The sequence below is a fragment of the Kogia breviceps genome, chromosome X (assembly GCF_026419965.1).
Source record: "Kogia breviceps isolate mKogBre1 chromosome X, mKogBre1 haplotype 1, whole genome shotgun sequence".
Taxonomy (NCBI): domain Eukaryota; kingdom Metazoa; phylum Chordata; class Mammalia; order Artiodactyla; family Physeteridae; genus Kogia; species Kogia breviceps.
Window position 1 is genome coordinate 134,490,328 of NC_081330.1, and position 138,541 is coordinate 134,628,868.

The following is a 138,541-nucleotide window of genomic DNA, read 5'->3' on the forward strand; positions in this document are numbered from 1 at the left end:
AGAGACCAGAGCTCTCTCTCCATCATGTGAGGACACGGCAAGAAGGTGGTTGTCTGCAAACCAGGAAGAGAGCCTCACCAGGAACTACATCTGCCCACACCATGATCTCGGACTCCCAGTCTCTAGGACTGCGAGAAATAAGTGTCTGTTGTTTAAGCCCCCAGCCTGGGGTATTTCGTTACAGCAGTCCCAGCAGACTAAGACAATGGCTTTTAAACAAATCTGGGGAAAAATAAGTGATCAAAAGAAGAACTTTTCTCAGCATCTCTCTTTCCTTTGAAGTTGTTAGGGAGCAGTAAGACAGCCCCAAAATCTGTCCGAGACAAGAGAATCAAATGTCAGGCGTAAATAAAAGAGCCAGGGCTGACTCATTCCTGGTCACCAGGATGACGCACAATGTGGATTTGCCAGGAGCAGGACGAGTTCCCTGGAGTGCTCCCAGCAAGGGGCTGTCACTGGCCATTTCTGGGTTTGCCTGGTCCTTTCATGGTGTCCCCACAGATGCTTCACCCAGCGTCCCTGCCCCGTGAGGCTCTGTATGAGTGTCCTGAGGCTGGTGTAACAAAGGGCTGCCAGCCGAGGGGCTTAAAGAGCCGGAGTCTATCCTCTCTCGGTTCTGGAGACCAGAAGTATGAGGTCAGGGCTGGTTCCTCCTAGGGGCTCTGAGTGAGAAGCTGCTTAGGCCCCAGGGTCTTTTTATACAGACCCCAGGCGTAGCGGATCCTGTCCTGTCTGAACAACCTCCTCTTAACTTGACTATCTCTATAAAGACCCCCGTCTCCAAACACAGTCAGACTTTGAGGTCCTGGGGGTCACAGATGAGTCTGGGGGACACCGTTCAGCCCATCACAGGTGTCAACCACACCGGTCTTCCACTTCCTGCTTTCTTCCCTTTGCGCGGCCATCTCTTCTGTCTGGGAGGCCCTCAGCCGGCTTCCCAGTCCCCCAGCCTCCCCACCCACCTTCTCCAGCCTCCCTCCTTGAAGGCGCTTCTCACCAGCTTCCACAACCTCAGGACTCAGCACATAGCACCCGAGCCACGGGAGTGTCCAAAAGCCCTGAGACCACGGCCAGCTACGGGGTCATCTTATTCCTTTATGACAAGGAAAAAGGTTCACGCACGCTTCCCTTAAACAAGCCAGCCTCTGAGGACCCAGGAGGCTAGCTCCTAGGGGTGTCAGGGGGATTGATTCAATACACAAGGAAGAAGGGTAGGGAGTAGTGGGATCCTTGAGGCTTCATATTTAACAGTCATACACTTGGGACTTCCCCGGAGGTCCAGTGGTTAAGACTCCGTGCTTCCAGTGCGGGGGGGCGCGGGTTCGATCCCCGGTCGGGGAACTAAGACTCTGCGTGCTGCGTGGCACGGCCAAAAAAAAAAATAATATAAGACAATTTTTTTAATTAAAAAAATAAAAATCATACACTGCTGCAGGAAAAGAAAAAGATGTACAGCCATCCCTCCACTGCACTGCTTGTTCCGGGGAAGCTGTTAGCTGCTTTTGCTTGAATTGGCTTTCCTGGGGGTTCAGCCAGAATGTAAGTGCACCTCTGAAATCCCGCTGGGGCCACCACAGAGCTGCAGGGAGACCAGGGTGAGAATCTAGACCCAAAGAGGGAAGCTCATGTGGCGAACTGTTGGCCATCAGAAGCAGCAGCTCTGTGCTATCAACCTGGAGAGAACCTGGACCGGGAGTCCCTGCAGAGCCGAAGGCTTGCGGACGGGAGCAGGGGAATTAACTATGAACATAGGGTCAGGCTCCACGAGATGCACTGAATGAGAAAATGGGTGCCCCCCAAGAGCGAGCTGGCACGGCAGGAAAAGCGTGAGAACCCAATGCCGCAAGGCACAGCCTTTGCAACCAAGAGAGAAAACCTCTAATCTCTGCCACAAGAAAGAGCATCCCATCGCAGACACCCTGTTGAGGCTGTCGTTCCCTCCCGGCACCCAAGCCCTTCATTCGGACGTTTCAACCCCTCTTTCATAAGCTGAGTGGAGGAAACCCCGAGAATAAAAATGTTAGCCAGGCTAGGAATCCCTCGGTCGTCCCCCACTCAACACAGCAAAAGCACACGGTTTCATCCTTCCTACAGCTGCCCTCCAAAAATAGAGCTGCCCAGGACGCCCGGTATCAGGTGTCGGGGGCAGAGGTATGCGGACAGATGGCCCCTGCATGCTCGCAGGGATGTTTTTAGAGTATCGGAATCTAGTCCACTTGTGCTGTGGCCAGAAATAAACTCTCCCACTCTGGTGGGCCAGGCGTCCGGGAGACGCTGGCCTGGTGACATCTGGTCTACTTGCCTGCTCTACAGAGATGGCCCAGGCGGAGCCCAGAGAGGCCATGCTGGCCCCGCGGGCTCCCGTCCATGCCTTGGCGGTCGCTGCCCCCGCCCCCACCCGCCCCGAGGATTCAAGCTAGTGCTGTCCTTTCTTAGAATACACACTGTTCCCTCTCCGGGTCCTCACTCCGGTTGTGTACCTGTGTCTCCACCACACTCTTATTCACGAGCTAAAGTATCAGCCCAGGCATCCTCCTGGCTCTTGGCGTCTGTCTGGGGGTCCCTCCCCCGAGCTGTAACAACACAGTCAGCTTGGATCGTGCCCTCAGTGGCGCCATAACCGTGCGTTATTGACCTACAGCCCCTGCCAGGCGAGCAGCTCTGAGCTGCAGGGGGCATTTGGTTGACACCTCCATTGGGGCGTTTATCACATCCAAGGGCACATGCTATGCCCCCCCCCAGGGGATGGGAGGGTGGGACACACAGTCTTCCCTGTGCATGCAGACCCTACAGGTCAGGGTCCACCGGGGGCTTGTGGGTGCAGCCTTCTAAAAGCGTGAGTCGATGATGGCCCCTGCCTACGAGGGATGGAGTCCAGCTTTTAATGAGAAAACCTAACCACTGATAAAAGAGGTGGACACACAAACCTATGAACAGAGGAGCCTGGCTCCCAGCCTTGCACAGCCCCCGGGTGTGGGGTGGAAGATCCCAGGCACCCTCCCCAGGTGCATGGGGTGAGAGGTCGTGGGGACCTTCCCCAGGTGCATGGGGTGGCAGTTCCCAGGGACCCTCCCTGAGGTCATGGGGTGACAGGTCGTGGGGACCCTTCCTGGGCACAGGGGGTGACAGGTTGTGACCTGAGCCCGTGGCCTCTGCGGTGGGTAGCCCCCCCACAGCTGAGGCCTGTGATCCCTCCCATCAGCTGCTGTAAGGTCAGGTCCCCTCTCCCACACCTAGCGATGGGGCACAGGCAGCACTTTAAGTCTACAGGCTCAAGGCGGAAAGAGAAAGACAGGAAAGCTGCCCACAGGTGGGTTCTGTGGGCCTCGGCGCTCGTGACGCACCAGTGTGCGTGAGCTGCTCTGGCATCCAGGTCGGGGGGGCTGGGCCGCGCCTGACAGCAGGTGAGAAGAGCAGCTGGGGACCCGCAGCCTCTGGGGCCCAGGCCACCCAGGCAGGGGCTGTCCTGAATCCCTGTCTGGCCAGACACAGATCTGACCCCAGTGGGAAGGCAGCACCTGTCCACAGACCCCACCGCACGGCCGCCCTGGAGAGTTTCCAGGCAGGAAGACTCCAGAGAATTCACTCCGTGGGGTGGGCACAAGGTCGGAATCCATGTGTAAAACTTCAAAGCCATCTTAATAATTTGTTAGATTGTAAAAATGATGCAAACAAAGAGGTCAAATTATATATAATATAGCATACTACTGTATTGTATACTAGTATATGCATGTGCCATGTGCATATGAAACTTATAGTGTATAGTATTATTAGATTGTACTATGTTAATTATATAACATATATACTATGTAATAATATAGTATCATAATATAAAGCATCTACTATATTGTTACATGATATGTACACATGTTAAAGTTATGTTACATAAGATGTATACATATGTATTATAAGTGTGTAATACATAACTACGTATTGTACAATTTTATATGATACACATTGTATGCATATTATAGAATACTATAGACTATAATATACAATTATATAATTTTAATGCACATTATATATATATATTCACATATCTCATAAACTGTTTATTTCCAAGTGGCATATGTGTATGTATCTTGAAGGAAACACATATCACCTATCTATCTATCATCTATATATCATCACCTATCCATCACCTGTCTATCTATCTATCTCGCATTTATCTATCAATCTAACCTAATCGAATCTAGCTATCATTTATCTACTTACCTATTTATCATCTGTCTGCCTATCTAATCTATATATCCATCTAATTTAAACTAATCTATCTACTGTCTATTTCCCTTTCATCCCATGTCTGGAAGGAAACTCAAGCTCAATACATGAGTTACTTTTCAAAGCGTCAAGTGTCCACCCTCTCAGTGCATTTGCACAGAAAGAATGTAATTGGTTTGGGCAACACGATGAGGTTTGGGTTTAAAGTGGGTCAAAAACAAATGCCCAGCGAATAACCCACTTCCTCCCTGAAACCCAGTTCTGGCTCTGCCACGATCCCTGTGGCCAGAGCACGGCAATTCAGCAGAGAAGTTCAGACACTGCAGAAGCAAGAGCTGTCTGACCCTTCGCATTCCTGACGATGGCGGAGGACTTTCTTCATCTCCCACTGACGGCGTTTGCTCTGTTTGAACATCCGAACTGCCACCAGCCTGGGGCTTCCCTGGTGGTCCAGTGGTAAAGACTCCACCTTCCAATGCAAGGGACGTGGGTTCGATCCCTGGTCGGGGAACTAAGATCCCACATGCCATGGGACAACTAAGCCCTCACGCCACAACTACTGAGCTTGCGTGCCTCAACTAGAGAGCCCGCGTGCCGCAACAAAGGATCCCACGCACCTCAACGGAGAGTCCGCGCGCCACAACTAAGAGCCGACGCAGCTGGAAAAAATAAGGAAAATAAATATTAAAAAAAAATTTTTAAACCAAAGAACTGCCACCAGCCCTGTGAGAACGTGCCTGTGACATCACCAGAAAAGCCCATCAGAAGGTGGACGAAGGCGCTTCTTGCTGCTACGGAACCACCCTGTCCCGTCCCCGCGCCCAGCCCCGCGCACGAGGCACCAACTACCACTCCCGCCGAACCCGCACAGGCTCTGCATCCCCTCCATCCGGCGAAAGCCCGCGGATCGGTGCCTCTCTGTCCTTGAAGAGCCCGGCCGAGGTCAATGCTGAGGATTAGGAGCTAATGACATTCTTCAGATTCCGGAGCCAGACAGTAATGCAGCTTTAATGCCGTGCGTGGCTGTGATTTCCTGAAATTTGCTGGTACGTAACCCCTGGGGCACGAACGAGAGCCCTTAAAATAACCCGAGTTATGTGCTGCCAACACAAGCCTGTGCTCAGCTGTCCCCACGAGGAAATGCCTTTCCCGAGGCTCCTGGGGGGACACGGCACACGGCCAGAGCAGCTGAGCGTGTGGCCTCTTCAACCTTGGGGGCAGTGACCAGAGACAGACTCGTTTGAACGGTGTGTCATGAGACGCCACCCTGTGCTGTTTAAGACGGTCATGAGGACTTCTGCCCACACCTAGGCACCAGGCTGACAGGCTGTGTTCAGTTTCCGATGTCTCCCACCCTGTGGGTTCCTCAAGGTGGCAGATGACTGCAAAGTGGGGGGTTTAAAACCACAGACCTCCATCCTCCCCAAGTCCTGGAGACCAGACGTCTGAGGTCAAGGTGTCCCAGGGCCGCGCTCCCTCCGGAGGCTCCAGGGGAGGGTCCTTCCCGCCTCTTCCAGCTTCTGGGGGCTCCAGGCGTCCCTGGGCTTGTGGCCGCCTCCCTCCCATCTCTGCCTCTGTCTTCTCGGGGCTTCTCCTCTGTGTCTCTCCTCTTCTGTCTCTTAGAAGGACCCTGTCATTGGAATGTAGGGCTACCCTCATCCAGGAGGACCTCATCTCAGATCCTCCACTTCATCACATCTGCAGAGACCCTGTTTCTAAATAAGGCCTCATTCCCATATTTTGGAGGTCAGGGCATGCACATATCTTTTTGGGGCCACCGTTCAGCCCATAACCACGGTCTGTGCCCGGTGGGGGCAGGGCAGGGTCTGTGTGGGTGTTTGAAAGTGAGCAGGGCTCACGTGACCCCAGCGAGGGGCCCGCACTGCATCCCCAGCCCTCGTTGAGAGGTTCCAGAATGGTTCTGAGTGCCTTTCCCATGTCAGCTCATCTAAGGTGTGTCAGAATCTGCCAGGTGAGGGCTGTGATGAAGGCAACATTGCCAAGGAGGCAACTGAGGATCAGAGTGGTTGAGTCAAAGCTCTGGCCCCCGAGGAAACCTCAGTGACGCAGCGAATGACAAGCATTTTCCCTTGAAACAGGCAGGCTTTCGTAGCATTACGATTGGTAGCAGGCACAAAGCAGAAACCACCCAAGTGTCCGTGGATGGATGGATGGATGGATGGGTGGATGGGTGGACGGACGGATGGATGGATGGATGGATGGATGGGTGGATGGATGGATGGATGGATGGGTGGATGGGTGGATGGATGGATGGGTGGATGGATGGATGGATGGATGGATGGATGGGTGGATGGGTGGACGGATGGATGGATGGATGGGTGGATGGATGGGTGGGTGGATGGATGGATGGATGGATGGATGGATGGGTGGATGGATGGGTGGATGGGTGGGTGGATGGATGGATGGATGGACGGATGGATGGGTGGGTGGATGGATGGATGGACGGATGGATGGATGGATGGGTGGATGGGTGGATGGATGGAGAGATGGATGGATGGATGGACGGATGGATACACAGCATGGGGTCTACCCACACAGTGGAATATGACTCAGCCGTGAAAAGGAGTGAAGCCCTGACACAGGCTATAATGCAGTTGGACCTTGAACACAGGATGCTCAGTGAGAAGGACACAGTGTGTGATTCCATTGATAGGAAACGTCCAGAACAGGCCAATCCACAGACAGAAAGTGGGCTCATGGTTACCAGGGGCTGGGGGAGGGGGATGGGCAGTGACAGCTCATGGGGACGGGGACTCCTTCGGGGGCCGAGACGAAGACAGAGGTGGTGGTTGTACAACCCTGTGACTGTGCTAAAAGCCACCGACTTGCCCACTTTCAAATGGTGAATTTTATGTTATTTCACCTGAAGAAATTAAAAACGAAGTTTTATAAAACGGAACAGTTGTGTGCAGGCATGTGACATTCTGGGTCATAGACAAAAGGAAGGGGTTCCGGTTCTGCCAGGTGACCATCTGGAGACCACCTGGTTCCCCCAGCAGCGGGGCTGGGGGGGGAGGCCAGGGGCTAGACAGAGCCTCCTACAGCAGGGCGCCTGCTCAGCCCCTCTCCCTGCTCTACAACCCCTGAGTCACGTCCAGGAGATCAGTGTGACGGGTGGGGCGGGGCCACCTGGATTCCCACCTGTGCCCAGGTGAGGAGGGGCTGGCAAAGCGGTGACCTGAGAGAAAAAAAGTGGGTGTAGCTGGGGTCACTGGGGCCATCCAAGGATGGGGCCCACATCCAGGTCATGCCTGAGAGCAGACCAGGGGATGGCTCAGTCACAGAGATCACCTAGGGGGATGGCGAGGTCACAGAGGTCTCAGAGGTCACCCAGAGGATGGTGAGGTCACAGAGGTCATAGAGGTCACCTAGGTGATGGTGAGGTCACAGAGGTCACCTAGGATGACATCTATGTCCAGGGCACTGTGAGGTCACGTCTGTGACAAATCAGGGATGGTGGGGTCTCAGAGGTCGCCCTGGGGATGGTTTTGGGGTCATGGAGGTCACTCAGACATCTCAGTCCCCTATGCCCTGCTGGTCCAGCCCCATGTCTGGGCATCTAATGATCGGCTTCACCGTCCAGTCCACACAAGGGCGGTGCTGAGCCCCTTTTTGTATCTGGGACCCTGTGGAAATCGCACGTGTCTCAAGGGGACTTTGACGGGAAGGCAGAGTCTTCCTCCCCTAAATACTTTCCGGAAAGACATGTCCCCACCCTAAGGCCCCCAAGTCTCCCTCTACAACGTCCGTGCCTTGGTGACCAAGGAAGAAACAAACTAAACACCCAGCGTTCGCAGCATAAATAGGAGATGGAAAACACAATTCCCCATGCGCTCCTTGTGGGCACGTTTCACTGGACCACGGTGACTGTCTCCACTCCCCACCAAAGCAGGCTGAGTGACAGGGCCACCTGAGGCAGCGAGGAACATTCCGGTGTGTGCTTTCCCGGAGCAGTTAAAGCGCAGGGCCCAGCAGCCTACGACGTGGGCTGCTCCCCCCAGGCTCCAAATCTCTTCATTTTCAGCCTGATTTCTGCACCCCGACGCACCTCTAGGCCCGAGAACCCCAGTCCTGCCTCTGGTGTTGGGGTGGGCCAGGGCTCGACCTTCCAGGCTGTCCATCCTGTGAACTCCCGTGCCCGTCTCTAACGAGGCGTTTCCAATTCTCTGCAGCCCCCGCAGACTCATCTTCTCCTTTGAATCCTTCGGAAACGCGTCAAGGTCTGGCGAGACCCACAGCTTCTGTTCATTTCCCGAGAGGACATGTGTCCTACTCCGCGAACGCGGTGGCAGGCGGCTGCCGCCTCGCCCAGCCCAGCGGATGCATTTCCATGTGCTCTCGTACATTAAGACCTGATTTGTGGCCTACCATTTTCTCCCCTGCGACAGAGCTGTTATTGGTACAGTAATAGGAGGACGCGGGGTCTCGCGGTGTAATGTGCGTTTTTGCACTTTGCGGGGATATTCAATCGACTTCATTATTTCCAGCGCTCCCACCGTGCATTCTCCCATTTGATTACCTGCCCCAGAAGCATTTCCACATGCCATCCATCACCCTGACCCGTGCATAGTGCTGCATATTCAGATTAAATTGGAGCTTTTTCCCCATGAATAAGGAATTTGATTCTATTCTATCATACACATCGTCTCCAGGGACAGGAAATTGAGTTGAAGGTGGCGGAAGGCAAGTCAGAAAATTTTATTACCCAAGTACGAGATTCTTTTCCTTATCATCAAAACCTTGAAATGGCGCCGTGGGGAACTGGGGCGTCAGGGAGAGAATTCAGTTAGACGTGAAAGTGGAAAAGGAGCATTTTTCAACGGACCTTTTATGTTGCCAAACAAGTGGCAGTGAGAGGGCCCAGGACAAAGAGGTGCTGGTCCGGGTCTCCTTCCGACGGGTCAGGATGCAGGCCCCAGAAGTTATAGGGGAGGGAGAAGCAACCTCTGTGCTCTCTTGTGAGACGGGGTGCCAGCCATTCCTGGCTTCTGCTTCTTTTTCCTCTCCTCCGACCTGAGACACGCAAAATTGACACAGTGTACTTATTAGAGTTTCACAGAGCGTCTCGGACAATGGGGATGGATTAAAGCTCAGATTCCTGGACTTTCCCTCCAGGACCACCTCATTTTCACAAGGACCCAGAGTGTGAATGTCCCGGAGCTGCTGTAACACATCACCCAAAAATGGGGGCCTGAAAACCAAGGGGATTCGTCTTCCCCCAGTCCTGGACAGGGCCGCGCTCCCTCCGGAGGCTCCAGGGGAGGCTCCTTCCCGCCTCTTCCAGCTTCTGGGGGCTCCAGGCGTCCCTGGGCGCATGGCCGCCTCCCTTTCGTCTCTGCCTCTGTCTTCATGTGGCTTCTCCTCTGTGTCTGGGTCTCTCCTCCTCTGTCTCTTAGAAGGACCCTGTCATTGGATGTAGCGCCACCCTCCTCCAGGAGGACCTCGTCTCAGACCCTTCACTTCATCACACCTGCAGAGACCCCGTTTCCTAATGAGGTCCCGTTCACAGGTTCTGGGGTCAAGATGAGGACATAACTTTTGGGGGCCCCCGTTGAATCCCTTACACCGGGGTGATGAGGGAATTGTCCTCTCTGTCAGAACAGTGTTTCCCTTTTCAGAGGCCACACGAGGCTTGGGATGACTTTGCCGGGTTTTCGTTCTCCAGACTTCTCCGGCCACTTGTCAACTGGCTTCACACGCCTCCGTCAATTACACACGGCTGGCTAATCAGACGTACGTCACCAGGCGGTTTTAAGGCAGAACGAGAAGCCGCGCTCACCTTGGTGCTGAGCCTGCTTGGAAGCCTCAAATATTCAGGGGACGGTAGAGGAAGCACTCCACCACATCGAGTCTTCCGGCTCCTGACCTGGGGTCCGTCTCTTGGCTGTTTCTCGTTTTTTCTCTACCTGCATGCTTTCTTTTCTTTTTTCTTTTTTTAAAATTAAGGTGAAATTCACATGATATAAAAATAAGCATTTAAACTGGACAACTCAGTGACATTAAGTCCATTCACAATATTGTGCAACCACCACTTCTGTCTGGTTCCAGAACATTCTATCACGCCAAAAGGAGACTCCGTCCCCATGAGCTGCCACTCTCCGTCCCCCTCCACCAGCCCCTGGCAACCACTGATCTGCCTTTTGTCTCCATGGATTTGCCCGTTCTGGACATCTCACATAAAAGGAATCACACAGTATGTGCCCAGACATTGCACTCACTCAACAGACTTTATTTTGTTGTTGTTTTGTTTGTTTGCTTGTTGTTGGCCATGGCGCATGGCTTGCTGGATCTTAGTTCCCCAACCAGGGATCGAACCCGAAACCCCTGCAGTGGAAGCACGGAGTCCTAACCACTGGACCGCCAGGGAAGTCCCCAACAGACTTTAAATGGATGCTTAAAATAAGCTCAAAGAGCTAAATGAGACCAAGAGAATTTCAATAAAGAGACAGAAATTATAACGAGGAAGCAAGAAGAAGCAGTCTTTTCTCTGCTTCTGAGTTCTTTGCTGCTTTTTGGACAGGTGAGGTTTCCAGGCAATAGTCATGGCTACCGCTCATGATGTCTCATGTTCCCAAGACACCTCCCCAGCCCACCCTTTCACCTGTTACGGGCTGAACCGTGTCGTTGAAATTCCTATGTTGAAGTCTTGACCCCCACGACCTCAGAATGGGGCTGCATTTGGAGATGTGGTCTTTAAAGACGTGATTAAGGTAAAATGAAGTCTCTAGGGTGGGTCCTGATCCCATAGGACTTCTGTCCTTATAAGAAGAGGAGATCAGGACACAGACACGCACAGAGGGACGAACCCGTGAGGACACAGGGAGGAGACGGCCATCTACACGCCCAGGAGAAAGGCCTCAGGAGGGATCAGCTGGCAGAAGCCCCTCACGGCAGACCCTCAAACAATGGTTCTAGCTTCAATTCTTGTGTGTTCTTTCCACGCAGCCTGCTCTCCACTATTAATCATCCTTAACAACTCTGCTTAAATAGCGCTCCCCTGACCGCCTGCAAGCCTATCCTGCCTCCCCACGTTCACTTTTCTATCATCCTTCTGCATCATACCGTATAATTGAACGTTGAATTATCTAATTAAATAATTTCCCTCTTCCACCCCATTCCGCTACCGGATTTCGGAGATCGTGAGTTGTTTTATTTATCTATGTCCTCAGGCGTGTCGCACACACTCAGACGACCCAATACTAACCCGTTTAATTATGCTGCGTCCCAGCATAACAAATAAATTGTTAGTAAGTTAAAAGACAAGGGACTGATAGAGGCGGGCGAGCTGATGTCATGAAGTTACAGCGGATCACAACCATTACAGCTGATAGCTGGACAAATACAACAAAAAATGGGGCAGAGTCGAAGGTCATTTAGAGGATGGGGTCCTGGGCCAGCATTTAGAACTGGGATGTTGAATCAAGACCATCAGTGGATGTCCGGAAAGTTTCATTATAAATAGTACAAAACCATGCACATACACAGCTTCTGTAAAACTATTTCTTGTGGATAAAAGGGCAGATTATATGCACACTCTGCATTTTTTCTTAGTTTTTATTGGAGTATAGTTGATTTACAATGTTGTGTTAGTTGCAGGTGTACAGAAAAGTGAATCAGTTTTATATATATATATATATATATATATATATACTTTTTTTTTCATATTCTTTTCCCATATAGGCCATGACAGAGTATTGAGTAGAGTTCCCTGTGCTATAGAGTAGGTTCTTATTAGTTATCTATTTGATGTAGTGTGTGTATGTCAGTCCCAGTCTCCCAATTTATCCCTCCCCCCTCCAATCTTTAAAATTTTTTTTTTTTATTTTTAGCATTTGAGATTTTTCAGTTCTCTTTAGTTTGGTTAGAACTGCTATGAATTTGTTTCATTTTTCCTCTTCTGTTCAATATTCTTATTCTTTGAAAGCTTATCAAAAATAGGTGCTAACAAAAAATTTTTTTTAAATTATCAGGTCCATATCGCATTTTACCTAAAATGCTACTATTTATATAGGAAACATTCAATGGATTTTCCCCTCCCTTTTGTCCTGGCTGCAGGAAAACCTTAGCACATAAGGAATGCTGAAAAAATGTTCAAAGGCCATTTGATCCCTGGTTCTGTGTTGGAAACCTTTCCCCGAAACCACTTTGCTTTCAATGGAGGGAAACTCGGGGGCACTGGGTCCGGGATTTGTCTGAGTCCCATAAGTTAGAGGGTGCAGGGGTGAGTGAGGTTCACAGGAAGGAAATGGTTCCTCGACAATCAGGGAATGTGCAGTATTCCCGTAACGGGATGCGTCTGCCGGGGCTGACCCCCAGAAGTGCTGGGATGCACCAGCCACTTCCTCTACTTTCACATTGTCTAAAAGGAAGTCTTAACCAACAAGAAACCAAGGCTGAAAACGAAAGCAGTCGGGAATAAAGCAAAGCAAATAAAGACAAGGAATGGAAAAGACAGAGATGGAAAAGACACGCCAGTCAGAAAGGAGCCTCCACACTGTACTTGATGGAACTCCCCATTAAGTACTTTGAGAGGAAGTCACTTGAAATCAAACACATGCACCCTCGTGGCTGTTCAGGAGTCCGTTTTCAGCAGGAAGACAAAGACCAAAAAAAAAAAAAGAAAGAAAGAAAGAGAGGGAGGGAGGGAGGAAGAGGGAAGGAGAGAAAGAAAGGAAGGAGGGAAGAAAGAAGAAACTCAGGTGTAACAGCCGTGGCAAATTTCAACTTGATCACTCCGACCCCTAGCTGCACAGGACACGTATATTTGGAGCTCAGGGTCAGCCCAGGACCAGTGAGACTGACCACATAGGACACTCTGTCCAGGGCGTCTTCACGCCTCACGCCTGAGTGTGCAATCAACCACCTGACCCGGGCTCTGGTGACAGGCAGGTGTGACTCAAGAGCCACAGGATGTTCTGAGCGCCTGCCTTTCCGAGCAGCTCCACCTGGGGCTGAAGCTGGGGCGTCCCACCGGCTTTGAGTTGATGGCCACAGAAGGGACCTGGGCTCCCGTGGACTGCCCTCCCTCCCACTCCCCTGGATAAGCTCCGCCCTCCCACATGGGGAGCATGCTCAGTGAGTGCATGCCCTCCCACAGGGGGCCCTCTGGGCTCTTCCTCTCCACGTGCACGCTCTCTGCCCACCCCACCCCCCACACCGTCCTGAGACCTCCGCCACCTCTGGAAGGCGGATGCAGCCAGCAGCGCTTCCATTCATGCCATCAGCAGAGTCCTGCCTCTGTTCAGGGGTGGGTGGTGCACATCCCAGGCCCCTCCGGCCTCTGCCCCGCCGACCTCGGGCCACACAGCACCTCTCTGTCCCCTGCGGCAGGATCCACCGCACAGACTGAAGGAGGTTCTGTTTCCTTCCAGGAGTTTGTTGCTGTCCCGTTGGCAGACGCACAGACCTTTCCTTAGGCCCCGCCGAGCCCCGGGGTATAAAGCCGTCTTGTGCAGGGTCTCAAAAAGACCATTTCCCCCTCAAAACCACGTGGATGAATGGCAGCTCGTTTACAGACCCCGAGTGAAAAGCACATTTGTTCTCGGACAAGATGTCTGTATGTGATAAACTGAGAGACGTGTATTAATATTTACTTCTCGCCAGAAGTGACAGCCTGCGCACACAAGCGTTAGCTTCCCAATGAGCAGAAATAACCGCACAGAATTCCTGCGTTATGGCCCTGTCCTGACCCAGGATACTGGGATTTTTATCTTCAAGCCATATCAGTAAACAAAGGATATTGCATCCATCAAGCCCTCAGCCACTGCAGGCACCCTGGACTGTGTACCCTGGGGGGACTCAGAATGGCGAAAAGCAGGATACTGGTCCCAGACAGCTACGGTACATATCAAGAGTGACTTCCTATCTTTAGCATCTTCCCATCCAAAGCAAAGTGCTAAATTCATTAACTTGAGATGTCTGTTTTTCTTTCATTAACAATAAACTTATCTTATTTTTTGTTGCAAAAAAGGCCTCTGTACCCTGGCTCCTCCCTGACCTCTTGGAAGAAGTCCCTCAGAGCCATCTGAGAGGCTACCTCCCTGGCTTAAGTCCCCGGAATAAAACATAATTATCAACTCTTAGGCTGTGCATTTTTCTTCAGTCAACAAACACAAACGAAGCTTGAAATCATTGTAGGCACAAAATAAAACCATAGTTTAAGAGTTATTGGGCTTCCCTGGTGGCGCAGTGGTTGAGAGTCCGCCTGCCGATGCAGGGGACACGGGTTCGTGCCCCGGTCCGGGAAGATCCCACATGCCGCGGAGCGGCTGGGCTCGTGAGCCATGGCCGCTGAGCCTGCGCGTCCGGAGCCGCAACGGGAGAGGCCACAACAGTGAGAGGCCCGCGTACTACACACACACAAAAAAGAGTTATTTAGTGAGTCTAACTATATATATACTCCTGGGAAATAGGAGAGCCCAGCTCATAAGACCTCAAAATTACCTCCTAAAAGAGAGCAAACCCAAGTGAAAACTCATAAAATAATGTTAAGAGAAAAAAAAAAAAACTTAGAAAGGAAAAAAAAATCAAGGCATTAAAAAAAAGAGGTGCATGTGTGCTGTGTGGATGATTTATCGACACTATTAAAAGGATAAACTGAAATAAGCTAGTCATGGGGCCAAAGTCATTTAAGTAATTACTTCCACTTCCATCAAAATACATTTATTATTTTTGCAATTACAAAAGCGGTTCATTCTGAGCCTGAAAGGTCAGCTTTAAAGCAGCTGCGCGCCTCCAATCCGTCACTATCATTTAACAAATTTAACGTAACCGCGGCCATTGCGGTCTGAAGGTGCCCGTTTTATCTAAAAACTACATTTCCCCGCAATCGCCGCGACGTCCACCTCCTGCTCGCTCCCGCAGCGCGCGTGCTCGCTCCCGCGGTCGGCGGGCACGCAATGCGCATGCTCCTCCCCTGTACCACGCCGCACGCACTGCTCATGCTCGACCGACAGGCCTCCCGAGCGCCGCCACTACAGGCATGCATTGCGCATGCCCAACCGACCGGCCAACTAACCCCGCCCATCCCAGCGAGATCCCACCGCGCATGCTTACACTTCCACGGACATAACGGCATGTCGCTGGTGCGGGCCGCACCCCAAGAAAGCCTAAAAACTGAAAGATATGAGGTGGGGTGCCCGCCATCCCCCGCCCCCGTCCCCACTCCAGCTCCTGAGCGCCCTCCAGCTCACCGAAGCGCTCCGGCTCAGCCGCAGTTGGAGTCGTGGGCGCCGACGGGCGGCGCCGTGATGACGCCACGCGTCACGGTGACGCACGACATAGGCGACCTTCTTTGGGAGCGCAGCCGGCGCGCTCGTTTTGAAGCTTCCCTGAGCTGGGCGGGACCCGCCGCGGTCTGGCCTTCCGCCTCCGCCGGGCCCCCGAGTCCGCGCAGACCCTGGGCGGGGCGCCGCCATACTCTTGACCCATGACCCCTGGCCCGCGACGCCCGCCGGGCCGTACTCCACACCAGGCACCGAGCGCGCCACGCCCGCCGGGCCGTTTCCTCCTCACCGGACCCCGGGCCCTCCACTCCCTCCGCGCCGCTGCCTTCTCACCGGGCCCCGGGCCCGTGACGCCCGCCGGGCCGGCCGCCTTCACTCGGGACCACGGGTCCGGGACCCCCGTGGGGCTCGTCCTCTGTGGCGGCCGTCGCCTACTACGCAGAGGTCCATTCAGGCCGGACTTCGGTCCCGACTCCAGGCACCTGTGCAGGAGGAAGGGGTCCCCTTGGAAGGAGCGTCCGAGCCCCGGAGATGCCGCCCGGCAAAGTCCTGCAGCCCGTCCTGAAGATGAAGGTGGACGAGCTCTTCCTGTGCTGGCTCAGCGAGTCCAGCACGCAGGCAATGCTTCAAGACTGCTTGCAGAGGATCAAGATGCCCGGGAGCCCCGAGGGGGTCGGGGGAGACACAGGACAGCCCGGGCCCCCGTTCGCAGCCCCGGCCCTCGCCTGCAGGCCGCTCGGGTTGGATAGCCCAGGGGTGCCCAGCCCGTCCACCGCGCTCCCTCTGGGAGCCGCCTCTAGTGCCCGGAGTGGACCACCTGTTCGAGGGCCTCGTCGATCCACAGGGACGAGAGTAGTAAGTTACTCTTCTCTCTCCTAACGCCTGCGGAGGTAACTCGGGTCGCCTACCGACGTGTAGCTGAGGGTGGTCGAAGATGCTGGAGGAATGTCAGGCGTGAAAGCGCTTGCACGTATAGTCTCTTCCCCCTGCCAAGAAAGTCTCGCACACAGAAAAATGTTGTCTTTGACAGATTCCCAAGTTGGTCGTCTTTCTGGAGTTTGTTTCCGGTTGGTTTTAGTTATCCATGGCTCAGCTTCTATTCTGCCTAGTTTCTGAACCTAGAGGTTTTATGCCTCATTTATCTACAATAAGGACAGCTGGACAGCAGTATATTTAATTTTTTTTAAAAAGGTGCTTTTTGATATTTAATACTGTGTCGGTTAAAAGTAATAAAGCGTCTCCAGGTGTTATGGGAAAACGTATGGTTGGTGCATATCATACCCCTAGCATACGCTTAAGCCTGAAGGAGTGTGACCGTTCCATTGGGACTTGCTGTTAACATTTAAGTTTTTTCGGTTGAGCCCGCACCCATCCCATCAACAGCACTGAGCATATCAGGAGGAGGGACTTCCCCCATCACTTAGTCTACTGGTTTCCCAGCCACGAAGGGGAGAGTGAGAGGTGGATGTCAGTCCAGAAAGAACTCGTCTGGTTCCAAGTGATTGGAGGGTGGCTGACGTGTTCTCACGGATCAAGGATATTTTCCAGAAAGTGAGCCTCCAAGGAGGATGGGAGGTAGACCCAGAGGCAGCTTGGGAGACCCTGTAGAAATGCCCCGAAGGAGGCTTATCTGGATCTGCAGGAACGTGTGTCCTGGGACCCATTCCTGAGTCTGACCGTCTGCAGTGCCCCCACTGACCTGCAGGACCACAGTGCTCCAGAAGGCCTGCCTGAGCCCCCACTGAACTGAGGAGGTGGGTACGTGAGGAGGGCCAGGGCTCAGCAAGACCCCTCTAGCAGTGACAGCCCCCCGCCCGTTCCCCCCAGGCACTCTTCCTCCCTGGGATCCCTCAGGCCTTCTGTGGGGAGCTCCCCACTTTGTCACTAAGTGTGCTCCGGTGACACAGCCTGGCGGACACCGCTGGAAGATGAATTCTTGTGTTTCGTGACCCCATGACTTGGTGTGAGTCCCTTTAGGTCTGGAAATGTCTACGAAAGGTCAGCTCGTGCAAGGAGGGTGACTTGGATGCATGTGAAGAGAATGTGTTTCTGCGCAGCAGTTAGGAAGTCACAGACCAGTGGAGGTTAAATTCCGTGGGTATTCACAGCGGGGAGAGGCCATTCCTCTCCGTCTGAAGGGATCGGGCGTGGAGGAAGTGAGCTGTGGGACTAGGGGGTGCCCTGAATTCGGGGAGGGCGCCTGGGGCAGGGGGAAGGGGACGTGGGGGGGGGCTATGTTCCAAGTGTGAGGACCAGATGTTTATGCTCAGAGCCGCCGCATGATGGGCCGCTGCGTGTGGGCCGCACCAGCCGGATTGGGATTGAGCCGGAAGCAGAGCTCAGGGCTGGGTAAGCTCTCAGCCTCTGTGGCCGGCTGCTGGGCTTCCCGAGGGCAGCGACATGGCGGGAGTGGTGTTTCCCCAAGACCACGTTATTGCATTGCCCTGCGCTGCATGGGGCCGCAGAGAGATGAGCTTCTGCCTGGAGGGGTGGGGCGTGGCCTGGGGGGCGTGGCCAGGATGGAAAGGGGGTGAATGAAAGGAAGTGCTGACGGAGGTGGGGTGAGACTGAAGACCCCTCTTCTGGTCTGTGGTTTCCATGACCAGGTAGAGCAAGTCAGCACGAGAAACCGGTTTTGAGGGAAAACAGAATGACTTTCTCTTAGTCGTCCCAAGAGTTTTCAAAAAGTGATGACGGACCTTGCCTGGTACTTGGAGGTGACTTTAAACACATCTCAGTGTATTTGGAATTTATGGCGTGCTTCACTTGGATTTCGAGAAGCGAGTAACCCAAAAGGATGTCTGTCATTCGGACAAAACGATAAGAGCTCTTTTGTCCCGAGAAATGGATAATTAATTTCAGAAAAACGTTCCTACGTAACGTGCTGTGAGAAAAGTTCTGAACCTTTTTTTCTTTAAGAACTAATAGGAAGAGAGTAAGACTCACGTGAGGCCCTAACCCATGGGAGCGGTGGGGAGGAGGCTGGGTCCTGACCATCCACGCAGAGCCCAGGGCACCTCAGAGTCTTGGGAGTGGCAGGCAACAATCCACCCTCCCCCATCCTGGATACCAGACGTCCGAGGTCAAGGTGTCCCAGGGCCGCGCTCCCTCCGGAGGCTCCTTCCCGCCTCTGCCAGCTTCCGGGGGCTCCAGGCGTCCCTGGGCTCGTGGCCGCCTCCCTCCCGTCTCTGCCTCTGTCTTCCCGGGGCTTCTCCTCCGTGTCTGGGTCTCTCCTCTTCTTTGTCTTAGAACGGCCCTGTCATTGGATGTAGGGCCGCCCTCCTCCAGGAGGACCTCATCTCAGATCTTTGACTTTATCACATCTGCAGAGACCCTGTTTCCTAATACGGTCCTGTTCCGAGGCCCCAGTGAACGTGAACGTTTGGGGGCACTGTTCTGTCCCCACACTGGGCACTGGTCCGTCCCCCTTCGCTGCTGTGCCTCCTCTGCCCACTTCCCGTCTCCATCGGAAGCCGAGGGCTCTGTTTTATCTCTCTGCCGCCTGCGGCGTCCCGGGTGCCTGGACACACTCAGACCTCCACGGTGGGTTTGCTGAGGGGTGCGCGTGCGGACTGACCCCCCAGCCCGGCAGCGGCTGAGCCCCTCCCTGAGTGTGGAAGCAGAGGTTTCAGGGAAAGGGGGGGGCTTGTTCTTAACCCTTGATTTTTGAAAAGTCCAGTTTGTGGGGGGTTAGTTTACATACAGCAAATGGTGCCTCTGGGTGTGCGGGACGGTCGTCACGCTCACGTGTGAACATGCCGAGGAGCAGAGCGCTTCCCGCCCCCAGGGCCCCGTGCCCCTCGCCCCCGGCAGCCACTCCCGCTCCCAGGATCTGTGTGAGGTGCTGCGCCCCGCTTGCATGGCGGGCCCTGCTTCCCTCCCCCTGCCGAGTGGGATCCCGTTGCGTGGGTGGACCACAGCCTGATTGTCACTTCAGCACTGGGGGCCACTCGAGCTGTTTCTGCGTGTGCTTCTCATGAGTGAGGCTGCCGAGAACCGCGTGTGGACAGGTGTTTGCATCTCTCTTGGATGAATGACCCAGGAGTGGACTCGCTGTACTGTGCGCTGTGTGTGTGTCTAACTTAAAAAACAAAAAAAATGAAAAGCCTCCAAAGACCCTACACTGTTCTGAGGCAGGTGTCACGCCCGGTTTCCCCAGCCGTGCATGCGGGTCCTCGCCCACGCCTCCCTGGCACTGGCTGTCCTTAGACTTCTACTTCAGCCGTCCCGGCGGGCGTGTTGTGTGTCGTGGTTTTATCTGCATTTCCCTGTTTTCTGGTGACGGTGAGCATCTTTTCATGACTTATCAGCCATTGTGCACCGTCTGCCCGAATCTTCTGCCCATTTTGAAAACTGGGTATTTCTCTGTCATTGAGTTGTAAGGGCTCTTAATGTAGAATCCGGATGCAGCTCCTTTATGAGACACATGTTTTCACATATTTCTCTTCAGTCTGTGGCCCGTTTTGTCATTTGTTTAACATGTGTTTTGAAAGCAAAAGCTGTTAGTTTCTTGACTCTTTCAATTTTATTCTTTTATGGTTCTTATTTATTACATCCCATCTATGAACTATGTGCCTATCCCAAGCTCTCAGGGTTATCTGCTCTTTTCCTTCCAAAAGCTTCCTGATTTTCACTTTTGCATTTAAACTTCTGATCCATTTCATGTAAGTTTCTGCATGTAGTGTAAGATATCCAGGTACACAGCAGTTTTGAAATCTCTCCTTCTCCCATTGAGTTGGGTTGTCTGAAATCAATCGGCCATATGCTTCTGGGTCTATTTTCTCATCCCTAACCCACTAATCTGTGTTTGTGTTCTCACTCTGGGGCACTTTGTAGACTAACATGTGGAAAGAGGGTGGTGTATGGCCGACTCTGTTCTTTTAGAACAGCTCTGGCTGTGCTGACATTCGCATTTCCTCCTAACATTGAGAATCAGCTCACGGACTTGTACAAAAAAGGCCTATTGGCATTTTGATGGGGATTGCATTGAATCTGTAGATCAATTGGGTGTAACTGATACCCCAAAACAGTTGAGTTTTCCAGCCCGTGAGCTCTGGATGTTTTTCCATTTACTTACATGTCCCAGAATTTCTCTCAGCAATGTTGTGTGCATACAGGTGTTGCATCTCCTTGGTTAAATTTATTATCCGTCTATTTAGATCTTTTTCTGCAGCTGTCTTGTCGTTTTGGGGGTATCCAGTTAACCGTTGATTCCCTCAGGACATGCGACCACGTTCTAGGTTAGAAGTGCGTTCCTTGGAGGCACGCTCGTGTGTACGTGCAGATGCGTGTACACACAGCAGGCACGTGTGTTTACTTTAACACATCCTTAGATTTTCCTGCAGATGTGTTGGAGATAGAACGGACCTGGAAGTCCTCGGAGCAGAAGGTCAGGATCCTGAGAGCGTTTCTGACGGGAGCCTTGAGTTTGCCCGGTGACCGTGACTTCCCAGAGGGGCTGAGCTTGGCCACCTTCTACCCTGTGGATCTCTTAGTGAAGAACGATTTCCGGTTTTCATGGTTGGCATCAACGAGAATCTTTGTGCAGGAAGGAGGAGAAATATTGCGAACTTTTTATTGAAGTTGCACGAACCTAGACGCCCTCTGGAACCAGGAGGTTTCTCGGGATCACGTGGTGGGGGGTGTGAGTGCTCTTGTCCTGTCCTCTCAGGCCTCCCAAACAGGGCCCTGCACCCACAGCCTGCGTGTGCCCGCCAAGGGCGCCTCACTCCGGTACCCGGCATCCACCTGGGTGCTGCCTGGGCCACCACTCCTGTTCGTGACTGGCCACAGAGAGGGCTGCGGGAGGAGTCTGAGGGGCCTGAGATGCAGGCTGGCCACAGCCCACTCCCCGGCGATGGGGGGTGTCGCCTCGCCCCCAAGTCCTCAGTTCCCCCAGAGCTGCCTGTGGGCCCCCCGTGGACCAGCTTCCCCAGGCCTTGTTCAGGCTGCTGGGTCGAAAGGGGCCGACTTGGGGCTCGGCCGCTGGATGGCCACTGAGGCCAGGGGGGGACACTACATGGCAGAACCCAGTCCAGGGGAGCACTGGTTCAGAGAATGTGGTTCAGGAGCCCTGGTTCAGGAGCCGTGTTTGATTCCTTGCTCTGGGGTCCTGGTTCAATCCCGGTTCAGTCCTGCTTCAGGGCCCTGCTTCAGTGGTCCTGGCTCAGTCCTGTTTTAGTCCTGGTTCGGGACGGTGCTAGAGCTAAAGCCCGGGAGCATCTCCATGGGTTCCCCATATGGCAGTACCTTCAGCCTGGGTCTTTATTATCCCCAGGGCCCCACAAAGGCAGAACACATCCGTCACGTTGCCCCATGTTGGTTGGGACCTTTGAATGGGGCTTGTAGGGGGGCAGAATCAGGGCCCTCCCCGCCCCAGAGGACTCCCCTGCAGAGTTGCCGGTGGTGTATGCCTGCAGGGGGAGTCCTCGTGGCAGCGCCTCAGAGCCCCCGGCCTCAGGAGCTGGGTTAGTGACTGTCTAGAGCAGAGCTGTGTACCACCCCTCACCCCTGTTTGTGACAGAATTGCCTAGGGTTTACACGTGTTTCTTTGGAGCATTCATTTTCTCAGCACTCTAGGCAGTACTGTGCATGTCTCAGGTCAGGGCCAGACTCAGGGGGTCTTTCAGAGCCTTGCAGGGCAGTTTGGGAACAGATCCACAGCAGAGAGCGCTGTAGGAGCCTCTGTGAGTGTTGTGACCTGGTGACCTGCTTGGCGGAGCTGATGACATCCTTCAGGAGGGCCTTGGGGACGGAGGGATGAAGGGACAGATGAGACGGTCTTCGGGACAGGTGGGCCGTGGATGCGAGAGTCCTGAGGCTGGATGGATGTGCGGGTGTCCTGGGGACAGGTGGACAGGTGGAAGGGAGGCCCGTGGAAACAGTTGCTGAGCCCCTTTCCAGAATTCCAGTTTCGGGGGCTGCGGTGGTGGTGGAATTTGCGTCTCTACCCCGTTCCAGGGTTTGCTGCTGGGAACCCCCGAGAGGACCCGTGCTCGGAGCAGTGGAGACAGTCAGTGCAGGGGACGGGGGGGCGGGGGGCGGGAGGAGGCTCTGAGGAGGCACTTCGGGCCCCGCAGCAGGACCGGGGCCCTGCCGTCTACATAGTCTTCACCTTGGCCCGGAAGCGGCCTCGCCGCGGGGAGCGCGGCTGGGGGGCCAGCGCGCGTGACTGCGGCGGGAGCTGGGCCCACGTGCGCGCGCGCGCCGCCTGCGGTCTGCGCGGTTAGGACGGGACCGGGGGTGCCAGAGCGCGTCGCGTCGGCTCCCTGCGGGGAAGCTGCGGAGCAGGGGCTCTGGGCGCTGGGAGCCGCTGTGCCCACACCACGGGCGGGCCTTGCAGGGGGGCCACGGCGGAGGCGTCCGTGCTTTCGGAAGTAGGGCCGTGGTGTTCCCGTGGGTCGTGTCTGTCCGAGTGACCCCGTGCCGTTTCTGGAGTGTGTGCTTTTCGGGATTAGGTGGAAGTTGAGCTGCCGGCGCCCCGAGACCAGCTCCCAGCACAGAGCCCGGGGGTGTCCTGACGAGCGCAGAGCCAGCAGACCGTGTGGTGGGCCAGAGGTCAGACCCCGGTGCCACGGCTCCCTGTTTGCCTGCTCCTAACAGCTTGGTTAGGCTCGGGTGTCCGGGAAGGCGCGGCGCCACAGGAAGCCTGTCCACGCAAACGTGTGCCAAGGGTACGTTTGCTTGCTGAAGAGCACTTCGTATCCCCACACGGGCTGTTGGTACGAACGCGTGTGTAATTAGAGCGGATGAAAGGACGAGGTTTCGGGAGCGCCGTGGATCAGAGTCTTCTGGGCAGAGTTCGCGTTTCAGGGGCCGCGTGCGACTGTTCTGGGTCCCCAGCAGGGGAAGGCGGCAGGGTCCCCCTGGATGCTCCCCTGCACCCGCCGGGGCCAGAGTGGTGGTTGTCTCGCACGTGGTGGGTCGGGGGCAGCATCTGCGCCTGGGAACGGCTCCGGGCTGTGCCGCGTGTCCTGCCAGCCTGACCACCCACCGTGCACCCTTCATCCCCTGGAGCCGCCTGCTTCCCGTCTGCGCGCTGCAGCCCCGTGGAGGTGAGGCGGGGCCTGCCCTGCTCCTTGCCTCTTGCAGGTGCCCCGTCAGTGGTCCTGGAAGAAGGAAGCACCTTTGCAAGGCCGTGCTGGAAGGGAGAGTGAGGACGCGTGGTGCACGGGTCCCTGAGGATCCCCGGGGCCCCAGGAGGAGGGACGCAGGGGGCTCTGGAGGACGCTTGCTGGGGAGGATGGCGGAGCTCTGGGGGTGGCACCAGCACCCAGCTGGGCACCCGGGCGGGGGTCAGAGGCAGCGGAACGGGGCTCCTCAGGATACAGAGGACAGGGGCTGCACGAGGAGGTGGGTGCAGGGTCTCCAGGAGGACGTGGGTGCGGGTGGTCTCCATGAGGAGGTGGGGGGCAGCTGCTGGTCCTTGGACTTGCGGGGCTGCCTGTGGCTGACAGGGGTCCTCTCAGGCCTGCAGCTGCAGGGCTCTGTTGCCGCCCTGGGTGGAGGTCCTGGCTCACTGTGACCTGGGCTTCTCCAACTGCCACAGAGTGGCTGGCAAGTGCCATTCCCCGTGTGTCAGCCACGTCTGCGCTTTGAAGTGGGGTGGTCTGGTGTCGGTAGCGTCGTGTGCTGGAGGGCGCTGCCGGTCGCCGGGCTGTGCAGAGGTGCGGCAGACCGTCCAGGGCGGTGCTGTAGTGTCCCTCTGGCTGGCCAAGAGTGGATGACTTAGTTTTGGAGATGCGATGCCTTCCCATTTAGGGTTCTAAGGACGTTAAAAGTTGTGCACAAACCCTCTCCTGCCTTAGCCACCCCCCGAGGCAGCCAGGGCTCGCAGCAACGTCCATAGCAGTCCGAGGTCTCCTCTGCAACTGCAGGCGGACTTTTACCAGCTGCGTTCACGTGTCCTTCATCCCATAAAGTTCACCAGGTTCAAGCGCGTTGCTTTTGTGCGGCGTCTCCTTGCTGAGCACCTCTCCCTGAGCCGGGGGCCTCGTGTTGTGTCTGCTGGACGCTGGGCCTGTCACGGGCTTTGAGCCCACGGGTGCTCGTGGTGAGCACTTTCTCCTGTGAGTCCTCGCGAGGACCGTGTCTCCACTCACCTTAGGGCCGGGCCTAAGGAGGAATCGCTGGGTTTTATGGCACACGTGCGTTTGTGCTGTTTAAGAGGCTGTCAGACTGCCTTCCAAAGGGGCTGCGCGGTGGGCGTTCCTGCCCCATCCCGACCAACCCTGCGTATCGCCAGGCCTCTGACCTGCCCCGTTCCGGAATGTGGGCCTCTGGGGGCACCTCTGCGGCTTCACCTGCATTTCCCTGGTGACGGCGATGTTGGGCTTTTTTGCTGAAGTGTCCGTTCAGATCCTCTACCATTTCCCCCACTGGGTCGTTGGTTTTTCTCATTCAGTTGGTAAGTCCTGTGTGTGTGCTGGATACAACTCCTTTATCACGTACAGGATTTGAAAATTGTCTTCCTAGTGAATGACTTCTCTTATGTTCCATTTTTTCTACCTCTTTTATCAAGATATAATTGACACGCAGCACTTCATAAGTTTAAGGTGTACCGCGTAATGATTAGACTCACGTAATCGTGAAATGCTGACCACAATAAGTATAGTTCGTTATCTCATATAGCTACAACATTAAAGATATGTAAAAAAAAGATACTTTTACTTTTGTTGTGATGAGAATTCTTAGGATTTACTCTTAACAAGTTCCATATATAGCAGTGCTAATTATTTTTACCATGTTGTGCTTTACATCCCTGGTACACGTGTATCCCCTAACTGGAAGTTTGTATCTTTTGACCTCCTCATCCAATTCCCTCCTCACACCCTCACTTCCTCTAGTAAGGAATCTGGTCTCTTTTTCTATGGGTGTTTGTTTTGAAGTATAATTGACCTATAAAACTATGTTCTTGTTCTACAAGATAGTGATTTGGTATTTCTATACATTTCAATGAATCTAGTAATGATACGTCGCCATACAAAGATGTTACATAATTACTGTTTCCCACACTGTACATTTATACCCTTGACTCATTTATTTTGCAACTGGAAGTCCGTATCTCAGTCTCCTTCACCTTCTCTTATATTCTTATTAGTGTTTTCCGAAGTAGAAAAGTTTTTAATTTTGATGAGGTCCAATTTATTACTTATTTGATGTTCCCAAAGGTATAGTCCATAATCTAAACAATCTTTGTCATACCCTAGGGCAGACAGGTTTTCTCCCGTGTCTCCTCTAGAACTTTTCCAAATTTCACTTTTATGCTTAGACTTATGGTCTTGTTCAGGTTAATTTGTATGTGTGGTCTGAGGTAAGTTTCGAAGCGTGCTTTTTTGTACGCGATTACTCAGTTGCTGCAGCGTCGCTTTCTGAAATGATTTCCCATTGAATTGTGCCGGCGCCTTTGCCGGAAGTGCCACGTCCACAGGTGTCTGGGTTGGTTCCTGGACCTTCTGCCCCGCGCCTGTGCGCGCACTGAAGGTCGCCCCGCGTTGTGGTGAGCTGAAAGCAGCACCCTGCCCGCCCTGGCGCACAACTGGTGGGGTGGCTTTTCTGGGTGCTTTTTGCTTCCGTAGACTTTTAGAATCGTGGTGCCAAGTTCTACACTAAAGGGTGGCTGAAGTTGAGATCAAGGCCGCGTGGTCTGCAGACCCTGTGGGGCGGTTATCAGATAAGTCCAGAAACTTAAGAACAGACTTCCAGAAAACTCCTTCGCCAGAGGGGAAGTGCTGCGAGCTTTCTGAGATCGCTCAGACCACACGAGGAGGCTGGCAGTTCCTCGTCTCCAGCCGCCTCCGTCTGGGGACCTCGTGTGCACGTGGCCTGGCCGCCTCTGGGCCTTTTAGGAGCCGGGGCAGGAGGTGGGCCAGGGCCGAGGTGACTCTGTAGCCGGGTTGGAGAGCTGATCGTCGGGAATCGTGATTTTATCTGAATCGACGCTAAGTTGTGGACAGTACATCACGTCTTAGTGTTTCTGGCCAGCATTTGGCTCCGAGCTCAGAGAATCATGGGGTGAGCAATATGGGGAGGGGTGCTGGCGGCAGGGGTTGGCTGTTCTCTGCTGTCCCGGGGCCTTGAGGCCTCCGCGGAGACCCAGGGCCTCGGGTGCCATGGCCCGCCGCCAGCCCCAGGGTCTGCGCCGCGGGAGTTGGGCGCCGTCCATACCGGACATGGCTAAGAGGGGTTTTCACGGGTGTTTTGCCGGCGCGGGGCCCCCCTGGCCCCCGTGGCCCTTTCTGTGCCTCGTGACAGTGTCTCCATCCTGGCTGGTGGCTCAGGTTTCGGAGCACCGGGGCCTGGGCTGGATGAGGGGAAAGAGAGCGGTGATGCTGAGTCTGCACGTGCCGAGTGCCCGCGTGGTTCTAGACACTGCCTCGGTGGGTGTGCTGCTCTCAGCAGTGGCCGCGGGGGGCAGACGTTCCTCATCTGTGGAGCGGCCCGGAGCCGTCAGTCCTGCGCAGGGTCAGCCGCCTACCTGAGCCAGGCCCACTCCACCCCGTGGCCTGCGACCTGTTTCCTCACCTGCTCCCTCTGTCCGGGGCTGTCCTGCGGGTGAGCCCTTGCTCTGGGGCAGAAACGTTACTGGAGGTTGCCGGGGGCCTCCGTCTCCCTCTCTCCTGAGCTACCTTTGAGCGTTGGAGGAGCTACGGATTTTTCCCCAGTTTACCTAGAAGTGGAGAAATGAGTAGAAGATTCCTTTTTTCTACTTGGATTAAATTTCTGGTTTGTAGCCAAATTGTAACCTACAAGCAAGGGGTCTTGGGGACTCTCTCGGTGTCCGTTTCATGCACACTCAGCACTGCAGTTGACACACGCATACCAGCATCGCTACAGAAACTTACGCAGAAAAGTTGAGAGCTGACTCGGAGAGGCAGAGCCTGTGTGGCCGGGGCGCCCTGAGGGCAGGGTCAGCCCAGGTGTGTAATTGCTGTGCTGCCCCACCTGCCCCTGTGCTCGTCTCTCACGCTCAGTTCAGCAGCGCTGAGCTTTGCTGTGAAAACTCACTCCTGGGCTTAGCAGCCCCTGTGTTCTCAGCAGGACCTTCCCCAGTCTGTGCCGGCACGGGACCTGCGGCCACCCCGTGGGCTGCTTGGCCAGGCACAGGGACAAGCCCAGGTCTGGGGCAGGACACATGCTCTGCCTTCTCCTGGGAGGAGCTGCGTAGCAGGGGCCAGCAGTGGAGGCCCTGGACAGTTTTTCAAGCTACAGGAGGGGCACCCCTTCCCTGGGGCTTGCAGGGGAACGAGAGTGAACCTGCAGGTGTGGCCGTTCGTGGCAGAGGCGTAGCGCAGAGTGACAGGGCTGTGCCTGGCTCCCGAAGTCTCCCTGAGCCACTGATGACCTGCTGCCGACACCCTGAAATCAGAAGTTTGTCCTGACCTGGTCCCTGCCCAGGGCGTGGTATTGGGGGCCTTCCTGCGTGTTGGGTCCGGGTCTGGACAGGGCAGACCTTAGGCCCTGTGGCCTCACACCAGCTAGGCTGATTCTGTGGCCACGTTGTGGTGCATACACTGCCCCTGTCTGTGTGTCTGGAGAACCAGAGGGGTCGCCAGCCAACCTCTGAATCTTTGAGGATGTTCCAGGAATGGGGAGAAGGATGGAATAGGGTAAAGAGATGGGAAAGAGGCAGAGGGGAAGGACAGGAGAGAGGGCAGCCCCCCGAACAGGAGTTTGAAGAGGAATTCGGGGCGGGGTGATGGTGCAGATGGAAGAGGAAGCGGGTCGGAGAGGCTGCAGCCCTGGGACCCCGGCCAGGGGACACGCCGGGAAGGGCAGATCCCAGCTAGGGGTAGGACAGAATGTAGACACAGTAAGACGTCAGTGTTGGGGAGGGACATGAACAGGCCGGGCCCAGGGGGCTCCAGGGCAGCGCCCCCGCGCTGTGTGATGCTGTAATGCTGGACACACGTCACTGTGCGTTGGTCCAGACCCACAGAATGTGCACCACCACGATGCGCCCTGGGGGAACCGTGGACTTCTGTTCACAGCTGCACATCCGTACGGGCTCATCCTGTGTGCTCGTCGCTGGGACAGATGCAGCACCAGTGCGGGGTGTCTGTGACAGGGAACCTCGGCTCCACGGGGGAAGCACACGGGAGCTCTGTACTTTCCGCCCAGAGTCTCTGTAAAACAAAGACGACCCTCCCGCCCCCCAGAAAAAGTCCATTAGAGAGACAAGGAGGAGGGTGGATGGGGGAAGTGCCTTTCGACCCCCGAGGTCATTTCCCCAACATCTTTGTCTGGGAGCAGAGGGAGGGGGCAGGGAAGGTCAGCTTTGGCCGGAGCAGGCGTTCCTGGGGTCCTGGGGTTTCAGGGGTGGGACATGCAGGCCTGATCTAGACGGTATGTGGGGGAAAAGACCGCCCGGGGGGGGGGCTGCCTCTGCTGCTGGTTCATCCTCCGTCAGGGGCTGAGTCGCGTGCTCTCATCGCTCCCGTGACACGACAGTATGCGTTGTCTGTGTCCTATTCCACACCACGCACACCACCTGTGTCATCTGCGTTCCACTACACTCTACACAGCCCTGTACGACAGGGCGAGAGCTATAAGACCCCGAATTCCACCCCAACCCCGAGTTTTAAACAAAGGCCGTCAGAGCGTCCTCTGCCGTTTGAGTGTATCTTCTCAATTCCCGAAGGGCTGGTGGGTGCCCGCTTCGTTTGGGGCCGTTTTCCCGACGTACCAGCTCTTGGGCCGCACGTGGGCTGCCGGGCGGGCGCGGCCTGGGCGCCAGCCGCGGGCTCTGTAACAGGTTCCGCGTAGTCCTGGACAGGCTGCCCTTGTCCGGAGAGAAGGCCCACCCTCCCGGGAGCCGGCAGGGGGCGTCTCCAGGCCCGCTGCCCTTGCCGGCCGGCCTACAGGCTGAGCAGGGGAGGCTGTCGGCGGGAGGCCCGCCTCCGCGCGCAGCGGGCCAGCTCGGGGCGGGCGTCTGGCGCTCCGTCCTGCACCGCGGAGCACAGCCCGCGCGTCCGCCACGCCTCCCCTGCTCCGCCGCCGCCGCCGCCGCCGCCGCTGCCGCGTGCGCCCGCCCGGCCCCGCCTGAGGAATGCGCGCGCCCGAGGCCCGGCCCCCAGAGCGCCGGCCGGCGACGCATGGAGCGCGCTGAGCCCGGCCGCCCGGACAGCCCGGACCCCGGCCAGCCGCAGCTCCAGCCCCGCGAGCGCGCCCGGCCCGGGCCCCGGCGGCCCATGCGAGCCGACATGCGGCTCCGGGACCTGTCCCTGCGCCAGGACCCCGACCTGCGGCAGGAGCTGGCCTCCCTGGCCCGCGGCTGCGACTTCGTGCTGCCCTCCCGCTTCAAGAAGAGGCTCAAGGCCTTCCAGCAGGTGCGGCGGGCGGGCGGGTCCGCTGCGTCCGCGGGCCCCTCGCCGCTCTGGCGAGATCGGGGTGGGGGGCTGCCTGGGCTCGGGGGGCTCCACCTGCGCCCGTGCGCGGCTCCTCTGGAACAGCGCCCGAGCGCGCAGAGAGCAGGTGTGCCCGTGCAGTTTGTCAGGGAAAGCGCTGTGAAGGGAGCCGCCGGCATCTCCTTTCCTGGAGTTCTAGCAGCGTATACCCCTGGCGCGGCGCGGGGCAACGTCGTGGTGTGTCTTGCGCGAGGCGGGGAGGTGTCGACCTCGGGCCGTAGGAGGCTTCAGGACTTGACCCTCCGCAGGTGCGCAGCGAGCCTCCCCGTGTCGTTGGAGCGTGCGGCGCCCTGGGTAATAACAGCGCAGCGCTGTTGGAAAGGAGAGCGCGGTTTGCCGCGAGCGCCTGTGTTGTTTTAAGGGCTTTATCACAGGCACGTAGCAGCCGGAGCGCCCTTCTCCGTGGCTTCAGAGACGACTCGGCTTGTAAACACGGCGCTTCTCCTCAGCGCGCACAGAAGCAAACCCCGTGTCTGTGCCTCGTGTGTGCTTTGTAAATTCGTGTAAGGGGACCATGGACTTTAAAAGTCATGGCCACCTGGGATCTTTTGGCAACTGGAGGTTCTGCTGCCTTACGGAAATTTGGCACGTTAATCACTTGTATTTTCGCCCAGGCGAGGAGTTAAAGGTCATCTCGTGGCCAAAAAAAAAATCACATCGAATCAAACTAGGCTGTTTGGGGTGGGAAAAAAGACCTGCTTTCTGCTGGTAGTGTAATTGGATTTTTTTCCTGGGATCATGTCTCAACTTTTACAGGGCTTCTGGTACTTTTCTGTCTGACCTCTGTCCTTCAACTTGTGAAATTCTGTCTGCAAGTGGCTGATGCTTGTATGTTTGTTGCTGGTGGAGAAGGAAAGTCTATTGAGAATCTGAACGTGGAGACCTTAAAATGGAATCAGCTAAGGGTGATCTACAGAGAGGAGGTCTGATGTTTGCTGGTTACCGTTTGTGTGTGTGGCGCACACATGGTGCACACAGGCTGCGCCGGGGTGTTCCCTGGATTGGGGAGCCCTCCCCCCTCCCCCCACGGCGGCTGTGACTTGATCTTCGTGGGGCGGGGGGGTGGTCCTGGCTCCACGCAGAACTGTTCATGAAAGCCTGGTTGTTCCAGGACGGCTGTTGGTCTTACAGAATCACTTTTTGGGATACGCGGTTTGCGGTTGCCTTTAAGAGGAAAAAGTTTCACGTTACGACAGATATGTTCCTATGACGTTTCCCACGAACGTCCGCACGTGCTGCGTGGAGTGGGTGCTTTTCAGGGGGATGCATCGGGGGAGTGTCGGGGAGGAGAGTTTTCCTGGTTTCCTTCGCCCCTTGGTGTTTGAGTGTGGACTTGGTGCGGAGCCGTGGGTGGTCGGCAGGCCTCAGGGCGTGGGGAGATGGGGGGGCATGGAAGGAGGTGGTGGGGGGCGTGGGGAGATGAGGGGGGCGGAGAGTAGCTGGGGAAGGGTGGGGAGGAGGGCATGTGGAGATGGGGGCGTGGCCGGAGAGGATGGCCTGAGGGAGGTGGGGTTGGCCTTGTAGGCAGACGGGGACCCTGGAGGGATGCAGGGGGGGTGCTTCATATGTGCCGGCCCTGCTGCCAGCTTGGGGCGTCCGCGCTGGGCTCGGGGCCAAGGGAAGGTGTGCGGCGAGGCTGTGCTGTGCGTGGGAGGCTGTCCTGCCGCCGCGGCCCGTGTCCGCCCGCCTGCCCTGCCTGTGGCGCCCGTGCCTCGCGCACTCTGAGCAGCCCCGAGGCCCCCAGGGCGTCCACCGCGACGTCCCTCAGACCGTGTCCCAAGCCCACTAGGGCCCGCTGTGGCCGTGCTGCCCGCCCTGTCCAAGCCGGGTCCTGACCCTCCGTCCCCCGGCGAGGGACTCGGGCTCTGCACACACTCTCCTCCGCTGTCTCCGTGCCCTGGTCCCCCTCATGCCTGCCCAGCTTCCCCGTGGGGTCCTTCAGGTGGGTGCACGGGCCCTGCAGGGCACCGAAAACCCAGCGCAGCCGCCCCCGGGGGACGGTGCTGGGTGTTGACCTGACGTCTCATCCACACGGTGACAGCCTGGCCTGGGGACTCTGGCCGTCTCGGACACCGCGCGGGGTTACGGTGCTGCGCACAGTGGGCCCTGAGTACCCCCTTGATCCACGCTCCCAGGGCCCAGGGGTCGGACGTGGGCCCCCGGGTCCCTGAGCCCATGGATGTGACCCCTCACGCTGCCCCAGTCCTGTCCATGCCCCCAGCCTCGCCTTCGGGCCCCGTGGGGCCCCAGCGTCCTCTGGCTGGGGGTGCAGACCCAGCCGACTTCTCAGGCCTCTGCCTCGGGGACGTGGAGCCCCGGCCTATCCCCTCACGGCAGCCACCCTGCTCTGCCCAGCTCCTCGTGGGTCTGAGAGTTTGGTCTCCAGCCACCTTTTCTCCCCTGGAAATCTCCATGGCTCGTGTGGCCCCTTGACGCCGGCCCCTCTCCTGTGGTGGCTAGAGGACTTTTGAACACAGCCATGTGCAGGGCCAGCCCTTCTCATCTTTGTTTTGGCGTCTCTGCTTTAAACTTTCACAGTTGGACTTTTGCTGCCCATCTAGCGGGCTGTTGGCAGGTCTAGCTGGGGAGCCTGCCACCAGCCCGTGGGGAGGGGCCCTGGGTTCGGAGGAGAAGCAGCTCCGGCCTGCAGGGGCCCCCAGCCCGGCGGTGGCCTCTGGTGGGCGCCGTGCCCGCCCGTGTCCCCGCACCGCCCGCCGGGCTCGGCCGCTGCCCCCGGCTCTCGGCTCAGGTGGGGCCGGCCCGCTGGCTGCTGCGCCCGGGCTGTGCCGCGCTTTCCCTGCGTCCGGCCCTGGCAGAGTCGGAGCCGTGGTCGCGTCTGCCCGAGGGGGCGCTGGCCGTGCGAGGCTGCGTGTAGAGAAGGCTGGCCTGGGCACTTGCTTGTGCGGGCCCACCTCCCGGGGCCCCTGCCACTGCGCGGTGATGGCCGTGCTTTCTCAGGAGGCCGAGTGTTCAGCCCGTCTGTGTTCTGGGGGCCCCGGGCGTCTCCGTGACATCTGGGATCATGATGAGTCAGGCAGCGCTGGTGTCCGTGCCGGCGACAGAAATAGCTCTTTGCGAGCAGGTGTCGTCTTGACTGGTGCCCAGGTGACAGCTGGGAGGCTGGCGTCAGGCGTGTCGCTGGGAGGGAAGCTGCCCTGCTCCGGGAGCCGAGTGCCCCACCTGCTGCTGTGTCGGCTTCTGAGAGGCCGCAGCCCTGCTTGGGAATCCTGTCTGTCTGTCTGTCTGTCTCACTCACTCACTCTCTCTCTCTCTCTCACACACACACACACACACACACACACACACACGTATGGTGCCACGTCCGCTTTCCTTGTGGGTGTCCAGCCTGGCCGCAGGTAGCTCAGGAAACAGCCCCCATGGTCCCCTCAGGCTCTGCTGAGGCCTGTTTGGGGCCTGGAGGTGGCTGGCTCCCAGCAGCGCCCTGTGTGCTGGAAAAGAACGCGTGTCCTGCAGCTGTGCCGGCCGCGCTCTATTTATGGCCCTGAGATTACACTGTAAATCTCCCGTGTCCACGCCCAGCTGTTTGTTTTTCCATCACCCGGTGGTCCGTCGGGGTGGCGGGGGAGCGGGCCTGGCCTGCCTCTGTGCCGCGTCCCCGCGTTGCCCCAGCACCTGGGCTTGGTCAGCGCCCAGGCTGCGCTGGGGCACTGGTCAGCTCTGGGTCGGCAGAGCTTCCCGTGATGGGCGCCCGGTGTGGTGTCCTGACCATCTCTCTCTGTCACATCCAGACCTTCAACCCTGTCTGGGCGTGAATATGGAGACGCCAGCCTTCGTTTCGTCACTGTTGGCTGCTGTATCTTTTTCCACTTGTTTAAAGTTTTCAACCTTTGTGTCCCTATACCTTACACGTGTTTCTTGTGAGTAAGTCTTTCTCTTTTTGGTTGATCTTTGTTTTTTAATTGGAACATTTTGTCCATTTACATTTGTAAAGACTGTTAGTCTGTTCTGATTTATTTTCACGATCTTATTTATGTTTCTTTTTATGCTTTCTTTCCCCTCTTTTTCACGTTTTCCTCGCCCGGAGTACTTAATACTAGCTTACTGCCCATCTTACAAGGTCAGTGACTTCGTTTTTCTAGGTACAGAGTCAGTATCTTTACCCTCCAACTCAAAACCTTCAAACCCTTCACTGCCGCACCCTCTCGTTTCATGTTGTTGTCCTGAAGGCGTCTTTGAAGAGAGGTAAAACAAAGTTATTACCGATGTACGTGGAGGGCGTGTGCGTGGTTTTACCCACGTGGGCACCACGTTCCTTGCCCGTCGTTGCATCCTGCAATTCAGACCTTCCATTTGGGAGCACGTTCCTTCCTGCCCGAGCCCAGTTCTCCCGGGAGGGGCCTACGAGCTGACCGTGGGGCAGGTGCCGTGGAGCTGGTGACGTGGGGAGAGCTCATTGCTCTCAGGAGGCGAGGCTCCACTCCGCCGTGTCCCTGGCGGCTTCATTTCCCTTCGCTTCCCAGGTGGCTGGTGAGGGCGGCGTCCTCGTCCTGACAGCAGAGAAAATAGCGCATGTTGTTGAGCGACACCTCGTCTGTGTGTGTCTCCGGCCGTGGCTTGGCAGGTGGGGATACCCGCCCTGGGACCAGCCGGCCCAGCTGCTTCGGGGATGGGCGATGGTGGCACCCCGCGCCAAGTGCCACTGTGCCGGGGAGGAGGCCAGAGGTGTCAGTGCAAACCAGCAGCCCTTTCCGCAGACGTGAGCCTTGAGCTGCTACAGGTGACAGCCCAGGACGTGGGGCTTGCGCTCCATCCTGCCCTCCAGAGGCGAGGAAAACTGGGGCAAACTGAACCCGCCCAGAGGAGTGAAACCGGGAGAAACGTTCCCCAGGTGAACCCCAGGCGTCCCCAGGAGATGCATGAACCCTCGCATCTCTCCGCGCTCAGGGTCGGTGCTGGGTCTTGCTTCCCCTGCGGCTGTTCTGTGCCGCCGTAGGTGGGCATCACAGCCCAGCAGCTCTGCCCCGAAACCAAATCCCAGAGCCAGGACACCCTAGGGCTGTGAGGAGGGGCCAGCCTCTGTCCCCGGGTGCCGACGGGGCCGAGTCCGAATGGCGCGTGGGCCGAGGCGTCCCGCGGCCCCTCCCGGCTCGGCCTCCTCCAGGGCCTGTCCTCCCCCCCCCCCCCACCAGGCCCGTGCTGTCGCTGCCCCAGCCCGTGGCCGCCCCTCCCCTTCTCCTCTGTGCGCCTGCCAGCTCCCCTCTCGCCTCTCAGGACTGAGCCAGGTCTGCTCGCAGCCCCTCAGGGTGGTGCTGGCCCCGTGGTGGTCCCAGAGCTCCTCACCCAGTGTCCCCAGGCTGCCACACGGACCTGGTACAGCTGACCCATGACGGCTTCACCTCCTCTCCATGCGGTCGCTGCCCCGGGCAAGGTCACCGAGCACTGAGCAACTGCCTCCTCAGCTGGGACCTCAGGAAACACAGGAGACGTGGGGCATCCCCGATGTGACAGAAGGGGATGCGGGACATCCCCTACGTGGCTGACGGGACATGGGAGGTCCCTGATGTGACCGAGGGGTCGTGGGAGGTCCCTGATGTGACAGAGGGGTCGCGGGAAGTCCCAAGGTGTGACCGAGGGGTAGCGGGAGGTCCCTGATGTGACCGAGGGGGTGCCTGCCGTCGCCTGCTGCGTTGCGGTGGAGAAGCGGTCTGGGTTGCAGGCTGTAGGAGTGATGTCCACTCACACCGTTAGAATCAGTGCACGGCGTGACTCCTGAGGGCCGTGTGCTGTCTGTAGGCTGCAGGTTGGTGGGGGGCCCCTGGCACTGGTGGGCGTGGAGCTGTGCTGCATGTGCCTGGTCGGGGCAGCTGGGACGGGGGCACCCCGCCGTGAGCAGACCGCCACCGCGCCCCGTCCTTGGCTGTGCGGGCCTGGCTGCCCACCGCAACCCCCTGGCTGTAACCACCCCTGGCGGGGCAGTGCCACCCGTGAGCCCTCTCTCCTGCGTTTGCCTTCCATGTGCTTTTCCACGTGTGTCTCCGGATGCCCAGGGGCCGTGGGCTCCGTGTCTCCGTACTGCCCCGTGTGCGCCGAGTTTCCAGACCTCGTTGGCGGGCGTATCTCGCCGTCCCCTCTCCGGAACACCCGGTCACTCCCCGTCCCCCGCCGGCCCCATGGCCTGAGGCCTGGCCTTGGGTGCTCATCTCTCGCTCCGGCGCTTCCCACCAGGACCCTGGGCTCTTCCTGCTGCGGCACGGTGTGTCCTCCCGTCCCCAAGCACAGGGAATCTGGGGCGTGTCCAGGAGGTGGGCCAGGGGCTGGACCGGGCTTCCCTGTCCCTGCCCGTCAGAGGTGCCCGGATGCGTGAGTCTCCATGGGCATTGTGGGCCGTGACTCGGGGCGGCTGTTTCTGGCACCCAGGTGGCCTTCCTGGGTCGGCATAGAGGGGCACTGCGCATCCTGCAGCGGGACAGTGGCCCTCAGCCCAGGGGCAGCAAGCCTCACCGCGTGCGCCCGCCCTCCCGCCTCCCCAGACCTGCCCAGTCCCGGCGCGTCCGCTCCCGGCAGCTGCTTCCCAAGAGGTTCCGCTGACTGGCCCCATCTGCTCGGGCGCGGTGGCGAGCGCAACGCTCCTCTGCGTGCGAGGTGCCCGCTTCTGACCTGTGACTGCGTCGAGCTCACAGCTCGCCCCGCCGGCCTCCGGGCAGACTCCTGGCACTGCCGTTCGGGACGCGCGGTGTGGGCTCCAGGGTGGCTGTGCCAGGATGCCGAGCCCTCGCGGCTGTGCTGCTTTCTGAGGGCCGTGCCCGGCCACGGCGCTGGCCTCACATCCCGTCCACAGGGAAGGATGGCGTGGGGACAGGCGGTTCCAGGCGCGAGATGCAAACGACGGGACAGCCCGCCTGTGCCGACCTTGACCTCCCCGGAGGGCAGGAGGGCAGGTTCTCTCAGCAGCCGTCCTCGTCCTGAGGGGTCACAGCCGAGGCGGGATCGGTGGAAGCAGGGCCGTGTGTGTGGCGCTCCGCCACGGGCCGCGTCACCTCCCGTGTCCGCAGTCAGCCCGGCGACGGTCCGGGCGTTCTGTCCACAGTCGGGTTCGCTGGGCTGGGGGCGGCCGCTCTGGTCCAGCCCGCCCCTGCTCGGCACGCACCGGCGGGAAGCAGGCGCTCGCCGTGCTGGGCCCTCACTGCCCTCTCTCTCTCAGGTCCAGACGAGGAAGGAGGAACCCCTGCCGCCCGCTGCCAGCCTGAGCATTCCCACGTTCTACTTCCCCCGAGGCCGCCCGCAGGACGCGGTGAACGTAGACGCCATCATCGCCAAGATCGAGAGGACGTTCGCCCAGTTCCCGCACGAGAGGGCCACCATGGGAGACATGGGCAGAGTGGCCAAGGTGGGTGTCTGCGCGCGGGGACGTGGCCCGCGCTCCCTCTGCGGTCGTGGCCACGTAGAGCTCGCCTCACCCGCGTCCCGCGTGCTTCAGTCCTAGTGACCTGAGGCACAGAGGGACCCGTGTCACGCTTTGTCCTCGGGCGTGTCTGTGTGCCGCCCCCCAGCTGTGGGCGGCTGGAGGGACCCTTCCCAGGGGCTCTGTGTCTCTGCCGTGCCGGGCGGTGGCGTTCTGGGTGGACGCATGTGCAGCCGCAGTCCGCGTGTGGGGTTTTCAACTCAACCCAGGTGTTCCCACGCCGTGCGCCTCCCGGAGCAATTCGGTGTTTTCTTCCAACGGTGTGTGTCAGGGTCCCGCGTGCGGACGCCCAGTCAGTTTGGTTGCTGCACCGTCTGCTGTGGGACCACAGCACGGTGCGCTCGTCCGTCCCGGATGGCAGGCTGTCTGCCTGTGGCGAGGGACCCGGCTTGCATGCGGTCCCTCCGTTGCCTCACACTGGGGGCGGGCTTGCTGGCCAGGGGACCGTCCTCACCGTCACCTGCGTGAGGTGCCCCAGATGGCCTAGCGGTGTCGCGCCCGCCCCCACGGAACGTTCCCACGCACCCAGCCCCCCAGCTCTCTGTGTCACTGGCGGCTGCGCGCGGGCACTTCCTGGGTGTTTGAGTTTGTACCTCCCGGTCCCCCGTGGCTCAGGCTGCTTGACAGAGTGCTTCTGAATTCAGTGTTAGGTCTCTCCAGTGGGCTGCTTGTGCCTCTCCTTTGCCCCTGCTGCTGCTGGGGTGAGTTCTCTCTCTTCATTCTCCCTCCCCGCCTGTACAATTTCTCTCTACATCCTGGCGGCTGATCCTCTGTCCGTTATGTGCATTCTGAAAAGTCCTGTTCTGTGTGCTGAATAGCTTCACGTACTCCCTTTTGCTTTCAGTTTTCAGCGGCCGCCTTCTTTTCTTTTTCTAACAGCTTTCTTGAGATGTCATTCATATGGCACACAATTCACCCGTTTAAAGTGTGCAACTCAGTAGTTTTTTGTGTATTCACAGAGTTGGGCAGCCGTCACTACAGTTAACTCTTATCACCGCAGAAAGAAACCTTATACCCTTTGCCTGTCATCCCCCAATCCCCTTCTCCCCCATCCCTAGGAAACCACTAATCTACTTTCTGTCTCTGTGGATGGGCCTGTTCTGGATGTTTCCTACAAGTGGAATCACACACTGTGTGTCCTTCTGGGTCTGGCTTCTCTCACTGAGCATCCTGTGTTCGAGGTCCGTCCACGTTGTAGCCCGTGCTTAACTCCTTTTTGATACACTTATTTATTTATTTTTGGCTGTGTTAGCTATTCGTTGCTGCGCGCGGGCTTTCTCTAGTTGCGGCGAGCGGGGACTGCTCTTCGTTGCGGCTTCTGTTGTTGCGGAGCACAGGCTCTAGGCGCGCAGGCTCAGTAGTGGTGGCTCGAGGGCTGTAGAGCGCAGGCTCAGTAGTTGTGGCGCGCGGGCTTCGTTGCTCCGCGGCGTGTGGGATCTTCCCGGACCAGGGCTCGAACCCGTGTCTCCTGCATTGGCAGGCGGACTCTTAACCACTGTGCCACCAGGGAAGTCCCTTCCCTCCTTTTAATATTCCTTTACGTATTTATCCGTTCATCCTTTTGTGGACACTTGGGTTGTTCCACCTTTTGGCTCTTGTGAGTGGTGCAGCTGTGAACATTTATGTGCTACAAGTTTTTGTGTAGACAGACATGTTTGCATTTCTCTTGGGTACTTAGGAGTGAATTGCTGGGTTAGATGGTAACACTGTTTAACTTTCTGAGGAACTAGGAGACTGTTTTCCAAAGCAGCCGCCCCGCTTTACATTCCCACCAGCACGGTGTGAGGCTTCCCATTTATTCACGTCCTCTCCAACACTTGTTACCTGTCTTTTTGATTATAGACCATCCTTTCCCAGTGTGTGTGAAGTGGTACCTCCTTGTGGTTTGGATTTGCATTTCCTTCATGATTAATGTGAAGCCTCTGTTCATGTGCTTATTGGCCATTTCTGTATCTTCTTTGGAAAAACGCCTCTTCAGATCCTTTGATTATTTTTTTCAGTTGGGGTATTTGTCATTTTATTGTTGAATTGTAAGAGTTCTTTATACAGTCTAGGTAGAATCCCTTATCGGATATATATAGTGTGCAAATATTTTCTCCCATTCTCTGGGTAATTCTTTTCCCTTTTTAAATATTAAAGTTGTTTTACATTGTTGTGTTAATTTCTGCTGTACAGCAAAGTGATTCAGTTATACAGGTACACACATTCTTTTGTGTATTCTTTCTCATTATGCTTTATTACAGGATATTGAATATAGTTCCCTGTGCTATACAGTAAGACCTTGTTATTTATCCATTCTATATATATTGGGTTGGCCAAAAAGTGCCTTCAGTTTTGGTTTTTGTACTTATTTATTTCTAGCTTTATTGAGGTTATTGACATACAACATTGTGTAAGTTTAAGGTGTACACAATAGCGATTCGATAGATGTATTTATTGCAAAATGATGACCACAGTAATGTTAGTTAGCACATCCATAACCTCACATACTCACAACTTATTTTTTTTTTCTTTAATTGGGGTATAGTTGTTTTACAGGGTTCGGTTAGTGTCTACCGTACGGTCGAATGGAGTTCTCTGTGCTACACAGCAGGTTCTTGTTAGTCGTCTGGCTAATACAGATTAGTGTATCTATGTTAATCCCGATCTCCCAGTTCATCCCATGCCCGCTTCCCCACCGTGGTGTCCATATGTTTGTTCTCTGCATCTGTGTCTCTTATTTCTGCCTTACAAACCAGTTTATCTGTACCACTTTTCTAGATTCCACAAATATGCCTTAATATACAATATTTGTTTTTCTTTTTCTGACCTCAGTCTGTATGACAGTCTCTAGGTCCGTCCCTGTCTCTACAAATGACCCAGTTTCTCTTCTCTCTGTGGCCGAGTAAGATTCCATCGTATGTATGTGTGCCTTCGGTTTTTAAGTAAAAAATAATGGACACGTTGTTCAGTTTCACCAAGCACTTCACTGAACAGCGGAGTCACCCTTTTGCTCCACTACCTTCGGCCAGTTTTCAGGCAACTTCATCGTTCCATCTTCCCAGAAGCTTGTATCTTTTTGAGCAAAGAACTGTTCCAGGTGCCTTTTACCGTCTTCCCGGGAATTGAAACTGTTTCCATTAAGAGAATTTTGTGAAGGCCTAAATAAATGCAAATCCAAAGGTGTGATGTCTGGTGAATACGGTGGATGAATCAGAACTTCCCAGCCAACCTCTTAACAGCTTCTGCCTGGTCATCAGAGAGACACGCGATCTTGTGTTATCCCGATGGAAGATTATGCATTTCTGTTGACTGGTGCTGAACGCTTTTCGTTGAGTGCCGCTTTCAGTTGGTCTGCTTGGGAGCAGTACTTGTTGGAGTTAATCATTTCGTTTTCCAGAAGGAGCTCATAATAGAGGGCTCCCTTCCAATCCCACCATGTACGCAGCATCACCTCCTTTGGATGAAGACCGGCCTTTGGTGTGGTTGGTGGCGGTTCGTTCCGCTTGCCCCGCGACCTCTTCCGTTCCACATTGTTGTACGGCATCCACTTGTCATCACCGTCACAATTTGTTTTAAAGGTGGAATGTTATCATTACGTTTCAGTAGAGAGTCTCTTGCAGCAGTGCGGTCAAGAAGGTTCTTTTCGCTTAAGGGGAACCCAAACATCAAAGCGATTCACATCACCAAGCTGGCAGGTGATTTTCAGCGCTTGATTTGGATGTTGTGAGTATGTTGGCTGTCTCCCGCGTGGTATACCGTTGACTGTTCTCAGTTAACGTCTGGATTTGATCGCTATCAACTTCAGCTGGCCTACCCGAGCGTGGAGCATTGTCCGGCGAGAAACCTCCAGCACGAAACTTCACAAACCACTTTTGACACGTTCGATCAGTCACAGCACCTTCTCCATACGCTGCACAGATCGTTTTTCTGCGTTTTGGTTGCGTTTTTACCTTTCTTGAAATAATAAAGCATAATATACCGAAAATGTTGCTTTTTTTTCTCCCATCTTCAATATTAAAATGGCTACACAAAAATTTAACCAATTTTGATAAGTCTTTTTTTTTGGGGGGTGGATAAGTCTTTTTTCTAAATGCATGCTGGTATGACAGCTGTCACATACAGTCTAACAAAATTGTTTTGAACGAAGTTAAAGACAACTAAGTGCTACTAGAGCCATCTTACAAAAAAAAAAAAAAAAATCAAACAAACCTTTTGGCCAACCTGATACTAGTTTGCATCTACTAACCCCAAGCTCTCAATCCATCCCTCCCCCACTCCTCAAAGCCCTTGGCAACCAAAGTCTGTTCTGTATGTCTGTGAGTCTGTTTCTGTTTTGTAAATAAGTTCATTTGTATCATTCTTGAGATTCCACATGTATTTATGTTATCATATGATATTTGTCTTTCTCTGTCTGACTTACTTCACTTAGTATGATCATCTCTTGGTCCATGCATGTTGCTGCAAATGGCATTATTTCACTCTTGTTATGGCTGAGTAATGTTCCATTGTATATATGTGCCACATCTGGAGTTTAAAATACCAATGGCATTGGTAATTTGATAGAGATTGCGTTGGATCTGTAGATTGCTTTGGGTAGTATAGTCATTTTCACAATATTGATTCTTGCAGTCCAAGAATATGGAATAGTTCCGTCTGTTTGTATCATCTTTGATTTCTTTCATCAGTGTTTTATAGTTTTCTGAGTACAGGTCTTTTGCCTCCTTAGGTGGGTTTATTACTAGGTATTTTCTTTTTGTTGCAATGGTAAATGGGATCAGGTCATTAATTTCTCTTTCTGATCTTTCATTGTGAGTGTATATGAATGCAAGCAATTTCTGTGCTTTAATTTTGTATCCTGCAACTTTACTGAATTCATTGATTAGCTCTAGTAGTTTTCTGGTGGCATCTTTAGGATTTTCTATGTATAGTATCATGTCACCTGCAAACAGTGATAGTTGTACTTCCTCTTTTCCAGTTTATATTCCTTTTATTTATTTTTCTTCTCTGTTTGCCGTGGCTAGGACTTCCAAAATTATGTTGAATGATAGTGGTGAGAGTGGACATTCTTGTCTTCTTCCTGATCTTAGAGGAAATACTTTCAGTTTTTCACCATTGAGAATGATGTTTGCTGTGGGTTTGTCATTATATGGCCTTTATTATGTTGAGGTAGTTTCCCTCTGTGCCTACTTTTTGGAGAATTTAAATCGGTGTTGAGTTTTGTCAGAAGCTTTTTCTGCGTGTATTGAGATGATCATATGGTTTTTATTATTTAATTTGTTAATATGTTGTATCAGATTGATTGATTTGTGTATATTGAAGAATCCTTTCATCCCTGGGATAAATCCCACTTGATCATGATGTACGATCCTTTTGATGTTTCGCTGGATTCTGTTTGCTAGAATGCTGTTGAGGATTTTTGCATCTATGTTCATCAGTGACATTGGTCTGTAATTTTCATTTTTAAAAAATTAATTAATTAATATGTTTTTGTTTTTGGCTGTGTTGGGTCTTCGTTGCTGCATGCGGGCTTTCTCTAGTTGCAGTGCGCGGGCTTCTCATTGTCGTGGCTTCTCTTGTTGTGGAGCATAGGCTCTAGGCATGCAGGCTTCAGTAGTTGTGGCACGGGGGCTCAGTAGTTGTGGCTTGCAGGCTTTTGAGCGCAGGCTCAGTAGTCACGGCACACAGGCTTAGTTGCTCCATGGCGTGTGGGATCTTCCTGGGCCAGGGCTCGAACCTGTGTCCCCTGCATTGGCAGGCAGATTCTTAACCACTGTGCCACCAGGGAAGCCCTGTAATTTTGTTTTTTTGTGATAACCTCGTCTGGTTTGGGCCTTGTAGAACGAGTTTGGGAGTGTTCCTCCCTCTGCAGTTTTTTGGAAGTTTGAGAAGGATAGGTGTTAGATCTTCTCTAAATGTTTGATAGAATTTGCCTGTTAAGCTTTCTGGTCCTGGACTTATACTTGCTGGAAGATTTTTAATTACAGTTTCAATGTCATTATTTGTGATTCGTCTGTTTATATTTTCTAATTCTTCCTGGTTCAGTCGCGGAAAGTTGTACCTTTCCAAGAATTTGTTCATTTCTTCCAGGTTGTGCATTTTATTGGCATAGAGTTGCTTGTAGTAGTCTTTTATGATCCTTTGTATTTCTGTGGTGTTAGCTGTAGTTTCTCCTTTTGCATTTCTAATTTTATTGTCTTGAATCCTCTCCCTTTTTTTCTTGATGAGTCTGGCTAAAGGTTTGTCAATTTTGTTTATCTTCTCAAAGAACCAACTTTTAGTTTTATTGATCTTTGCCACTGTTTTCAACTTTTTTGTTTTCTTCATTTCTGCTCTGATCTTTATGATTTCTTTCCTTCTGCTAACTTTAGTTTTCTTTTGTTCTTGTTTCTCTAGTTGCTAGGAGTAAGGTTAGATTGTTTATGTGTGATTTTTCTTGTTTCCTGAGATGTGATTGAATTGGTGTAAACTTCCCTCTTTGAACTGCTTTTGCTGCATCCCATAGGTTTTGGGTTGCTGTGTTTTCATTGTCATTTGTTTCTATGTATTTTTAAAATTTCCTCAGTGATCTCTTGGTCATTTAGTAGCTTCTTGTTTAGCCTCCATGTGTTTGTATTTTTTTTACAGTTTTTTTCCTGTAATTGATTTCTAATCTCACAGCATGGTGGTCGGAAAAGATGCTTGCTACGATTTTCAATTTTCTTAAATTTTCCAACGCTTTATTTGTGACCCAAGATGTGATCTATCCTGGAGAATGTTCCGTGTGCACCTGAGAAGAATGTGTGTTCTGCTGCTTTTGGGTGGAATGTCCTATAAATATCAATTAAATCTGTCTGGTTTGTTGTGTCATTTAAAGCTTGTGTTTTTCTGTTTATTTTCTGTCTGGATGATCTGTCCACTGGTGTAAGTGGCGTGTTAAAGTCCCCCACTATTACTGTGTTACTGTCAATTTCCACTTTTATGCCTCTTAGCAATTTGCCTTATGTGCTGAGGTGCTCCTATGTTGGGTGCATAAATGTTTATAATTGTTATATCTTCTTCTTGGATTGATCCCTTGATCATTATGTAGTGTCCTTCCTTACCTCTTATAATAGTCTTTATTTTAAAGTCTATTTTACCTGATATGAGAATTGCTACTCCAGCTTTCTTTTGATTTCCATTTGCATGGAATATCTTTTTCCATCCACCCCCCCACCAATGCCACTTCCAGTCTGTATATATCCCTAGGTCTGTATTGAGTCTCCTGTAGACAGCGTATATTCAGGTGTTGTTTTTGTATCCATTCAGCCAGTCTGCGTCTTTTGGTTGGAGCATTTAATCCATTTGCATTCAAGGTAATTATTGATATGTATGTTCCTATTACCATTTTCTCAATTGTTTTGGGTTTGTTTTTGTGGGTCTTTTTCTTTTCTTGTGTTTCCCTGATAGAGAATTTCCTTTAGCATTTGCTGTAAAGCTGGTTTGGTGGTGCTGAATTCTCTTTGCTTTTGCTTGTTTGTAAAACTTTTGATTTCTCTGTCGAATCTGAATGAGATCCTTGCTGGGTAATCTTAGTTATAGCTTTTTCCCTTTCATCATTTAAAATATATCCTGCCACTCCTTTCTGAGCTGCAGAGTTTCTGCTGAAAAATCAGCTGATAACCTTATGGAGATTCCCTTGTATGTTATCTGTTGCTTTTCTGTTGTTGCTTTTAATATTTTTTGTTTGAATTTAATTTTTATTAGTTTGATTAATAAGGGTCTTGTTGTGTTTCTTGTTGGGTTTACCTTGTGGGACTCTGTGCACTTCCTGGGCTTGGGTGTCTATTTCCTTTCTCATGTGAGGGAAGTTTTAAATTGTAATCTCTTCACATATTTTCTCAGACCCTTCCTCTTCCTCCTCTTCTTCTGGGACCCCCATAATTTGTACATTGGTGCGTTTAGCGTTGTCCCCGAGGCCTCTGAGACCGTCCTCAGTTCTCTTCATGCTTTTCCCTTTATGCTGCTCCTCGGCAGGCGTTTCCACCATTCTGTCCTCCAGCTCACTCATTCCTTCTGCTGCTTCAGTTCTTCTGCCGTTGATTCCATCTGGTGTATTTTTCATTTCAGTTACTGTGTTGTTCATCTCTGTTTGTTCTTTAGTTCTTCTAGGTCCCTGTTAAACACTTGTATTTTCTCAATCCGTGCCTCCATTCTGTTTCCAAGATTTTGGGTCATCATTACTGTTGTTTCTCTTAAATTATTTTTCAGCTAAGTTGTCTATTTCCTCTTCACTTATTTGGTCTTGTAGGTTTTTACCTTGCTCTCTCATCTATAACATATTTTTTGTCATCTCATTTTATTGATGCATGGGGCTGTGTTCCTGTGTCTTGCTGGTTGTTTGGCCTCAGGCGTCTAGCACTGCAGTTTCCAGGTAGTTGTGTAGAGGTGGGTCTTGGTGCCAAGATGAGGACATCCAGGAGACCTCACACTGCCTAATATTCCCTGGGACCTGAGGTTCTCTGTTAGTCCAGCGGTTTGGACTTGGTGCTCCCACCACAGGAGCTGAGGCCCGACCCCCGGCCTCGGAATCGAGATCCCACAAGCCACACGGCACTGCAAAAAAAAAAAAAAAAGCAAAGCAGGGCAATAACAAAGAATAAAAACTAAAATAAAATTAGAAAAATAAAAATTTTGTAAAATTAAAAATAAAACAACAAGGCAAAACGGAACCACAACAGCAAAAAAAAAAAAGAAAAAAGGGGGCTGGAAGAGGCCTGAGGGGTGGGGTTTAGGCCTGGCACAGCGGGAGGGGCCCTGGAGGGCTGAGGGTGAGGCCCAGGACCCCAGCAGGCTCGCCAGGGCGCGAGTGGTCGGTGGAGATACTGGCCACATTCCCCTATGATCCCCTGATCGCCTCTCCCTGTCCCCGCTGATCCCTCCCCCACGTGGGAACCCCTCCCCTCACCGCCCCAAGGGTGTCCCATCCCACCTCCATTTCTCTTCCCCTCCACGTCCTGCCTGGTCGCTTGGGGGTCGCCTCCTTCCCTTTAGATGTCTGAGGCCCCACTGGCACCTGGCTGGTGCCCCCGCTGTGAGGAGACGCGAGCTCCGCCTCTTCCTGTGCGCCATCTGGACTCCTCCTCCTCCTTCAGGGTGTTTATTGCCCCCTCTTTAACTCGTGTCTGTCAGAATGAAGCTGTCTGTTTTGTTGTTCGTCCCTTCAGGGGAATTCTTTCGGTCTGTTAACTGCGAGTGGTTTCTCTGCTTCTTGTACTTACATTTCTCTTACTCTGTGAGTTTAGGAGAGACGATTATGTATTGCAGTCTTGAGAGGCTATTTTATGTGGGACTGTCCCTGTGTAGCTTGTATGGGCTTAATATTTTTGGCAGCTTTTAGTTTGGATGCTTGTCACCTCTTTGCTCGGCGTGTGCTTGCCGTTACCCCCTTAATAGGGGTGCGCACTCCCGGGGCCCCTACCAGCAGGGGCAGTGATGGGCACGTGCTGACAGGTCTCTCAGCAGGGGCGGAGACCCGCGCACACCCCCAAGGCCCTCGCTGGGCAGGGACAGCGATCGGCACCTACTCGCGGGTCTCAGGTTCAGTGGCAGCTGGTCTGCTCCTGGGATGGCGGGGGCAGTGACTGTTGCCTGCTCCCTCGTCCCTCGCAGCAGCGGTGGCTCACGCCCACCCCGGGGCTCGTGTAGGCGGTGTGCTGTTGCCTGAGAGCATGCGCACTTGGGGAAAGAAGCTTCTTCGGTGGTCCTGCCATTCCCCTTGCACATCCCCCAACAATCGTGCCTTGCCTCTCTGAGGGGGCCCAGGCTTCTTCCACGTACACCCTCCATTGCCACACTCCAGCCCCTTCAGGATGTCTCCACGCAGCCAACCCCCGTCCTCTCCCCGGGTCTGACCTCTGAAGCCCCAGCTTCAGCACCCAGCCCCTGCCCGCCCAGTGGACGGGTGTCTCAGTCTGGGGAGCACAGGGCAGCAGTGACCACTGTATGTGCAGGTCACTGTCTGCGTTGCCTTTCGCAGACCTGTTGTGCTCTCTCTGACGCCCTGAAGCTCCCCCTTCCTTCACGCCGATCTCCCTCCCAGCGAGGTTGCTCTCCAGGGTGCAGGAACCTTTCATCTTCCACAGCTCCCTCCCTGGGGCCCAGGTCCTGTCCCCATTCCTTTTTCTCTCTCTCTTTTTCTCTTCTTCTTTGTTCTGCCCAGCCTGGTTCCATGGAGATTTTCTTGCCCTTTCTGAAGTCTGAGGTCTTCTGCCAGTGTTCAGTAGGTGTTCCGTGAGAGCTGTGCCACACGCAGGTGGATTTTTCATGTATTTGTGGGAGGACGTGAGTTCCACGTCCGTCTTCTCCTCCACATTTTCCTCTTTCAGTTTTAATTTCGTTTAACGTTACTGCTTTATTAAGGGTTTTAATTTCTGGGGTCAATTTTGGTCATTTATGTTCTTTTCTAAAACAATCGTTGGCATGATTATAAATGTATTACTCTAAAGCTTTTCCTTATCTTCTTGCATGATTCTTTAAAAAATTTTGTTTTCTTTTGGAGTATGGTTGTTATACAATGTTGTGTTAGTTTCAGGTGTACAGCAAAGTGATTCAGTTATATATATACCTATTTCTTTTACAGAATTTTTTTCCCACCTAGGTTATTCCACGATATTGAGTAGAGTTCCCTGTGCTATACAGTATGTCCTTGTGGATTATCTGTCTTGTATGTAGTAGGGTGTATATGTTAACTCCAAACCCCTAATTTATCCCTCCCCATTGCCTTCCTCCTTTGGTAGCCATAAGTTTGTTTTCTAAGTTTGTGAGTCTGTTTCTGTTTTGTTAATAAGTTCACTTGTATCATTTTTTTAGATTCCACATATAAGCGATATCATACGGTATTTGTTTTTCTCTGTCTGACTTACTTCACTGAGTATGATCATTTGTAGGTCCATCCATGTTGCTGCAAATGGCATGATTTCATTCTCTCTTATGGCTGAGCCATATTCCATTGCATATATGTACCACATCTTCTTTATCCGTTCATCTGTTGATGGACACTTAGGTTGTTTCCATGTCTTGGCTATTGTAAATAGTGCTGTAATGAACATTGGGGTGCGTTTATCTTTTCAAATTATGATTTTCTTTGGATATATGCCCTGGAGTGGGTTAGCTGGATCACATGGCAACTCTGGTTTTAGGTTTCTGAGGAACCTCCACACTGTTCTCCACAGTGGCTGCACCAACTTACATTCCCACCGCCAGTGTAGGAGGGTTCCCTTTTCTCCACACCCTCCCCAGCATTTATTGTTTGTACTTTTTTTTTTTTTTTTTTTTTTGTGGTACGCGGGCCTCTCACTGCTGTGGTCTCTCCCGTTGCGGAGCACAGGCTCCGGATGCGCAGGCTCAGCGGCCATGGCTCACGGGCCCAGCCACTCCGCGGCATGTGGGATCTTCCCGGACCGGGGCACGAACCCGTGTCCCCTGTATCGGCAGGCGGACTCTCAACCACTGCGCCACCAGGGAAGCCCTGTTTGTACATTTTTTAACAATTGCCATCCTGACCAACGTGAGGTGATACCTCATTGTAGTTTTGATTTACATTTCTCTGATACTTGGCAGTGTTGAGCATCTTTTCATGTGCTTTTTGGCCATTTGTATGTCTTCTACAGAGAAGTGTCTATTTAGATCTTCTGCCCAGTTTTCGATTGGGTTGTTTTCTTTCATACTGAGCTGCATAAGCTGTTTGTATATTTTGGAGATAAATCCTTTGTCAGTTGCTTCGTTTGCAAATGTTTTCTCCCACTCTTGTGTGTTGTCTTTTCGTTTTGTTTTGATGGTTTCCTTTGCTATGCAAAAGCTTGTAAGTTTAATTAGGTCCCATTTGTTTATTTTTGTTTTTATTTTCATTACTCTGGGAGCTAGGCCCAAAAAGATACTGCTGTGATTTATGTCAGTGTCTGTCTTTGTTTTCCTCTAAGAGTTTTATAATATCCGGTCTTACATTTAGGTCTTCAATCCATTTTGAGTTTTTTTTTATGTGCACGGTATTACACAGTGTCCGAATTTCTTTCTTTTACATGTAGCTGTCCAACTTTCCCAACACCACTTATTGAAGAGACTGTCTTCTCTCCATTGTATATTCTTGCCTCCTTTCTCATAGATTAATTGACTGTAGGTGCATGGGTTTAATCTCTGGGCTTTCTATCCTGTTCCATTGAATCGTGTGTCTTTTTTTAGAAACATGAAGCTTGAAGCTTCTATTTTTTTTTAATGGAAATGCATTTCTTTTATTTATTTTACTTTACTTTTGGTTGTGTTGGGTCTTCATTTCTGTGCGAGGGCTTTCTCTAGTTGTGGCAAGCGGGGGCCACTCTTCATCGCGGTGCATGGGCCTCTCACTATTGCAGCCTGTCTTGTGGAGCACGAGCTCCAGACATGCAGGCTCAATAGTTGTGGCTCAGGCCTAGCCGCTCCGTGGCATGTGGGATCCTCCCAGACCAGGGCTTGAACCCGTGTCCCCTGCATTAGCAGGCAGACTCTCAACCACTGTGCCACCAGGGAAGCCCCTTGTGTCTGTTTTTATGCCAGGACCATACTGTTATGATTACTGTAGCTTTGTAGTGTAGTCCAAAGCCAGGGAGCCTGATTCCTCCAGCTCTGTTTTTCTTTCTCAAGATTGCTTTGGTTATTTGGGGGTCTTTGTGTTTCCATATAAATTTTAAAATTTTTTGTTCTAGTTCTATGAAAAATGCCATTGGTAAATTGATAGGGTTTGCATTGACTCTGTAGATTGCCTTGGGTAGTATATTCATTTTGGCAGTATCGATTCTTTCAACCCAAGAACATCAAATCTTCACATTTGACCCTTTGTCTTCGTAGGGTTATTTATCTCTGATTCCTTTTGACTAGTCATGCTAGAGGTTAACTTATATTTTTTCAGATAAGAATCTTACAGCTTCATTGAGTAAATTTTTGTTCCTCTCCTTCACGAACCTCTGCTTTCATTTTTGATACTTTCTTTTGCTATTGTCACTTTTTTCCAGCTTCTTGAATTGACCAATTAATTATTTTTCAGTCAGCTTTATTGAGATATAATTGACACAGAGTAAGACTCCCCAGTTCTGAGTATACAGTTTGACAGAATTTTATAAATGTTCACCCCTGTGGATCCACATCACCGGCAAGGTAGGGAACATAAATCCCCCAGGGACGTCCCTTGGAGTCCTTGATCAGTGGGTTGGGCCAGAGGGAGTGGCTTGGGCATCTGCCCACCCCCTTGGTGGTGCCGTGTATAGGGATCATGGGTGCAGGACCCTGCTTTTGCTCCTGGCACCGCAGAAGTGACAGTTAGGTTCTGACTTTTTTGTGTCTTGTTCATAATTCGCCCCAGCTGCACGTGTGTGCAGTTAATTTTAGTCCCTTGTAGTTTCTTTGTATCTGTTGCTGGAGGAGACGTTTGTCCACGTGCAAGCCTTGCAGCAAAGGGTCCCAGGTCCTGGCCTACCTCACTCTCACTCCCTGGCCCTGTGGTGCTACGGTTTTGCCTTTTCTAGAATTTCACATGAATGGGATCACGTGATGGGTTGTGTTGGGTTTTTCTGGCCTCTTTCACCCAGCCTAATCGTCAGTGTTCGTCCTTAGCATTTACTGCTAAGTAGCATTCTGTGCACGCGCGTCCCTTGGTGTATCTGTTTACTGGTGGATGAAAGGTTGTTCCCAGTTTTGTCTCATAAATAAAGCTGTTGTGTACGCCTGTACACAGGATTTGTGCAACACCTTTGCAAGTTCTCTGAGGTGAGAAATGCTGCAGAGTTGAATTGCTTGGTCATCTAGTGACTATATGTTTAATTTTATAAGAAACTGTAAAACCGTCTTCCAGTGTGATTGTCCGTTATGTGTGTCCAGCCAGCAGTGTGTGAGATGCCAGTTGCTCTGTAAGCTGTCAGCACTTGGTGTTGACGCTTTATAACTTTAGCCGAGCTGGTGCCTGTGCAGAGGTCACTTACTGTGGCTTCGTGTCTCATTTCCCTAATGATTATGTTCAGTCCCTGGTTATGTGTTTGTTTCTCATCAGCATCTTTTCCTTTTTTTGGCAGCTCTCTTGAGGTATAACTGATGTGAGGTAAACAGTAGATGTTTACTGTGTACCATTTAGTGAGCTTTGATGTGTGTGAAACCCCGTGAGACTATGCAGACAGTCAAGATGAGAAGCATTTCCAGCATCCCCCAAACTTGGCTTCTTTCCAGTCCATCCTGGCCCAGCCCCAGGCCCCCACTGGTATACTTTCTGTCACTATGGATTAGTTAGAGTTTCCTAGAACTTCATGTAAGTAGAATCACAGAGTAGGTACTTATTTATTTAAATTGTGGTAAAATTCACATAAAAATCTATCAGCATGTTTGCCATTCTAAAATCTAAAATTTGGAGGCCCTTATTACATGCACAGTGTTGCACGACCCTTACCGCTGTCGAGTTCCAGAACGTCCTCCTCACCCCGAAAGCAGCTCTGGGCCCCTTGGCAGTCACTGTGTCCCCGCTTCCCCAGCCCCCGAGACCGCTCACCTGCTTCCTGCCCCTGTGGATTTGCCTCTTCTAAATATTTCATATTAATGGAACCAGACACCCTGACGGTCCTGTGCCCGACTTCTGTCCTTTACTTGGCCTCGTGGCCTCACGGCCCAGCCATGCGGTCGCCTGCGTCAGGGCTTCACCCCTTGTCTCAGGGCTGGGTCACGGTCCGCTGTGTGCACGGACCCCACGCTGCTTATTCAGTCACCCATGGATGGGCGTTTGGGTGGTTTCCGCCTTTTGGCCCTTGTGAGCAGTGCTCCTGTGAACGTTTGAGTCACGAGTGTTTGCGTGAGGCCCCGTTTTCAGTTCTTTGGGCTGGGGGCGGGGTGGGCGGGGGTGCATACCCAGGAGTGGAATTGCCGGGTCATGTGGCGATTCTGTGTTTGACTTACTGAGGGGGCACCCGGCTGGTTTCCACGGCAGCTGCGCCGTCTTGCACCCCCACCAGCATGTGTGCGCTCCCGTCGCTCCACATCCTCAGCACGCTCGCTTTCCTGTCTCTTTAATTGTAGCCATTTGTCTTGGTTCAGGCTGAGGTACCCGGCCCCGCAGACTGGTGGCTTAGAAACAACAGAAGCTTGCTTCTCATAGTTCTGGAGGCTGGACGTCCGAGACCGAGGTGTCAGCAGGGCTGGTTCTGCTGAGGGCTGTCCTCTGGGGTACAGAAGTTTCTTGCTGTGCCCTCACACGGAAGAAGGGGTGAGGGAGCTCTCTGGAGTCCCTTTCATAAGGACACGAATCCCGTTCATAGGGCACCGCCTTCGTGACCTCATCACCTCCCAAAGGCTCCACCTCCTAATATCATCCCCTCGGGGATTAAGTTTCAACGTGAGAACTTCGCGGGGAGGCGGGGACACAGGCATTCAGACCGTAGCTCTGTCCTATTGGGTATATGGCGATAACTTGTTTTAATTTGCACGTTTCCAACGACTAACAGTACCGAGTGAGCATCTTTTAAATGTGCCCAGTTATCATTGTACGTCTTCTTTGATGACATGCCTGTTCAGATCATTTGCCCTTTTAAAAATCTGGTGTTTTCTTACTATTGAGTTATATGTGCTTTGCATATATTGTAGATGCAAGTCCTTTGTCAGACGTACTGTGTAGCAGACGTTTTCTCCCAGTGTTCGCTTGTCTTTCTGCTCTCGTAACAGTCCTTGGAATTGCAACCGTTTTTCATTTTGATTGTGTCCAGTTTTCAGATCTTTTCCCTACTTGGTTTATGCATTTGTATCCTTGGTGGGAAGTGTTGGCAAATCCAAGGCCAGCAGGATTTTTCTCTTGTGTTTTCTTGTAAAGGCCGATTCGGGTAACTCTTCCCTTCGGCTCTGTGCTCCGCTCTGAGTTGGGTATTGGCATATGTGGGGTAGGAGGGAAGGTGCATCTCTGCACACGGTGTCCGGTGGCCCCAGACCCACTCGTTGGGCACCTTGTCCTCCCGCTGACTCGCCTTGGCGCCTTCTTCCGACGGGAACTGCCGTACGTGAGTCTGTCCCTGGACGCTCCTGGGTGTCGGTGACGGGTTGTCTGTCACGGCAGGACAGACTGGCCCCACTGCTGTAGCTTCACTGCTGTGTTCATTTCAGGCAGTGCTGATTCTCAAGTGCTGAGACTGTTCTGGTGTCTCTGCATTCCCACGTGAACTTGAGAGTCACCTTACCCACGTCTGCGAAAGAAGCCTGCTGGGATTCGGGTTGTGATCGTTTGAGTGTGTGGCTGAATTTGCGGACGATCCCACGCCTTTCCAACATGGAGTCTGCTGGGTTATGGCCCCGGCATTTCTCAGACTTTAAGTCGTCGTTAATTTCTCTCAGTGCCGTTTGGTCACGTTCATCTTTCATCAAACGTATGAATACTTGGGCATAACCCAGTGTTTCGTATCTTTGATGATTCTATCAGTAGCGTTATTTTACTTCAATTTATGGCTGTTCCTTGAAGTGTACAGAACTACTGTTGATTTTTGTGTGTTGACTTTGGATGAAACACACTCATCAGATCACTTTTTCAGGCTCCTAAGGAGTTTCTAATAGACGATCACGTCCTCTACAGATAAAGGGAGTGTCCCCGTTTCCTCTGTAATCTGCATGTCTTGTATCCTCTTCCCTGCCCTGTTCACTGTGCTGGCTGGGCCTCCGTGAGGACGTTGGCTCGGGGTGTGGGAGCAGCACAGCCCTCACCCCCAGCCTTGGGGCGCGTCACTCCCCGCAGACGCGGCGTGGGAGCTGCAGCTGCTCCTGTGTCCTTTATCAGGGTGAGGAAGCTACTTTGCTGAGAGCCCTTGTACCGTGTAAAATCCCGAAGGCGTGTTGAAATTTGCCCAGTGCTTTTCTGCACGTATCGAGTGCTCCTGTGGTTTTTCTTCTTCCCTCAAGCCGTCCTGCGTCTTTGGATGAATCCCATTTCATCCTAAATCCTGTCTCTTCCTCCTTACGTGCTTTTGGATCCTGATTGCTTGTGTCTCGTTAGGGTTTAAATCCAGGCTCCAGAGAGACGCCCATGTGGAGATGCTTTGTCTAGGGAGTTCTCTGGTTCGGTGGCAGGGTGGCCTGGCCTCACAGAGTCGGTTGGGTTATCGCCCTCTTTTCCGGAGCCGCGTGTTTAGACCTGGGGTGGTGTTTTACGTGAAACATCTGGCAGAATTCACAGAGAAGCACTTGGGGTTGGACATTCTGTCCCTGGGAAGGTTGGGGACATTGAGTTTGATGGGGCAGTTCCCGTCTGTCGGGCGTGTGCCCACCACCCGTGACTTGGTGAATGTGCTGACACACGTTGTGTATGTTCCACACGTGTAGGGTCTGTACCGACCGACGCCCCTCCGCCGCTTCCGATGTTGGCTTTTGTGTCTCTGTCCTTATCCTCAGTCAGTTTGGCCAGAAGTTTTTTATTCTCCTGATCTTTTCTGAGAACTGGCTTTTAGTTTTGCTGACTCTTTTGTAATGATTGCCTATCGCACTGATTTCCCGTCTTTATTATTTCCTCTTTTCTGCTCACGTTGGGGCTGACTGTTCTCCTTGCAGTTTCTTAACGAGGCAGCTTTGTCCACTCAGCCCTCCTGCTTTGCTCACGGACGCACTTAATGCCGTGAACTTCCGTCCGGGCGCTGCTTGGCCGGCACCCCAGACGTTGTTGATGTGTTGGTTTGGGGGTTTTCTCATGGTTTTTTCTTTCTTTTCCTTTCTCATCCAGTGCGCAGTACATTTGTGTTTGGCTTGTAACCTCTCCTTCGGCTGATGCGTTATTTAGCATTTGGTTGTTTTGACCTTCAACTCGTGCAGCTTGTTCACACGTGCTTGGTCACTGATTTCCCGTTTCGCTCTGTCGTGGGCAGGGCTGCTCTGTGTGGCCTCGGTGCTTCCAGCTGTGCCGAGACTCGCTTTCTGGGCTGAGGGCGCTTGTCTTGGTAAACGCGCACTTGCGGGTCGTCCGGCCCTTCAGTGTCGGTTTGCTCCCTGGGTTCCGAGCGTGTCCAGGTCCTGGCGTTTCAGCAGGTTCTGCCTGTTCCGGCTCCCGATGGTGAGTGACTGCGGGCTTTCCTCGGGGAGCTGTGGGCCGGGGCCAGGGCCTTTGTGCCTCTGTGGGCGGCTGTGTCGTGTGAGGAGCTCCCGTCCCCAGATCAGCTCCGTCCTCACACCCCTTGTCTCTCGTCATCGCGACACGGCCCTTGTTCTTGCCGGAGACATGCTTCTCGGGAGCCTGCGTGCCCGAGATCAGCGGACCCGCTTCTCTGAACGCAGAAAGGGGCAAACGGCTGATCCGTGAACAGGCCAGTCTGCGCTTCCTTTCCCTGCGCACAGAAGCCTCTGTCGGCACACGTGTGGGCTTCGGTCTGGGTGTCCCGCAGTTCGTCCCCTCCGGAGCCCTTCTGCCTGCCGTTAGCACGGGGGGCGGCGCGCTGAGCCTGCAGGGCCGCCCTCATTTCACACACCAGGCCTGAGTCCGAGGCTGTCACCTGTGTGTCCGTCTGACCGGCTCTGGATTCCGGGGTTCCCACCACCCCACCCCGAGTTCCGCAGTTTGCTCAGCAGCCCACAGGACTCAGGGAAACACCAGTTCCTTATAAAGGGTGTGATGAGGGGTCAGGGGAGCAGCCTGGTGAAGAGGCATCGGGGTGAGGCGTCGGGGGCTCCCCAGTGCAGCAGTGTGTCCCCGTGGAGTTGGGGTGCATCTCTGTCCTGGTACGGTGGGTTTGTTCCCTAACTTGGAAGGCCCCTGCACCTGCTCCTTTAGGGCACGTTTCAGAGGCTTCGTCCCGTGGGCGTGATCAAGGTTTCCCTGCACCTCTGCTCTCGCCCTCTGCAGAGAACGCCGGGGGCTGAAAGTTCTAGCCCAGGAAGCACGGCGTGGGCCCTCTAAGGACAGCCCCGTCCACGACGAAACAGGCTCCCGTCCCCCCAGCAGATTCCAAGGGACTTCGGGGCTCCGTGTCAGGAGCCGGGGGCAGAGACCAAATATCAGAGCAGAAGACGCTCCTGGCACGCGGTTGTTCATGGTGGGAGCACAGGTGCTCCGGGAAGCCCTCTCTGAGGGGACCCCGCGCGGTCACGAGCCCCGCGGGGGGACCGGGCCAAGGCCAGCGCGCACCTGCTCACAGTCTACACGCGGAGTCCTGCGCGGGCGGGTGTCAGATGCCCTGTGCCGCGTGAGCGGGGCCAGACCCCAGGCCCCAGACAGGTGCCGCCTCGTTCGGGGCAGGCTGTGTGGACGGACGGGGAGCTCTGTGTGCGCGGGCGTCGGGGGTGCCGTAAGGGGCATGAGGGCGGGGCTCGGGGTCGCCGCAGGGCTGCTCCTGACGGGGTGACGCGGGCCTCCCGTCACGTGCACTGGATAAACGTTACAAGCCTGTGAAACCCGACCGTGTCGTGTGTTTTTCCCTTCAGGATGGCATTTTACCTTATTTTTAAATGCGTTTCTTCGTATCTCTGGGTTTCAGAGTTGGTGTTTCCCGTTCCCTTAGGATGTTTGCAGACGGTCCTGAGAGATAGCGGACGGAGGTCACAGTGAGAGCGTTAGGATGGACTCTCCAGCTGTCTGTGGGGCGGGTGGGCTTGGAAGTGCGGGCACCGGTCGTTCTGGGGACGTGAATGCAGGCGTCACCCCACGGGCGAGGAAGGGCACAGCTCCTGCCGTGCGGTGGACGGACGCACGGCCGTGGGACGGGACGGTGCCGTCGCCCGAGTCTGTCCAGCGAGCTCTCACGTGCCCGCACGAGCACCCCAGGAGAGGTGCCCGAGGCCTCTGGCTCCCCGGTCCCTGCCGCCTGCGCCCTCCTGCCCCGGGGAGCGGCCAGTGTCCTCCGCATCCCGGCTCACACAGCCTCCTCTGGGCCTGGCGCCAGCATCCCTGGCAGGAGGCCTCTGCTGCCCGTCGCCCCAGGACGCACGCCCACCTGCGCGGAGCAGAGGCCTTTCAGCCCACGCTGCGCCCGAGCCTCGCCCCGTGGGTCCCCGCCCCAGCGTGTGCGCGAAGCCACGGAGCATCCAGACGCACGGCTCCCGCGCGGCTGGGCTGCTCCCTCCTGGGGCGCCGAGGATGAGGCGCCGGCACGTTCTGGGCCTGGCGTGGTGGGCAGGAGCGGACTCCAGTGGTCTCCCCCAGGGCGGCCCCTCGCCATGGACGTGCGTGGCCGCTGCTCGGGTCGCGGGGCGCGTCCCGCCAGGCCACCTGCCGGCAGCTCCCTGAGCCGCGGGCGATGCCCGTGACCTGGGTCCTGTGAGCGCCATCGCCCGTGTGGGCTTCTGTGGGGACCCGGCCTGCGCCTTTCCTCTGCCTCTTCCTCCGGAGTCCTGGTCGTGTTCACACCTTTCTCCCTGCAGGGCCGGGCAGGGCCGGGAAGGGCCTGTCGCTCTCTTGGGCCCTTTGCATTTTTTCCTGTACCTCTGCTTAGTTTAAAGTCTGTGTGTGACCCTTTTGTCAGGATAATGCCCTGCGAACGTTTTCCTGGTCTGCACCTTGTTTTTATGCTCTCAGCGACGTCTGCCCTGGAGTTCTGGTGGGGAAGCGGTTCAGTTCACGCGCCTTCTCTTTCAGAGTTTTGGTGTTCGAGTCAGTTTAGGGAACCTTTGCTTCTCCAGCATCGGGACGATCTCCTACATTTCCTTCTGGAGTTTCACCGTCCACGCTTGGGGCTGGGATCCCTCTCTCATGGTTTTGTAGAGTTGCCCCGCCGACCAGCTGGGCTCTCCCTAGAGACGATCGTTCCCTCTGAGCTGCCGCCAGCTTTGTCTGTGTGCTGAGTTGGTGGGTGGCACGTGGGGGGTGGGGGGTCTGTCCCTAAACTGGTCCCTTCCTCTTTGCCCTGATGTACAGCCTCACTGCTGCGACTGCACGGAAGGCTTGACAGTCGTGTGCGTTTGCATGTGGGCTTTGAATGAGCCGGTTGATTTCTGGAAAACACACCTTGCTGGGTGTGCATTGGCTTTGCGTTGAATCTGTGGGTCGTCTGGGGAACAGTTGACATTTTGACACATTATTGACCGGGGGATTTTTGCAGAAACTAACGTGTGTGCCTCTAATAACGTCTCCGGTCAAAAATGTGTCAACAGCATTAAGTGTCCAGTCAGGAATCTGTATGGTCTGTCCGTCCGTTTGGGGGGGTCTTTGACTTCTCCCAGCCACGCTTTCTCGTTCCCTTTGTAGAGATCTCGCACTTTCAGTTACGTTTACCTGTAGGTTGATGTTTTTTACGCTTTTCATAGATGGCACTGTTACATTTTTTAATTTTCTAATTGCTTGTTGCCAGTGTGTGGAAATATAATTGATTTTTGTGCATTGTCCTGGGATCCTGCAGCTTTGCTGGTTTTCTGTTACAAGTAAGTCCCCTACGTACACACCTTCAAGTTGCGAACTTTTAGAGATGCGAACGTGTTTACCGTCAGCGTCAGGCACTAGCGAGAGTGACGTTGCAGCTGGCCGTCGGTCTCCTACTGCTGACAATCCCTCAGCCCTACCATCTCCCACCTCCTCTGCCTCCTCCAGGCAGTAACTCTTCTCGCCTGTTCCCTCGATGCCAGCCCCTGTGGGCCAGCTGTTGTACTGGACTACTGTACTTTTCAAGGGACTGTAAAAACGTTACAATGTTTTCTTCATCTTTTGTGTTTGTTTTTTATGTATCGTTTGCATGGAAAGTATTAGAAACCTGTTACAGTACAGTACTATGCAGCCGATTGTGTTAGTTGGGTCCCTAGGCTGACTTTGTTGGACTTACGGACAAATTGGACTTCGGAACGTGCTCTCGGAATGGAACTCGTTCGTGTGTAGGGGACTTAGTGTAATTCTGGTATTTCATAACCCTTTTGGAATTCTCCCTACCGTTGCATATTTTTGAATGACCAGAGTTGCCCCTTTGTCTCTTCCCTGAGAGCCCCCTCCTCCATCTCTGCTGGTGGAGCCTGTCCCGCTCCAGCTCAGGGCAGTGCTGGCCTGCGCGCCTCCCCACGTGCAGGTGTGAGCCGTGGGCTCCTGTGTACGCCCCTGATTGCAGTGCTGTGTTCCCTCCTGTTCTTAAGTTTCCTGGCCTGTTGTTTGTTTCACTGTGATTTTTCTTCTTTTTTACTGCTGGATTCGATTTGCCGGCCTGGATTTGTGTGGGATGTTGGCGTCTCTGTTCCTGGGAGCTGAGGGCGCCTGATCTCCCCTCACAGGTGTCAGGCTCCAGGACGTGCAGCCTCGTAACAGGAGTTGGGAGACGTCCCTTGTTTCCATTCTCTGGAAGAGTGTGGGTACCACCCCCGTGACTTCTTCCCTAAAGCTGGGCCCAGGCTTTTCTTCGTGGGAAGGCTGTAAGCCACGGGTTCGGTCTCTGGAAAGGTAGAACCGACTGGATGTCCGTTGTCAGTTCTGGCTAGACGCGTTCGTGAGTCCGGGAGTCCGCTCGTTTGCCTGCAGTTGTCGCGTTTCCTGGCCTCCAGTTGTTCGCAGTGTCCACTGCCTGTCTGTCCAGCGCTGGTGGGCTCTGCGCCAACCCCTGATGTGGGGAGCGTGCGTTTCCTTTTGCTTCTCCAGGAGTGTTGCTGAGGGGGTGATTACTTGCTTAAAAGCTTTGCGAAGAGCTGACTCGGCCTTGTCGACTTTCTCTGTCGTGTATCTGCTCTCTTTTTCTCTTCTCTCAGCCTTTGTTGTTTCCGCCTTTCTTCTTCTGTGTTTTCGGGAGGGAAGCTCAGAGCGTGGGTTTTCCACCTGCTTCCCGGTCAGCAGCTGTGCTGACAGCTGTGGACGCCAGCCCTGCGGTCGCCTCGACCCGAGATGTGCCCAGGTCACAGCCTCATCCTTGGCGCACCCCGAGTGTCTCCTGACTTTCTCTGTCATTTACGCCATCCCGACGCATCATCGGAGGGGCCGCACGTCCAGGGCCGGGGACGTGCTCATCGCCTCCGTATAGCTACCGACGTGCCGCCTCCAGCTGGGGCAGGTGGTCTGTGCCCCGTGCTCGGGAGCGCCGTTTCCGCCAGCGTCTCCGGAGTGACGGCTGAGAGAGGCTGCCCCTCCCCACGGAGGCCCGCGGGGCTGGCACAGGCTCTGGGCTGTGTGGTCAGGCTGTCTGCACACGGTGCGCTCCCGGCCGCCTCGGGGGCTCGGGCAGCCGGGGGCCCAGGGCGCGCTAACCCTGTGTCATCGCCCCCTTCCCCCCGCAGGCCTGCGGCTGCCCGCTCTACTGGAAGGGGCCGCTCTTCTGCGGCGCCGGCGGAGAGCGCACGGGCTCCGTCTCGGTGCACAAGTTCGTCGCCATGTGGAGAAAGTGAGTCCCGGGGCGGGAGTGGTGGCCGGGCTGTGCCTCCGCCTCTACTGGCCGGCGCGCCTGCGACCGGGACAGTACGGGACGGAGACGGCTGTCCGGGGGTGCCCGGCCCGGCCGTCGCGTCCCCTTGCCAGGCCCCGTCCGTCTGTGCCCGTGCCCACGGAGCGGCCGACCCCCCGGAGTCCAGGGTGGGGCCTGGGGGTGCGCGTGGGGTGCAGCTGGTGCCTCTGTCGCCCAGGGTGCTCCAGAGCTGCCACGACGATGCGGCCAAGTTCGTCCGCCTGCTCACGAGCCCCGGCGGCAACTCCCTGGCACAAGAGGACTTCATCCCCTTCCTGCAGGTGCGTCCCCGCCTCCCCGCTGCACACGCCCTCGCCCCCTCCTTGCAGGCGCGCCCCGGTGTCTACACCCCGGGGGCGGGCGGGCTCCTCCGAAGCTGGCTCTGCGCAGCCCCTCCAGACCTGCGTGAGAGGCAGGACGGTGTGGACGGCTCCACGCCTGAGCCTGCGGAGCGTGGAGCCGGACAGGGGTCAGCACCTTCGGGCGCCGGGCTGCCCACGAGAAGCCGGTCGCGGTTTGCAGAACGCTGGTTTCCAGACGCCGTGCTGCTTCCTGTAAACACGGTTTTATTTAGCGCTCTGTGTTACATCTGGGAGAGGGGAATCGAAGGCGGTACCCGGTTACCCGCGTGTTCCCCGTGAAGACGGAATAACCAAAGTTACCAAAACCATTTGAATAGAAGTGACTTAAAAGGCTCCTGGGACTGCAGTGCTCTGTTAAGTGAGGATATCACAAATTTTCTTGCTTGGAATGTGGGATGGATTTACACGGTGGTCTTTTATACATTTACACATGTCAGATTATCACCCTCGGCCGCGAGAGGTGGCGCACTTCCTTAGCTCGTGGCCCCGATGATTCTGTGTGATCCTTTAACTGGATGTGATTTCACGTAACCGTGCGTTTGGGGTGATGCTGCGTGAGCGGCTCTGTGGCGGGATGTGTGAACCTGGATGGTGGTGGCGGACGCGTGCGTTCTTACCCCTGGGCCTGGCGGCACGTCCCAGGGCCGTGTCCCGTCCCCCGTGTGCAGGACGTGGTGAACACCCACCCGGGCTTGGCATTCCTGAAGGAGGCGTCAGAGTTCCACTCCCGCTACATCACCACGGTGAGTACAAGCGCATCCGTTGCCCCTGTGGCTTCCGTGGGCGCCGGAGGCCCGCGCTCCAGGCCCGCCGTGAGGGAACGGACACCCAGCCCCTGGACCCGTGGCCCTCCACGGCCTGCTTTCTCACCAGGAAGTGGGTGTGGGGCTCGGGCGCGGGGCGGGCTGTGTGTCCCACCTGGGTCCCCAGCTGGGCGTGCTCAGCGAGAGCCTGGGTGGTCCTGGCGGCGTGCTCTGGGGTCGGGCAGGCCGGGGCAGGCGAGGGGACATCCAGAGAACCCAGTGGTCTCCCTCTTTGGGCAGGAGGGGCCTCAGAGGACGCCCGGGCCCCCCCCTCCTGAGGGCCCGGTCTCCTTGGCTCCAGGCGAGCATGCCCAGCGAGTTGGAGTGCGGCGCTCTGAGCGCTGCAGGCAGGGTGCCGGCCTGGCCCGGGGACACGAGGACCCCTGCCCTGGTCAGAGGTCACCCGGGGAGGACGGCCCTCCGGCTCTGGGTGGAGGTGGGCGGCGCGGCGGCCAGGGGCCTGCTTGTCGCGCGGCGCGGAGCGGACGTTCATGCCGCGTGCCCGCGGTTCCCCGGGCCTCCCTCCGCCCCCTCACCGCCCCATGCCGCCCTGTGGGCTCGTCGCTGAGGAGCGGTGCGCGGTGCGCGGAGCCGTGCCTCATTCCCGCGGCGGCAGGGAGTGCTGCGTGTGAACGGGGCTGTGTGCCAGGGGCTCCGTTCCCAGGCCCCGAGCTCCCTGCACAGACAGGACAAGGCAGGGCGCGTCCGGGGGCAGGGGACAGCCTCCAGCAGGGACCCGGGGAGGGGGTGTCCCGGGAGGAGCGCAGGCAAGGGGACATCTCAGATGAGGACGGGCGAGGCATATCACAGGTGGCGACATCCCCACCTGGGAGCGGAGCTGAGCCCCGTGGCCAAGGTGGGCCTCACTGTGCAGGGGGCAGGGCCACTCTCTGGCCTTTAGTTAAGGTTTTTCATTCAGTGGCCAGTTGAGTGTCCGTGGAAGCAGCGGGGGCAGTTTCTCGAACCACCCGCAGTGTAAGAAGGGCTCCCAGCCCCGCAGCAACTGCGTGCCCACGCCGTTCCAGCTCAGGTGCAGCCGTCTCACCCGGACATCCCCCCGCATGTGGCAGCGGGTCCGCTTCTCCTGCCACCTGTGTCCTCCCTGCAGCTGGAGGCGGGACTGCTTCCCCCCCCACCCCACCCCCGTCTGATGACGTGCAGGGCGGTCACCCTCTGCTGGCGACACGGGGCCCTGCGGCCCAGGGTGCGGAGCTCCCGGTGAGGCCAGGCAGGAGCTTGTAGGCGAGGTCCCAGGCCGGGTGCCTGCAGGGCCACACGCGGGGTTGCTGCACAGTCACGTGCGGGGCCCCCAGCCCCCCGCGTCCCGGCGCTCAGCCGACGGGCCTCCTCCTACAGGTCATACAGAGGATCTTCTACACGGTCAACAGGTCCTGGTCCGGGAGGATCACGTGCGCGGAGCTCCGGAGGAGCACATTTCTGCAGGTGGGTGGCGGCCGGCCGAGGGGACACGGGGCCTTCTGTGCGCCACCCCCGCTCATCTCTCCTCCCCAGTTTCCACCGCGACCTGGCCCCCATCGATCGCCCGTCACCCACCGGCCTGTCAGCGGTCGCCCCGCTCGTCTACCCACCCGTCCCCGTTACCCCACCCACCTTCCATTCCTCCCTTCCCCACCCCCACGCCAGCAGTCCATTCTTTGCCCCCACACACGTCGTCCGTGGGCCCACCCACCCGTCTCTCCCTGCACCCACCAGCCTGTCACCCGGCCCTCCATCGACCGACGCATCACTTGTTCTGCACCCAGCTCAGCTGCCCGTCGCCCACCTTCTTGTGCATCCACCCAGCCGTTACCCACCCCTCCGCCGACCATCCCGTCCCTCCATCCGTCCCCCACCCACCGTCTGCTTCTTCGTCTACCCGCACACTCGTCGTTCACCCCCCCCCAGTAACCCACCTCTGCACCAACCCTCGGTCAGCCATCTGTCCGCCCCACCGTCCATCCCCACCCCCTCCCTCTTCCCTGCACCCAGCTCACCAGCGGCCACCCCGTCACCTGCCCCCTGTCCTCACCCCCCCGCTTCCACCCTCAGCCCCTAACTCGTCTGCCATCCACTCATTTTCCTTCGTCTCATTCATCCACCTGCCCCCCTCTTTCTTCTCCCGTTCATCTTGTACCCTTCCTTTCCCCTCGTCCGTCCCGGAGGCACGGCCTCTGGGCCGCGGGTGCACCCGGGTTCTGTGGACCTGTGCGTGTCCAAAAGGGCGGGCTGACCCGCTCGCGTCAGGAGCCCCCAGCCACGAGAGCGTACGTGCTTGGGCTGCTCCGTGCTGCACTCTCGCGGCCCTGACCGGGTGCACCCCGACCTGGGTGCCGGGCTCCCAGCCCTCAAGCACGTCTCCACCGGCTCTGACCCTCCGCCCTCACGACGTGGGGCTCCTGGCGGGGGGTCCCACGTGCGGAAGGCCCGTCTCCACGCTGCAGCCGGAGGCGCCCGGCAGCGGTTTTCTGGGTTTGTCCTGGCAGAACGTGGCACTCCTGGAAGACGAAGTGGACATCAACCAGCTGACGGAGTTCTTCTCCTACGAGCACTTCTATGTCATCTACTGCAAGTTCTGGGAGCTGGACACAGACCATGACCTGCTCATTGACGCGCAGGACTTGGCCCGGCACAACGACCACGGTGAGGACGCGGCCTGCGGGCGGCGGGGACACAGCACTGGGCTGGGCGCTGCCCTGCGGGCTCCTGTGTCTCCAGGGAGACCAGTGTGGCTGCCTCCCCGACCCTCGAGGCTGAACCTTGTACTGCCGGACACACAGGAGACAGGGACACAGCACAGGACCCTGGGGGCCGGGGCGGACACGGGACACGGCAGAGGACGTGCGGGGACCGGGGCGGACACGGGACACGGCCGAGGACGCGCGGGGACCGGGGCGGACACGCGACACGGCCGAGGACGCGCGGGGACCGGGGCGGACACGCGACACGGCCGAGGACGCGCGGGGCCCGGGGCGGACACGGGACGCGGCCGAGGACGCGCGGGGCCCGGGGCGGACACGGGACGCGGCCGAGGACGCGCGGGGCCCGGGGCGGACACGGGACGCGGCCGAGGACGCGCGGGGCCCGGGGCGGACACGGGACGCGGCCGAGGACGCGCGGGGCCCGGGGCGGACACGGGACACGGCCGAGGACGCGCGGGGACCGGGGCGGACACGGGACACGGCCGAGGACGCGCGGGGCCCGGGGCGGACACGGGACACGGCCGAGGACGCGCGGGGCCCGGGGCGGACACGGGACACGGCCGAGGACGCGCGGGGCCCGGGGCGGACACGGGACACGGCCGAGGACGCGCGGGGCCCGGGGCGGACACGGGACACGGCCGAGGACGCGCGGGGCCCGGGGCGGACACGGGACACGGCCGAGGACGCGCGGGGCCCGGGGCGGACACGGGACACGGCCGAGGACGCGCGGGGCCCGGGGCGGACACGGGACACGGCCGAGGACGCGCGGGGGCCCGGGGCGGACACGCGACACGGCCGAGGACGCGCAGGGCCCGGGGCGGACACAGGCCACGACACGGGACCTGCGATGACCGGGACGCACAGGGCCTGCCGTCGGTGGAGGCGCTCTCTGGGGGGCGTGGAGCCCCTGTCCTGAGCACAGATAGCGGCTGCCCCACACAGGCTGCATCCGTCCGTCCCCCGTTCTCCCCGCCCCACCTCCCCTCCATTTGTCCTCAGGTATTTGGGGGCCACCCCACCCGTCATTTCACACCAGTTCTCCTGATGAGCCCTGGCGTGGGCCAGTCTGGGTGCTGCCCTGAGGTCCCAGCGCCTGTTCCCGTAGCTGAGCAAACACCTGTTCTGCAGGCGGGGCAGCGTTCCCCTCCCTCCCTCCCTCCTCCTGCTGCTTCCTGCTCTGTGTCGGGGCCTCGAGTGGCCCGTCCGCGGAGTGGCCGGTTCCCTGTCTGCATGGGTGGCTCTGGGCACCGTCCCGAGGCCAAATTCCAGCCTGGGACCGCTCGGGGGCCGCAGCGGGTGGGACGGCGGCGGGTGGGACGGCGGCGGCGCGCTCCCGGGAGTCGTCCGGAGGGGAGGGAACGTCGGAGCAGCGACGCGGTTCCCTGAGAGGTTTCGCTTCTGGCTTCTGGGTTTGACTGTGAGTCAAACGGAAAGGCCTACGAAGGTGAACTCCGGCCTCCACACAGTTCAGGAGCAGCAGGGGCGATCCAGTGTAAATGCTTCTTTGATAAGAGCACATTATCACCTCCCACCTCCCGTGACGAGAAACCACATTTTCAGGGTACACAGAGTGGGCCAGAATTTAAGCGCACAGTGGGTTCTTAGTTTTAGAAACAGTTTTCTGAAGACTGCACGTTTTCACATAACGGATTTTTCACGTACCCACACGCACGACCGAATTCCTGGATCCTCCGAGCGTGTGTTTGTCTCTGGTCGACGGGACCCAGAAGGTCCCCTGACTTGAGCTCCCCGGGGCACCATCTGCTTGCTGTATCTCTTGGACTGGCCTCGCGAGGGTGCCGTGAGCGCTGGCGTGTGGACGTCCGAGCGGACGTGGGTCTCTCTCAACTCCGTCCCTAAATTCGACGCCTGGTCTCAGCTCCAGCTCCCTCTGTGATCTTGGGAATAGCTCCAGGCGCAGACCCGTGGTGGCCGGCACGTGGTTCCCCAGATCGGGGCTCACCTGTCCCCGCCCGTCCCCACGACCCTCTCCTGGTCTCCTCCTCATCCCTGTGTCTACCCCGTCGAGGTCTCACGTCGGGGCATCTCGTGGGGCCGGCGTGAGGGCTCTGTCACCAGGCAGGGCTGGTGGCGTTGTAGCCTCGAGACACGACTGACTGGGGAGCGTGGTCTTACGGCCAGCCCAGGACGCTGGGTGGCTTTGGGCAGAGCCCCCAGCTGCGGATGTGAGCGCCGTGATGCGCCCCTCCCCCTCCACCTGCCGCCTCCTAACCTACCAGCTTGAACACGAGAGGTGGCGGGGCTCTTCCTTATGTCACGGGAAGGAACGGGCAGAGGGGCGGGGCTGACCTGTCCCGTGTCCCATGGACGAGCGGGTTCTGTTCTCAGGTCGTGGCAGTGAGTCTGAGTCAGCTGTCCAGTTCCCTGGGGCTGTCGTCATGGCAGTGGGGGGCGGCGGGTGGGGGCGGACCTTCAAAGAACAGGAAATTGTCCTCCCAGTTCTGAGGCCAGAGATCCAAAATCAACGTATTTATGAAGGACTGTCATCCAGGAGGGGCTTCCTGAGGCGGCCGTACTGGATGACCGCAAATTGGGGGCTTAAAATCCACCCTCCCCCAGCCCTGGGGACGAGGCGTCTGAGGTCAGGGTGTCCCAGGTCCGCGCTGCCTCCGGAGGCTCCCGGGGAGGGTCCTTCCCGCCCCTTCCAGCTTCTGGGGGCTCCAGGCGTCCCTGGGCTCGTGGCCGCCTCCCTCCCGTCTCTGCCTCTGTCTTCCCGGGGCTTCTCCTCTGTGTCTGGGTCTCTCCTCTTCTGTGTCTTAGAAGGACTGTCATTGGATGTAGCGCCACCCTCCTCCAGGAGGACCTCATCTCAGACCCTTCACTGTGTCACATCTGCAGGGACCCTGTTTCCAAATAAGGTCCTGTTCACAGCTCAGGAGTGAGGACGTGGATATCTTTCTGAGAAACACTGTTCAGCCTCTGACACCATCCAGTCATTTCCCATTAGAGGCGACTTTCATTGAGGCAGGATGACTTGGGGGAAAAGACACTTTGTCTTTACGTCTCCATTTTTGTGGTTATAGATCTTGGGTATGGGCTGAAAAGTCCCCAAAATTTACACGATGAAGCCCTGACTCCCGGAACCTCAGGATGGGGCTGTATTTGGAGCTGGGGTCTTTAAAGAGGGGATGAAGGTACAATGAGGTCACTAGGGTGGGTCCTAATCCCATAGCACTGGTGTCCTTCTAAGAAGAGGAGATCAGGGCCCAGACGCACACAAAGGGGCAACCCTGTGGGGACACAGGGAGGAGAGGGCCGTCCACACGCCCAGGAGAGAGGCCTTGGGAGGGACCAGCCCTGCCCACACCTGCATCTCAGATTCCAGCCTCTGGGACTGGGGGAGAAATAACGTGTGCTCTGTAAGCCACCCCGCTGCGGTGCTTCATTATGGTGGCCCCAGGCAACTAATTTGGTGTCTTTCACTCTTTCATCCTCTTAGTTGCCGGGGGGTTGGATGCATTTGTGTGCTGATCACAACAAACTGAGTGTTTGGAGGCAGAGCCTCTGAAAGGGTGGGCGTGTGTGTCCTGCCCTTCACCGCCGCTCTGTCTTGGGGCCCCTGGGCCAGCCCTTCACTCTGGCTTTGCTCTGGGCTCAGGTCCTGGCCTGGAACGCGCCAGGCAGCGCCTGAGGAGGCCAGGAGCAGGAGATTTGGTCCCGAGGGTTCCGCCTGACTGGGCTTGGGTCTCAGCGTTCAGACCCGCGCCCGCCCAGCCACCTGCAAGGCTGCTGCATTGGGCCAGGAGCAGCGTGCGGGGCTCACGGCCTGCTTCCTCTTTTGCAGCCATATCCACCAAGATGATCGAGAGGATCTTCTCCGGAGCCGTGACGCGGTGAGTCCCAGCCACTCAGCTGGGCTCGTCAGGGCTTGGGGCTGACGTTCAGCACGCGCATCCGGGTCTGTCTCATTCGCTCCTGACGTGAGGCGGCCGTGCTCTGGGAGTGCATGCCGTCGTCACATGAGGTCGTGAGTTAGGGACACGCGTACACACCTTTGTCACGAGGTCACGAGTTGGGGACACATGCCACCCACATGAGGTCACATGTAAGGGACACGCCATTGTCACACGGGGTCGTAACTTGGGACACATACACGCCTTTGCCACAAGGCCGTGAGTCGGGGGACACAGGCCCCTGCACCTAAGGCTGTGAGGCGGCTGTGACCCTGGTGGCTGCTCCTGCCTGAGCTGGGCCCCAGGGACCCTCCTCCAGGTCACATGGTCTCTCTCAGGCCTTGTCCCGAGTAGGAACCAAGGGGACAGGACAGGGCCAGATGCAGGGTTCCCCGTGCCCCGGGGGAGGTGGGCGCGGACCCCGCCTCAGGATGCTTCTCCCTGACGCAGTCTTTGTCTCTCGATTCTGGCCCTGAATCCAGAGGGAAGAAAGTGCAGAAAGAAGGAAAAATAAGCTATGCTGACTTTGTCTGGTTCTTGATCTCTGAGGAAGACAAGAAAACCCCGACCAGGTGAGTATCTGGCAGCTGTCCTCTGCTCCACTTGCTAGAACACTTAGAAGCAGGGGCTAGTGGTCACCCGGAGAGAGGGTGCCCCTGCTCCGTGGTTCACCTGGGCAAGGTCAGACACAGGCGGGGCTCGCACTGGGGGAGGGGTCCCCGGGGGGTGGGGTCCGGCCTGGGCGGCCATGCTGACCGCGGCGCGGTGTCACAGCATTGAGTACTGGTTCCGCTGCATGGACCTGGATGGGGATGGGGTGCTGTCCATGTTCGAGCTGGAGTACTTCTATGAGGAACAGTGCCGCCGGCTGGACAGCATGGCTGTTGAGGCCCTGCCCTTTGAGGACTGCCTGTGCCAGATGCTGGACCTGGTGAAGCCCCAGAGCGAAGGTGACGCCGGGGGGTGGGGTCCTGCAGGGAGACGGCGACACCCCGGGGGAGTGGGTCCTCGGGGCTTGGGAAGGCGGGCCCCCGACCCCGTCCGTGGCCCTGTGTCTGTGTTCCTTCATGGCCCATGTGGGGAGACCAAGCCCAGGACCCCCGGTGCGGGCACTTCAGACGGCCCCCCGCCCTTGGCTCCCCCTCGTCCGGCTCTGTGCTGGGGCCCCAGGGGTGTGTTTGGTGGGTGTGGGAGCCGGGAGCCCACCAGGTGCATCCGTCCAGGGGCACCCAGTACACCTTCCAGGGTCAAAGGGAGGCTCTGCCCGAACCCCCTCCCCCCACGCCTCGGTCGGTGTTGTGCATCCATGTCCTGGACCCTGGTCTCAGGTGTTGTCACCGGGGGCCACAGTGGCCTGGGCCTTCCTGCCCTGGCTGGGGGCTCCTGCCCTGTGTCCCCGGGCCCAGAGCAGCTCGGGGCCCGCCCTCAGGTGACTCGCGCGGCCCTCACTGCGTTGGGCCCTGGCTCCTGACCCCTCCCACCCCCCGGGCTTCTGCCCACAGTCGTGGGCTGGTTCATGGCAGGGGTGCGTGTCCTAAGGCGTGTCGTTACGCACGCACGGAGGGGACGTGGCTCCTGAGCGCGCGTGGGAGCCGCGTGCGCTCACGTGCCGACCTTGCCCGCAGGGAGGATCACGCTTCACGACCTGAAGAGGTGCAGGCTGGCCAACGTCTTCTTCGACACCTTCTTCAACATCGAGAAGTACCTGGACCACGAGCAGAGAGAGCAGATCTCCCTGTTCAGGGTGAGTGGGCGGGGTGGGGGGGGCGCGTGAGGGCGTGGGGGCGCGGTGGGGCGCCTCTGGGCCCCCCCCCGTGTGACACGATGCGCACGCTTCCCGCAGGAGAGCGAGAGCGAGGGCCCCGAGCTGTCCGACTGGGAGAGGTACGCCGCTGAGGAGTACGACATCCTGGTGGCTGAGGAGGCCATGGGGGAGCCCTGGGAGGACGGGTAAGGTTGCGGCGGGGACAGCGCGTGGGACGCAGGGACGGCCAGCTGGGGGGCGGGATCACTCGTGCCGTGTCACAGCCCGAGGAGCCCACTGGCCCGAGGTGGCAGGCAAGAGACGCCTGCTCCACCCCACCTGCCCCCGGCCCAGGGCGGGGACCCACGGAGGCCGGGCCCTCAGCCCCACACCCCGCTCTCCACCGCGCGGCCTCACGCCGCCCTGACCGGGAGGGCTTCCTGCTGAGGCCGTCCCTTCCGGCTCCACACAGGCTCCTCCAGGGCCGTGTGCCGTCTCCCGAGCTCCCTGCGCCCTCCGGGGGTGGGACCCGCAGGTGGCTGGAGGGGCGCAGACCCCGCCCCTGCGGAGGGGCGGCCCTCGTGGAGTCTCCGTTGGGGGAGCGAGGCTGTAGCTCAGTGGGCACGTCTGCCGCCGACGCCCCTCCTCCCCCGTGGCTGATGGGTGTGGACAGCTGAGGGGGCGGGGCCGGGGGCGGGGCGTCTCCCCCAGGGCCTTGGTCCTCAGCCTTGAAAGCAGCCTTGCGGTAGAGGAGGGTTGGGGTCCAGTGTTCATGCCTGGGTCCCTGGCGGGCTCGGACCCCACCCAGTCCCGCCCAGAGCCTCCCGCCCGGCCCCTTCCCCTGGCGCGGCTGCTCGGCACCAGGGCCGGGGTTGGCACGGCTGCTCGTGTGGCACACGGGGTGGCAGTGGAGCCCGGGCCCCGAGGGTCACCCTCCGCGTCCGGGGGGCGCTTCAGTTTGCTGACAGCAGTGCTGCGCGCCTGGGGGTCCTCAGACTGCCACCCCGAGGGGGTTCCGAGTGGGCAGGACGGTGAGCACGCCGTCACCCCAGATCCCGCCCGCCCGCCCGCAGGCCCCGTCTTTGGTCCAGGTGTTCGGCCTTCTCCAGAACGTCACAGAGGTGGGACCCCACAGCCCCTTCGTGCCCGCCTCTGCTCTCAGCACGAGGCCTCCGAGAGCCCCGCGGGTCCCTGGGCGTGTCCTCACCAGTGATGGACACTGGCTTGCTGGTGTCTGTTGCTTCGGGCCTGGGCACGCGTGGACGGCTCCGCTGTTGAGCTGTGCGAGCTGGATTTGTGGGGCTGTAAGCGCTCGTCTCCTGGTTCAGAACCTGGGTGGGGGGTTCCGGGTCACCTGGTAGACAGACGCACCTTTACCTCCACGAACCGCCCACCCATCTTCCCACGTGGCCGTGCCGCTCTGCGTCCCCGGCAGCGGCGGGCGGGAGTTCCCGCGGCTCCGCATCCTCGCCGGCTCTGCCGTGGTTACGGTTGGTGGTTTTTTAAATTGTAGCCACTCGGACAGACGTCTACAGAAGGACTGCATGCCGGCTTTAGCTGCTCGTGTCCTTGTTGCCCTTTTCTGGTGAAGGGCCGTGTCTTCTGGCTATTCCCCATCGTGGGTTACTTGTTTCCTTCTGATCGAGTCTCAGAGGTTCTTTACGTCTCCTGGATATGAGTCCTTCAGGAGAGAGGGGACTTGTATTTCCTCACGGTTTCTGGCATCTTTTCCTTCTCCTAACCTTGTGTATCATGGAGGAGATGCTCTGAACTTTGATGAACTGCCATTTGTCACTTTGCCTTTATGGGCTGGGCTTTGGTGTCACGTGTAAGAAAGGATTGCCTAATCCAAAGCCACAGAGACCCTTCTGGAAGTTTCAGCGTTTTCCCCTTTACGCTGGGTCTGTGATGTGCTCTGAGTGACCTCCCCTGCGGGGCACGGGGTCTGGTCCCAGGTTACTTTCTTATGCGTGTGGGTGTCCACGGCGACGCAAGGCCAGCAGATTGGCATCTCTGTTGAGAATCAGTTGACCGTGTCTGTGGGGTCTGTGTGTGAGCTTCTTCGGTTCTGTCGGTGCTCGTCTGTGTCCGGCCGCCGGTGCGACGCCGTCTCGCCTGCCGAGGCCTCGGGGTGGGGGCAGTGGACTCACGGAGCGAGGCCTCTGGCTCTGGTCTTGCTCAGAATCGTCCGGGTCACTGCGGTTGCTTTGGCTTCTGTGTGAATCAGAGTCGGCCTGACCGTGCAGGGAGAGCCGGGGGGGTATTGACTGGGCTGAGCCGGGTCTCTCTGCGGTGAGACTTGGCACCGTGACTGGGTGACCAGCTGTGAGTTGGTCTGGGGACCGTTTGTCCCGTAACCAGTGTGGCCGGCCGCTTGCCGCCTCCCCCCCGCCGCCCCGGCTGTGCTTCCTGCGGCTCCGAGGTACCCCAGCCGCTGTGCGGTGAGACCCCGCATCCCTCAGTGTGCTGTTGGCCGTGCCGACCCCTTTGTTTCGACGTGGACGTTGACGAACAAGCTTGTCTCTACACAGTATTGAGCTGGGACTCGGAGGAAGGGACGAGCCCTCTGGGGACAGTGACACCCCAGTGACCTCGCGTCTCCTGGTCCACAGAGCCCTCTTGCTGTTTATTTAGCTCTCTGATTTCTCCTGCCAGTGTCTTGTAGTTTTCAGCGTATGGATCTTACACGTATTTTGTGAGATTTGTACTTGAGTACATCGGCGTTTTTGGTGCTGAAAAGGTCCTGCTAAAGTCTCCGTCCCAGCAGTTCACTGGTGACATAGAGAACCATGTTTTATTCATCTTGTTGTGGTTCCTCCACCACCCAGCACGATGCTGAATGAAAGTGGTGACGGGAGACGGCCCGGCCTTGATCCCACGTCAGGTGTGGAGTCCCCCGCTGCCCGGGAAGCGTGACGCTGCCGTGGGACGTCTCCGCCCACGTGCTTCCCCGGCCTGCGGACACCCCGCTTCACTGCCATCCGCGGACACCCTGAATCCTGCGCTTTGTCAGGTGCCTTGGCCAGATGGCTCCTCGCCTGTTGTCTGCTGATACAGATATGGCAAGGTTCTCGTGGTTGAACCGGCCCTGCCTTCCCGTGACAAACCTGGTCACGGGATGTGGGCCTTCTCGTGTGTCCTCGGACTCTGCTGCAGAGATTACTTGCACTTCTTGTGACACTGTGCCCTGCTTTGGCACCGGGCTCACTCTGGCCTCCTGGCAACCATCCTGGAATCGGGGTCATGGCCTCCGCCGCAGTGAGGGTGCCTCCGCCCACGCTCTGGGGGAGTCTGGGTGCAGGACGTGCTGTCGGCGTGGCAGTCCTGCGCTCACACGTCGGGGGGCTGCCAGCAGCGCCTCTGGCCGTAGGGGAGCACAGGTGGGGTGCGTGCCTGCCCGTATCCTCACCAAGCCCCTCCCTGCAGGTATGAGGCGGAGCTCAGCCCTGTGGACCAGAAACTGAGCGCGCTGCGGTCTCCGCTGGCCCAGAGGCCCTTCTTTGAGGTGCCAACTGGCCTGGGCGCCGTCGAGCTGTATGAGTATGAGTGCGGGGGTGACGACCAGCCGCCCTCGTGACCTGTGGCCTCCGTGGGGCGTGAACGCGGCCTCTGCCTCAGGAACAGAACTGTGCTCGTTGAGCCCTTTTACAGGAAGTGAAGTGCGTTTGTGTGGAGACGTTCTCATTTATTCAGCACAGAAGCTGGCCAGATATGGTCACGGCCACTGAGGTGGGTCCCCACCCACCCCAGAGGAGCTGCTGCGCGTGCGAGAGCCCCAGGCCTGGCCTGGCACGTGCGAGAGCCCCAGGCCCGGCCTGGCGGCGAGGACGCACGCGCCCCAGCGTCCCCGGCGGTCAGGGCGTCCTCGGACCCACTGTCCGGCTTCCAGGTGTAGGTGTTTCCAGGCTCGCGTTGTCTGGCTGATGGTTCACCTTGTCTGGCTGAGCGGCAACCAGGCGCCGCCCCAGAAGGTCCGCCTGCGGTCGGTCGTGGATGTGCGCTGACTTCGGGATGGGGGGTGGTCGTCAGGAACATTCCAGAAGCCCCGGCGCCTCCGTCCCGCGGGCTCCCCCCGCAGGGGCCGCTGTCCCGGCCGCAGCTTCTCCCCCAGAGGGAGCGCCCAGGTCAGCATATCTTTTGCTGTTTTTGTGTAAATGTACAGCATATGTAAAGTTGAGTTTTATTTGCCGTGCAGAGCAGTTTAAAAACGTTTTATGAGATCACGTTTGTATTTTCAAATAAAGAATTTAAAGATTTTCAGCCCCAGGCTGACCTTGGGACAAAGATGGACACAGCGGCCGGGGATTCTGAATGCAGGTCACAGAGGGACGTGGGGACAGACGGTAGTGTCACTGCGGGGAGACCGCAGGGTGTGGAGGCCCTCAGGGCAAGGAGCGGGGGGCGCAGGTCCCAGGCCCTGGGCCCTGGGCCCCGGGCCCCGGGGATCTCGCAGCCTGACCCTGCGGCCACGGTGGTGGGGCTGACACCGCCTGGGTGGCTGCTCTCGCCCGCGGTCACTTCTGACCCGTGCGTGACGGGGCGCGAGCCTTCGCTGCAGACACCGCGGGGAGGCCCCGACGCCCACCCTCCACGCCGCTCGGGCCACCCCCAGGTACGCCCGGCTGAGTCGGCACCAACCTGAGACTTATGGGGAGGGTGCGGCCCGCGTGTCCAGGGGAGGTGGCCGATGAGCCCCCTGCCCAGGCCGAGGACAGGTCGTCTAAGGTCTGGGCGCTGAGCAGACCTCAGGGAATGAGTCCGTCCACCCTGCAGCCGGGCCCACGGCGCTGAACACAGGGCCGGCGGCGAGAGGAGGAGCTGGCCCCCCGCCGAGCCAGACCACGTGGGGACCACACAGGGCCGCAGGCACCGCGCGCCGAGCCCCACGGACGGGAGCAGGGCCGGCTCTGGCACCTGCCTTCCCAGCCAGGCACGGCGACCGGCCACCGAGGCGGCTGGGGGCAGGCGGGTCCCCAGCTGACGGTCACACAGCCCTGTCCTGGGCAGGGGCCGCTGTCACCCGCCCCACAGCCTGGGGGCCCCGAGACCCGGATCATCGGCACACGCCGGCCCCCGGGCCCCTGGCGATGGAGGGGGAACTGCCAACGTGAGCTCCGGCGGCATGGCTCGCCTTCCGTCACACCCGCCCTGCGGACAGACGGGACACGTGCTCAGGACGCACGGACGGGGGCACAAACGTTAGGGCCCGGGACCGGCAACCACGGGGCCAGAGGTCAGCCCGGCCGCCCACAGGGTGGTGCCCGGTCAGTTCAGGGACAGTTTGGCAAGTCCCCAGAAAGCAGACGGCGGACCCTCAACTGCCACTTCACGGCTGTTGGGGCCGTGAAGACGGCCGGGGTCAAGGCCAGCCGCACTCCTGCCTGGAGCACCCCCGCCCCGCGGGCTGGTGCACTGACCACGTGGGGTCTGCACAAGGTGCCCCGGAGGGGGGCACCGCTGCTCCTAAAGGGCCGTCCCAGGCCCACACTCACCGGGGCCCCGGCAGCACCGCCCCAGCCCGGAGTCAGGAGGGACGCCGGAACCCCAGGGCGCCCGCGACCCAGTGGTCTGAGCCACGCGGGCCTGGGCAGATGCCCGAGGCTTCCGAGCAAGCCCCAGTCCACACCTGGGGTATCAGAGCACACGGGGTGGCTCAGCGGCCGCCTGACAACCAGCCAGCCGCCGGTGATGGTGTACACGGTGGCCCCGGGTTGCTGGGACCAGGGCCTGGATCCCTGGTGCTGACTGCACAGGGGCCCCTCCCCTCCCCACGCTGGCCTCAGGTCTCTCCTGGGAGACCCCAGCGGCTGCAGAGTCCCGCCTGCTCCCTCGCTGCCCCCCACTACCCACAACACAGGGGACGCCTCACCTGCTGGACTGGGGACCTGCAGACGGTTCTGGCTTCCCCGCCGACCACGGAGGTGCTGGCCGGGGGCTCCAGGGGGCGCTCGTCCCCACGGGCAGCTCCGCAGTGGCAGGAGTGGTCAGCCGCGGTGGCACGGCAGGGCTGCTGCTTCCCCCGGAGGCCGCACCCTGTTCTGAGGACGCCCGCCTCTCACCCCCGCTGCCCCCCGCCTCCCCACAGACGCCTTGGGGGCGGCAACGGGTTGTCGACAGGCTCCGCGTCCCCCTCCCCAAAGGCCTCCACACCCTCGGGGATGGAGTCCCACAGGTGGGCGAGCCTGCAGCAACAGGGTACCTGGATGCGGACGGGGTAGGGGACCCCCCAGGAGCCCACCTGTGCCCCATCCCCACGCTCATACACAAAAATAAACTCAAAATGGATTAGAGACCTACATGTAAGACCAGACAGTATAACACTCCTAGAGGAAAACATAGGAAGAACACTCTTTGACATAAATCACAGCAAGATCTTTTTTTTGTCCACCTCCTAGAGTAATGGAAATAAAAACACACAAATAGGACCTAATGAAACTTAAAAGTGCACAGCAAAGGCAACTACAAACAAGATGAAAAGACACCCCTCAGAATGAGAGAAAATATTTGCAAATGAATCAACGTACAAAGGATTAATCTCCAAAATATATAAACAGCTCATGCAGCTCAATATTAAAAAAACAAACAACCCCATCCAAAAATGGGCAGAAGATCTAAATAGACATTTCTCCAAAGAAGACGTACAGGTGGCCAAGAGGTACAGGAAAAGCTGCTCAGCATCAGTAATTATTAGAGAAATGCAAATCAAAACTACAATGAGGTATCACCTCACACCAGTTAGAATGGGCATCATCAGAAAATCTACAAACAACAAATGCTGGAGAGGGTGTGGAGAAAAGGGAACCTTCTTGCACTTTTGTTGGGAATGTAAATTGATACAGCCTCTATGGAGAACAGTATGGAGGTTCCTTAAAAAAACTAAAAATAGAATTACATACTACGATACAGCAATCCCACTCCTGGGCATATACCCAGAGAAAACCATAATTCAAAAAGACACATGCACCCCAATGTTTATTGCTGTGCTGTTTACAATGGCCAGGTCATGGAAGCAACCTAAATGTCCATCGACAGATGAATGGATAGAGAAGATGTGGTACATGTATACAATGGAATATTACTCAGCCATAAAAAGGAATGAAATTGTTATTTGTAGTGAGCTGGATGGACCTAGAGTCTATCACACAGAATGAAGTCAGAGAAAAACTGTACGCTAACACATATATATGGAATCTGACAAAAAGAAAATGGCTCTGAAGAACCTAGGGGCAGGACGGGAATAAAGATGCAGACGTAGAGAATGGACTTGAGGACACGGGGAGGGGGAAGGGTAAGCGGTGACGAAGTGAGAGAGTGGCATGGACATATATACACTAGCAAATGTAAAATAGACAGCTAGTGGGAAGCAGCCGCATAGCACAGGGAGATCAGCTCGGTGCTGTGTGACCACCTAGAGGGGTGGGATAGGGAGGGTGGGTGGGAGGGAGACGCAAGAGGGAGGAGATATGGGGACATACGTATATGTATAGCTGATTCACTTTGTTGTACAGCAGAAACTGACACACCATTGTAAAGGAATTATACACCAACAAAGATGTTTTTTAAGAAAAGCACAGAGTCTCACAGGAAGGAGACCCAGTGGGGGTTGTCAAAATCCCCTCCTGATGCCGAGTCTGGTGAGAATGACCCCCCTTGACCGGGCGTCGGGACCCCGTGAGGAAAGAGGAGGTGGCCCATCTGAGTCGGGGCTGCACTGAGCGAGTTACTCGCTGAACATGATGAGACATGAGGAATTAACGTACATACTACCTGTGTCCATTGATGGGTGAACAAAAAACCAAAACATGGTCCATCCACACAAAGGCATGTGATTCAGCCTAAAAAGGAAGGGAGTCCTCACAGGCTACAGCGTGGGTGACCCTGAGGGCGTTATGCTCAGTGACATAAGCCAGACCCCAAAGGACAAATACTGTGTGATTCCACTCACGCGAGGCCCCTGGGGCAGTCAGATGCACAGAGACAGATGAGAATGTCACCTTCCGTCGTTCTTGGGCTGTAAGTTGAACTTTGAACCAACACCCAGGGGTCCTGTGCAGAGGCTGAAAGCCCAGCCGCACAGGGTGCACAGTTGCCCTGTGTGCCCAGAGCCCAGCAGGAAGGGTGAGATGGGCCTGCCTGTTTACAGGACCGGCGTCCTACGGTCTCATGGGAAACCAGCTCGCTCGTCAGCGTCTCGTGAGACCTGCTCCGCACCGTGCCAAGCGGGCGAGACACACGGGTCAGGGACCACGGTGCTGCCTTCAGTTCACGCCCACTCATGGTAGCTGTCCAGCTGGAAAGGGCGGAGGCTCCAGGGGAGGGTCCCTCCCGCCTCCTCCAGCTTCTGGGGGCTCCAGGTGTCCCTGGGCTCGGGGCCGCCTCCCTCCCGTCTCTGCCTCTGTCTTCCCGGGGCTTCTCCTCTGTGTCTGGGTCTCCGCCCCCCATGTAAGCACGCAGTTACACAGGATTGGGACCACCCTAAGGCCCCTGTCTCTCCTAGTTACACGACCAGGCCCTCCTTCCAAATGAGGTCATGTCCTGAGCCCCTGGGGTCAGGACGTGGCTGTCTCTTTCCCTGGGGAGTACACAATCCCCCTTCAGTCTGAGATAACTGTACTGTTGCCCAGGAAACAAGCAAGCCCCCTACCTCAGGCAGCCCCTCGAAGAGGTCTGAGCCCGCCTGGTCTCCTGGAAACTGACTGGGCAGGGGAGTGCGGCTCAGGCCCCGCGTGCGAAGGACACCAGGAAGCGCCCGTGTGAGGCTCCCCTTCGCAGCGGCAGCACTGGACCAGCCGATGAGGCCCAGCAGGGCAACCCCGAGCTCCTTAGAGGGCTCGACCCACGTGGGCTGGGGGCGACAGGCAGCGGTGAGCACACCTGTGAATGTGAACGGTTAGGTACCCGTGACGAGACATTGGGTCTGAGCACAGGGCACCGAACACCCCATGTGGGGTCGGGCGAGGGGACACGGTCTGCAGGCGGGACCTCAGCCAGGGTCTCTGACCCTCCCTGGGCCCCGAGGGGAGCATCTCAGCCTCCAGCCTCCACGGGGGCTTCCCTGTGCTTCTCCCTGCCACAGCCTGATGGCCGGGCTCCTTGACCTGCCACCATGGCCGTGAACCACCAGCGTCCAGGGATGCCCGCATGCGTGCCTGGAGGGGTGGAGACCTGTCCCCCAACCCTGTCTGCAGGGTTACAGGGCACCCATCACCCCAGCCGTCAGGACCCAGGATGGAGACAGGGAACTCAGGCCAGCGACCAGGGACAGAAGTCCCATGGGATGAGTGAGACCACAAAACGCAGGCAGGGAACCGCTCTCCCTGCACTTCCGGAGAGGGCACAGCCTAGTGGCCTGGCAGGAGGGGTCGAGACCACCGCAGCCTCGCGGGGCCACAGAGCGTGGAATCGTGACGGAACCCAGGGGTCATGCCTGGAGATGGCACCACCTGGGGGTACGGTCACACAGCAGAAACCAGGGGTCACATGGGGACACAGCTGCCCGACAAGACTGTGGCCAATGTCCACGGGCTACGGCGCTGAGCCCAGGTGGCTCCCTGCCACCAGCAACCTCCTTGCGACAGGCCCCTGATCTTGCCTGAACGAAGCGCTGCTGACTCGAGTACACGGAAGGGACCTCACCTCAGCCGCATGCTCCCAAGTGTCTTCAGGAAAATAAAATGACAAGTGTACACACACACACACACACACACACACACACACGTTAAAATGATGCACGTATGTATGATAATTAACCTGGGGAATCGGGGGGAAGGGTATATGCTCACTTTTTCTACTAATTTTGCAACTCTTCTGTGAGTCTGAAATGATTTCAAAGAAAACAAAGGAGCTCGAGGTTGTAACGGGACCCAGTCTATGACATTCCCTGGGCCTCCTGGCTGTCTCCCGCCGTTGTGATGGAGGAGTGCAGGAGACTAGCCACAAAAGGACCAGCCACCAGAACTTACACATTCGTGATTTCCGTGTTGGGAGTTTTAATTCCGCCTCTCCTTCTATCCACGGGGAGATGGCCCCCAGGAACGACCACCTGTCCGGGGCTCCACTGGCAGCCCTGGGTCGAGATTCTAAGACGTCACCCGTTTTCTTTAAGGCTGAAAATCTCCATCTCAATTTAAACTTGTAATTCTGCACAGCCTGATCACAGTTGCCAGGCTGTGTACACGACAGGTCCTGGCCTCAAAGGTTCCTTTTCACCCTCTACACCCATTCCTAAATGGAAATTGTGTCTGCAACCCCGTTTCAGGCCACACGTCTCCACGTCCCTCTGGGGTCTCCCTCCTTCTCTATGTTACAGTGATGTGGTTGAACATCGTCTCCTGAAACAAGAGGATATGACTGATTACAGTCTGAATGGGAGGGGCGCTCCTTTGGAATCAGCCCGCCTCCCACTCTCTGTGATGCCGTGGACTCTGCTATCATGAGCCAAGCTCCACCTGCCAGCCGGATTCGGACCCTCAGGGCAGGGCCTGAGCCCCCTACCATGACTCACACCCTCAAGGCTGCACTCAGGCTACCATCGCAGACTTTGGAACACCCCCTTGTCCTATTGGGAAGCCCCGACCAGCATTTGGGACCCCTGAAGGAGGACAGCATCGGACACTCATGGCAAAGTCAGGGGCCCCTGGGGATGGGCTTGGACTCCCATGGCAGGGTCTGGGACCCAAAGGGCGGCACTCCAACCCCCCAAAGCAGAGCCTGGGAATGCACTGTCACAGACTTGGGCCTGCAAGGCAAGGCTGGGGACTCCCAGGGCTGCACTCAGATCCCGTAAGGCAGGGTCTGGGATCGCCAAGGATGGAGTGGAACCCCCAAGATAGGGTTCGAGACCTCCAGGGATAGGATGGGACCCCCCAAAGCAGGGTTCATGATCCCTGGAGTCCCACTAGGATCCCCCACCCCCGCCAGCAAGGAAGGGTCTTGGGCCCCAGGGCTGCATTCCCACACTTGGGCTATCAACGCTGACTTCATCCCACCAGGGCCAGACAGGAGACTCCAAGGCCAAGTTTGTGACCTCTGGGCCAGACACACAGCCCCAAGGCAGAGTTTAGGATCCACTGCAACTTGCCTGGACTCCCAGGACCACAGTCAAGCTACCACCATAGAATTCAGATCCCCGGACTGGATTTGAAACCCCCAAGCAGTGTTTGCAATACCCGTCCAGTCCAGACCCCAAGGTAAAGTCCGGAACCTCCAGGGATGGGACTGGATCCCCAAGGCAGGGTCTAGGACCCCCGGAGCCGCATTCGGACCCCTAAGGTAGGATCCGGGACCCCTCCCTAAGGCATGGTCTGAAACCCAGGCTGAACCAGGACCCGTAAGGCAGAGTTCCGGGCCCTCAGGGCTGCACTCAGACTCCCCCTAAGGCAGGGTCTAGGACCCGGGTCCGCATTTGTACGCCTAGGGCAGGGCCTGGGACCCTCAGAAATGCACTTGAACCCCCAAGGCAGGATCTGGGACACCTGTGACACAGAGCCCTAAGGCAGGAACTGGGACCCCAGGGCTGCACTCGGACCATCAAGGCAGCGTTTGGGACTCTCGGGGCCGCCCTCGGACCCCCACCAACGCAGGGTCTGGGATCCCTGGAGCCACACTCGGATCCATCAAGGCAGAGTTCGGGGTTCCGGAGGACGGAATTGATCCCCAGGACCGGACCTCGACACTGCACGGAGGCCTGACCGGGGCGAGGGGAGGTGGCGAGCGTGGGGGAGCGCCCACCGGGTTGGGTGCCCGGCCTGGTCCTCCTCCGGCACTACCTGCCTTGGGAGGTCGCCTCGAGCATCCGCGGCAGAGAGAATCGAAACCCTAGGGTGCGGCGTCCCAGACGGGCCTCCCAGCCCGGACCGCGCGCACCAATCAGGCGGCGGCGAGCACGTGACCCTGACGGCCAATGGGCAGCATGCACGGGAGCACGCCCCCAAGGCCCCGCCCCGTTGCGTAGGAGCGCTTGCGGCATGTGGACCCTGCGAGCCGCCGTCCGCCCGGCGTCCCAGCTCTTTCGCGTGGTTAGCGGCTGCGGGGCTCCGAGGGTCGCGCCGCCGCTGCCGCCGTGCCCCGAGCGCGCGCTCGCCGCCTTCCGCGGGGGCCTGGGGGGCCCGGAGGGGCGAGGGGTTGGGGGGAGGGGCCCACGTGCAGATGGCCGGGGAAGTCGGACTGGAGGAAAGGAGGATGAGGAAGAACCAGAAGATGCGGAGGAGGAAGAGGAGGAGGAGCTGCTGAGGAGGGACCCTTTGCTGCCAGCGGGGACCCAGCGCGTGTGCTTGGTTCACCCTGACGTCAAGTGGGGACCCGGGAAGCCTCAGGGGACCCGAGGTGACCGGGACTGTGGCCGCGGACTCGGGCGGCGGGTGGGGGGGGAGTCGTGAAGATCGCCAAGGCCCGGAACTTAAAGGGCGGAGATGCCGGGGGCGGTTTTCCAGGTGTGGCGTTCTGGGCAAAGACGCCGAAGGGCGGGGCTTCTGAATGGCTGGGCTGAAGGGGCGTGCTTTTGAGGGGCGTGACTGAGGGCTGGAGCCCATAGGGCGGGGCTTCTGGGAGCGGGACTCGGAGAGCTGGAGCTCGTAGGGCGGGGACGCGGGGGCGGGGCTCCTGAGTGGCCGGGCTGAAGGGGCGGGGCTTATGGCGGCGTGACTCCGAGGGCTGGGACCCCTAGAGCCGGGCTTATGGGGCGGGGACTCGGAGGCTGGACCACCCCCACCCGACCCGGTCCCGGCAGCCGCACCCCTGCAGCGGGCCTGGAAATCCTAATTCTGGGCTGGGGCGCCTTCCCCGGTGCACATAGGGGGTCCGGAGCTCCTTCCCCTCTCGGACGCGCCCCAGGTTGTCGCTCGGCCCTGCTGCCCCGCGCAGCCTCCCCATCTGTAAAGGAAGAGAATCCAACAACTAACGCCGGTTTGCACGGGGTGTGTCCCTAAGCTTTAAGCCTTTATTGACCCGCTTTCACTGTGTATCATTGAGTACTACGCCCAAAGGTTGTACACAAGCGTGTTCACACGCCCTTTGTAGCAGAAACCCTGAACCCGGCTGAGCCCCTGAGACGCCTGGGACCTGCCTCCATGGCCCTAGGCCATCGGCAACCCCACTGTGCCCGCCCCGGTCGGGCTGGGGGGACAGCAGACACGTCGGGCAGGAGCCCGCCGCCTGACCTGAGTGCTGTGTTCAGAACCCAGCAGAAAGGCGGACGGACGGGGACGGGGCCGTTTCACCAGGGTGGTCCTGGATGGCCTGGGGAGACGGACCCCGCGGATGAATAGGGACAGTATCCAGGGTTAGGGCTCTTGAGGGAGCACGTCCTGGGCCCTCCTGGGACCGCTGCCCCTCGGCTGTTTAGGGGCTTGTCAGAGCCAAGTCACTGCAGTGGTGCAGCCATGCAAGGAGTCAGGTCATCACAGGAACTCTGGGTTTCAGCAGAGCAGTGACCCGATAGTGGGGCGGGGGCGTGGCATTCTCCTTATTCCTTTCCTCCTCTTAGACCTTTATTGAGATACAGTTCGCAGAGCATAGGATTAACCACTTTGAAGGGTACTACCACTCAGAGGCAACTAGTACGTTCACAGTCTTGTGTAGCCACCACCCCTGTCTGGTTCCACAACATTCTCATCTCCCTGGAAGGAGACCCTGTACCCTCAGTAGTACGCCTCCCCCTTGCTTCTCCCCCACCCCACCCCTGGCAACCAGGAATCGGCCTTCTGTCCCCGTGGATTTGCCTGTCCTGGACACTTCACATGAGTGATCTGTGGTCTCTTGTGTCTGGCTTCTCTCACTGAGCACCATGTTTCTGAGGCAAACATACGTATGTTGTAGCCTGTGTCAGTAATTCATTCCTTTGTTTTCTTAAAAACTTTTTTTAGGGCTTCGCTGGTGGCGCAGTGGTTGGGAGTCCGCCTGCCGATGCAGGGGACACGCGTTCGTGCCCCGGTCCGGGAGGATCCCACGTGCCGCGGAGCGGCGGGGCCCGTGAGCCGTGGCCGCTGAGCCTGCGCTTCCGGAGCCTGTGCTCCGCCACGGGAGAGGCCACAACAGTGAGAGGCCTTCATACCGCGAAAAAAAGAAAAACTTGTTTTTAGGGTGCTTTTAGTTTCACAGCAAAATTGAGAGGAACGTATGGAGATTTTTCACATATACTCGCTGCCCTCACCAGTGGATGGCCTCTGCCGTTTTCAGTATCCCCACCAGACGGTGAATTTGTTATAACTGGCGAGCCTACGTTGACATAACATCGTCACCCCAAGTCCACGGTTTACGTTAATTAGGGTTCATTCCTGGTCTTGTACATTCTGTGGGTCTGGGCAAAGGTATGATAACATGTATCCAACATTATAGCATCATACAGAGTAGTCTCCCTGCCCTAAAAATCCTCTGTGCTCACCTATTAATCTCTTCCTCACCGTCCTAAACCCCTGACAACCACTGGGCCTTTTACTGTAGCTCCATTGTTGTGCCTTTTCCAGAGTGTCCTAGAGTTGGAATCACACAGTCTGTAGCCTTTTCTCACTGGCTTATTTCACTCAGTCGTATGCATTTAAGGTTCCTCCATGTCTTTTCATGACCAGACAGCTCATTTCATTTTAGCTCTGAATAATATTCTATTGTCTGGATGGACCGCAGTTTATTTATCTAGTCACGTACTAAAGGACATCTTTGTTGCTTCCGTTTTGGCAATTATGAGTGAAACTGCTATAACCATCGATGTGCAGGCTTTTGTGTGGATGTAAGTTTTCAAATCCTTTGGGTAAATACCAAGGAGAATGACTGCCGGATTGTATGGTAAGAGTACGTTTAGCTTTATAAGAACTGCCAACAGGGCTTCCCTGGTGGCGCAGTGGTTGAGAGTCCGCCTGCCGATTCAGGGGACACGGTTTCGTGCCCCGGTCCGGGAAGATCCCACATGCCGCGGAGCGGCTGGGCCCGTGAGCCGTGGCCGCTGCGCCTGCGCGTCCGGAGCCTGTGCTCTGCAACGGGAGAAGCCACAACAGTGGAAGGCCGGCCCCGCGTACCACACACACAAAAAAAACTTATTAAAAAAATGAACTGCCAAACCATCTTCCAAACTGGCCGTACCATTTTGCCTCCCTCCCAGCCTTGAGTGGGAAGGATGCTCCACACGCTTTGTCAGCATGTCGTGTGGTCAGGATTGTGGGTTTTGGCTCTTCTAATAGGTGTGTAGTGGTGTCTCATTGCTGTTTCAGTTTGCATTTCGCTGATGACAGAGGATGTGGAGCATCTTGTCATATGTTCATTTGCCATCTGTCTATCTTTTTGGTGAGGTGTCTGTTAAGGTCTCTGGCCCATTTTTTAGTAAGTTGTTTTCTTATTGCTGAACTTTAAGAATTGTGTTGATATTTTGGATACCAGTGCTTATGGATGTGTTGTTTGCGCATATTTTCTCCCAGGTCTGTGGCTTAACTTCTGAGTCCGCTGATGACATCTTTTGCAGAGCAGACGTTTTTAATTTTCCGTGTTGTCATATGCTCAAACTCCAGGATCCTTTCTCTGCCAAGTCCAGTCTACCAGCAGGCCCATGAGAGGCACTCCTCACTTCTGCTAGAGCGCTTGTGATCTCTAGCAGTTCTTTTTGGTTCTTTCTTGGGATTTCCATCTCTCTGCTTGCCTCGCCCGTCCGTTCTTGCATGCTGTCTACTAAATCCATTAGAGCCCTTGGCATGTCAGTCATAGTTGTTTTAAATTCCTGGTGCAGTAATTCCAACATCCCTGCCACGTCTGGTTCTGATGCTTGCTCTGTCTCTTCAGATTGCCTTTTGGTGCGCCTGGTACTTTTTTCTTGATAGCTGGACGTGATGCACAAGGTGAAAGGAACTGCTGTAAATAGACCTTAGTGGTGAGGGGCTGATGTGTGGCGGAGGGGAAGCTTCCTGTGGTCCTGGGATCAGAGCTTGGTTTCTTATGGTGCTTGTGCCCCTGGGCCGTGACCTGCACAAGTGCTTCTCCATTTCCATCCCCACCGAATCCTAACCCTGGCCTTTGGGGTGGGGTTGTGGGGTGCCAGAGCCCCAGGGAGGCAGCTGTGGGAGTGGGCAGAGGGGCAGCCCAGCAGGAGGGAGGCCCCTGGCACCCACGCAGGCACTCACCAAGGAGCTGCGGACGTGGCCCCTGGGATCAGGACAGACAGCACCTGCAGGGATTACTTCTGGGTCAGACCTGGAGTTGAAGGACGGAGGTCAGGCGTGACCAAGCACCTGCTGGCCTGAGCAAACCAGCAGGTGGAGGAGGTGGGACAAGCTGGCGGGCCCGTGGGGACTCACACCAAGAAGACTCTGCCTCCCCTTGGCCCAGAGAATGGGGGGACCCTGCCCCCCGTGTCCCAGAGGGTGGGGACCCCCGCACAGCCCAGAGGATGAGGACCACGGCCCAGAGAATGGGGGGGCCCTGCTCTGTGGCCTCAGACCCGGCCTGTGCCCACTCCCCAGCCTCTGGCCTGTGTCCTTGCTGTGCCCTGAGGAGGGTCAGGGGACCGCAGAGACAGCAGCACCCAGGTGTCCGGGGAGCGGGGACAGCGAAGCAGCGGCGCCTCACAGGGGCCGCGGCTCTGAGAACGGGGCGGGGGCGCGGGATCGGGGCCGGCCTCCCGTGGGGCTTGGGTCACGCGCTCCACATTCACAGAGAACACGCCCGGGGCCCCGCAGGGCTGTTCTCCAGGCCACCGCCCCTCCAGACTTGAGTCAGCCCCGTGCACCCCATCAGCGCCCAGCCCCGGGCGTCACTGCCCACCTGCCTCCTGTCCCTCAGGGGAGAGTCTTGGCTGCCCCGTACCCCCTTCCACTCGGGAAGGGCCATCAGAAGGAAAGCCTAGGGCGGGGTGGCTCCCGAAAGCCCTCCGTCTACGGCCTGTGCCCTCAGTGTCCTGGGCTCCTGCCCTGGGTGGGCCCTGCCTCTCCCGCCGCGCGCGCGTACACGCACGCACACACACGCATTCCACCGCCCCCCCGCCCCGACTGTTCATGGCCGGGGCCCTGGGTGGGCGCTTCCTTTCTTGGGGCCGGCTCGGCAAGGGCAGCCACTGGGGCCAGGCTAAGACCAGGCTGGGCTCACCCAGGACAGGTCATCCACGGGGACTCAGCCCACCCCGCAGGCAGGGCGGCATGTTCTGTGGGCCCTTGGGAGCCTCACAGGGGATGCTGTCCAGTGAGTCACAAGAGACAATGAGTCCCCACGGAGCAAACGTCCCAGATTCCACGCGGGGGGCGGCCATCCCCGCGTCCCTGCTCAGCTCAGGGCCCTCCTCCCGTCCCCGGTCCTGTGTCCACCCTTCCTGATCACCTGCTCAGAAGAACAGAGCTGCATTTCGAGCAAATGCTGATTGGGGCGCTTTCTCGGGACCGAGAAAGGCAGGAAGCACGGGAAGCCGCCCCAGCCTGGGGCACGTGGCCCGGGGCCCTGGGCGGGGCTGAGCCAGCCGGAAACGACCCTCACACTGGCCTGTCTCCCCGCACAGCTGAGTGGCAGGTGGTGGAGGCACAAGCGCTGGTGCGCACGCTGGACGGCTGGTCGGTGGTGGACACGATGGTGGTGCCCAGCAAAACGCCCGGCAGGAAGCTCACGTTCGGCAGAGGGACCCTGGGGCGCCTGACAGGTGCGTGCAGCACACGTGTCCCCGTCACCCTCGCAGAACCAGCCGGCACGGCCGTCCCTCTGGGCCTCACAGGAACTTGGATCACACGGCAAAAGCCACCACGCCCGCGTCAGAATTCAAACGGGGCCCCAGGACACAGGCGGGACCTTTAAGAGTCGCGCGCACCCCAGCCCCAGCCCAGCCCACCCCCTCCCCTCCCCAGCGCCCTGCGGAGGGGATCCTGCGTGTGACCCCTGCCCTCCATGGACCCCGACGTCCCCGCCCCAAACCCATGTCTAGCTCACAGCTCAGAGCAGGAGACATGCCAAGGGGGGAGCTCACCGCCCATCTGTGTCTAACGGGCATTCAGTCCCCACGGGGTCATGGGACCCCCATGGGTGGGAGATCTACTCCCCTGAAGATGGACCCGGTCCGGTCCTCCCCGACCCCCGACCCACACTTGACAAATACTGTGCTCAGAGACTCAGGGTGTCCGGGGAACACGGCCAAAGTGCAGGGTCCCCAGACAGACATCATGGGTGTGCAGACCTCTGAGAGGCCATCCTCTTTTCCTAGAGAGGATCAGAGGGTCCCCGGAAATCACCGCCGTCTTCCTGAATGTGGAGAGGATGGCTGCAGCCACCAAGGTACCTCAGAAGCTCGCTGTTTCCTGCCCACGGCGGCTGAGGGCGCGGGTCAGTGTCCCCGTGAGGACACAGGTCTCGACGGGCCTGTGGTGACCACAGGTCCCCTCCCTTGCGCTCCGTCTTCTAGAAAGAACTGGAAGCCGCCTGGGGTGTGCGGGTGTTCGACCGATTCACGGTGGTCCTTCATGTTTTCCGCTGCCACGCCCGCACCAAGGAGGCCCGGCTGCAGGTGGCGCTGGCCGAGCTTCCCCTGCTCAGGTACCTGCAGAGCCCGGGCTCGGGGCCGACGGAACCCCCCTTGGGCCCCTTCTTGCTTTCCCATACCGGCCTGTAGCCAGGGTGGTGAGGGTGGAATGTAGCCAGTGGGGACGTATCCAAGCAGCACAGCTGCCAGCGCACGTGGCCCACAAGGAGCGCCACCCAGCAAGGGGCCCTCCGTCCCCGCCCGTGAAGGCCCACGCGGCGGGGAGGCCCCCAGCGAGCCCGTTCTTTCTGTGTAGATGCCCACTCCCCACCCAGGGCTCCGTCCCAGCCCCCCACGGGCGTGTGCTCCCGCCTCCTGAGCCGACCCATTTCCACGCCAGGTCCCACGTGCAAAGCGACGTTGCCCACCTGGGCGGACGAGGAGGGGACTCTCGCCGCACCGTGGGGTCAGGTACCGTGTCTGACGTCTTGTCACCGGGTGCTCAGAGTGGGGGATGTCGCGGCCACCACCCCTACAAAGGGGACGGCGTCCCTCAGAGGTCCTGATGGGGCCTCATCCGTGCTTATAGTCAAAGGAGGCTATCAAGGTGTTTCCCTGGTGCGGCCGTAACGAAGGACCACAAACCGCTGTCTTAAAACCACAAACATTCATCCTCCCTGAATCCTGCAGACCAGATCAAGGAGTTATAAGGGCTGGTTCCTTCTGGAGGCTCCAGGGGAGGGTCCTTCCCGCCCCTTCCTGCTTCTGGGGGCTCCAGGCGTCCCTGGGCTTGTCTCTGCCTCTGTCTTCCCAGGGCTTCTCCCCTGTGTCTGGGTCTCTCCCATTCTGTCTCTTAGAAGGGCCCTGTCATTGGATGTAGGGCCACCCTCATCCAGGAGGCCACCTCATCTCAGACCCTTCCCTGCATCACATCTGCAGAGACCCTGTTTCTTAGTAAGGCCCCATTTGTAGGTCCTGGGGGGTCAGGGAGTGGACACAGCTTTGGGGCACCACTCAGCCCGCTGTGGGTGTCATGGGGGCGCTTCTGAGGCTCTCCCCTTGGCCTCTTCCTCCAGGCTAAAGGGGAGCCCAGGTGACCTCAGAGGGCAGAAGTGCTAGGCCGCCTCGCGCTGGGCAGAGCTGTCTCAGCACAGAAGGTGTTGGGGCCCAGGGTGCGGGGGAGCAGGCTGGTGGGGGGGGGTCCCTGCAGCCCCAAGAGTGAGCCTGTCCACGCCCCCCACAGGCACCCCCGTGGCTCTTGGCCCTTTTGTGTCTGCTCACTGACTCACCACCTTGCGTGTTTCTAGGAGAGTCTTTCCTGCAGGTGCAACGGCGCCTCCTGAAAGAGAAGGAAGCGAAGATTCGGAAGGCCCTGGACAGACTGCGCAGGAAGAGGCTTCTCCTGGGGCAGCAGCGGAGGCGGCGGGAGTTCCCCGTGGTCGCCGTGGTCGGATACACAAACTGCGGTGAGGAGCGGGCCGGGGGGGGGGGGTGCTGGGCGGCTGCACGCTGGGAGAACCCGCTTGCCAAGCCGGCGGGATGGAGCATTCGCAGAGGGCTGTCCCAGAGCGAGGAGGACTGGACTCGGGCCCCATCCCTGCGCGTCCCGGGCCGCGGCGGCCCCCGTGTGCCTGCTGCGGGCTGACGCCCCGCTTAGGGGATGTCTTCCAAACTCTGAGACCGAGGAAGTAGTGACAGTTTGAGGTCCACTGAGAGCGGACCGGATCCTCCAGGGATAGAGTGGTTCAGATGTCACCGAGGAAAGCTTCACAGGCTCTTCTCAGCTGTGTCTGCACGAGCACGTCAAGTGGGCTCCACGTGGGGAACAGAGTGTAGGGCGGCCTTTAAGGTCCCGGGTGCCCCGAGATAAGTGGAAAGCGCCCAGTTCCCTCCACCGTGGGGATTCAGGCCACAGCACTTGCCGGGCTCCCCTGAGGCCCGGCCCCTCCACTGCTCGGGAAGCACCGCCGTGACGGGCCCGTCCCTGTATTAGGCGCTCACGGTCTGCGTCCAGAGGAGGGAGGGAATGTCCCACAAACGTGCACGGGAAGCCATGGGGCGTCCAGGCTTGAAAAGTCATAAACGTCTACAGGTAAAACCCCCCGTGCCAGGAAATCCCAACTGCCCCTCCTGGCCGCCTTCTCCGAGGGTGGCGTGTCCGCCTCTGACTGTCAGCGGATCCAGTGAGTGTCGGCTTGATTCCGATCTCACGGACCGGGAGTTCGGGGCCCCGCCCTGAGCAGGGGCGTCCAGGCCGAGCCCCGCCATCCGCTTACTCGATGGCAGGAACCGTCCCCACCTCCTGGTGGACCATCGGCGGCAGAGGCGGAACCAGGGGGTATCCCTGGGCTGCACGGTTACTGCTGGTGCCCCTGAACCTGGGCTCGGGTGGGGGTGGTGTCCACGTTGTCAGGAGAGGCTGTGGAGGAGGGTGTTCTCCAGCTCCCCGGGTACACACAGCACTGTCTACGCCCCCGCTGCCTCTCTGCGCACACCGCGCCCCCCCCCCCCACTCCACCGTCCCCTCGCCTACACGGACAGCACAGCGCAGCTCGCCTGCTCCGCGGCACCAGCCCCCCGCCTGTGTGCACGCCTGCCCACCTCAGTGCACGTCGCCCCTGGCTGTGTCTACGCCGTCTCTCCCGGCTACGCCAGCACGCTTGCCCTGGCCCTGGGCCGCTTTACCCGGAAGCCTAGACCGTGGCAGCTGGGTCCTTGCACAGCCCACGCAGCGTCCCCCGGGTCCTGCGGAGAGTTCTGAGCGTGCAGAGCCTCCTGTCCCGGCCCAGCCTCCAGCGGCCGGCGGTCGGTGTGGGGCAGCCCCGAGGTCCCCGGTGGTCAGTGGGGGACCGGAGGGGCCTGAGACGCATGGTCCCCTTGTGCCCGACGTGCAGGCAAGACCACGTTGATCAAGGCCCTGACGGGCGACGCCGCCATCCAGCCCCAGGACCGGCTGTTCGCCACGCTGGACGTCACAGCCCATGCGGGGCGACTGCCCTCCCAGGTGACCGTCATCTACATGGACACCATTGGCTTCCTCTCCCAGCTGCCCCACGGCCTGGTCGAGTCCTTCTCGGCCACCATGGAGGATGTGGGCCATTCGGTGAGTGTGGAAGGCCAGGTCGCCTCAAATACCCACAAACGGGAGGCAGGTCCCCTCATCTCAGCACCGCGGGGCAGGGTCCCCTCATCACGGCAGCACGGGGCAGGGTCCCATTACGCAAAACTTCGCGATGACTGGATCTCCCCATCCCTGCCCCTCAGCGAGCTGTGCTCTGAGTGTCCGATTGTAAGTGCTGTAAAGGCTATGCTAATGAAGGAGGGGTTCTCTGCACCATTTGGCTGCACTGGGGCCCTGAGTCAGTGAACCCTGGCATTTACTCCGGGCACAGGGGCTGCGGAGCCCTCCATGTGACAGATGCCCCAGCACCTTCGAGGTCACAGCAGCTGAGCCTGAGGGCCACGTACAGCTGCCAGCACTGTCCTCAAACGTTTCTGAAAATCTAGAACTTCTGAACTGAAACACTGATTAAAAGAAAATTTAAGTTCATCAAAAAGACAACCCAGAAGCGAACCCCCCAAATCGTAAAGGGCACATCCTTCCTGTGGCAGAATTACCCTCAGCTGTAATTTCTCCTTTTCTCTCTTTTCTGAACTTTGCATAAGGTACCTGCCTGTAAAACGTGTGGAATAGGGGTGGAAGCCTTTGTAGGGCGTGAGCTTGGTTTCACAGAAAAGCGGATTGGCCCAGAGCCTCGAGCACAGCCCCCGCCGGGTGGGGGGTTGGTGACTGGGGCAACTGGCCGCACGCAGACACAGGGCCAGCACCTGCCGGGCGGAGACACGAGGGGGCCCCTCAGTCCGGGTGCACCTGGAGCGGCAGCCTGGCCCAGAATGAGGGTCCCTGGGGGGCTCCGTGCACGGCAGGGCGGCTCTGTGGTCTCAGGTCCCAGCCTCCCCCTTGGGGCACGAGCCTCCGTGGGACAGCCGCACCCACCGTGCACGGAGGGCGGTGCGCAGCCCCCATCCCCATCGTGGGCCTGGCGGGTCCTCCCGGGCGGGGCCAGGCACCGCTGGCCCTGAGCTCTCCGACCGCCCGGCCCGTCTGGTCCTCAGGATCTGATCGTCCACGTGCGAGACGTGAGCCACCCCGAGACAGAGCTGCAGAAGGCCAGCGTCCTGTCGGCCCTGCGGGCACTGCGGCTGCCGCGCCCGCTGCTGGACCGCGTGGTGGAAGTGGCCAACAAGGTGGACCTCGTGCCCGGGTGAGCGCCCCCCGCCCACGGCCGCCTCCCCGCTCTGCCCTCGGGCGTGCCCTGCCCCGCCTGCTGCGTGGAGCAGCGGGCCGCGGAGTGGGCTGCGCGCTTGGGCCCTCGCCCTCGCGCCCGGATCGCCCCCAGCCCCACGCACGTCTCGCTCTATCCACCCCTTCCGCTCACCTGGCAGCGGGGCCGCGTCCGAGCCCGGCACGATCCGAGCCCGGCACAGAGGGGCCTGCGGGCGGGGACTCCGCTCCGGCCCCCGTCGCTGAGCGGGCGGCCGCCCCTACAGGTACAGACCCGCCGAACCCGGCGCGGTGGCCGTGTCTGCGCTCCTGGGTCTCGGGCTGGAGGAGCTGAAAGCCAGGCTGGACAGAGCAGTTCTGAGAGCCGCGGGCAGACGGGTCCTCACGCTCCGAGTGGGGCTGGCGGGGCCGCAGCTGAGGTGCGTCGGGCCGGCCCGGCGGCGGGGTGGTCGCACCAGGTGCTGCGCGGGGCCTGGGGGGTCGCACCAGGCGCTGTCCGGGGCGGGGGGGCGGGGGGGCGGACCAGGTGCTGCGCGGAGCGGGGGGAGCGGGGGGTCACACCAGGCGCTGCGCGGGGCGGGAGGGGGCAGTTGCACCAGGCGCTGTGCAGGGTGCGGTAGGCGGGGTGTCGCACCAGGGGCTGGGCGGGGCGGGGAGGCGGGGTCGCATGAGGCACTGCGCGGGGCGGTCGGGGCGGGTGGTCGCAGCAGGCGCTGGGGGGGGCGGGGGGTGTCGCACGAGGCGCTGTGCAGGGCGCAGTAGGCGGGGGATCGCAGCAGGCGCTGCGCGGGGCGCGGTAGGAGTGGAGTCGCGCCAGGCGTTGCGCGGGGCGCGGTAGGAGGGGGGTCGCCCCAGGCGCTGCGCGGGCGGAGGGGTCGGGGGTCGCACCAGGCGCTGCGCGAGGCGAGGTGTCACAACAGGCGCTGCAGGGGTGGCGGGGTGTCGCACCAGGCGCTGAGCGGGGCGAGGTGGGGCGGACAAGGCGCTGTGCGGGGCGCGGTAGGAGGGGGGTCGCATCAGGCAGTGCGCGGGCGGGGGTGGCGGGGTGTCGCACTAGGCGCTGCGCTGGGCGGGGCCCTTGGCCTGGGCGGGGACGGCGGCGCCAGGTGGGGCCCGGATGCGAAGTGGGGCAGCCGCGTGCCCCGCAGCCGGTCAGCCTGCTCAGGCGGGGAGCAGGTGCCCGGCCGCTTACCCGAACGCCGGGGCCGTGGGCGATGCCACCCACCAGGAAGCGGGACGCCTCTCTGGGGGCTTCGGGGCTCCGTCGAGGCCGCCCGTTCCCAGCGAACGCATCTTCCTCCCAGCTGGCTGCATCAGGAGGCCACGGTGCAGGCGGTGGACGTGAGGCCTGAGGCCGGGGTGGCCGACGTCAAGGTCATCATAAGCGACTCAGCTTACGGCAGGTTCAGGAAGCTCTTTCCAGGGTGAAAGGACGCCCAAGGGTGGGGGTGGTCCCCGAGGACTGCGGGGGGCTCCCCGGGGGCCGGGGGGCTGCAGCGTTCCCGCCTCAGAGAGAAGCGGGCGTGCTGCGTGGGCCCTACACCCCCGTGGGCCTGGCGGGAGGGCCGGTGGGCCTGGGAGCTGGCGTCGACGGTGGGACTCCGAGCGGTTCCGGTTGAGCGTCAGGGGCGTCTGGAGAGCTGACATCCCGTCCAGGGTGCTTGAGCCCCGAGACAGTAAAAGCTGTGTGTGTGCTCGTGAGCCAGCCTTTCCGGTTCTTCCGTGCCGGCCGCCCGGCAGAAGCCCTGCGAAGGCTGGCCGTGAAGGAGGCAGGGCCGGCTTCCCCGTGCGCTCTGCGTCCGCGCGTTCACGGCTGCCAGTCCTCGCCCTTCCCCGCGGTGGCGTCGGGGGTATAATTAAAATGTCTCCCGACAGCCCGGCAAGCAGGAAGGATCTCCCCGTTTGCAGGCGCGGGCGGCCGGGACCAGCCATCACACACCCGTTTAGTTGTCTTTACCCAAAGGAAAACATACAAGTTCAGGCATCTTGTCGACAAGCAGGGAATCACATGCTGGGGCCAAAGTCCCCCACGGTGAGGCAGGACCCCTTCCCGATGTTCCCTTTCCAGAGGGGCTCCAGGGCCCCCAGACAGACTTTCCCGGGATGCAAACAGGCCGGGGGTCCTTCAGCTTAAAGAGATTCACACACATCTCAGGGAGACGGGACACTCTTCGCTGCAGGTTTTCTAAAGGGAAAGCGAATGAGAAGGGCGTTCCCTTGCCCTTTCGGCACCAGGAAAGGGTGTTTTCCTTACCTCTGTTCTCAGCTTTATAGAGGCGTTTCCTGAGTTGTCCCAGGCCCTCAGCACAGCTGGAAGAAGTCTCTGCGCTTCTCCTAAGCGTGTGGGTGCGGGGTGTGCGAGTGACCTTTCCTTGTTTTCTGAGACTCGGTTGTGCACCCGCGGCTCTACAGGGCCCCCCGCTCAGTCCTTGGTGCGCGCAGGCCTTTCACGCCTGCTTCTGTAACTGCCATCCTGTGCAGTTTCCGCCTGGGGCAGTGTGGCCGGCGGAATCGTGTCCCCTACAACGTCCACGTCCTAATTCCAGAGACACGCCCCCGCCCCCGAGGCACCCAGGTGAACCCACCAAACCCCCTCCCCGTGGGTCCCCGTGAACGGGAGGCCGAAGTGAGAGTCGGGGCAAGTGTGAGGACAGACTGGAGTTTGGGCACAGAGGAAACTGACTCTGCGCAGGGCCTGCTGTGAGGTGCAGAGAGGGTCCCGACCCCAGGAATCCGGGGGCTCCAGAGCTGGGAAAGGGACGAAACAGTCCTTCTTGGAGCCTCCAGAAGGCTGAGCCCTGCCAATCCTGGGCGTCCGCCTGGGGGGACCACGTGCGACTGCTGCTTGCGGGACGGGGACAATTCGTCAACCGCCATCTGGAGCCTGTGGCGGCGTGTATGGGACGCCGCGGGGGGGGGGAGGACCACCCGCATGGAATCATGGGGCACGGGACAGTCAGGATGCGAGCCCCTGAGCCCGCGTGCGCAGGACAGACTCCCCGATCCCCCTGAGAGGAGTTGGCTCCAGGGACCCCCGGGCCGAGTGCGGAGCGGCACCACGTCCTACGGCCCCATCCGCTCCTCTTGCACGGGGTGGAGGAGGAGGGGCTGCAGGGTGGCCCCTGGGAGCAGAGCCTCCTCTCCGAGGGAGGACCAGGCCAGGGGGTCAGCCAGCCAGGGCCTCACAACAGCTGCTCCGCTGGCCTGTCCCCTTCCTTCCGCTCAGCCCCTGGGCGTCTCATTCCTACAGGGTCCTTGAGGCAAGGGAGGCTTTTCACAGACCCTGGTGGGTGGGGAGCATCCAGGCTTCAGGGTCCAACCCACTCGTTTGCCAGGCTAGGGGTACCCACGTGGTCCCAGGGACCCCGTCAGCCATCCTCCCCGCCGGGGACCCCTGGGCTTGGCCTCCCAGCTCCAGCCTTCTGGGTCGAGTCTGGTCCGCCCCTAACTGGCTGTAGAGGGTCGGTTCTGGCCTCTGGCCCCCTCTCCTGGTGCCCCTCACCCACTTCCCGGGGTCCCCCCCACCCCCGGAAAGCCATTCCCCAAGGACTCAGGAGGCGAGCTCAGTCCACGGCTGCCCGGGACGCGGGCGAGGTGCTGCAAGGCCAGACACGCCCCCGCGGGAGCTGAGTGAGCGCACCCCAGGCAGGAGGACGAGGCGGGGCCTCACGGGGCCTGGGGGAGGGCAGGGGTCTCGGGGGGCCCTGAGGGGGCGATCAGGCTCCTGTAGCGAGGGAACAGGTGTAAGGCCACCCCTCCCCCCAGTACCCAGACCTTCCTAAGACCCTTCTGCAGGACGGTCTCCCCTCCCAAGCGGGGTCCACTGTGCCTCGGGGTGCCCAGGGCTCTGAGAACAGGCCCGGGTGTGTGGCAGGCTGTCATCACACGCACGGGGTGTACTCAGGCCCACACGGCCACGCTGCCTCTGAAGACATGACCCCGCACGGCTGCCTTCACCTCCGCGGCCGGCAGCCCGAGCTCCCAGCCTCGACTCGTCCGTCACATGCGAAAGTCTCAAAAACTCATCTTGAAAACGAACACAGAAGCTTCACTTAATATCCCCATGGGGAACTACAGATATTCCCAAATGCACACCTTTGATCCAGTGCTTAAGTTTATGATAAACAGGAGGAAGGGTGGTTTGATTTCTGAAAAACTCACCACGACATGAGAAAAGTGCTCCATCAACTTTGAGTTTCTAAGGACCCTCCCCGAGCGCTACCATGAAAGCCGTCAAGAACCTCTTGGTTGTTTGGTAACAAAAATCCACAAATGCAACTGACTTTAATGTCTTCGAGTCATTCTCTAGGGTTAAATGATCAATGTCGAACCATTCCTGGCCCAAATGCGAGGAAATCACGGTTGGATCCGGAGGGAGACACTGATCATTGAGTCGTAATTACCGTGCCCTGATCTCCACCCGATCCCCCAAGCGTGAGCTCCACGGGCCCACCGAGCAAGTTCAAGGCCGAGGTAGCCCCTGGGATGACCCGTGAGTGTCTTCTGCTGGGTTTCAGGCACCTTTGTTCAGTGAGGGATCCTGGTACCGAAAACAGGAGGAGAGTTTCGAGTGGAAAATGAGTACTTTGACCCCAAAGGGAACGCCTTCGAACGTGGATTCAATGGTCGTTTTCCACGCTATCCAGAGAACCTAGTCCCCAGAGTCCTTGCTTTACAGTAAGAGTGTTCCAGACCACGAGACACAGACTCCCCGGGTACCCTCTCAAGAGGGACGTGACATTAAAAGTATGGCTGGGGGTCCATCCTTTGGCTGAGACATGTACCCACGCGCTCTTTCTGTGCTCTCTGACTTCGTGAGACTCCTGGTCCTCAGAAAGTGAGGCAGAGGCCTCGTGGGCGATACCCATCCTCCCTCAGGACCAGGGGCAACACGGGGCCTCATTTCTACCTGGGGGGTTGGAGCTTACAGAGGCGCCTGAGCCAACACGGAGAGACGTGACCAGGCTGCCCAGAAGGGACGCCCCGCACGGCCGTGGGGGAAGCCGTTTGGGTCAGGCGGCAGGGCGCACGAGGCTACGGAGTGTCCATGGGAATGGCAGGCCGGTCGGCACTGACCCGTCTGATTGACTCCAGGGGCCCTGGCTGCAGGGATGGCCTCTGTCCGAGTCATGCATTGCTGTTCTTTGAGCACTTGCTTGGTTTCGGGTGCCAGTCCACGGCTTCCCTCCTTCGCAGGAGCCAGGACCTCGCTCTTGCCCTCGGGGCAGCCCTTGCTGGCCGCCAGGCCCCGCCGGCGTCTCCGTGGAATGTTCACCACCTGGAAATCGCGTGGCTAGTGTGTCTCCGTGGCGGCAGACGCCGGCCAATATGTTCCCAGGCTCCTCTCCGCGCCCCCTGTCCGCTGCGGGGCTCGGTCGAGCAGTGCTGTGCCGTGCGAAGGCGGGAGCTAAGTGCCGCGAGGGTGCCTCGGGGCCGGGGCGGACGGCCTCCCCGCGCCCCGGGACAAGCTCCGGCTTTGCGGCGGCAGCGCTGCGTCCTCGCTCCCGGCGCTCGGGATCCGCCCCGCTTCCGTTCGCGCCCGTCGTCTGGCGCCACCTGGCGGCCTCTTTTATATCGTCTCTTGCCTCTGGGGCTCTGGCGGCCTTCGCGACGCATGGGCGCGGCCTCGGCGGAGCGTGAAGCTCCCGGAGCTCCGGGAGTCCGCGCAGCTGGCGGCGACGGTCCTAGTCACGCGAGGGCGTGTGGGCGCGTCCCGCTCTCGCCTCAGGCTGGGCGTGCGGGCGCGTGCGGCGCGTGCAGGGCCGTGGTCCGCGCCGCGCTTCCGCCCGCATGCGTAGCCGCCTGCGCAACGTCCCAGTAGCCACCGGCGCCCGTTTGGCTGCGCGCAGCCGGCCTACGGTGGCCGGGCGCTGTGGGGAGGACAGGGAGCGTGTCCCGCGCCCAGACGCCTGTGGCGCGGGTGTCCTTCGTCAGCCCTATTAACTTCCGCACTCCCTCTACCCGTCCCGCTCCTGAGCAGAAGACTGGCCGGTATGTGCCGAGGCCCCTGCGGTGTGGCATGGACTCAGCGGCGGGCACGCTTGAGTCCCGGTGGCTGGGTTCCTTCTGGTAGTTTTTTCGGAGTCGCACTCAGGAGGGGGCGACGGCCCCGGGCCATGAGAGATACCTGGGTAGGGTGGCGCGGGGCTGGGTGTTGTCACTCTTGGGGCCCCGTCGTCAGAGATGCGTGAGCAGAATTTCCCCAAGTCCCCATGCAGAGACGTGGACGGACGGGTACCTGCCAACTTGTGCGAACTGGAGAGGGCGTACCCCGCCCGCTCTCTCCCTCATTCCTGCCGCCCCCCCCCCCAGCCCCCTTTGCTGCCACGCTACTTTGAGATGGCCGTGAGAGCTCTGGGGCTGGCAGTGACGGGGTAGTGCTGGGGACCAGTGGCTGGACTGAGGTGCCGGGGGCCCCCTGCAATTGGTGAATAGCCAGCCCCCATCGCTGGGTGTGGTAAGGTTTTCACCGTATGTGGGCGTTTTTGTGCTGCTCGAGAGGTGTGGTTTTCTTCAGTGCGTGTTGCCAGGGGCATTGGTCTTTCTGGACGTGCATAGTGCTCTGGTTTTGACCACGACTTTGCACCTTGCTCTCCCCTTGCTTCCTGAGCTGCCTGTCTGGCCGTGTGCATCGGCTCGTAGGTGTGTCCAGCTGACCCAATCCTACATCATACTCCACCTCTGGCCCCAGGGAACCCGAGGGCAGTGAGGCCATGCAGTGTGGGTCCTGTCCTCTGTGGTGGCTGTGATAAGCTCACCTCACAGGTGTCATGTCAGCGTGAGATGTAATATTCCCAGCATTGTTGAGCCCTGTCACGTGAGAAGAGGCGGCTGGTGAGGCTGAAGCAGGCTCTGCTGGTGACGGTCTCCCTGGGTCTCCCCTTTGGGGATTCCGTGCCCATGGATTGGTGGTTATGTCGTGCTCTCCAGGGCTGGGGCTGAGTTGAACAAGATGAGGGCTGGAAATTCAAAGCAAATGGGGCCGCTCTTGTCTTGCCCGTGGGGCCCTTGCCTCCCCCCCGCCCCCCGCCTGTTGGTGGTGTGTGGAACTCAGGAGCGGCGACTCTATCCCGACCTTATTCTCTTGTCCTTTGCTTCAGGGCATCAGTGTGGCTGTGGTCCTCTGATGCAACAGACACTTTTGTCACCTTCCTGGCGTGTCTCGCAAGTGGCCCTCCGTGCCCTGGGGAGAGCCGTCCCACCGCCCTGCTGCGTGCCTCCTTGGTGAGCGAGCATGTGTCACGTACTCTCTGTGGCGCCTCTGGAGTTGTACAGCTTGTCCCTCGGGAGCTGAAACCCAAGCAGTGCTGTCCCCTTTTCCCAGCAAAGCCCTTGTGTCACCGCTGTGGTGGTGTGTCCCGTGAGCAGCGTTCTTGGGCGCCTGGGTGGTCAGGGGGCGCGCCTGTCCCACTCTGGGGGCAAGTACCTCCTTGTGGTCCTCCCTACTGTGCTGGAGGGACTGAGGTTGCCAGGGGAATGCCACGGATACCTCTTTTTGCCAGGACTTGTGTGCAATAGTGGCTGGCTGGGCAGCACCGAGAGGGCCTCAGTCAGACTTCAGGGGAGACCCCTCCTGTGGCAGACAGGTGAGCGTGAGGCAGTGCAGACCTTTTCCAGTCCCCACCGCACCTGCTCAGGTGGGGCGTTTGCTTCCCCGTGCCACAAACGCCCCAGGTGCAGCCCAGTCCTGCCATGTCTCGAAGCGCTTCTGCTGGCCTGACGGGAGATGAGGCTGAGGGACAATGTGCCCCTGCTGAGCAGGTCTCCAGGGACCTGAGAGGGAGCCTCAGAGCGCTGGAGCCCCCGGCTGCTGCCCTTCCAAAGTCTGCAGCAGCCACTGGTGCGACTGCCACGGCCTGGGGGCAGAGCCCGCCGCCTTCCCGTGAGGTGTGTGCTGGCGCTGTGGCGGGGCGGAGAACCCCACTTGCTCTACGACAGCCTGTGCCTCCCCGGTCGGAGGCAGGGGAGGGTTCTGAGAGGGTGGCATCCCGTGTAGAGCTGTGTGTGTGCCTGTGCACGTGCTTCCCCCGCGCTGCGCCGGGGCGGGGAGAACGCTGCCTCCTGACTCCCCCGTCCCTCTGCTGTGAGAGCTGTCCTGCCTGTTCGTGTCCGGAGACACAGACTGTGCTTGTGCATGGATTAGGCTGCCCTCCTCAGGAACATGTCCTCTGGACATGAGCCCAGGTCAGAGCAGATGAAAACAGGTCGATATGTGAGCACGAATGACAAGGTGAGCGGCCCCCCCTGTGTGGGGATCATCAGGCACAGGGCTAGGTTAGGGTCAGGGTCACGGTCAGGGATAGGGCTAGGGGTTAGGGGTTAGGGTTACGGTCAGGGTCAGGGCTAGAGGTTAGGGGTTAGGGTTAGGGTCAGAATTGGGCTATGGGTTAGAGGTTAGGGGTTAGGGTTAGGGTCAGGGTCAGGGTCAGGGATGGGTGTTAGGAATTAGGGTTAATGTCAGGGCCAGGGATAGAGCTAGGGCTTAGGGGTTACAGATTAGGGTTAGGGTCAGGGTCAGGAATACGGCTAGGGTTTAGGTGTTAGCGTCAGGGTCAGGGATAGAGCTAGGGGTTAGGTGTTAGCATCAGGGCCAGGGATAGAGCTAGGGGTTAGGGGTTACAGATTAGGGTTAGGGTCAGGGTCACGGATAGGGCTAGGGGTTAGGATTAGGGTCAGGGTCAGGGCTAGGGGTTAGGGTTAGGATCAGGGTCAGGGCTAGGGGTTAGGAATTAGGATTAGGGTCAGGGTCAGTGCTAGGGGTTAGGGTTAGGGTCAGGGTCAGAGATAGGGGTTAGGAATTAGGGTTAGGGTCAGGGTCAGGGATAGGACTAGGGGTTAGGGGTCACGGGTTAGGGTCAGGGTCAGGGATAGGGCTAGGGTTTAGGGTTCAGGGTCAGGGATAGAGCTAGGGGTTAGGGTTTGGGGTCAGGGTCAGGTATAGGGCTAGAGGTTAGCGGTTAGGATTAGGGTTAGGGTTTAGAGTTAGGGTTCGGTTAGGTTTAGGGTACAGTTTAGGGTATGGCTATGGGCTAGGGTACGGGTTAGGGTTAGGGTTAGGTTACGGGTTAGGGTACAGGTATGGGTTAGGGTTCGGGTTAGGGTACAGGTTAGGGTTAGGGTACACTTTAGGTTTAGGGTATTTATTAAACCTCTTCCACTCTCCACATATCACTTAGCATGTAAAGGAATATTATTTGGGATCCAGCCATGGCGAAGACGTTAGACACTAGGATAAGACAAGGAACATACGCATTATAAATAAATCACGTTAGGTTTTTGTTTTTAACCTGTACAGTAAAACACTAGTGCTTAGGAAGCCTAATGGAGGCAGAAGCAGTAAAGGTTAGTTTTATGGGAATAGTATCACAGATTTTCTGTAGAATACCCAGATTTTGACTGGTTCGAAAGTCAGGAGGAATGCTTTTGTTCTGAACATATAAACCCTCTTCTAAACTGAGCTGCTATTGGAAGTTAGAAATGTTTTTGTTTCTGATGTGTTGCTTTGTGGTTCTATGATTCTGCTGCTTGCATCTCCCTTGTTAAACCTTTGATTTGGGGAAGAGTGCCATTACTGGATATGAGTTTACAGAATTCTTCTCAAAAACAGAAGGAAATGGTTCTCACCTAAATATTAAGCAATAATCTCTATACTGGTATACTAACAGAATTATGATTCAGGATTAATATTTCAATAAAATGTAATTAAATACACAATATATATTTTTATCTTTTAAGTTTCCATTGTTACTCTTAAAGTACAATTATAATTCAAGTTCTTTGTGACAAGTGAAATTGAAAAAGATCAAAGGAAAAGATAATATTTTACCACTTGCCATCCTTTCCCACGCCCTGAAAAGACCAGCATAATGTTAAGATTTCTCATTTTATCCAGGTGTTCTTTATATCTGGAACATCATGCTTTTCACTCTAGAAAAACGTATTTAGCTGTCACACTTTTTATAGGCTACATAACAGTCCATAGAACAGAAGCACAAAATATTTCAGACTTAGCTAGCTTTTTTAGGGACACTCAAGTTACTTTCTGTTTTATTTTGTTGTTCTGCAAATTTGTTGTAACCGTAGAAAAATATATTTTAAAATACAAAAAAAAGTAAATTATGTGAGGGTTAAGTATTAGGGTTTAGGTTATAGGATAGGGTACGGATTAGGGTTAGGCTACAGGTTAGGATTAGGGTACAGGTTTGGGTATGGCTATGGCTTAGGGTTAGGGTACGGGTTAGGGCTCTGGTACGGGTTAGGGTTAAGGTCCGGGTACGAGTACAGGTTAGGGTTAGGATAAACGTTAGGTTATGGCTATGGGTTAGGGTCAGGGTACGGGTTAGGATTAGGATACGGGTTAGGTTACGGGTTAGGGTTAGGCTTAGGGTTAGGTCATGGGTTAGAGTTATGGTACAGTTTAGATTATGGCTACGTGTTAGGGTTAGCGTTAGGGTTAGTGTTAGTTTACGGGTTAGGGTTAGGGTTAGGGTTAGGGTACTGGTTAGGGTACACGTTAGGGTATGGGTTAGGGTTAGGGTATGGTGTAGGGTAAAGGTTAGGGTATGGCTATGGATAGCGTTAGGGTATGGATTAAGGTATGGGTGAGGGTACGGGTATGGGTTAGGTTTCGTGTTAGGGTAAGGATTAGAGTTAGGGTACGCTTTAGGGTACAGGTATTTATTAAACCCCTCCCACTCTCCAGATATCACTTAGCACATCAAAGAAAAGAAACTTGTGGTTACCAGGGGATTAGTGGGGGAGGGATACGTTGGGAGAATGGGAGTGACATTTACACAGTAGTATATATAAAACAGATCACTAATGATATGGACCTACTGTATAGCACAGGGAACTCTACTCAGTGCTCTGTACTGGCCTATATGGGAAAAGAATCTTAAAAATAACAAGGGTTTGAGGATTATATAATAAATATATTTGTGCAAAACCTTTAACATGAAAGGAAAAATCATCTAACTCTGTGGTCCTTGTTATGGTGTAAACATATTTTTCCTCTAATTTTCAAATTTGGAAGCCCAGCTCCCATGTTGACGGTATTAAGAGATGGGGCTTTGGGGAGGTGATGAGGTCATGAGGCTAGAGACCTCAAACATGGGATTAGGGATCTAATAAATGTAACAACAGAAGATCTTACGTCCACTACATCATTTCATTGCAGAGCCAGAAAACTCACATGAACAAGAAATAGGTCCCTGACCAGACAGTAAGGCAGCTGGCAACTTGTCTTTTTAAAAATTAATTAATTGATTGATTAATTTTTTGGCTGCGTTGGGTCTTCGGTTCGGTGCACGCGCTTCTTATTGCAGTAGCTTTTCTGGTTGCGGAGCACGGGCTTTAGGCGTGCCGGCTTCCACAGTTGTGGCACGCGGGCTCAGGATTTGTGGCTCGCGAGCTGTTCGGCGCAGGCTCAGTATTTGTTGTGCACTGGCTTAGTTACTCCACGGCATGTGGGATCTTCCCAGATCAGGGCTCGAACAGGAGTCCCCTGAATTGGCTGGCGGTTTCTTAGCAACTGTGCCAAGAGGGAAGCCCTCAATGTGTGACTCTGTTTCTGTTTTGTAATTTAGTTCATGTGTAACCCTTTGTCGATTCCACCTATAAGTGAGACGCTAAGTCTCTTTTTCTGTCTGACTTATTTCACTTAGAATGATCGTACCTCAGTCCACCCGAGTTGCTTCAACTGGCCTTATTTCATTGATTTCGTGGCTGAGTAATATTTCATTGTACACAAGTACAACATCTGCTTTATCCATGTTTCCCCTCCAAGGACATTTAGGTTGTACCAACTCGAGGCTATTGTAAAGAGAGCGGCCCTAACCATGGTGGTGCTTGTTTCCGGCGGCTTTTTGTTTTTCCGAAGACGTATGCGGATGAGCGGAAGTTCCGTATGCTCTATGCATCTGCTTTATAGATTGTTCAGGAAACACAGTCCACTTCTCTAGAGTGGCAGTTGGCAACTTACTTTCCCACCATCAGCGTAGAGGGCTCCCATTCCTCCTGAAGACAGACCTGTGGGAAGCAGGGCCTGCGATTCCCATGCTGACGGTGTTCTGTGGAATTTCCACTAGACCCCTTCCTACCCTGTTCTGAGCCAATTACTAGTCAGTCCGTGCTACCATCACCCCACGAGCAGACCAGGAAGCTGAGGCTCCGAGAAGCCAAGTAATCCAGCCGGAAGCACAGCCGTGGGACCACGGAGTGGGGTCTGCACCCACCGCCCGCCCAGGGGGACTGCCCACTCCCCGCAGCTTCCACGCCTGTTCCCTTCACCCCCTCCCGGGGCCAGCTGACACAGCCTCCTCCTGGGGGGACTCACTCACCTTCTTCTAACACGATCCGTCTCACTGTCCTGTTCTGGGAGCACCCGGAAGGCTTGTCACTGAAGCACGTTCAGCCTCACGTCACCAGGGCAGCTTTCCCGGATCACACTCACCACCTGCACGTCCACTCCCAGCTCAGACCCAGAAATGGCCCCTCGGCTCCAAGGCTCTGACTGGGCTCCCTCCCCCTCCTGCCTGCTCTGTCCCTCCCATGTCCCGTGCAGAGTCACCAGGAGCTCCCACCTGCCCCATGCAGGCTGTCTGCTCTGTCCTGGGGAGGCCTGCGTGGTGTCAGGTGGAAGACACAAGAGGTACCCATGGGGCCTCCCTTATGCAGCCCAGTGGCCAGCACCCGCCTACTCACCTCATCACTCGGGATGCACAGGGAGTCAGGGAAACCATGGCATCTCCTGGTCTCCATTTCATCCTAGTACTGCCCACAGGGAAGTTTCTAAGCAAGTCTGTGCCGGCTACACAGAGAAGACACTCATACACACGGCCCTCTCCCCGCACCCGGGGCTCTCGTGGTCAGGCCCCTCCCAGGGTATGGAGCTCAACTGAGCAGGTTCCCAGCAGCCCCCGGGGCTGTCGTGGTCAGGCCCCGCCCAGAATATAGAGCTGAGCTGAGCAAAGACCCAGCAGCCAACGGGGCTCTCATGGTCAGGCCCCGCCCAGGCTATGGAGGTCAACTGGACAGGTACACCGGCAAGGCTGGGCACACAGGAACTGTGCACGTAGCCCTCATTTCAGAGCACCCCAGCTCACCCTTTGGTCAGAGCTGACAGAAACCACCTCAGAGCAGGACCTGAACTAACAAACAGCAGCTCCGGGACAGGTCTGTGACCCTGGGCTTCACTCTGTGCGGCCTCCTTCCACCGGGTCTTGCAGAGGCTTCCACCGCAGCCGGGGCACCAGGCCTCTGTTTTCACCCACCAGCCCTCCTCTCCCTGACTCCTGGGTTCCTCTCATTAGGAGAGGGTCTTCTTGAATCTGTCTCCCACTCATGGACCACACAACGATTAGAAAAGAAGCCGGAGCTGCAGCCCCTTGTCTATCTTGACCCTCAAGACCTACACCTGTTCCTTGGACCCTGGCGGTGCAGCCAGACCTATTTTCTGCAACTTTGAGCCCCTGAGGGGCGAGGATTGGCTGACCTGGGCAGCGTGACCCGGCCGGCCAGCCCTGCCCAGGTGTGCCTGGGCTGAGGTCAAAATAAACCCCGCTCCAGGCAGCAAGAGCGCGTGCAGCTGTGCCTGACGCCATATTCTCTGCCCCGTCAGCAGTCTCGGGGCTGGGTTGGTGGGAGGGAGTAGGGCCCACGGCTCTGTGCGTGGCCCGGTGCGAGTGGGGCTCTGCTGGACATTCTGCAGGAGTTGCCGGGCTGCCACCTGCTAAAGAAGAGGATGTGTCACCCATACCTGCCGCTGGAATTGCTCCCCGGGCAGAGGTGAGGAAGGAAAAAAGCAATGGGGGCCGGGACGGGAGGGGTACGTCAGGCAGGTAAATGGAAAGCTTCCAGAAGCGCTCCGGGGGCCAGGACCTTCCTGGCTGACCTGCAGGCCCCAAGTCGGCCTGCGTGCTGTGGCTGGTGTGGCTCCACGGCCTTTCCTCTAGGTGTTGAAGTCTTTGCACACATTTAGGTGTTTTACCTGGGAAGGGTGGGAACAGTTCAGCAGCAGCTGGCCTGGGGGTCAGCTCCCGTTTACTCAGGGCCGCCTCGGCTCGGGCCGCCAGCTTTGCAATGAGGACGCGCCTTGCGGGGGGGCTGCTGGCTGCGTGGGAGACGATTCCCCACCTCTGACCAACTTCCGAATTGTTTACCAGTGGAGCAGGTGTCCTGATAGGGTTTTCCTCTGTGTAACTAGTGGGTTCTTAATTAGCAGCGTGAACGGCGATATCAGAGGTCCTGAATCGGGATGGAAATATTTATTCCCGACTTGTACAGGCGTAAAAACCTGGGGAGGCCGTGTGCACCCGGCACCCTTGGGGATGGGCTTGCGACTGACCCCTCAACGTTCTGGTGTCCAGCCAGTGCTTTAAAATTTCTGGGGCCCACTCCTGACTCTAATGGTTCTGCAATCCAGCCTCTGTCGGTCTTTAACGAGTCCCGCACTTCCAGGGTCCTACAGAGCAGGGTCCGTGTGACTCTTCTGTGGCTTCTGTAACAAATGACCACAAGCTGGGTGGTTTAAAACAACAGGAATTCATCCCCCCCCCCCAGTCCTGGAGACCAGACATCTGACATCAAGGTGTTGCAGGTTGGACGTCCCTCCAGAGGCTCCAGGATAGGGCTCTTCCTGCCTTTTCCAGCTTTGGGGAGCTCCAGGCGTCCCTGGGCTTGCGGCTGCAGCCCTCCCGTCTCTGCCTCTGTCTTCAGGTGGCTTCTCCTCTGTGTCAGTGTCTCCTCTTTTGTCTCAGAAGGACACTCTCTATTGGATTGAGGGCCACCCTCACCACGATGACCTCACGTCGAGATCCTTAACTACATATATGAAGACCCTTTTCCCAGATATGGTCCTGTTCCTGTGTTCTGGGGGGCACATCTTTTGGGGCCAGCATTCAACCCATTACCTGTGTATAAAATAACCCTCATTGTAGGAGATTACCGAGGTTCCATATAGACTGGCACAGACAGAAGCCAGCAGCCATGTGGGTGGGGGTCTGGGGAGAATGAGGACCCTGGAATCACCTGGAAAGGATGAAGTCCTGGCTGCAGTAGGTGAGCTCTTCCACCACGGGGCCCGTGGAAACAGCCACTCCACTCTGTCCGTGGAAAGGGACCCAGTGCCGAGTCGAGAAATGGTGATATTGCAAAGCTGGCTCTTCTGGGATTTCATCATCCGTAGCGTCATGTAACCAGTAACTATGGGCTTGCAGGAGTCACTCTGGCACGTGATGACAGCACTGTCACTTTAGGCTCATCACGCCCAGCATAGGAATGATTGAAGGAGAAGAGTTTGGGAGATTGCGAAGCTTGGTTGTTAAGGAAACTGAGCAGGTTTGTCCAGGAAACTTCTCGCTTCCACTGAAGGCAGGGCTGGGAGAGCTGAAATCCAGGGATCTTCTAAAGGGGCTTCTCTGAAGCACTGTCACCTGAGAGGTGGTCTCGGCGTGAGCTGGGGTTTGAGAAAAGTGTGATGAGATTAAGCCTGACTTCCTGTGACAGCTGGGGAGGGGTTTGTAAAGCACCTTGGCTTTTAAGGCAGAAGTTTGTTGCCGGAACAGAGTGTCTCCCCAAACTGCGCTGAAGCTCAAGGTGTCTCTGTCCCCTTCCTGTGGGAGTCCAGGGCAGGTGGGTGTCAGGTGCCAGGCTCCGTCCCCCCTGTTTCTCCTCCCTGCTTCCAGGTGAAGGCTCCAAGCAGCAGGGTGGGGTGACCACGGGGGCATCGTGCCCTCTGTCCTAGGACGCAGGCTGGCCAAGGCCCTCACCACCTCCACCCCTTCCCCTTGGTAACACAAGACGTTGCACCCCAGCTGTAAGGGGTGGGAAGGCTGGGAGGTGCAGGGTAGCTGTGCACAAGGAAAAGGGAAATGGGTTCCGATGGGCAGCTGTGCGGCTCTGCTGTGAGGGTTGCCCAGACACTAGCGCACAGATTCTGTGTCCTGTGAAGCTTGGATGCTCTGTGGTTCTGGAAATCCTATAGGAGATGGTCCACAGCAGGTGAAGCTAATGCTCGCAGTGGAGGTGGCGTAGCCAAAGATCTGCAGTTGAGACTGAAGTACATACAGGAGAAAAGCATGTCACGTGAATGGACTTCATGCACGTTTAACGTGAGTGCAGTCGTGTTAATGCCTAGCATCTTCTATCTTGTGCCTCCTCAGGGACCCCCTCCTCAGTGCCTGGGGCTCCTGTAACTCACGTACATGGGGATGGAGAGCGGGCTCTGTCCAGTCTGAGCCCTGAGTTACCCTGTGAGTCTGCTCGGGACCGCCGTAACCAATACCACACACTGGGCAGCTTGAATAACACGCTTATCTCCCAGTGCTGGATGCCGTCGGAGATCAAGGTGTCTGCACGCTGGCTTCTCCTGAGGCCTCTCTCCTTGGTGCTTAGACAGCCGTCTTCTCCCCAGGTCCTCACATGGTCTCCCCCTGTGCCTATCTGGGTCCTAATCGGTTGTTGGAGGACATCAATCCTATTGGATTAGGATCCACCCTAGTGACGTCATTTTTACTTTGATCATCTCTTTAAATATCCCATCTGCAAATACAGACACATCCTGGGGTCCTGGGGGTTAGGGATTCAGCCTGTGGATTTGGGGGGACATGACTGAGCCTATAGCATCCTCCTTAGGAAGCAAGTGTGCCTCGGTCCTTCCTTCCCTCAAGTCATACGAGGTGATGTAATGGCTCAAAGAGAGGCCACTCGTGCAGAGTTTGTGTCCCAGCTGGGGAACGCTTCTCTGCTCTCTTTGATCAGGCAGTGGCAGTGGCACCCCCTCCGCAGGTGAGCAGTTCTGGCGTTTCCTGCCGTGTCTCCTGGCCTGCTGAGGTGCTCAGTGTCTGGGAAGCCAGGAGCCAGCAGCCTAGTGGGGCTGCCGGGGGCTCTCAGGGCCTTGGTCGATGTCTCTCCCGGCAGATACCCTAGCGAATGTGGGGAGATGTTGGGGGATTACAGGTGGGAGAGAGTCACAGTCTCGTTTATGCTTCAGAAAGACCACGTTGGGGTGGGATGTGAGACGCACCGTGGGGCAGGGAGCTTTGCCAGGCCTGATGGAGGAACCAGGCAGAAGACCGGGCTTGGGTCAGGGCTGTGGGCGTAGAGGGGAATTAGTGTGGGAAGTGGCCACGGGCTGTTGTCGAAGTATCGGCTTCCCTGTGCACCGAGGCCGAACAGAAATACGGAGACAGGGGTTTTGGAGGAAGAGACAGATGGCTTTATTTTTCTGCGAGGCAGCAGGGAAGACACAGCTGGATAGACCTCAAGAACTGGGCACCCCTCTTTGAATATCAGGGAAAATTTGATATGTGGGTCTCCCGCAGTCCGGGGTACAGGATAAGGATCAAAGTAGTGAAGGTCTTCGTTCCTCCTTTCCTTTGCATTATTTCAAAACGGTCACAGCTGGCATCAGGTTGCCCGGTAATTGGGGCCCGACAGTCTGGTAATTGCGTCCGTTTGCCTCTGGTTTATCGGCCGGTGCCCTTGTTTCTGAAATGAAAAACTAGGGGGTGATTTGTTACGAGGGGCGTGTAGAATCTAAGAGCGTTACGTAACAAGGTTAGGGAGTGAGAGGCAAGGGCTGGAACTCACACAGTTAGGGGCGATGGGTGCCTAAGGTAAATTCCATAGTGTCAGGGAGTGGGGTTAGCTTTGTGAAGTACAAATCTACTTACTACAGATGAGTGACAAAGGAAAACAAGGAGTGATGAGCTCTTTCAGACCGGGTCATGTTTCTTCTCTAGGCTGTTCGCTGTTCCCTTATTTTCCTTGTTCTCGGGGCAGGGGAATTTCATTTCTGTTTTTGCTGCAAGAAGACAGTGGAGGAGGAGCTGACAGTCACTGGGGCACAAGGCGAGTGGGAGCCTGGTAGGCCCCAGTGTTAGCGAAGCGAACGTGGGTCCGCTCGCCCGAGTGCAGCAGAGCCAGTCTACTGACACCGGGTGTGGTGGCGGAAGGTGCAGCCGTAATTGTCAAAGTGCCAATACAAGGAGGCCAGGTGGCCTGTGCTCTAAAACCCTGAGCTCCCTGACGGATTTCAGCAAAGCCATTTTAAAGGCCAAGTGAAGGAGGGGGCTCGCAGGGTATGTGATCAGCTGGTGCACAGTTCTCTGGTTGATGGTGAGGTATGGGGTGGTTAACGTTATAAATTCTTAAGACACCAGAAGCTCCGGGGCTACGTGTTCATTATGATCAAGTAGTTAATTTCTTCCACGTGGTGGTGGAGGAAGCATGCGTCAGACACTGTTATCCAGGTACCTCAGAGAGGAGCTACCGCAGAGGAGGTGGGGGAGGGGTCTGTCCTGGGAAGGCCCCACAGGGTCCTGCACGGTTACACCTGCTGCCTGGGCTCAGCAACCTTGGAAGGTGGGGCTGCTCGTGGGTGTGGGGAGCTGCAGGATCCCAGTCTTTTGAGGGGCCTGCTAGCCCCCAAGGAGAGATGGGGATGCAGTGGCTGGACAGAGGTGTCTGGCCTGGGAGAGGGGTCCAGGCTGCAAATGTCACTGGAATCATCGCAGGGAGGGAGAGGAAAGGCAGCGTGAGGGCAGATGAGTCACAGCAAACTAATGCAGGTGACTGGGGTGCTGTTGGAAGCAACTCAGAGCCACAAAGGAGTAGCCGTGAGGGCTCAGCTGAGCAGGTACCGAGCAGCCCCCGGGGCTCTCGTGGTCAGGCTCCTCCCACGGTATGGAGCTCAGCTGAGCAGGTACCCAGCAGCCTCGGGGGCTCTCGTGGTCCGGCCCCTCCCACGGTATGGAACTCAGCAGAGCAAAGACCCAGCAGCCAATGGGGCTCTCGTGGTCAGGCCCCGCCTAGAATATAGAGCTGAGCTGAGCAAAGACCCAGCAGCCAACGGGGCTCTCGTGGTCGCGCCCCTCCCAGGCTATGGCGGTCAACTGGGAAGGTACCCCGGCAAGGCTGGGCACACAGGAACTGTGCACGTAGCCCTCATTTCAGAGCACCCCAGCTCACCCTTTGGTCAGAGCTGACAAAAACCACCTCAGAGCAGGACCTGAACTAACAAACAGCAGCTCCGGGACAGGTCTGTGACCCTGGGCTTCACTCTGTGTGGCCTCCTTCCACCGGGTCTTCCAGAGGCTTCCACCGCAGCCGGGGCACCAGGCCTCTGTTTTCACCCACCAGCCCTCCTTTCCCTGACTCCTGGGTTCCTCTCATTAGGAGAGGGTCTTCTTGAATCTGTCTCCCACTCATGGACCAGACAACGATTAGAAAAGAAGCCGGAGCTACAGCCCCTTGTCTATCTTGACCCTCAGGTCCTACACCTGTTCCTTGGACCCGGGCGGTGCAGCCAGACCTATTTTCTGCAACTTTGAGCCCCTGAGGGGCGAGGATTGGCTGACCTGGGCAGCGTGACCCGGCCGGCCAGCCCTGCCCAGGTGTGCCTGGGCTGAGGTCAATATAAACCCCGCTCCAGGCAGCAAGAGCGCGTGCAGCTGTGCCTGACGCCATATTCTCTGCCCCGTCAGCAGTCTCGGGGCTGGGCTGGTGGGAGGGAGTAAGGCCCACGGCTCTGTGCGTGGCCCGGTGCTAGTGGGGCTCTGCTGGACTTTGTGCAGGAGTTGCCGGGCTGCCACCTGCTAAAGAAGAGGATGTGTCACCCATACCTGCTGCTGGAATTTCTCCCCGGGCAGAGGTGAGCAAGGAAAAAAGCAATGGGGGCCGGGACAGGAGGGGTACGTCAGGCAGGGAAATGGAAAGCTTGCAGGAGAGCTCCCGGGGCCAGGACCATCCTGGCTGGCCTGCAGGCCCCAAGTCGGCCTTCGTGCTGTGGCTGGTGTGGCTCCATGGCCCTTCCTCTAGGCTTTCAAGTCCTTGCACACATTCAGGTGTTTTACCTGGGAAGGGTGGGAACGGTTCAGCAGCAGCTGGCCTGGGTGTCAGCTCCCGTTTACTCAGGGACGCCTCGGCATGGTCCCCCAGCTTTGCAATGATGACGCGCCTTTTGGGCGGGCTGCTGGCTATGTGGGATATGATTCCCCACCTCTGACCAATTTCAGAATTGTTTACCAGTGTAGCAAGTGTCCTGATAGGGTTTTCTTCTGTGCAACTAGTGGGTTCTTAATTAGCAGCGTGAACGGTGATATCAGAGATCCTCAATCAGGTTGGAAGTACTTATTCCCAACTTGTATAAGCGTAAAAACCTGGGGAGGCCGTGTGCAGCCGGCACCCTTGGGGATGGGCTTCCGACTGACCTCTCAACGTTCTGGTGTCCAGCTACTGCTTTAGAATTTCTGAGGCCCAATGCTGACTCTAAGGGTTCTGGAACCCAGCCTCTGTTGGCCTTTAATGAGTCCCGCACTTCCAGGGTCCTACAGAGCAGGGTCCGTGTGACTGTTCTCTGATTTCTGTAACAAATGGACAGAAGCTGGGTGGTTTAAAACAAAAGGAATTCGTGCTCCCCCAGTCCAGGAGACCAGACATCTATGATCAAGGTATTGCAGGATGGAAGTCCCTCCAGAGGTTCCAGGATAGGACTCTTCCTGCCTTTTCCAGCTTTGGGGAGCTCCAGGCGTCCCTGGGCTTGCGGCTGCCGCCCTCCCGTTTCTGCGTTTGTCTTCACGTGGCTTCTCCTCTGCGTCTGTGTCTCTCCTCTTTTGTCTCACAAGGACACTCTCAATTGGATTGAGGGCCATTCTAAGCAAGATGACCTCAGCTCGAGATCCTTAAGTACATATACAAAGACACTTTTCCCAGATATGGTCCTGATCCTGTGTTCTGGGGGCCACATCTTTTGGGGCCAGCATTCAACCCATTACCTGTGTATAAAATAACCCTCATTGTAGGAGGTTACCGAGGTCCCGTATAGACTGGCACAGACAGCAGGCAGCAGCCATGTGGGTGGGGGTCTGGGGAGAATGAGGACCGTGGAATCCCCTGGAAAGGATGAAGTCCTGGCTGCATTAGGTGAGCTCTTCCACCACGGGGCCCGTGGAAACAGCCACTCCACTCTGTCCGTGGAAAGGGACCCAGTGCCGAGTGCAGAAATGGTGATATTGCAAAGCTGGCTCTTCTGGGGTGTCATCATCAGTAGCATCATGTAACCAGTAACTACGGGCTTGCAGGAGTCACTCTGGCACGTGATGACAGCACTGTCATTTTAGGCTCATCAAGCCTAGAATAGGAATATTTGAAGCGTTTGGGAGATTGCGAAGCTTGGTTGTTAAGGAAGCTGAGCAGGTTTGTCAAGGAAACTTCTCGCTTCCACTGAAGGCAGGGCTGGGAGTGCTGAAATCCAGGCATCTTCTAAAGGGGCTGCTCTGAAGTACCATCATTATCTCGTGCTTCCTAAGGGATCCTTCCTCAGTGCCTGGGGCTCCTGTAGCTCACGTGCAGGGGGATGGAGAGCGGGCTCTGTCCAGTCTGAGCCCTGAGTTACCCTGTGAGTCTGCTCGGGACCGCCGTAACCAGTACCACACACTGGGCAGCTTGAATAAGACGCTTACCTCCCAGTGCTGGATGCTGTCGGCGATCAAGGTGTCTGCACGCTGGCTTCTCCTGAGGCCTCTCTCCTTGGTGCTTAGACAGCCATCTTCTCCCCAGGTCCTCACATGGTCTCCCCCTGTGCCTATCTGGGTCCTAATCGGTTGTTGGAGGACATCAATCCTATTGGATTAGGATCCACCCTAGTGACGTCATTTTTACCTTGATCATCTCTTTAAAAATCCCATCACCAAATACAGACACATCCTGGGGTCCTGGGGGGCCCCAGTGTTACGGAACCGAACATGGGTGTGCTCGCCCAAGTGTAGCAGAGCCAGTCTACTGACACCGGGTGTGGTGGAGGAAGGTGCAGCCTTAATTGTCAAAGTGCCAATACAAGGAGGCCAGGTGGCCTGTGGTCTAATACCCCGAGCTCCTTGACGGATTTCAGCAAAGCCATTTTAAAGGCCAAGTGAAGGAGGGGGCTCGCAGGGTATGTGATCAGCTGGTGCACAGTTCTCTGGTTGATGGTGAGGTAAGGGGCGGTTACCGTTATAAATTCTTAGGCACCAGAAGCTCCGGGGCTACCTGTTCATGATCGTGAAGTAGTTAATCTCTTCCACGTGGTGGTGGAGGAAGCATGCGTCAGGCACTGTTATCCAGGTACCTCAGAGAGGAGCTACCGCAGAGGAGGTGGGGGAGGGGTCGGTCCTGCTCGGTTACACGTGCTGCCTGGGCTCAGCAACCTGGGAAGGTGGGGCTGCTCCTGGGTGTGGGGAGCTACAGGATCCCAGTCCGCTGAGGCCCTGCCAGCCCCCAAGGTGAGATGGGTGTGCAGTGACTGCACGGAGCTGTCTGGCCTGGGAGATGTGTCTGGGCTGGAAATGTCAATGGAATCATTGCAGGGAGGGAGAGGAAAGGCAACGTGGGGGCCGATGGTCACAGCAGACTAATGCAGGTGACTGCGGTGCTGTTGGAAGCAACTCAGAGCCAGAAAGGAGTGGCCGTCAGGGGCTCAGCTCCATTCTCTTGTTCCTTTGTAAAACCACTGTGTCAGAGTTTGAGACGCCGCCAGGAGAGGTCTGGGCCCAGTGCTGCCATGGCTTCATCAAAGGGCCCAGGGGGAACACAGAACCACTTCAGGCCCCGCCCATGTCCTCACTGGGAATGAGTCCCATCGGGGTTCCTGGGCTCGCAGACTTCAGGGCACCTCTGTCCTCAGGACCCTCTTCCTCCTTCCTCTCACCTGCTGGCCAGAGGCCCCAACCTGGCTCCACCCCCAGGGCCTGGATTCTGAGGCCCAGGAACCCCCAACCTGGCTCCACGCAGGGCCTAGATTCTGGGACAGCTTAGGAGTCAGCAAGACCCTCACGCTCCTTCATCTGCTTAGGGGTGAGAATGTCTGAAACGCTGCCATTGACTGATTATGGAGGGCTGAGTGTTTCCAGCAGGTGTGGGTGGAAAGATGGGGTGTGAAGTTCCTATGTCTGCAGCGTCTTCCCGGCGTGAAGATCTGTGTGTCCCCCCGGCCAGTCAGCATGCACCCAGGAAGCCCGGATCCAGGATTACGAGGGCAGAGGCTCTCCCCTTGCGTACCTGTAACTTCGCACTCCCACAGCAAGGAGCCTGGCTCCCACCATCTGCCATTTATCTGTGCGTTGCTCGTTTCCCGGTTCCATGTGCAGAGGTTTCAGAATTGTCAGCTTGAGTTAGTGACAGAATCAAGGCCTCAGTTAGGGAAAGCATCAGGGCCTGAGTTAGGCACAGCCTCCTGTATTAATGACAGCCACAGGGCTTTCTTTGAAACAGTGTCAGGAAAGTGGATAGAAATGTGTCAGGATATTAGCTCAGGATAGTGTCTGGATTATAGTTATTGATTGCCGCAGGGCCCATGTTAGGGACAGATTCCGGACCTTTGTGAGAGATAGTGTCAAGGCCTTAGTTATGGAGAATATTAGGGTTTCAGTTAAGATACGATTCAGGACATTAGCTTGGGACAGAGTCAGTTTCCAGGCCAGGGATAGGGTCAGGAAATGACCAAGGGAAAGCCTGAAGAACTTAGTTATTGAGAGCCTCAGGGCCTTAGTTAGGACCAGCGTCACGAACTAAATCAGGACCATTGCCAGGGCTTCCTAAACGGACAGCGTCAGAGCCTAACTAAGGTACAACCAAAGGGCCTAAGTGAGGCCTCTTTGTAGCGCCTGAGTTAGGGACAGTGTCAGGGCATGACTTAGGAGCAGCATAAGTGTCTCTGTGGGGTCAGCGTGAGGGTCATCATTAAAGACCGCATCAAGGCCTCTGTTAGGGAGAGCCTCAGGGCTTGATTTATGGGAAGCAACAAGGTTTAACTTGGACCAGTTTCAGGACCTTGGTAGGACCTGGATCAAGATATTAGCTCAGGATAATATCAGATTAGATATTGGCTGCAGGTGGGCCTTACTTAGAGACAGTGTCAGGGCCTGAGTAACGATTTGCATTATAGCCTTTGTAAGGTACGGTGTCAGGGCCTCTGTAGGGACAGTGTCAGGGCCTGAGTTAGGACGAGCCTCCAGGACTCAGTTAGGAACTTGTTCACAGCCTCGGGACTAATATCAGGGCCTTATTTAGGAACAGCATGAGGGATTTAGTTAGCATAAGAGGAGCCATTCCTGCAAGCACCCTGCAGGCCAACACACGCGAATGCAGAAGTGAACCATGCACGCTGCTATGAAGGAATATTGCACAGCCGTTTAATACATTTTGTTTAAGGTTCATAACAGTTTAAAAATTATTTTTTGGGCTTCCCTGGTGGCTCAGTGGTTGAGAATCCGGCTGCCGATGCAGGGGACACGAGTTCGTGCCCCGGTCCGGGAAGATCCCACATGCCTCGGAGCGGCAGGGCCCGTGAGCCATGGCCGCTGAGCCTGTGCGTCCGGAGCCTGTGCTCCGCAATGGAAGAGGCCACAACAGTGAGAGGCCCGCGTACCACAAAAAAAAAAATATATATATATATATATTTTTTAAGAAAACTATATTCAAAAGATGAAAGAATTTTTGTCCTGAAGAATCTCTTTTACTAACCTTGACATTTTGAAAAGACAAGGCTAGGTTAAGGTCAAGGGCTAGTGTCAGGGAATGACCTAGGCTTGCTGTCAAGACCTTAGTTACTTAGAGAATCAAGGCTTAATTTAGGACCTGTGTCAGGCCTTCGGGTAGGGACAGCGTCAAAGCGTGACTTAGGTAGAACGTCAGCGCCTGAGTGAGGCCTAGCTTCCGCGCCCTAGCTGCAGACACGGTCAGGGCATGACTTAGGAGCAGCATCAGGGCCTTTGTTGGGTCAGCACTCGGGTCCTAGTTAAAGACATGAGCCGGGCTTGAGTTAGTGACAGAATCAAGCCCTTGGTTAGGGAAAGCTTCAGGGCCTGAGTTAGCCACAACCTCATGTCTTCAGTTAAGGACAGCGACAGGCCTTTCTTTGGGACAGTGTCAGGAACTTGGATAGAAATGTGTCAGGATATTAGCTCAGGATAGTGTTTGGATTCTATTTATTGATGGCAGCAGGACCCATGTTAGGGACAGATTCCGGGCCTTAGTGAGAGATTGTGTCAAGGCCTTAGTTCCTGAGAGCATCAGGGCTTTCTTTAAAACCACTGTCAGGGCTTCAGGTAAGGACAGCATCAGGGCCTGGCTTAGGGCGAGCGACAGGGCCAGGATGAGGCCTAGCTCAGGGCACGACACAGGAGCAGCATCAGTGCGTTTGTTGGATCAGCGTTATGGTCTTCGTTGAAGACATTATTAGTCTCTGTCTTAGGTACAGCGTCAGGGCTTACTTAGGGACAGTTGCAGGAAGTTGGTAAGAGATGGTTCGGTACGTTAGCTCAGCATAGTGTTAGGACTTTGGATATTGACGGCACCAGGCCCTCAGTCAGGGAGAGGTTCAGGGCCTGACATAGGACGAACATCCAGGGTTTAGTTTGGGACAGTGTCACGGACTGAGTTAGGAGTAGTGTCAGGGCTTTAGTTAGAGACAGTGTCACGGTCTGTGTTGGGTGTAGTGTCAGGGCCTTAGTTAGCGACTGTGTCAGGGCCCCGTTTAGGACGAGCATCTAGGCATCTGTTTAGGACAGTGTCATGGCCTTCGGACTAAATTATGGGCCTGTGTTAGGCACAGCATAAGGGCTTCAGTTAGCATAAGAGTCAGGACCTTTGCGTGGAGAGTTTTAGGGTAAAGTCTAGGGGTCAGGTCAGGAAATTGCCTAGGAAGTAGTAATTAGGATTAGAGGGTTATGGTTAGTGTTAGAGGATTAGGGTTAGAGGGTTAGGGTTAGGGTTAAAGATTAGTGTTAGGGGTTAGGGTTATGGTTAGGGTTAGAGGATTAGAGATAGGGGATAGGTTTAGGGTTAGGTTAAGGGTAGTGTTACGGTTAGGGTTAGAGGGTTAGGGTTATAGGCTTAGGGTGAGGGTGAGGGTTAGGGGTTAGGATTAGGGTAAAGATTAGGGTATGGCTACGTGTTAGGTTTAGTGTACGGGTTAGGGTATGGGATATTGTTAGGGTTAGGTGGCGGGGGGGTTGTCGCAGCAGGCGCTGTGTGGGGGCGGGGTGGTCGCACGAGGCGCTGCGCGAGACGGTGGGGGTCGCAGGAGGCGGTGCGTGGGGCGGGGGGTCGCAGGAGGCGGTGCGCGTGGCGGGGGGGTCACAGCAGGTGCTGCGTGGGGTTGGGGGGGGCTCGTACCGGGCACTGCGCGGGCCGGGGCCCTTGGCCTGGGCGGGGACGGCGGCGCCAGGTGGGGAACTGGTGCGAAGTGGGGCAGCCGCGTGCCCCGCAGCCGGTCAGCCTGCTCAGGCGGGGAGCAGGTGCCCGGCCGCTTACCCGAACGCCGAGACCGTGGGCGATGCCACCCACCAGGAAGCGGGACGCCTCTCTGGGGGCTTCGGGGCTCCGTCGGGGCCGCCCGTTCCCAGCGAACGCATCTTCCTCCCAGCTGGCTGCATCAGGAGGCCACGGTGCAGGCTGTGGGCGTGAGGCCTGAGGCCGGGGTGGCCGACGTCAAGGTCATCATAAGCGACTCAGCTTACGGCAGGTTCAGGAAGCTCTTTCCAGGATGAAAGGACGCCCAAGGATGGGGGTGGTCCCCGAGGACTGCGGGGGGCTCCCCGGGGGCCAGGGGGCTGCAGCATTCCCGCCTCAGAGAGAAGCCGGCGCCCTGCGTGCGCCCTACACCCCCGTGGGCCTGGCGGGAGGGCCGGTGGGCCTGGGAGCTGGCGTCGACGGTGGGACTCCGAGCGGCTCCGGTTGAGCGTCAGGGGCGTCTGGAGAGCTGACGTCCCGTCCAGGGTGCTTGAGCCGCGAGACCGCAAACGCTGTGTGTGTGCTCGTGAGCCAGCCTTTCCGGTTCTTCCGTGCCGGCCGCCCGGCAGAAGCCCTGCGAAGGCTGGCCGTGAAGGAGGCAGGGCCGGCTTCCCCGTGCGCTCTGCGTCCGCGCGTTCACGGCTGCCAGTCCTCGCCCTTCCCCGCGGTGGCGTCGGGGGTATAATTAAAATGTCTCCCGACAGCCCGGCAAGCAGGAAGGATCTCCCCGTTTGCAGGCGCGGGCGGCCGGGACCAGCCATCACACACCCGTTTAGTTGTCTTTACCCAAAGGAAAACATACAAGTTCAGGCATCTTGTGGACAAGCAGGGAATCACATGCTGGGGCCAAAGTCCCCCACGGTGACGCAGGACCCCTTCCCGATGTTCCCTTTCCAGAGAGGCTCCAGGGCCCCCAGACAGACTTTCCCGAGATGCAAACAGGCCGGGGGTCCTTCAGCTTAAAGAGATTCACACACATCTCAGGGAGACGGGACACTCTTCGCTGCAGGTTTTCTAAAGGGAAAGCGAATGAGAAGGGCGTTCCCTTGCCCTTTCGGCACCAGGAAAGGGTGTTTTCCTTACCTCTGTTCTCAGCTTGATAGGGGCATTTCCTGAGTTGTCCCAGGCTCTCAGCACAGCTGGAAGAAGTCTCTGCTCTTCTCCTAAGCGTGTGGGTGCGGGGTGTGCGAGTGACCTTTCCTTGTTTTCTGAGACTCGGTTGTGCATCCGCGGCTCTACAGGGCCCCCCGCTCAGTCCTTGGTGCGCGCAGGCCTTTCACGCCTGCTTCTGTAACTGCCATCCTGTGCAGTTTCCGCCTGGGGCAGTGTGGCCGGCGGAATCGTGTCCGCTACAACGTCCACGTCCTAATTCCAGAGACACGCCCCCGCCCCCGAGGCACCCAGGTGAACCCACCAAACCCCCTCCCCGTGGGTCCCCGTGAACGGGAGGCCGAAGTGAGAGTCGGGGCAAGTGTGAGGACAGACTGGAGTTTGGGCACAGAGGAAACTGACTCTGCGCAGGGCCTGCTGTGAGGTGCAGAGAGGGTCCCGACCCCAGGAATCCGGGGGCTCCAGAGCTGGGAAAGGGACGAAATTGTCCTTCTTGGAGCCTCCAGAAGGCTGAGCCCTGCCAATCCTGGGCGTCCGCCTCGGGGGACCACGTGCGACTGCTGCTTGCGGGACGGGGACAATTCGTCTGTATGTTTGCAACCGCCATCTGGAGCCTGTGGCAGCGTGTATGGGACGCCGCGGGGGGGGGGGGGGGAGGACCACCCGCATGGAATCATGGGGCACGGGACAGTCAGGATGCGAGCCCCTGAGCCCGCGTGCGCAGGACAGACTCCCCGATCCCCCTGAGAGGAGTTGGCTCCAGGGACCCCCGGGCCGAGTGCGGAGCGGCACCACGTCCTACGGCCCCATCCGGTCCTCTTGCACGGGGTGGAGGAGGAGGGGCTGCAGGGTGGCCCCTGGGAGCAGAGCCTCCTCTCCGAGGGAGGACCAGGCCAGGGGGTCAGCCAGCCAGGGCCTCACAACAGCTGCTCCGCTGGCCTGTCCCCTTCCTTCCGCTCAGCCCCTGGGCGTCTCATTCCTACAGGGTCCTTGAGGCAAGGGAGGCTTTTCACAGACCCTGGTGGGTGGGGAGCATCCAGGCTTCCGGAGTCCAGCCCCCCAGGCTCCCTGGGTCCAGCCCACTCGTTTGCCAGGCTAGGGGTGCCCACGTGGTCCCAGGGACCCCGTCAGCCATCCTCCCCACCGGGGAACCCTGAGCTTGGCCTCCCAGCTCCTCCCAGGTCCAGCCTCCCGGCTCGAGTCTGGTCCGCCGCCAACTCCTCTCCGGCGGCAAGACACAATCAAGGGCTGTCGAGGGTCGGTTCTGGCCTCTGGCCCCCTCTCCTGGTGCCCCTCACCCACTGCCCGGGGTCCCCCCTCACCCCCGGAAAGCCATTCCCCAAGGACTCAGGAGGGGAGCTCAGCCCACGGCTGCCCGGGACGCGGGCGAGGTGCTGCAAGGCCAGACACGCCCCCGCGGGAGCTGAGTGACCGCACCCCAGGCAGGAGGACGAGGCGGGGCCTCACGGGGCCTGGGGGAGGGCAGGGGTCTCGGGGGGCCCTGAGGGGGCGATCAGGCTCCTGTAGCGAGGGAACAGGTGTAAGGCCACCCCTCCCCCCAGTACCCAGACCTTCCTAAGACCCTTCTGCAGGACGGTCTCCCCTCCCAACCGGGGTCCACTGTGCCTCGGGGTGCCCAGGGCTCTGAGAACAGGCCCGGGTGTGTGGCAGGCTGTCATCACACGCACGGGGTGTACTCAGGCCCACACGGCCACGCTGCCTCTGAAGACATGACCCCGCACGGCTGCCTTCACCTCCGCGGCCGGCAGCCCGAGCTCCCAGCCTCGACTCGTCCGTCACATGCGAAAGTCTCAAAAACTCATCTTGAAAACGAACACAGAAGCTTCACTTAATATCCCCATGGGGAACTACAGATATTCCCAAATGCACACCTTTGATCCAGTGCTTAAGTTTATGATAAACAGGAGGAAGGGTGGTTTGATTTCTGAAAAACTCACCACGACATGAGAAAAGTGCTCCATCAACTTTGAGTTTCTAAGGACCCTCCCCGAGCGCTACCATGAAAGCCGTCAAGAACCTCTTGGTTGTTTGGTAACAAAAATCCACAAATGCAACTGACTTTAATGTCTTCGAGTCATTCCCTAGGGTTAAATGATCAATGTCGAACCATTCCTGGCCCAAATGCGAGGAAATCACGGTTGGATCCAGAGGGAGACACTGATCATTGAGTCGTAATTACCGTGCCCTGATCTCCACCCGATCCCCCAAGCGTGAGCTCCACGGGCCCACCGAGCAAGTTCAAGGCCGAGGTAGCCCCTGGGATGACCCGTGAGTGTCTTCTGCTGGGTTTCAGGCACCTTTGTTCAGTGAGGGATCCTGGTACCGAAAACAGGAGGAGAGTTTCGAGTGGAAAATGAGTACTTTGACCCCAAAGGGAACGCCTTCGAACGTGGATTCAATGGTCGTTTTCCACGCTATCCAGAGAACCTAGTCCCCAGAGTCCTTGCTTTACAGTAAGAGTGTTCCAGACCACGAGACACAGACTCCCCGGGTACCCTCTCAAGAGGGACGTGACATTAAAAGTATGGCTGGGGGGGTCCATCCTTGGGCTGAGGCATGTACCCACGCGCTCTCTCTGTGCTCTCTGACTTCGTGAGACTCCTGGTCCTCAGAAAGTGAGGCAGAGGCCTCGTGGGCGATACCCATCCTCCCTCAGGACCAGGGGCAACACGGGGCCTCATTTCTACCTGGGGGGTTGGAGCTTACAGAGGCGCCTGAGCCAACACGGAGAGACGTGACCAGGCTGCCCAGAAGGGACGCCCCGCACGGCCGTGGGGGGAGCCGTTTGGGTCAGGAGGCAGGGCGCACGAGGCCACGGAGTGTCCATGGGAATGGCAGGCCGGTCGGCACTGACCCGTCTGATTGACTCCAGGGGCCCTGGCTGCAGGGATGGCCTCTGTCCGAGGCATGCATTGCTGTTCTTTGAGCACTTGCTTGGTTTCGGGTGCCAGTCCACGGCTTCCCTCCTTCGCAGGAGCCAGGACCTCGCTCTTGCCCTCGGGGCAGCCCTTGCTGGCCGCCAGGCCCCGCCGGCGTCTCCGTGGAATGTTCACCACCTGGAAATCGCGTGGCTAGTGTGTCTCCGTGGCGGCAGACGCCGGCCAATATGTTCCCAGGCTCCTCTCCGCGCCCCCTGTCCGCTGCGGGGCTCGGTCGAGCAGTGCTGTGCCGTGCGAAGGCGGGAGCTAAGTGCCGCGAGGGTGCCTCGGGGCCGGGGCGGACGGCCTCCCCGCGCCCCGGGACAAGCTCCGGCTTTGCGGCGGCAGCGCTGCGTCCTCGCTCCCGGCGCTCGGGATCCGCCCCGCTTCCGTTCGCGCCCGTCGTCTGGCGCCACCTGGCGGCCTCTTTTATATCGTCTCTTGCCTCTGGGGCTCTGGCGGCCTTCGCGACGCATGGGCGCGGCCTCGGCGGAGCGTGAAGCTCCCGGAGCTCCGGGAGTCCGCGCAGCTGGCGGCGACGGTCCTAGTCACGCGAGGGCGTGTGGGCGCGTCCCGCTCTCGCCTCAGGCTGGGCGTGCGGGCGCGTGCGGCGCGTGCAGGGGCGTGGTCCGCGCCGCGCTTCCGCCCGCATGCGTAGCCGCCTGCGCGACGTCCCAGTAGCCACCGGCGCCCGTTTGGCTGCGCGCAGCCGGCCTACGGTGGCCGGGCGCTGTGGGGAGGACAGGGAGCGTGTCCCGCGCCCAGACGCCTGTGGCGCGGGTGTCCTTCGTCAGCCCTATTAACTTCCGCACTCCCTGTACCCGTCCCGCTCCTGAGCAGAAGACTGGCCGGTATGTGCCGAGGCCCCTGCCGTGTGGCATGGACTCAGCGGCGGGCACGCTTGAGTCCCGGTGGTTGGGTTCCTTCTGGTAGATTTTTCGGAGTCGCACTCAGGAGGGGGCGACGGCCCCGGGCCATGAGAGATACCTGGGTAGGGTGGCGCGGGGCTGGGTGTTGTCACTCTTGGGGCCCCGTCGTCAGAGATGCGTGAGCAGAATTTCCCCAAGTCCCCATGCAGAGACGTGGACGGACGGGTACCTGCCAACTTGTGCGAACTGGAGAGGGCGTACCCCGCCCGCTCTCTCCCTCATTCCTGCCGCCCCCCCCCCAGCCCCCTTTGCTGCCACGCTACTTTGAGATGGCCGTGAGAGCTCTGGGGCTGGCAGTGACGGGGTAGTGCTGGGGACCAGTGGCTGGACTGAGGTGCCGGGGGCCCCCTGCAATTGGTGAATAGCCAGCCCCCATCGCTGGGTGTGGTAAGGTTTTCACCGTATGTGGGCGTTTTTGTGCTGCTCGAGAGGTGTGGTTTTCTTCAGTGCGTGTTGCCAGGGGCATTGGTCTTTCTGGACGTGCATAGTGCTCTGGCTTTGACCACAACTTTGCACCTTGCTCTCCCCTTGCTTCCTGAGCTGCCTGTCTGGCCGTGTGCATCGGCTCGTAGGTGTGTGTCCAGCTGACCCAATCCTACATCATACTCCACCTCTGGCCCCAGGCAACCCGAGGGCAGTGAGGCCATGCAGTGTGGGTCCTGTCCTCTGTGGTGGCTGTGATAAGCTCACCTCACAGGTGTCATGTCAGCGTGAGATGTAATATTCCCAGCATTGTTGGGCCCTGTCACGTGAGAAGAGGCGGCTGGTGAGGCTGAAGCAGGCTCTGCTGGTGACGGTCTCCCTGGGTCTCCCCTTTGGGGATTCCGTGCCCATGGATTGGTGGTTATGTCGTGCTCTCCAGGGCTGGGGCTGAGTTGAACAAGATGAGGGCTGGAAGTTCAAAGCAAATGGGGCCGCTCTTGTCTTGCCCGTGGGGCCCTTGCCTCTCCCCCACCCCCCGCCTGTTGGTGGTGTGTGGAACTCAGGAGCGGCGACTCTATCCCGACCTTAGTCTCTTGTCTTTTGCTTCAGGGCATCAGTGTGGCTGTGGTCCTCTGATGCAACAGACACTTTTGTCACCTTCCTGGCGTGTCTCGCAAGTGGCCCTCCGTGCCCTGGGGAGAGCCGTCCCACCGCCCTGCTGCGTGCCTCCTTGGTGAGCGAGCATGTGTCACGTACTCTCTGTGGCGCCTCTGGAGTTGTACAGCTTGTCCCTCGGGAGCTGAAACCCAAGCAGTGCTGTCCCCTTTTCCCAGCAAAGCCCTTGTGTCACCGCTGTGGTGGTGTGTCCCGTGAGCAGCGTTCTTGGACGCCTGGGTGGTCAGGGGGCGCGCCTGTCCCACTCTGGGGGCAAGTACCTCCTTGTGGTCCTCCCTACTGTGCTGGAGGGACTGAGGTTGCCAGGGGAATGCCACGGATACCTCTTTTTGCCAGGACTTGTGTGCAGTAGTGGCTGGCTGGGCAGCACCGAGAGGGCCTCAGTCAGACTTCAGGGGAGCCCCCTCCTGTGGCAGACAGGTGAGCCTGAGGCAGCGCAGACCTTTTCCAGTCCCCACCGCACCTGCTCAGGTGGGGCGTTTGCTTCCCCGTGCCCCAAACGCCCCAGGTGCAGCCCAGTCCTGCCATGTCTCGAAGCGCTTCTGCTGGCCTGACGGGAGATGAGGCTGAGGGACAATGTGCCCCTGCTGAGCAGGTCTCCAGGGACCTGAGAGGGAGCCTCGGAGCGCTGGAGCCCCCGGCTGCTGCCCTTCCAAAGTCTGCAGCAGCCACTGGTGCGACTGCCACGGCCTGGGGGCAGAGCCCGCCGCCTTCCTGTGAGGTGTGTGCTGGCGCTGTGGCGGGGCGGAGAACCCCACTTGCTCTACGACAGCCTGTGCCTCCCCGGTCGGAGGCAGGGGAGGGTTCTGAGAGGGTGGCATCCCGTGTAGAGCTGTGTGTGTGCCTGTGCACGTGCTTCCCCCGCGCTGTGCCGGGGCGGGGAGAACGCTGCCTCCTGACTCCCCCGTCCCTCTGCTGTGAGAGCTGTCCTGCCTGTTCGTGTCCGGAGACACAGACTGTGCTTGTGCATGGATTAGGCTGCCCTCCTCAGGAACATGTCCTCTGGACATGAGCCCAGGTCAGAGCAGATGAAAACAGGTCGATATGTGAGCACGAATGACAAGGTGAGCGGCCCCCCCTGTGTGGGGATCATCAGGCACAGGGCTAGGTTAGGGTCAGGGTCACGGTCAGGGATAGGGCTAGGGGTTAGGGGTTAGGGTTACGGTCAGGGTCAGGGCTAGAGGTTAGGGGTTAGGGTTAGGGTCAGAATTGGGCTATGGGTTAGAGGTTAGGGGTTAGGGTTAGGGTCAGGGTCAGGGTCAGGGATGGGTGTTAGGAATTAGGGTTAATGTCAGGGCCAGGGATAGAGCTAGGGCTTAGGGGTTACAGATTAGGGTTAGGGTCAGGGTCAGGAATACGGCTAGGGTTTAGGTGTTAGCGTCAGGGTCAGGGATAGAGCTAGGGGTTAGGTGTTAGCATCAGGGCCAGGGATAGAGCTAGGGGTTAGGGGTTACAGATTAGGGTTAGGGTCAGGGTCACGGATAGGGCTAGGGGTTAGGATTAGGGTCAGGGTCAGGGCTAGGGGTTAGGGTTAGGATCAGGGTCAGGGCTAGGGGTTAGGAATTAGGATTAGGGTCAGGGTTAGTGCTGGGGTTAGGGTTAGGGTCAGGGTCAGAGATAGGGGTTAGGAATTAGGGTTAGGGTCAGGGTCAGGGATAGGACTAGGGGTTAGGGGTCACGGGTTAGGGTCAGGGTCAGGGATAGGGCTAGGGTTTAGGGTTCAGGGTCAGGGATAGAGCTAGGGGTTAGGGTTTGGGGTCAGGGTCAGGTATAGGGCTAGAGGTTAGCGGTTAGGATTAGGGTTAGGGTTTAGAGTTAGGGTTCGGTTAGGTTTAGGGTACAGTTTAGGGTATGGCTATGGGCTAGGGTACGGGTTAGGGTTAGGGTTAGGGTTAGGTTACGGGTTAGGGTACAGGTATGGGTTAGGGTTCGGGTTAGGGTACAGGTTAGGGTTAGGGTACACTTTAGGTTTAGGGTATTTATTAAACCTCTTCCACTCTCCACATATCACTTAGCATGTAAAGGAATATTATTTGGGATCCAGCCATGGCGAAGACGTTAGACACTAGGATAAGACAAGGAACATACGCATTATAAATAAATCACGTTAGGTTTTTGTTTTTAACCTGTACAGTAAAACACTAGTGCTTAGGAAGCCTAATGGAGGCAGAAGCAGTAAAGGTTAGTTTTATGGGAATAGTATCACAGATTTTCTGTAGAATACCCAGATTTTGACTGGTTCGAAAGTCAGGAGGAATGCTTTTGTTCTGAACATATAAACCCTCTTCTAAACTGAGCTGCTATTGGAAGTTAGAAATGTTTTTGTTTCTGATGTGTTGCTTTGTGGTTCTATGATTCTGCTGCTTGCATCTCCCTTGTTAAACCTTTGATTTGGGGAAGAGTGCCATTACTGGATATGAGTTTACAGAATTCTTCTCAAAAACAGAAGGAAATGGTTCTCACCTAAATATTAAGCAATAATCTCTATACTGGTATACTAACAGAATTATGATTCAGGATTAATATTTCAATAAAATGTAATTAAATACACAATATATATTTTTATCTTTTAAATTTCCATTGTTACTCTTAAAGTACAATTATAATTCAAGTTCTTTGTGACAAGTGAAATTGAAAAAGATCAAAGGAAAAGATAATATTTTACCACTTGCCATCCTTTCCCACGCCCTGAAAAGACCAGCATAATGTTAAGATTTCTCATTTTATCCAGGTGTTCTTTATATCTGGAACATCATGCTTTTCACTCTAGAAAAACGTATTTAGCTGTCACACTTTTTATAGGCTACATAACAGTCCATAGAACAGAAGCACAAAATATTTCAGACTTAGCTAGCTTTTTTAGGGACACTCAAGTTACTTTCTGTTTTATTTTGTTGTTCTGCAAATTTGTTGTAACCGTAGAAAAATATATTTTAAAATACAAAAAAAAGTAAATTATGTGAGGGTTAAGTATTAGGGTTTAGGTTATAGGATAGGGTACGGATTAGGGTTAGGCTACAGGTTAGGATTAGGGTACAGGTTTGGGTATGGCTATGGCTTAGGGTTAGGGTACGGGTTAGGGCTCTGGTACGGGTTAGGGTTAAGGTCCGGGTACGAGTACAGGTTAGGGTTAGGATAAACGTTAGGTTATGGCTATGGGTTAGGGTCAGGGTACGGGTTAGGATTAGGATACGGGTTAGGTTACGGGTTAGGGTTAGGCTTAGGGTTAGGTCATGGGTTAGAGTTATGGTACAGTTTAGATTATGGCTACGTGTTAGGGTTAGCGTTAGGGTTAGTGTTAGTTTACGGGTTTGGGTTAGGGTTAGGGTACTGGTTAGGGTACACGTTAGGGTATGGGTTAGGGTTAGGGTATGGTGTAGGGTAAAGGTTAGGGTATGGCTATGGATAGCGTTAGGGTATGGATTAAGGTATGGGTGAGGGTACGGGTATGGGTTAGGTTTCGTGTTAGGGTAAGGATTAGAGTTAGGGTACGCTTTAGGGTACAGGTATTTATTAAACCCCTCCCACTCTCCAGATATCACTTAGCACATCAAAGAAAAGAAACTTGTGGTTACCAGGGGATTAGTGGGGGAGGGATACGTTGGGAGAATGGGAGTGACATTTACACAGTAGTATATATAAAACAGATCACTAATGATATGGACCTACTGTATAGCACAGGGAACGCTACTCAGTGCTCTGTACTGGCCTATATGGGAAAAGAATCTTAAAAATAACAAGGGTTTGAGGATTATATAATAAATATATTTGTGCAAAACCTTTAACATGAAAGGAAAAATCATCTAACTCTGTGGTCCTTGTTATGGTGTAAACATATTTTTCCTCTAATTTTCAAATTTGGAAGCCCAGCTCCCATGTTGACGGTATTAAGAGATGGGGCTTTGGGGAGGTGATGAGGTCATGAGGCTAGAGACCTCAAACATGGGATTAGGGATCTAATAAATGTAACAACAGAAGATCTTACGTCCACTACATCATTTCATTGCAGAGCCAGAAAACTCACATGAACAAGAAATAGGTCCCTGACCAGACAGTAAGGCAGCTGGCAACTTGTCTTTTTAAAAATTAATTAATTGATTGATTAATTTTTTGGCTGCATTGGGTCTTCGGTTCGGTGCACGCGCTTCTTATTGCAGTAGCTTTTCTGGTTGCGGAGCACGGGCTTTAGGCGTGCCGGCTTCCACAGTTGTGGCACGCGGGCTCAGGATTTGTGGCTCGCGAGCTGTTCGGCGCAGGCTCAGTATTTGTTGTGCACTGGCTTAGTTACTCCACGGCATGTGGGATCTTCCCAGATCAGGGCTCGAACAGGAGTCCCCTGAATTGGCTGGCGGTTTCTTAGCAACTGTGCCAAGAGGGAAGCCCTCAATGTGTGACTCTGTTTCTGTTTTGTAATTTAGTTCATGTGTAACCCTTTGTCGATTCCACCTGTAAGTGATACGCTAAGTCTCTTTTTCTGTCTGACTTATTTCACTTAGAATGATCGTACCTCAGTCCACCCGAGTTGCTTCAACTGGCCTTATTTCATTGATTTCGTGGCTGAGTAATATTTCATTGTACACAAGTACAACATCTGCTTTATCCATGTTTCCCCTCCAAGGACATTTAGGTTGTACCAACTCGAGGCTATTGTAAAGAGAGCGGCCCTAACCATGGTGGTGCTTGTTTCCGGCGGCTTTTTGTTTTTCCGAAGACGTATGCGGATGAGCGGAAGTTCCGTATGCTCTATGCATCTGCTTTATAGATTGTTCAGGAAACACAGTCCACTTCTCTAGAGTGGCAGTTGGCAACTTACTTTCCCACCATCAGCGTAGAGGGCTCCCATTTCTCCTGAAGACAGACCTGTGGGAAGCAGGGCCTGCGATTCCCATGCTGACGGTGTTCTGTGGAATTTCCACTAGACCCCTTCCTACCCTGTTCTGAGCCAATTACTAGTCAGTCCGTGCTACCATCACCCCACGAGCAGACCAGGAAGCTGAGGCTCCGAGAAGCCAAGTAATCCAGCCGGAAGCACAGCCGTGGGACCACGGAGTGGGGTCTGCACCCACCGCCCGCCCAGGGGGACTGCCCACTCCCCGCAGCTTCCACGCCTGTTCCCTTCACCCCCTCCCGGGGCCAGCTGACACAGCCTCCTCCTGGGGGTACTCACTCACCTTCTTCTAACACGATCCGTCTCACTGTCCTGTTCTGGGAGCACCCGGAAGGCTTGTCACTGAAGCACGTTCAGCCTCACGTCACCAGGGCAGCTTTCCCGGATCACACTCACCACCTGCACGTCCACTCCCAGCTCAGACCCAGAAATGGCCCCTCGGCTCCAAGGCTCTGACTGGGCTCCCTCCCCCTCCTGCCTGCTCTGTCCCTCCCATGTCCCGTGCAGGGTCACCAGGAGCTCCCACCTGCCCCATGCAGGCTGTCTGCTCTGTCCTGGGGAGGCCTGCGTGGTGTCAGGTGGAAGACACAAGAGGTACCCATGGGGCCTCCCTTATGCAGCCCAGTGGCCAGCACCCGCCTACTCACCTCATCACTCGGGATGCACAGGGAGTCAGGGAAACCATGGCATCTCCTGGTCTCCATTTCATCCTAGTACTGCCCACAGGGAAGTTTCTAAGCAAGTCTGTGCCGGCTACACAGAGAAGAAGCTCATACACACGGCCCTCTCCCAGCACCTGGGGCTCTCGTGGTCAGGCCCCTCCCAGGGTATGGAGCTCAACTGAGCAGGTTCCCAGCAGCCCCCGGGGCTCTCGTGGTCAGGCCCCGCCCAGAATATAGAGCTCAGCTGAGCAAAGACCCAGCAGCCAACGGGGCTCTCATGGTCAGGCCCCGCCCAGGCTATGGAGGTCAACTGGACAGGTACACCGGCAAGGCTGGGCACACAGGAACTGTGCACGTAGCCCTCATTTCAGAGCACCCCAGCTCACCCTTTGGTCAGAGCTGACAGAAACCACCTCAGAGCAGGACCTGAACTAACAAACAGCAGCTCCGGGACAGGTCTGTGACCCTGGGCTTCACTCTGTGCGGCCTCCTTCCACCGGGTCTTGCAGAGGCTTCCACCGCAGCCGGGGCACCAGGCCTCTGTTTTCACCCACCAGCCCTCCTCTCCCTGACTCCTGGGTTCCTCTCATTAGGAGAGGGTCTTCTTGAATCTGTCTCCCACTCATGGACCACACAACGATTAGAAAAGAAGCCGGAGCTGCAGCCCCTTGTCTATCTTGACCCTCAAGACCTACACCTGTTCCTTGGACCCGGGCGGTGCAGCCAGACCTCTTTTCTGCAACTTTGAGCCCCTGAGGGGCGAGGATTGGCTGACCTGGGCAGCGTGACCCGGCCGGCCAGCCCTGCCCAGGTGTGCCTGGGCTGAGGTCAAAATAAACCCCGCTCCAGGCAGCAAGAGCGCGTGCAGCTGTGCCTGACGCCATATTCTCTGCCCCGTCAGCAGTCTCGGGGCTGGGTTGGTGGGAGGGAGTAGGGCCCACGGCTCTGTGCGTGGCCCGGTGCGAGTGGGGCTCTGCTGGACATTCTGCAGGAGTTGCCGGGCTGCCACCTGCTAAAGAAGAGGATGTGTCACCCATACCTGCCGCTGGAATTTCTCCCCGGGCAGAGGTGAGGAAGGAAAAAAGCAATGGGGGCCGGGACGGGAGGGGTACGTCAGGCAGGGAAATGGAAAGCTTGCAGAAGCGCTCCGGGGGCCAGGACCTTCCTGGCTGACCTGCAGGCCCCAAGTCGGCCTGCGTGCTGTGGCTGGTGTGGCTCCACGGCCTTTCCTCTAGGTGTTGAAGTCTTTGCACACATTTAGGTGTTTTACCTGGGAAGGGTGGGAACAGTTCAGCAGCAGCTGGCCTGGGGGTCAGCTCCCGTTTACTCAGGGCCGCCTCGGCTCGGGCCGCCAGCTTTGCAATGAGGACGCGCCTTGCGGGGGGGCTGCTGGCTGCGTGGGAGACGATTCCCCACCTCTGACCAACTTCCGAATTGTTTACCAGTGGAGCAGGTGTCCTGATAGGGTTTTCCTCTGTGTAACTAGTGGGTTCTTAATTAGCAGCGTGAACGGCGATATCAGAGGTCCTGAATCGGGATGGAAATATTTATTCCCGACTTGTACAGGCGTAAAAACCTGGGGAGGCCGTGTGCACCCGGCACCCTTGGGCATGGGCTTCCGACTGACCCCTCAACGTTCTGGTGTCCAGCCAGCGCTTTAAAATTTCTGGGGCCCACTCCTGACTCTAATGGTTCTGCAATCCAGCCTCTGTCGGTCTTTAACGAGTCCCGCACTTCCAGGGTCCTACAGAGCAGGGTCCGTGTGACTCTTCTGTGGCTTCTGTAACAAATGACCACAAGCTGGGTGGTTTAAAACAACAGGAATTCATCCCCCCCCCCCAGTCCTGGAGACCATACATCTGACATCAAGGTGTTGCAGGTTGGACGTCCCTCCAGAGGCTCCAGGATAGGGCTCTTCCTGCCTTTTCCAGCTTTGGGGAGCTCCAGGCGTCCCTGGGCTTGCGGCTGCAGCCCTCCGGTCTCTGCCTCTGTCTTCAGGTGGCTTCTCCTCTGTGTCAGTGTCTCTCCTCTTTTGTCTCAGAAGGACACTCTCAATTGGATTGAGGGCCACCCTCACCACGATGACCTCACCTCGAGATCCTTAACTACATATACGAAGACCCTTTTCCCAGATATGGTCCTGTTCCTGTGTTCTGGGGGGCACATCTTTTGGGGCCAGCATTCAACCCATTACCTGTGTATAAAATAACCCTCATTGTAGGAGATTACCGAGGTTCCATATAGACTGGCACAGACAGAAGCCAGCAGCCATGTGGGTGGGGGTCTGGGGAGAATGAGGACCCTGGAATCACCTGGAAAGGATGAAGTCCTGGCTGCATTAGGTGAGCTCTTCCACCACGGGGCCCGTGAAAACAGCCACTCCACTCTGTGCGTGGAAAGGGACCCAGTGCCGAGTCGAGAAATGGTGATATTGCAAAGCTGGCTCTTCTGGGATTTCATCATCCGTAGCGTCATGTAACCAGTAACTATGGGCTTGCAGGAGTCACTCTGGCACGTGATGACAGCACTGTCACTTTAGGCTCATCACGCCCAGCATAGGAATGATTGAAGGAGAAGAGTGTGGGAGATTGCGAAGCTTGGTTGTTAAGGAAACTGAGCAGGTTTGTCCAGGAAACTTCTCGCTTCCACGGAAGGCAGGGCTGGGAGAGCTGAAATCCAGGGATCTTCTAAAGGGGCTTCTCTGAAGCACTGTCACCTGAGAGGTGGTCTCGGCGTGAGCTGGGGTTTGAGAAAAGTGTGATGAGATTAAGCCTGACTTCCTGTGACAGCTGGGGAGGGGTTTGTAAAGCACCTTGGCTTTTAAGGCAGAAGTTTGTTGCCGGAACAGAGTGTCTCCCCAAACTGCGCTGAAGCTCAAGGTGTCTCTGTCCCCTTCCTGTGGGAGTCCAGGGCAGGTGGGTGTCAGGTGCCAGGCTCCGTCCCCCCTGTATCTCCTCCCTGCTTCCAGGTGAAGGCTCCAAGCAGCAGGGTGGGGTGACCACGGGGGCATCGTGCCCTCTGTGCTAGGACGCAGGCTGGCCAAGGCCCTCACCACCTCCACCCCTTCCCCTTGGTAACACAAGACACTGCACCCCAGCTGTAAGGGGTGGGAAGGCTGGGAGGTGCAGGGTAGCTGTGCACAAGGAAAAGGGAAATGGGTTCCGATGGGCAGCTGTGCGGCTCTGCTGTGAGGGTCGCCCAGACACTAGCGCACAGATTCTGTGTCCTGTGAAGCTTGGATGCTCTGTGGTTCTGGAAATCCTATAGGAGATGGTCCACAGCAGGTGAAGCTAATGCTCGCAGTGGAGGTGGCATAGCCAAAGATCTGCAGTTGAGACTGAAGTACATACAGGAGAAAAGCATGTCACGTGAATGGACTTCATGCACGTTTAACGTGAGTGCAGTCGTGTTAATGCCTAGCATCTTCTATCTTGTGCCTCCTCAGGGACCCCCTCCTCAGTGCCTGGGGCTCCTGTAACTCACGTACATGGGGATGGAGAGCGGGCTCTGTCCAGTCTGAGCCCTGAGTTACCCTGTGAGTCTGCTCGGGACCGCCGTAACCAATACCACACACTGGGCAGCTTGAATAACACGCTTATCTCCCAGTGCTGGATGCCGTCGGAGATCAAGGTGTCTGCACGCTGGCTTCTCCTGAGGCCTCTCTCCTTGGTGCTTAGACAGCCGTCTTCTCCCCAGGTCCTCACATGGTCTCCCCCTGTGCCTATCTGGGTCCTAATCGGTTGTTGGAGGACATCAATCCTATTGGATTAGGAGCCACCCTAGTGATCTCATTTTTACTTTGATCATCACTTTAAATATCCCATCTCGAAATACAGACACATCCTGGGGTCCTGGGGGTTAGGGATTCAGCCTGTGGATTTGGGGGGACATGACTGAGCCTATAGCATCCTCCTTAGGAACCAAGTGTGCCTCGGTCCTTTCTTCCCTGAGTTCATACGAGGTGATGTAATGGCTCAAAGAGAGGCCACTCGTGCAGAGTTTGTGTCCCAGCTGGGGAACGCTTCTCTGCTCTCTTTGATCAGGCAGTGGCAGTGGCAGCCCCCTCCGGAGGTGAGCAGTTCTGGCGTTTCCTGCCGTGTCTCCTGGCCTGCTGAGGTGCTCAGTGTCTGGGAAGCCAGGAGCCAGCAGCCTAGTGGGGCTGCCGGGGACTCTTAGGGCCTTGGCAGATGTCTCTCCCGGCAGATACCCTAGCGAATGTGGGGAGACGTTGGGGGATTACAGGTGGGAGAGAGTCACAGTCTCGTTTATGCTTCAGAAAGACCACGTTGGGGTGGGATGTGAGACGCACCGTGGGGCAGGGAGCGTTGCCAGGCCTGATGGAGGAACCAGGCAGAAGACCGGGCTTGAGTCAGGGCTGTGGGCGTAGAGGGGAATTAGTGTGGGAAGTGGCCACGGGCTGTTGTCGAAGTATCGGCTTCCCTGTGCACCGAGGCCGAACAGAAATACGGAGACAGGGGTTTTGGAGGAAGAGACAGATGGCTTTATTTTTCTGCGAGGCAGCAGGGAAGACACAGCTGGATAGACCTCAAGAACTGGGCACCCCTCTTTGAATATCAGGGAAAATTTGATATGTGGGTCTCCCGCAGTCGGGAGTACAGGATAAGGATCAAAGTAGTGAAGGTCTTCGTTCCTCCTTTCCTTTGCATTATTTCAAAACGGTCACAGCTGGCATCAGGTTGCCCGGTAATTGGGGTCCGACAGTCTGGTAATTGCGTCCGTTTGCCTCTGGTTTATCGGCCGGTGCCCTTGTTTCTGAAATGAAAAACTAGGGGGTGATTTGTTACGAGGGGCGTGTAGAATCTAAGAGCGTTACGTAACAAGGTTAGGGAGTGAGAGGCAAGGGCTGGAACTCACACAGTTAGGGGCGATGGGTGCCGAAGGTAAATTCCATAGTGTCAGGGAGTGGGGTTAGCTTTGTGAAGTACAAATCTACTTACTACAGATGAGTGACAAAGGAAAACAAGGAGTGATGAGCTCTTTCAGACCGGGTCATGTTTCTTCTCTAGGCTGTTCGCTGTTCCCTTATTTTCCTTGTTCTCGGGGCAGGGGAACTTCATTTCTGTTTTTGCTGCAATAAGACTGTGGAGGAGGAGCTGACAGTCACTGGGGCACAAGGCGAGTGGGAGCCTGGTAGGCCCCAGTGTTAGCGAAGCGAACGTGGGTCCGCTCGCCCGAGTGCAGCAGAGCCAGTCTACTGACACCGGGTGTGGTGGCGGAAGGTGCAGCCGTAATTGTCAAAGTGCCAATACAAGGAGGCCAGGTGGCCTGTGCTCTAAAACCCCGAGCTCCCTGACGGATTTCAGCAAAGCCATTTTAAAGGCCAAGTGAAGGAGGGGGCTCGCAGGGTATGTGATCAGCTGGTGCACAGTTCTCTGGTTGATGGTGAGGTATGGGGTGGTTAACGTTATAAATTCTTAAGACACCAGAAGCTCCGGGGCTACGTGTTCATTATGATCAAGTAGTTAATTTCTTCCACGTGGTGGTGGAGGAAGCATGCGTCAGACACTGTTATCCAGGTACCTCAGAGAGGAGCTACCGCAGAGGAGGTCGGGGAGGGGTCTGTCCTGGGAAGGCCCCACAGGGTCCTGCACGGTTACACCTGCTGCCTGGGCTCAGCAACCTTGGAAGGTGGGGCTGCTCGTGGGTGTGGGGAGCTGCAGGATCCCAGTCTTTTGAGGGGCCTGCTAGCCCCCAAGGTGAGATGGGGATGCAGTGGCTGGACAGAGGTGTCTGGCCTGGGAGAGGGGTCCAGGCTGCAAATGTCACTGGAATCATCGCAGGGAGGGAGAGGAAAGGCAGCGTGGGGGCAGATGAGTCACAGCAAACTAATGCAGGTGACTGCGGTGCTGTTGGAAGCAACTCAGAGCCACAAAGGAGTAGCCGTGAGGGCTCAGCTGAGCAGGTACGGAGCAGCCCCCGGGGCTCTCGTGGTCAGGCTCCTCCCACGGTATGGAGCTCAGCTGAGCAGGTACCCAGCAGCCTCGGGGGCTCTCGTGGTCCGGCCCCTCCCACGGTATGGAACTCAGCAGAGCAAAGACCCAGCAGCCAATGGGGCTCTCGTGGTCAGGCCCCGCCCAGAATATAGAGCTCAGCTGAGCAGGTACCCAGCAGCCTCCGGGGCTCTCGTGGTCAGGCCCCGCCTAGAATATAGAGCTGAGCTGAGCAAAGACCCAGCAGCCAACGGGGCTCTCGTGGTCGCGCCCCTCCCAGGCTATGGCGGTCAACTGGGAAGGTACCCCGGCAAGGCTGGGCACACAGGAACTGTGCACGTAGCCCTCATTTCAGAGCACCCCAGCTCACCCTTTGGTCAGAGCTGACAAAAACCACCTCAGAGCAGGACCTGAACTAACAAACAGCAGCTCCGGGACAGGTCTGTGACCCTGGGCTTCACTCTGTGTGGCCTCCTTCCACCGGGTCTTCCAGAGGCTTCCACCGCAGCCGGGGCACCAGGCCTCTGTTTTCACCCACCAGCCCTCCTTTCCCTGACTCCTGGGTTCCTCTCATTAGGAGAGGGTCTTCTTGAATCTGTCTCCCACTCATGGACCAGACAACGATTAGAAAAGAAGCCGGAGCTACAGCCCCTTGTCTATCTTGACCCTCAGGTCCTACACCTGTTCCTTGGACCCGGGCGGTGCAGCCAGACCTATTTTCTGCAACTTTGAGCCCCTGAGGGGCGAGGATTGGCTGACCTGGGCAGCGTGACCCGGCCGGCCAGCCCTGCCCAGGTGTGCCTGGGCTGAGGTCAATATAAACCCTGCTCCAGGCAGCAAGAGCGCGTGCAGCTGTGCCTGACGCCATATTCTCTGCCCCGTCAGCAGTCTCGGGGCTAGGCTGGTGGGAGGGAGTAAGGCCCACGGCTCTGTGCGTGGCCCGGTGCTAGTGGGGCTCTGCTGGACTTTGTGCAGGAGTTGCCGGGCTGCCACCTGCTAAAGAAGAGGATGTGTCACCCATACCTGCTGCTGGAATTTCTCCCCGGGCAGAGGTGAGCAAGGAAAAAAGCAATGGGGGCCGGGACAGGAGGGGTACGTCAGGCAGGGAAATGGAAAGCTTGCAGGAGAGCTCCCGGGGCCAGGACCATCCTGGCTGGCCTGCAGGCCCCAAGTCGGCCTTCGTGCTGTGGCTGGTGTGGCTCCATGGCCCTTCCTCTAGGCTTTCAAGTCCTTGCACACATTCAGGTGTTTTACCTGGGAAGGGTGGGAACGGTTCAGCAGCAGCTGGCCTGGGTGTCAGCTCCCGTTTACTCAGGGACGCCTCGGCATGGTCCCCCAGCTTTGCAATGATGACGCGCCTTTTGGGCGGGCTGCTGGCTATGTGGGATATGATTCCCCACCTCTGACCAATTTCAGAATTGTTTACCAGTGTAGCAAGTGTCCTGATAGGGTTTTCTTCTGTGCAACTAGTGGGTTCTTAATTAGCAGCGTGAACGGTGATATCAGAGATCCTCAATCAGGTTGGAAGTACTTATTCCCAACTTGTATAAGCGTAAAAACCTGGGGAGGCCGTGTGCAGCCGGCACCCTTGGGGATGGGCTTCCGACTGACCTCTCAACGTTCTGGTGTCCAGCTACTGCTTTAGAATTTCTGAGGCCCAATGCTGACTCTAAGGGTTCTGGAACCCAGCCTCTGTTGGCCTTTAATGAGTCCCGCACTTCCAGGGTCCTACAGAGCAGGGTCCGTGTGACTGTTCTCTGATTTCTGTAACAAATGGACAGAAGCTGGGTGGTTTAAAACAAAAGGAATTCGTGCTCCCCCAGTCCAGGAGACCAGACATCTATGATCAAGGTATTGCAGGATGGAAGTCCCTCCA

At 57.3% G+C, this 138,541-nt stretch overlaps 2 protein-coding genes, 2 long non-coding RNA genes and 1 pseudogene across 9 annotated transcripts; 4 read left to right on the top strand and 1 right to left on the bottom strand.

The window, feature by feature from the left end:
• The first annotated feature begins 4,411 nt into the window (after positions 1-4,411).
• LOC136793411 (uncharacterized) lies at positions 4,412-10,231 on the top strand. Its single transcript, XR_010838637.1, has 2 exons — positions 4,412-5,267; positions 9,908-10,231. It is a non-coding gene; the product is annotated as an uncharacterized lncRNA (long non-coding RNA).
• Positions 10,232-15,281: 5,050 nt separating this feature from the next.
• On the top strand, positions 15,282-74,383 carry PPP2R3B (protein phosphatase 2 regulatory subunit B''beta). Of its 5 annotated transcripts, XM_067023400.1 has the most exons (14): positions 34,359-34,454; positions 34,588-34,721; positions 37,035-37,220; positions 60,438-60,541; positions 60,780-60,882; positions 61,632-61,706; positions 63,123-63,209; positions 64,250-64,406; positions 68,271-68,319; positions 68,862-68,951; positions 69,154-69,329; positions 70,005-70,123; positions 70,223-70,329; positions 73,550-74,383. In XM_067023400.1, exons 1-14 carry the CDS (start codon positions 34,403-34,405, stop codon positions 73,698-73,700), a joined length of 1,590 nt encoding a protein of 529 aa, XP_066879501.1. In that variant the 5' UTR covers positions 34,359-34,402; the 3' UTR covers positions 73,701-74,383. The 5 variants fall into 5 exon arrangements, with proteins under 5 accessions (XP_058906482.1, XP_058906483.1, XP_066879503.1 ...); XM_059050499.2 differs by lacking the exons at positions 34,359-34,454; positions 34,588-34,721 and adding an exon at positions 15,282-16,322; XM_059050500.2 differs by lacking the exons at positions 34,359-34,454; positions 34,588-34,721 and adding an exon at positions 29,545-29,794.
• Positions 74,384-82,054: 7,671 nt separating this feature from the next.
• GTPBP6 (GTP binding protein 6 (putative)) lies at positions 82,055-94,521 on the top strand. 2 transcript variants are annotated; one of them, XM_059050505.2, is made up of 10 exons: positions 82,055-82,447; positions 87,588-87,725; positions 88,281-88,351; positions 88,479-88,609; positions 88,852-89,006; positions 89,843-90,001; positions 91,430-91,638; positions 92,652-92,800; positions 93,087-93,239; positions 94,125-94,521. In XM_059050505.2, exons 1-10 carry the CDS (start codon positions 82,090-82,092, stop codon positions 94,246-94,248), a joined length of 1,647 nt encoding a protein of 548 aa, XP_058906488.1. In that variant the 5' UTR covers positions 82,055-82,089; the 3' UTR covers positions 94,249-94,521. The 2 variants fall into 2 exon arrangements, with proteins under 2 accessions (XP_058906488.1, XP_058906489.1); XM_059050506.2 differs by having other exon boundaries at positions 88,936-89,006.
• Positions 94,522-98,655: 4,134 nt separating this feature from the next.
• LOC136793413 (uncharacterized) lies at positions 98,656-100,372 on the top strand. Its single transcript, XR_010838638.1, has 3 exons — positions 98,656-98,811; positions 99,921-100,044; positions 100,323-100,372. It is a non-coding gene; the product is annotated as an uncharacterized lncRNA (long non-coding RNA).
• Positions 100,373-135,835: 35,463 nt separating this feature from the next.
• Positions 135,836-138,541, bottom strand: part of LOC131748419 (cytochrome c oxidase subunit 2-like) — a 14,610-nt pseudogene continuing 11,904 nt past the window's right edge.

What these genes read in the sequence shown, in the direction of transcription:
- PPP2R3B (XM_059050499.2), top strand. Translation starts at nt 15,999, where the DNA reads ATGCCGCCCGGCAAAGTCCTGCAGCCCGTCCTGAAGATGAAGGTGGAC. An exon ending in GGAGGAGCACATTTCTGCAG is followed by an intron (nt 63,210 to 64,249) that starts GTGGGTGGCGGC and finishes TTGTCCTGGCAG; the next exon opens with AACGTGGCACTCCTGGAAGA. An exon ending in GACAAGAAAACCCCGACCAG is followed by an intron (nt 68,952 to 69,153) that starts GTGAGTATCTGG and finishes GCGGTGTCACAG; the next exon opens with CATTGAGTACTGGTTCCGCT.
- GTPBP6 (XM_059050505.2), top strand. Translation starts at nt 82,090, where the DNA reads ATGTGGACCCTGCGAGCCGCCGTCCGCCCGGCGTCCCAGCTCTTTCGC. An exon ending in GGATGGCTGCAGCCACCAAG is followed by an intron (nt 88,352 to 88,478) that starts GTACCTCAGAAG and finishes TCCGTCTTCTAG; the next exon opens with AAAGAACTGGAAGCCGCCTG. An exon ending in GGTCGGATACACAAACTGCG is followed by an intron (nt 90,002 to 91,429) that starts GTGAGGAGCGGG and finishes CCCGACGTGCAG; the next exon opens with GCAAGACCACGTTGATCAAG.